Source organism: Podarcis cretensis, assembly GCF_951804945.1.
Source record: "Podarcis cretensis genome assembly, chromosome: 1".
In the NCBI taxonomy this organism is placed as follows: Eukaryota; Metazoa; Chordata; class Lepidosauria; order Squamata; family Lacertidae; genus Podarcis; species Podarcis cretensis.
The window spans coordinates 88,812,608-88,936,263 of NC_137170.1; the positions used below are offsets into that span (position 1 = coordinate 88,812,608).

Below are 123,656 nucleotides of genomic sequence, written 5' to 3' on the forward strand. Positions count from 1 at the left end.
GGAAGGAAGATGTTCTCTGTCCTCCCCACCCCCCTCCAGTAGTAGGGATTGTTGAATTTTTCAACTTTCAAATTCCAAAAGTGAGGAATTTGCTAAAAAGTTGCAACGTAACTTGGGAATTCCAAAGATATTTTGGTTAAATTAATATAATTTAGTTTTGCTTAATACGTAAAATGTGTAAAATTGCATAGAAATCATTAGTTTTATATAAATATTATTGTTGTTATTATTTAGCATTACCTGACATTTTCAAAAGGTAAAATTAAAATCCTTTGCTTTTCTGAGAGCAGTTTATGTGCTTTTTAATCAAATGTAGATTTACCAAGCTAAATATTGTCCAATAAAAAATAATAATAGCAGATTTGAATTCCTCACACCCCAAAATGTATTTTCAAGACCTCTGAAGAAATTTGCAAAAATTAAATTCCACTCCGTAAAATGACATGCTCTACTCCACCAGCACTCCTTCTCTGAGCACATTTCTGTCACCAGGGCTCCACCATTGAGAGTATGCCTATTACCGTATGGAAGAAATACTTACATGGAAGTATATTTTGTTCCGAATGAAGAATGGAACATCCGGTTCTGTTACTTTTTACTGACGATACTGAGTATTTCTGTCTTTCCAATATGATGACCTCCAATTGGGAGTTATTGGGTTCCCAGTTAAATTGTTGGGCTCCCACCCAACTCCTATCAGCTCCAGCCAGTAGTCAAGAATGATGGGAGTTGTAGTTCAACGTCTGCAGGACTACGTGTTAGGCTCCTCTGGAATATGTAATGTCTGAGTCTGTCTTAAAATAAACTGCTTGGTTTTGTTTCCTAGTATATGAATATCATGCAATAATATTTGTTTCTGGGAATGTAAGCCACAGATTTTCTTCCTAGATATGTAAACAGCGATTCTCATGGGAAAATGTTGGCCTTTATCTAGCACTCCAGAACTGAGATGAACTTAGATAGTTACAAAATGACGTTGGAGGGCCAGTGCGACCTTATCTAGTTTATACACCAATCCCTCAAGGTCCAGATGGTGGTGTGGGCTCTGAGAGAGGCAAGCAAAATGATTTAACCAGAGGCTTATTTCTGAGCAGACATGGTTAGGATTGCACTGTTGTTCAGAGATGCTAGCAAGACCACATCAAAGTTAGTAAAATGGTTGAATCCAGAGGATTCCTGAACTAGCAGGCTGCCTTTCTGTAATGAAATTAGTCAAAGGTGAATGAAGACTCCTCCTACCTCAGCTTTCAGTGGCAGCAATGTGGAAAAACCAGAGTGCACACAAAGTGTGTGCTAGAAAGGGGTTTCTGTTCTACGGAACCACAAGTTCAGAGAAATACATGTAAAGCTTAAATTACCAGAGGTCTCCGAAAAGAGCATTTTGTGGAACCTAGCAAATACTGTACGTTGGTTAAGTTATTAACAGCAACTCTTACAAGTGGTTGTCAAGTTCAGTGGTCAACGCTGCGCCCCAAAATCACTGGTGTGTGTGTGTGTGTGTGTATGTACACCTGTCAAATATAACATGGGTAAGGTAAAGTGACAATATGGGGCAACCACCATCTGCAGACTTGAAGGAGGGATTGTTTTGCTTTTAGTGGACCTTCTGGCTAGTGATCATAGGAAGTTCTTTCATACTAGATCAGCCTGTTTGTCCTTCGGGATTAACATTGCTTGCTCCAATAGGCAGCAACTCCATGGCTCTACTAGGCAGGGGTAGAAGCTGGGCCTTCTGAATAAGAAGCATGTGCTGTACCACTGAGCAGTGGCCTCCCCTCCTCTTTCCTAGGCATGGGAAAATGTAGCTTTTTGCTTCAGTGTGACCTGCTTTGGATGCTCTCTGCTTAAACGGTTGTATTTTGAAGCTTGGCTTGCTTAGCTTGTGCATGGTATAATATGCTATGGCCTCTGTGGAAGTGTTCTGACAGTTTCCCCACCTTTTCATCATTAAGTTGTTCCAAGATTCCTACCCAGTTTAATATTAAGGAAATGGGAAGTACCATAAGGGACACATAGGCAGGATCTCTGAATGGCGGCAATTAATACCGATAAAGCTCAGTTTTGCCTCCCTTTCCAAGATTCCTGAATCTTGGGGGTAGCACTGCAGTTTAAAGTGGGACTGAGAAACCTGTGACCGTTCATATGTTGTTAGACTCAAAACTCCCATCAGCCACAGCTATCATGGCCGATGGCCAGGGACAAAAGGAGCTGGAGTCTAGCAACATCTGGAGGAGGCTGCAAGCTCCCCATCCCTAATTTAAAATACAGGGGAGGTAAGAGACTTTTCTCCTGTTGCAAATGAGAGATCAGAGTATTATAGAGTGAGGACTGTGGGGGCGGCAGCAGAGATGAGTGGCAGGCCTCTGCGGTCCTCTGCCCTTTCTCTGATCTCTTCCAGGAAGTGCTGCTGCTGCTGCTAGCACAGCATCAGATATAATAATAAACACAGGGTAGGGGCTGTTCTTTTTCAAGCATTCCGGCCCTCTCTACATCCTCAGATCACAGAGTCATCAGGGAAGAGAAGCATCCAGCAGACCAGCTCTTCTGACTGCTCGCACTTGAAACTTAGCAGAACTTATTTGGTATTAAGTCAACGAAAAGCAGAGCTCTGACCTGGGCTGGGTAGAGCAGGGTTGAATTCCTCGCGCTGCCATTTATCCTATGAGAAAACAGCAAGAGTTTCTGGAAGCGCCCGGGCTGCTGTGTCAAACTGCAGAGAAGGCAGTGCTTGCAAGCCTTCTGCCCGTACTGACTTTTCTCATTTAATACAGATGACAGTTGCTCCTGGCATGCTGCAGGGAGCCGCAGTTTATCACAGCGTGATCAGGCAAAGCTGTTGCAACTTCAATTTACACATATCTGCAGTCACTGTAGCTTGCGTTACATCTGCTTGACCGGCTGCCCTTTTCGTGTTGCAGCCTCCAGTCCCTTCTGATTGAAATCCCAGGCTGGTGGATGAGCTGCTGTGTTTCAGTGGCACAACCGTGTCCTTGGAGCGTTTCAGGAAGCTGTGAGAGATTAACTTGAACATTTTGCATCACAGGGTGTGACTGCTGCCCCTTTCCTGGGGGCAGTGTGCTTCCTAATGGAATATTTACGAGCTCTCATCCATCACCTTGCAGAGAGCAGGGGATGATCATGAGCCATCAAACCCCATCTGTGAGGGTGGAATGGCTAGCTAATCCTCTTTCGAGCAAACACAGTGGCAGATGCTGCTATCGATACAGCCCACTTGGCGGTCAGCAAACATTGGTAGGGGGAACTCCCTGGGATGTGGTGAGAGAAGAGGCACCACCGGACTCTATTTGTTCTGTCAGCGTGGGCGAAACACCCAGGTTGGTGCCCAAGTAGGATAGTATCATGGTGGGTGATCTAATTATATATACAGATTTACCAGGTTTCACTGGTATGCCAACTGCAACCATTCCTGGATAGGGATAGGTTGGCCATGGTGACCTGTGCACTGACAGCCTCAAGAATGGATTACGGTAATGTACTCTATTTGGGGCAGCTCCTAGACCTGGTTTGGAAGCTGCAACTGGTGCAGAATGCAGCCCCTCCAAGTGTCCTTGAAGTGCCCCAGTTCAGTATACCTGAAGGAGCGTCTCCACCCCCATCGTTCAGCCCAGACACTGAGATCCAGCTCCAAGGGCCTTCTGCTGGTTTCCTCACAGAGAGATGTGAGGTTACAGGGAACCTTCTCGGTGGTGGCGCCTGCCCTGTGGAACATCCTCCCATCAGATGTCAAGGAAATAAACAACTGTCTGACTTTTAGAAGACATCTGAAGGCAGCCTTGTTTAGGGAAGTTTTTAATGTTTGAAGTTTTATTCTGCTTTTAATCTGTTGGGAGCCACTTATTATTATCATCATCATCCCTATTTTCCAAGGACAGTCCTGGATTTACAGAAGTCATCCTGGTTTCTGATTTGATCCTGGAATGTCCCACATTTCCTTAGGACATCCCTATTTTCATTGGATAGATGTGGGAGGATATGAGAATACCGTGGTTAGGTTACTGACTGAAGCTTCTTGCTGCATGCATGTAACACCCCTCTTGAAGTAACCACACTTGCTGCCAATCTGGTCCCAAGTCAATTTTCCTTTATTGACATGTAAAGTTACAACCAACTTGGGAGCTGGTAACCTGGGAAAAAATGCTTCTTTTAAATAAACCTGCCCATTCAATTAGATCTTCAAAGGAGGACTTCCTGGCTGGGCCATTAAGTGCATTAATCCACCTTGTGATAACCCAGCATAGTGCCTTGGCTGTGGTGGTGCCTGCTTTGTGGAAAAGCCTCCTCTCTGAAATATGGCAAGCACCTACAGTAATGTGATTTTGCCATCTGTTAAAAATGCAGCTATTTGACCAGGCATTTTCTCAATAGTAGCTATTTCTTCCTACTGTATTTGTATACTGCATCTTACTTTGATGTAATTTTATCGAAAGGCTTTATAATAATAATGTACACTGCCTTGGAATTTTGTTTTAAATGAAGTGCATTATAAAAATATTTTAAAATAAATAGCATAAATGCAGTTTAATCAGCCATCTTTAATGTGGTAACCCATATTCAAAAACATATAAAGTAAATTATGGCAAGTCAGTAGAAAAATCCCAAAGGTATAACCCAGTGTTTCCCAGCCTTTATGACTATGAGGACCCCCATTTAACTTCAAAAATTCCCCCCCCCACATGCTAATTGCTGTAATTTTAGGCTGTGTTAATTGAGAAAACACAATAACAAAAAACTATTTTGAACTCAGTAAGGCTTTGCAATGAAGTGTTAAAAAACCTTAATTTTCATTAATTGCAACTGTCATCAACATCATCATCATCATTAAAGCATCCTAATGAAGAACTGAATATAGTTCTCCAGGTGTGGTGCAGTTTGAAAGCTAGTGCTTATACTGTCTTCCTAAAAGTGGCTACCTGTGAGACAGAAATATTTGCTGCATTATTCTCCAAGTGGTACAACAGACTCACCTCTTTTCTCCTCTGCCAATGGGCAGGATGGGGTGGGGAGCAGCTATCTCACAAGGGGTACAGACCAAATACAGATGCTGTAAGGAAACTACAAGCACTCTTAAGGGAACAAGCCAATCTATCTGATATTAGGGTGGCAGATTTGATGAATGACCAACCAACACAAAAGTGATTATTATTCATGGGAAATTCCCAGTCCAGTCAGAGAATCCAAACAGGGATAGAAAAGTAACTTTCTCATACTATTTGGTACCATTGGTCCATGCTTACTCCTGACAGGTCTTTCCAGTGAACAGCTATGATGTTTCTGGCTGCTGAAAGTAAGTGGGTTATGAGTTCTTTGTGGTGTAAGCGGGCATTATTGTATTGGAAGGTGTTTAGTAAGGCCAATTCTGGGGTGGTTTCTAATACTTACTTGGTTATTTTACTTATTTCTTGTATGGTTGTCCCACCCACCCCACTGACACATGAAAACAAAGACCACCACAGCCAACCAAAAATGAATAACCACACCCTAGGCCAACCCCAACCTCTCTCACCACCAAAGGAACACAAGTGAACAGCAAAGAACCTGCACAAGCGACGCTGACGCCAAACCCTACATATAGTAAGTAAAATGGAAACATCGCTACCCCATCTCACCCCCACCCATCTTCCCCCCCTCCACCTCTTTCCCCCTTTTCTTCCTAATGTCTCAACAAATGAAACTGATTTGTAAAAATGTTACATGGAAAAAAAATACGAGAGAGAGACATTGCACGCACTTTTGTAAATCAAGAAAATATTTAATAAAGAAGAAAAAAAAAGTAACTTTCTTTCCTCTAGGCAACAGGAGCACAGGGTGACTTACTGATTATGACCAGGGCCCATTTCCAAGAGCTGTCTACATATACAATCTTACTCAGAGTGTGGTTTTGCTTGCTTCATGTGACAATTTGCTACCTCCGAAGGTATCAGCCTGGTGCCCCATTGAGGTCTGCCTCTGCAGGGCAATGATGACCATGTGGCAAGTGGGCCTTTGCTTTGGCTTTCCTTTCCTTGCGCCCCCGTCTTTGACAACAGCCCCCACAGCATTTGGTGGCCATGTCTGTCCAAAATTGTGTGTACTGTCTGTTGCCAAGGCTGAGGATGACAGGCAGTGCAGCTGCGCTGCTGGTGCCTATGCAGGTGACGATAGGAATAGTGAGAGGGTGGATGTTATGATTATGATCTATAGACAGCAGTGAGATATTCAGGCAAACAATATAGGGCACCCAGCAAGCCACGAAGATGAAGGAGACACTAGCGATCTTCTTAGCATTCCTCAGTTCCAGTTGCTGTTCCAGCTCTGAAGGGGGCTGGCCTTGGTTCACTGAATGAAGGAGTCTTGTGATGTCCTTAAGCTGCCTTCGGGATGTGCACAGCACCTGGATGCACATGAAGCCCATGGCAAGGATGGATGGAATGAGGAAGCCATAGGTCTCTAGATAGAGGTAAGGAATAGGGAAGACCAGACCAAAGGAACAGTTGGCATGGGGCTGCCACTGGTTCCAAGCCAGTGGGAGGCATGCAAAGATCAAAGGAGCTGTCCAGGCTATGAATATGTAAAAACCAGGCCAGCGATACACCCAGGACCGGTGGTAATGCAGTGAGTGGATGATGAACACATACTTAACATAGTGCACCACCAGCAGGTTGGCTAAGAAAGCAAGGAAGATGAAGTTAGGTGCCACATAGTTGAAGAAGCAGAGGTGGTAGTTTAAATCCTTCGTCGAGGACAGCTCAGGAATATTGGGAAGGAATAAGCCGGCCAGAAGATCAGCAAAGAGTAGGCTCAGGAAGAACCAGTTGGTGGTGTTGCGGAGTCTACGGTTGAAGAGGATCCCAAGAATGAGGAAGATGTTGGCCAAAACAATGAAGGCTGACAGGGGCCTTGAGAGCCAGATGATGATATTTTGTGTCATAGTTTCTGTGTCTCTAGTGAGGACTCCCCTATCCTCTGCACCTTCCGACATTGACTTCCTAATGGAAATGAGAAAACACCCCATGTTATTATTCAGCAAAGCCAGAAGGTTAGCCTGGCAAACTACATTTCACTTCCAAACCACTGTGGCCTGATTATCGTCTTCCAAAGCAACTACTCTATTCTGAACTTTAAAATGGTAAGCGTAATACTGGTGGTCAACAAAAGACGTTCAAAGACTCTCTCAAGGCAAATCTTAAAAAATGTAGTATGAACAGTGAAAACTGGGAAACACTTGCTTGCGAGCACTCCAGTTGAAGAACAGCCTTTACCAAAGGTGTCATGGACTTTGAAGAAGCACAAACTCAAGATGAAAGGGAGAAACGTGCTAAGAGGAAAGCACGCTTGGCAAACCCTCACTGTGATCAACTCCTGCCCGAAAACCTATGTCCCCGCTGTGGAAGGACATGTGGATCCAGAATTGGCCTCCACAGTCACTTACGAACTTACTTTTAAAACCGTGTATATGAAAGACAAACTTACTTGGCTACGAGTGATCGCTGAAGAAGAAATATTTCACTGACATGATTATATTTAGTTATTAAAAAATCAATCCCACATTGAGGAGTTCTTCTAAATAAATAAAACAATGCAATAATTCAGCATAAAAATTAGCAACACCACATCTTGTTTAAGCATGTCTTATACAGCACAATTATACTAAATCTATTAAAAAAACAACATAATTGCTACTGTGTCAATAGGGCAAAAATTCTGATATTATTGTTGTATTATTTATTGGCTTTATTTGCCACTCCCCCCCCCAAAATGTAACTCAGAGCAACTTACCAGAAAAAATAACACATACATTAAAGCCAACATAGAACTAAAACACAGTGAAAACTAAAAGCACATTCATATTTTTAAAAGACAGGACTAAAACATCCCATACATTGAATTCATCAAAAAAAGTTTATGGCAAGGGTGCGGAATAGCTAGCTGGGCTGGCCACTAAATATTTAACATTTAGCCTTGGGCAGAAACCCTGAACTTGGCCATGATTGTGCCCCTGCAGGTCATGGTGAAACTCAAAAAGCCAGTGCTCTTAATTCTCCCTTCCTCAGGACATCCCACCCCCTTCCTATCCTACCTTCCTTATAGTTCCCTAGACTCGCTACCTCTGAAATGGGATTAGTTACCCCTAGATATAAATAAGTAATAAACGGTGATATTAATTTAGACTAGCACTTGACAGTTCTTGCTCATTCTCCCAAATAAGCAAGACAAGACTGGTCTTTTTTTTTTTTAAGTACGTAATCATGTCTGTTGCAATAGCAGCATTTGTCTTGTCTGATAATTTCCAGTAAAGATCCCTAAAAGTGATATTTCTGTCAAGGGTGCAGATCTATAGACATGTAAGCAGATCTGGTAACAGAATTAAAACCGGAGGCTTCATTTTTTTAAGAAAAAAAAAAGTGAAGAAATATTTTAAACCAGTCAATCAAGGAAGGGTAAGCTTGTCCAAAATTCCCATTCTCAGAATGCATGTCAAATGTTAGCAGTCTTTACAAAGAGCCCCAAAGTGTTTTGCAGTTAGGCTTCAGTTAGAAAATGAGTAAGAGAGAGACTTCATTCACTGAGACCCACAGCCCTGAAACCTCTTGTGAACCCCATGGTCCTTTTGACCACCTTTGAAACCTAAATGCCCAGAGACATTTTTATTTGGCTCATGACATATCCTCTTGGGAAATGCTCTGAGACAGTCCAGCCATAAGATCATGGAATCTTAAAAGTTAAGCTGTTGTCTTAGGAGATGAAATCATTTCCCAACTCTGAGCAGTGCAGGAGGCAGGGATGGCTCAAGATAGTTCGTTGCCTATGGCAGTGCAGTAACCTTTCACCTCAGATCATGGGGCATAGTACCCATGGCTGGTCAAGTTATTTTGACACCTGAGGCAGATAAATCTGACAAACACTCCTCCTTGACAGGAAAAATGCAACAATCATAAATTCAGTAATTAACAACTTGATACCCTTTCACGACACCCAAAATCTTCTACCTGAGGCATTCGTATTCTGCCTAATGGTAGGGCCCTGGAAGCCACAGATTAGGTGCTAAGGAGCAACTGGGGTCACACATCTGCATCATACATTTAAACCACTATTATACCACTTTAAGAGTCATGGCTTCCTCCAAAGAATCATGGGAATAATAGTTTGCAAAGGATACTGAGAGTTGTTATGAGACCCCCTATTTGACTCACAGAGCTACAATTTGCAGAGAGGTTTTTCAATAAATCCCTCTTTCCAGGGATTTGTGGGGAGGTGGGTTATTTTACTCACATGTGGTGGAGCTGTAAAAAAAGTTCCTCGATTTTGGGACTTTCTAATGTATTGATTGGCTACTTCTTGGTAGCAGTGAAGACCGATAGCTGGATATTGGAAGGACCTGAAAGGGCTTACCGTGAAACAGTGGTATACGAAAGCATAGACTAGAGTTTTGGTTGAGAAATTGACTCATTGTTTATGAACAGCTAGAGACAGGAAAGAAAAAGGACTGTTTTGCAACGGAGTGGCAGAGTTTAATGACCTTTGCAAATAAGGAAGAGACCGACTGGCCTGTGCCATCAGTATTCTGGAATATCTGGCTTGTACAATTTTTAAATTTGGTAATGTCTTGGTGCTTATATTGCTTAGCTTTTGGGATGAACAATACTTACCTTGGCATTTGTTGTGTGCTATTGCCTGATGGGACGCAGGTGGCGCTGTGGGTTAAAGCCTCAGCGCCTAGGACTTGCCGATCGAAAGGTCGGCGGTTCAAATCCCTGCGGCGGGGTACGCTCCCGCTGCTCGGTCCCAGCGCCTGCCAACCTAGCAGTTCGAAAGCACCTCCGGGTGCAAGTAGATAAATAGGGACCACTTACCAGCGGGAAGGTAAACGGCGTTTCCGTGTGCGGCTCTGGCTCGCCAGAGCAGCGATGTCACGCTGGCCACGTGACCCGAAAGTGTCTCCGGACAGCGCTGGCCCCTGGCCTCTTGAGTGAGATGGGCGCACAACCCCAGAGTCTGTCAAGACTGGCCCGTATGGGCAGGGGTACCTTTACCTTTACCTTTATTGCCTGATGGAGAATTTAGATTTTTGTTGTAAGCTGAATACAGTGGAAGCTCGGGTTGCGGATGTAATTCATGACAGAGGCACCGTCCGCAACCCGCAGCGTTTGTAACCTGCAGTGTTGCGTCTGCGCACGGGCAAAGCGTGATTGGCAAAACCTGGAAGTAACCCTTTCCGGTACTTCTGGGTTTCCTGCGGTCCGTAACCTGAAAACGCATAACCCAAAGCGTCTGTAACCCAAGGTACCACAATAATAATAATAATAATAATATAGGGTTTTTAATGTATGGTGTGGATATAGCCAGGAAAAACAGTTGAGGAGGAAAACTATCATGAAGTTGTTTGGCAAAGCTTTTGAGTGCCGAGATAAATGTGTGTGGCATTACCTCATGTTGCAGCTACTCTGTAGTCAAGAGCCACTAAAAGAACCAGTGGTGTTATTTTAAGACACTCATAAAGAAGAGGCAACAGGCTTTTTAGAGGGAGACTCCTACCATCTGGCTGCGTTTAAGAGAGACAATTAAGCTATTCGAGTGACATAATTGCCAGCGGAAATCATCCCTGCTGAGGCCCTGCCGTCTTTCTTGAAAGGCTGAAAACAAAGTGGAACAAAATGAGGAAAGAATCATTTGACAGGGTGGTTTTAAGGGGCTTTAAGAGTGACCAGCTTAAGAAGCAAAGAAAAGCCTACCCATGCAATGATAGCCTGCACAAAGGGTTAATCTGTTATGCTGTTAAAGTTGCATTTGCCAAATGACTATCAGCTCAATAACACTTCCCTTCCTCCCAATTGAAATTAGATTCATTTTTGCATCCCAAAAGATTTACTTCCACTGTGGCCTGGTTCACACGCAACACTAAACCAAACCACGGTTTAGTGATCATGGAGGTGTTTTGTCCCTCCCCAGTTGTTTTGCTACTGAGTCATGGTTTGGCTTAGTGTGTCATCCAAGCCCTGGCTCATGGTTTGCTCACAGCTCAGCACAGTGCAGGAGCAAAACATCAGGGGAGGAGCAAAACATTCTCATTGCTCATTCACACTAAACCATTATTTGGCATAGAGTTATGTTCAGATGAGGACTGTGTGTGAGAGTGAACCAGAGGTGCTGTGGGGAAAATTCAACCCACACACATGCTTTTCTTGCATGTGCGTGGGTTGAATTTTGCCTCATCGGTTAGATTTTGTGAAGAGAATTTCCATACAGCTTAATCCTCAAAACATCTAAATGGTTTCTAGAAAATATAAGATATATGTTAAAAATTGCCAATAAAATAAGATGCTAAAAAAAAATTCAACACAATACTAGTATTTTTAAAATATTTGCACTTTAAAATAAAATTGCATACTGCATTAAAATACAGGTAGATTTACATGTCTAGGTGGGTTTGCTTAAACAAAAACAGTTAGCTGGTGCCGAAAACAGTACACTGGTACCTCAGGTTACAAACACTTTGGGTTACAGACTCCACTAACCCAGAAGTAGTACCTCTGGTTAAGAACTTTACCTCAGGATGAGAACAGAAATTGCATGCTGGTGGTGTGGCGGCAGCAGGAGGCCCCATTAGCTAAAGTGGTACCCCAGGTTAAGAATGGTTTCAGGTTAAGAACGGACCTCCAGAACAAATTAAGTTCGTAACCAGAGGTACCACTGTACAGCAAAGGCATCTGCCTAATATCAATAGGCAGGGAGTCCCCCCCCCCCCATGGTTCTGATACTGAAGCATGGGTCTATATGTATCTATAACAGAGAATATATATTACTGAGAACATATGCAAAGTGTCTTTTCTTCAAATAATGACAGGGCTTTAGCAATGGAAATGGGAAAGGCGAGGTACTTGCCTGGAAATGGGGGCATCCTGATTGCACTGTCTATTTAAATGATAAGAATAATTATTAAGCCTTAGGTCGTTGTTCTGAATAGAGGCAAGATTCAGAGCAGTGAATCATCTAGAGAAGCAATAAGCAGCCTCTTCTGTTGGTGGGCATTCTGGAGCTCATAGGGGCATTTCATTTCCTGCAATATATCAACAGTAATTTGTGTCCGTTGTTGAGCTTCACACATGGTCTGGGAATTACCATGTGAAAGATTTCCTGCCTGGTATTTTGCTGGGCATGATTCAGCAGAAATCATTTTGTGAATGGGATCAACATGCTAATCTGCCAGTAGATGTGCTCACTTACAATAAGTTTTAATAATAATTAGTACAGTGCCCAAGCCTTATTCATATGTCAGTCAGCAGCTGCATGCAATGGACAAGAGTATTCTAAAGCAGTCAGGGGAAGAGGCATGAGAGAAAGAAGGATGAGAGGAAAGGATTTAGAAATAAGTTCGATATTAACTTATTAAAAATGGAAATGATGAAGATTAATGATGGGATGCATGCTGCGCTGAGAGAGAAGGCAGGCAACATTTTTATTTTTATACAGATATGATTGCAAGGGCTGGCCCCAGAAGCAGTACCGATTAACCTCCAAACAAGTCATTAACAAGGATGACCCTAGCGAAAAAACAAAAATGAACTGTTGCACAGAGATGGGGAGCCTGTTGCCTTCCAGACGCTGAACACGTCCAATGGTCAGGAATGATGGGAGTTGTAGGAGAGAGCGGGAGACAGCAAACAGAGAGCAATGTGTGGATCTTATGGGAACATCCTGATTCTCCAGTATCATTTAAGGGCAGCATTTTTCATGTAATAATGATCCATTTTTAAAAAACAACAACCCACCAAGCAAATTTTGCTTGTGAAATATTTTAAGGAACTCTGGAATTTTTTTTGCTTTCAGTTTCAATGGGACTTACCCTCAGCCAACTGTCCCTGACACTGCTCTGCTCACTCCCAGTTCTCGGCTTCTGTCAGTCATACTCCACACATGGAGTCATAGTGTGACTGCATAGTGAGCCTCTGTGGAATATGAGCGCTACTCCCAAAATTGAGACCTTTGGTAACCCTTAGAATCCTTTATTGCTAATGGGGAAACAATGTGGTCTGTGCTCCAGCATGAATGAGTCGCTCCTGGGTAAGGAGGATAAATTTCATTCATTAGCATTTAAAAGCGAACCTGCCCAGTGCTGGATTAAACCCTGTGGCCCCAAGGCAGTTGAAATCTTTTGGGCCCCCACTCTAGTGGGATAACATTGAACCAAGAAAGCATGATTGTAATTTTCTTTCAAGAACAAATCAATATTATTTTGATCTATTGTCACAGGACCCCTAAAGGCTGGTGCCTACTCTTCCTATCTGGTAATCTGGAACTGAAGCTGCCTAATTCAAGTTTTCAAAAAAATAAAAAATAAAAAAAAATGCATGAACTGAGACACAGACACCCTTCAAAATTCACACCTGTCTGAAATTTGCAGCACTGCTTTCCAGCCACTTTATATATAACAATGCATTTACTGTACCAGGGTAAATACATATAAATGCATCTATAAGTGAAAATAGCATTTAGAAATGCATTATATTAGGCAAAATTACTTTGCAAAGCCTGTATAGTATACAAAACTGCATATTAGGAAAACGTTGCACTAAAATCCTGATGAATTTTCATGAAGACTTTTAAAAACTAACACAGACAGACAACTTGCCAACTGATGTGGTAACGTGGAGAACTGAATTTAAGATTGGAAAAATGAGAAACCAAAATAGACATAGCCATCCTTTCCCCTGGGTAGGTTTACTGTGAGTTCCTCTCAATGCACTTGTGACCTTGTGCGAATGGATTCAGCTGAGTAATGCAGCCCAGTGACTGGCAACTGGCCTGGGTTCTTCCTTCCTTCCCTCCTTCCCACCCTCCTAATCAAGGCGAAATATCAGGGCCAGACAGGCACAAACTAACCTGGAGGTTTATCAGCCTTCCCTGGGCAGAGCTCCTGTTGACACCAGTTCCCAATGCACACCCAACCATGTGGTGATGTGAGCGAGGACTTGTCAGGTGCTTCTTGGATGCCTCGCTCTGCTCGATGGCTGGCCCATCTTCAGCTGCTATCAGATAGTAGCGTATCTTGGACCATCTTTGACCGAAAAGGGAACTGAGAAAGCAGGCGTGGGGTGGGGGAGAAGAGGAGCTGGAAACCACAGTGAAAGGCTGTTTCCCTCCTCCAGATTGTATAGTCACACCCCTTGTTAGCTGCTAGCAAACTGCAGGCCTGTAGAGGGTCTGATTGCTTAGAGGCTCATCTGCCTCCTAGTGGTTCTGAGCTAGCCTATGGTGCAAAGATAGCTCTGGAGGCTTGCGGTAAATTAGGGACACAGTCAGCAAAAAGCTGAGGTCCTGCAGATTCTCCTAAAGTGCTTTGGCTTTCACACAGGAGGGCAACCAAACAGGACTTATCTAAGCCAGGGGCTCAGCCCAGAAGCATCCTATTTTTCTTAATGCAAAAACTCAGCTCCGGAGCACGTGGATTGGGCTTGCAGAACAGCCTTGCAATGGTTATGCTCACAAGGAATCATAGAATTGTAGAGTTGGAAGGGACTGCAAGGGTCATCTAGTACAACTCCCTGCAATGCATGCTGCTGAAAGATATGGAACTATACAAAATACATAGAATGGAATCAGGTCTCTCCAGCTGGCAGGCAGGGGAGCTGGCTTCTTGCTAGTGTCAAACCCCAGAACCCAGTTCTTTCGTATCACACATTTGCTCCTGCTCACAATCCACTTTTAAGGAGATGCAGATTATTTTATTGCTACAGATTCCTGACAAACAGATTGTATTACGGCACACGCTTTCATGGGCTAGAGTCCTACAGCATCCCCATTCTTGCTGTAGCAGGAAACCTTCCTGAACTGAAGCTCAGAGACAGGCTTTAGAAGAAGAGCTTCATTGGATGTTGCCAAAGTCCCACCTGGTCCAGCATCCTGCTCTCACAGAGGCCAACCAAATGCCTACAGGAAGCCCACAAGCAGGACCTGAGTGTTCCTAGGTTCTCCTGCACTGTAGCTCAGTGGTGGAACATCTGTTTAGCATGCAGAAGGTCACAGGTACAATCCCCAGCATCTCCAGATAGTGCTGGGAATGTACCCTGTCTGAAATCCTGAAGCTGCTGCCGGGCAGTGTAGACAATATTGAGCTGGATGAACCAGTGGTCTGACTTTGTATAAGGCAGCTGTTTTTGTTCCTATCCCTCTTGGAGCAGGAATTACAAGATTCAAACCCTTCTCGGTAGGATCCCTTAAGGGTCATGCTCCATCCCATCCCCATTAACCCCCCCCGCAAATGGATGGTTGCACAAGTTTCGGTACAAAGAGCTCTGAACTGCATCCCTGCTTTTCTTTCTGTAGCTTCAGTGTTGTGCTGGATTCTCTTCAGAACATGAAAGTGGCAAAGCCTCTGCTCAGAAAAGAAGAGAAGGCCATTCCAAGCATTTTATCGATTGCATATCAGGCTACCTCCCCCCACCCCAAATGCATCTGAACTTTCAAACTGTAGGCTACCATGATGTTTCTCCCCTAGGAACATCATCCCTCTTCTCTAAAAGACACAAGTTATGCCCCACTCTTGTCTCCAAAAGTACCAGCTTGCCTTTTAAGGGCAAACAATGACAGTTGTTTCTTCAACAAAACCCCAAGGGTTGGGCCAGTCCTCTCTAGCATAACAAGGGAGTGAAGGAATGACTAGCAAAGCCAGATGCTCAGGATTGGCCTGGATAAGACAGGAATTCAGCCTTGTTCAGCATCCAAGAAAGAGCCATCATCCTGGCTACAAAATGTCCAGTATCCACTGTTGTACACTTTATCTAGGGAGATCAGAACCTCCCGCTTCACCGCAAGCAAAAAATAAACCTATATGACGCATGGGCAAAAATGGAAGATTAGGGAGCTGCTGTCAGGACTCATGCAAGAAACTTGGTGCAGCTGAGGAGAATATTGATGGAGTTGAACCAGGGATGGGGGAAACTTTGGTTCTCCAGATGTTTGCTGCACTACAACTCCCAGCATCCTTGAACAATGGTCATGCTGGCTGGGCTGATGAGAGTTGTTCGTCAACCTCTAGAGCAGGCTTCCTCAACCTTGGCCCTCCAGATGTTTTGAGATTACAATTCCCATCATCCCTGACCACTGGTCCTGCTATGGGAGTTGTAGGCCAAAAAAAATCTGGAGGGCCGAGGTTGAGGAAGCCTGCTCTGGAGGGCTGCAGGTCCCCCATCCCTGTGTTAAAGAGATGCATCACCCACACCAGCCTACCAGCAGTGGGTTCTGGCCTGCCTATGATGGCTTAGAGAGGAGATAGACCCACTGTGTGGACAAGTAAAGAAAACAAGGATCTGTAGAAGGCTTTAAAACATTTATTTTTAAGCACTGGGGCCTGATTGCCCCTTTGGCTTGTTCTGCTTCGGCTACTTTTCTGAGAAGTGACTGGCCTCAGAGAGGATCTTCCCATCCTTGGTCTCGATGGTTTTGATGAGCAAGGGCCTCTTCAGTGAGTTGTTGGTCAAGGAAGTCCCTCCAGGTGCCATGTTGTGGGCAGGCAGTGCCATCCCCTGTGTCAGGAGCCCAGCTGCATAAGCAATGGATGGATTTAGAAATCTGGGTCAAGAGATCAAAGAAGGATGGCTTTAAGCAAGAGACTCCTGATTTGACTCCCCAAAGTGATTTGAGAAAGAAGAGGCAGCTAGAAATGCCATTCAAGCAAGTTAGCAGCAGGTCCCGGAGCCAGAAGGCCAACTGGCCATTTGCACTAAGTGAGTGATCGACATGAATTTGCGCGCACGTGCACACACACACACACACACACACACACACACACACAGACCCAGACACAGAACTGGAAACGGGACCAATAAATTTTGTACTAATGGAGACTGAGCAAGGATACCATTCTGAGGAACCCAAAGGGTCTTGAGCAGAGGTGGAATTTTAAGGAGGATGTAGAACCCTACAGATGATAGGAGGCACCCAATATATTACATGAAATTCTGGCTTCTTGTGGGGCATCATTCAGTATTAAGGTCAAGAGGCAGTCCAAACAAGCATAAGAAAAACTGAGGTGTTCTGGAGCCTTCTGTAGTGATTGTGTACACAAAATCTCTTGATTACATTTAAAATATATTTCTACCTTTTTCTGTTCATCTACCATGTAAAAGTTTAAATACTGAGACCTCAAGATAACAGCTAACTAAGCTGGGTCCACATCATGGCAGACACACTTGGTGGAAAGTCTTCCCTGTCAAATGCCAAATGCCATGACACATAATCAACTATCAAGAACTGTAATCAGTATCAGACTGCCAGATACTAAATGCTAAAATCGAATGTCTTCCAGTATCCAACGGAGATAGCAAATATTCAACAAATATTTGAAAAATGCAGTGATGAGTGATGACAATAGCAATTTTTTGTTGTTGTTGTTGTTGTTTAGTCATTTAGGAAACATAGAAAAGCTCAAAGGGAACCCGTTTGGCAAGGATGGGGCTGCCACGTTACCAGAAGAATCCAGAGGATGGCAGGAGAGATTGATGGAGTTACCAGTCGCCTCCATTTTATGAGCACCCATTTTTACCACAGGCTTGGGACTATTCTAGGGAACTTCATACACAGCTTCAATCAGAGTAGGAAATATACTTACCTAGTTTGTCTATAGCACTGAACTGCTGGCTTGGAGCCTGGCTACCCATCCTGAGAGAAGGGGGGGAAACATGTGATGGAACAAGGGTGTTTTAGTGTTTCAAGTGCCCCCACCCCACACTTATTTTTTTACCTCCCAACCCCCTGCTGATTTTGGCAATGGCAAATACACACACACACACACACACACACAGAGAGAGAGAGAGAGAGAGAGAGAGAGAGAGCGCTGGGATGAGTGGAGCAAAGCACCTGATAGGGTTAAATATAGCACCCTCCCTGGTAATCAGTTTGTGCATCTGATGAAAGGAGGGGGGCTGATGCTAATTCACCGCCTCAACTGATCTGCACAGATCATCTGAGAAATCTCTCTCTCTCTCTCTCTCTCTCTCTGTGTGTGTGTGTGTGTGTGTGTGTAATAGACACAGACCGACCAACAGAGTGGGGTGGCCACACACTCATTAGTGCAAACAACCTCCAAAACCATGATTGCGGTCCACAGCGTGTAAACAATACTGAGTTAGATAGACTGTCAGTCTGACTCTGTAGAATGCAGATGTCACGCGTGACAGCCAATCCTAGATGTCCAGGTGCAGAGCGACTGATTCACCAACCTCCCACCCTCCCCATCCATGCATGGTGAGTTCCACTAAAGTTAGGGTTGCCTCCAACTAAATCCTACCCGGAGCAGACCCACTGAAATGAATGGATCCAAGGGACTCATGTCTATCAGCTTCAATGAGTCTTCTCTGAACAGGACTAACACTGCTTACCACCCACAGGACCTTGCTTACCGGTTCTCTTCTCCTTCCAGCAGTTTCTGGTAGGTGGCAATTTCTATGTCAAGGGCCAGCTTGACATTCATCAGCTCTTGGTATTCTCGCACCTTGCCAGCCATATCGTGCTTGGCCCGCCTCAGAGCCTCCTCCAGGTCTTGGATGGCACCCTTGGCACTCTGCACAGCCTGCTCCCCTTGCTCTTCAGCCTGCGCCACAGCACTCTCCAGGTTGGCTCGCTGGGCAGGAGGAGAGAGGAGCTGTGAGACTGCTTGAAAACCATGGTGGGAAGCCACAGGGAAACCCACAGTAGGAAACTGGAGGCAAGGCCTGTCTCTTATGGGGAAGATCCTGTTTTGGGGCTGCATGGTTGCTCCAGTTTGGCTGCGGCTGCTTGTCCTATTTTCCCCAGCTGCCAATTTGAATAGCAAAGGAAGAGCTGAGAAAGCTTTGGCAAAAACGAGCCCTTCTCCTGTTCCTCAGTTTGGGGATACAGGGCATTTCCAGATGACCTGTTTACTGAGTGTTCATTCTGATTTGTTTGCAGGGAGTTTAGATGATGTTGCCAAAGCAGGTGTTGCCCAATGCTTTCCTGTGAATTTCCCCGTCACTTTTCTTTATTGCAGAAACTCTGATCTTTTGGAGAAGCAGGTTTGTTGCACAAGACCTCCTAATCTGTTTAAAATTGCACAACATGAATTGACCAGCAAGTGAATGAATCTCACCTGAACAGAGACAGTCAAAGTGTCCACAGTTTCTTCAGCTCTTTCAATATAACAAATTGCTAAGGTCACGCCCAGAAAGTTGCTATTTTGTGGGTGGGAGTCTATCCCATGATGGAAAATTCAGGTTGTGCAATTAGAGTGGATTTGGTAACTTGTGCAGGAAACCCATTAAAATGGGACTTTTTGCACTGATAAGTGTGTGGGGGGGGGATTGCTTGATGTGGTGCCCTGTAAACAAATCATAATAAATACAGTGGTACCTCGGGTTACAACACTTCGGGTTACAGGCTCCACTAACCTGGAAGTAGTACCTAAGGTTAAGAACTTTACCTCAGGATGAGAACAGAAATTGCGCACTGGGGGCACGGTGGCAGCAGGAGGTCCCTTTACTAAAGTGGTACCCCAGGTTAAGTACAGTTTCAGGTTAAGAACGGACCTCCGGAATGAATTAAGTTCACAACCAGAGGTACCACTGTACTCAATGAACAGCCCATGTCACCTAACCTTCCCACAAACTTTATGCAAACCAATGAGGATGAATGCTCAATTAGCAGGTCATCTGGAAGTGGCCTAAGTTACCCATCAAAAAGAATCAGTGTTTGGGCTGTAGACCTTTGGAAGCAGCTGAAGGCCTTCTGGGCCACACATTTCATTTAGCAGTGTATTTGGAATGGGGACATGAAGTGGATCCATGAAGCATGCCCCCCTCAAGACCAAGTTACCCATTTCTCATCCCCCCCTCCAGCTGTTCCACTTCTTTATGAAGAATGATGCTACCTGCAGACCTAAGGTATAACCTATCTGTGAAATGCAATCATATAATGGTTGGATGGCTCAGGAATGAGAGGTGGAGTGTGTAAGGGGATGTAAGGGCAGTCTGATTTCCCCTGTTAGTGTAAACTCTCAACTTTCACCAATAGTTTAAATAAGACTCGTTTTCTGCCCAGAGACAGCTCACCTGGTTCTTCAGGGCCTCAATTTCTCCATTAAGGCGCTGGGCGTAGCGTGTCAGCTCAGCAATCTGCCCTCTGGCTCTCTTCAGATCCTCAAGGTTCTTCTGGGTCTGTCTTGCTATGTCATCACACTGGAAGGTAAAGAGAAGAACCAGGAGGTTTTGGTCAACAGCCTCATCCAGGTACCAGCCAATTCTCTTTAAAATGTTATGTTCAACAATATGCATATATGTTATGCATGCCTGCATGCACACACTTCCACGTGATGGAAATGTGCTACTTGCCTTGTTCTTGTACCACTGTTCTGTCTCATCACGGCTTTTGGCAGCCATGGCCTGGTACTGCTCCTTCACCTCATCAATTATATGCTTCATCTCCAACTCCCGGTTATTGTCCATCTCCACAGTGACCATTGCATTTTGGATCTGAGGTTGCAACTCCCGGGTCTCCTGGGTGTGAATGAGCAGAGAGAGAGAGAGAGAGAGAGAGAGAGAAATAATGACATTGTTGATGAGGTTGGGATGACAGGTCATCTCAGATGGAGAACATAATCATGGAGCAAAGCACAAGCCCTTATCTCCTCTGAGTATGCCTTGTGAGCCTTCGACCCAGAAGATGGGACAATAATCCGACCCTCTTCCCACTCACCCCTACCAAACACACCCACCACTCTTCTCCCATTTGTCACCCACCTCTTCAAAGAGCTGGTTGAGGTATTTCATTTCATTGGAGGTGCTCTCTAGCTTCGACTCAACAACCACTTTCTGCACATAGATGTCATCTAGGTCCTGTCACGGGAGAGATGTAATCAGCAGATCCCATGCCTGGGTCAGAACAGGATTCACCTGTCATGAGCCCTGCAGTGGGATTGGGTTGGCAGCTCTGACAGAGGAAGAAGGAACAGAGCAGAGGGGTGAATTGTGGGAAGCTGGCTTGGAGGAGAGGGGATCTCCCCTTTCCACCATGACTTCTGAAATACACTCGGAGTCGAGTGTGGATTTCATGCTCTGTATTCAGCTCATAGTAGTGAGGAATGGAAGTTCCCCCAGAATGTCTGCTTTATATACATTATTTAGACAATGGGCCCCACATAATTGGCTAATTCCGGGATTCTCCTGTAGGTCAATCAGGTTGCGGATTCACTTCCACCTGGAGCTGGATTGGGTGGCTCCTGTGGACCAATCAGACTGCTGCATTCTGGGTCCTATTGTTCTAGGACCAATCAGACTCCTGCCTTTTGGATCCTATTCAACTCAGTACATAACAACTTCAATCACTTTGGAAGGGGGAGCAGGGATGCCAGATCTCCCCTCTGACATTCCTGCAAAACAGAGAGCCTTAGTAGACTCTGGAGAGGCCTTTGATCTGCCAAGATGCAGGGGAAGGTGGACCAGGAGATGGCAGTGATTGAACAGCAGTCTTTTATTTATTAATTATATTTATTACATTTTATACACCACCTTTACCTTCCAAGGTGGTTTACATGGCTCTCCTCCTCCCCATTTCATCCTCACAACAACCCTTTGAGGTAGGTTTGGCTAAGAGATGGTGACTGGCCCAAGGTCACCCAGTGAACATCATGACCAAGTGCTGATTCGAACCCAGGTCCAACACTCTAATAATTAAGCCATGCTGTCTTATCACCTGGGAACTGCCTCCACAAATGGGAGCAGCCTTACCTACCCCAATGGAGTGCATGCTTGCAATCTCAATGTTCCCACAAGGCAAGAAAGTGCAGCATGCCTCGTCTTTAAAAGCTTGGCGGGAGGGGCAGGGAAGCATCCTAATTGCATCCATCCACTTCTGAACTTCTTGTTCTGCTCTTGACTTCCTGAATCATGGCTCCTGAGCCCTTGTCTGCTGCTGAGCCGGTACCATTGCTTGTGAGTAAGGTATCTCCTCATGAGTAACAAATCCCTGACAGCCCTTCACCACCACCAGCTGTGATTAGGGTGTGCTCTAGGAGGCCAGAATATATAAATTCTCCCTCTTGAGCCTTTTGGTAATTGGAAACAGCACAAGTCTGTGGCTCCTGGTTCCAGTTCCCCTGCCTTGCTATGTTATATCTTAGCTGAACAGTGACTTTGGACCTGGCCTCTGGATCATGGTTTGAACCTAGACAGATTCCTGTTCTTTGCCTTGGTTTGTTTGGACTGCCTTTGGCTGGTGAGTGTTTTGCTAAGAGGCTTATATATCTTGGGATTTGGACCCCTTGAGGGCACCCACTGGCTATCCTGGGTGTGGGGAATAGGGAGAACTGCCTTGGAACCCTAAGCCCTATAAGTTCTATGTGTAGATTTTTTTTTCACCTCCAAGACCCACCTTCTTGGTAAGCACAAATTCATTTTCAAGTTGGTTACGCCGGTTGATTTCATCTTCATACCTACAAAGAGAGGGGGAGGAGATGCTTTTTGATCTTGGCAAACAAGGTATTTATGCCCTGTTTTCCAACCTCCTTGCCCTCCAGGCTTTCTTTCCTTTCTCCACAGCACCTGTAGCTCTTCTTCCAAGTATCTGCTAGCCACTTCCTGCCTTGCTAGGCATGTAAGATCTCAATTTGAAATGCATCTCATTTGCACCTCGCAAACCCACCTGCTTTTCAGTTCATCCAGGTAGGCCTGCATGTGGTCCAGCTCATTCTGCAGCTTCACTTTGTCCTGTTTCAGTGCATCGATCTGCTGCTTGAGGGGCTGGCTGTGGGCTGTCATGATGCGCCCCACATTGGATTTGTACTGGTCTTTGCCCTTCAGGAGCCTCAGCTGTGTCTCCAGCACTTTGTTCTGTTGCTCTAACTTTCGCACCTGCGGGGGGGGAGGGATGGATGGATGGATGGATGGATGGATGGATGGATGGATAGATAAATAAATATGGGCACTGGGGCAGGGAGCCCTGAGCAGCCTTGTTCAGGGTCCAGAATCCCACCACACCTTTCAGTGGTTACTCAGGCAATGCTTCTGTCTGGCCATTTGTGACTGGTTTCTAAAAAAAAACACCCCACTATGTGCTCTGTGTTTGATTCATTCTGATGAGATGACCATTCAGAAGTACAGTGCATTTCAATAATAATATTAATTAATAAAATTTATTATTTATACCCCACCCATCTGGCCAGGTTTCCCCAGGCACTCTGGGCGGCTTCCAACAAAATATTAAAAATACAATAAAACATCAGACATTAAAAACTTCCCTAAACAGGACTGATTTCAGATATCTTCTAAAAGCCAGATAGTTGTTTATTTCCTTGACATCTGATGGGAGGGCATTCCACAGGGCGGACAATTCAAAAGGAAATCTAATGACTATTTACTTTCATTCATTGCATAACATCCTGCTTGAAATCCTTGCTTTTTCTTTTTAATCCACTGAAACAAACTAACTCACATGCAAATCGTTTACAGGACTGAGAAATGGTAGATTTTCTGTGTGGTGCCCCAACCCTCCATTGCCTTCATTTCTACAATTCCTTTAGAGCAAAACAGGACAGAAAGGATGTGTTGCCACACTAGTCAGTCTCATTTTAGTGTTGGGCTGTGTACATGGCCACACCATTACTTTTCCTCCATTTGGATCAAAGCTAGTTTGGGGCAGGGGAGGCATCAAAACACAGTATTTACTAAGGAACAACAGGATAGATGGACATGGGTGGCGCTGTGGGTTAAACCACAGAGCCTAGGGCTTGCTGATCAGAAGGTCGGCGGTTCGAATCCCCGCAACGGGGTGAGCTCCTGTTGCTCGGTCTCTGCTCCTGCCCACCTAGCAGTTCGAAAGCACATCAAAGTGCAAGTAGATAAATAGATACCGCTCCAGCGGGAAGGTAAACGGCATTTCCATGTGCTGCTCCGGTTCGGCAGAAGCGGCTTAGTCATGCTGGCCACATGACCCGGAAGCTGTACACCGGCTCCCTCGGCCAATAAAGCGAGATGAGTGCCGCAACCCCAGAGTCAGCCACGACTGGACCTAATGGTCAGGGCTCCCTTTACCTTTAACAGGGTAGATATGAATTGTGGCTCATGTTATGTGTATATCTCTTCCCAAAACAGTGGCGAGAGCACCCCAAATGGAGACTAAACAGGAGTGGCTTAGGCAGCCATACTTAGGTTGGCTGTTATTTCTCCCTTCTGCATGGGTGTTACCCTTTTGGTGACATAAGCAACAGCACTCATGCCTCAACATAGGAAAAAGAGAAGGACCAATGCCTTCAGTCTTCCAATTCAAAATGTTTCAGTGCTATGTGATACTGCATAAACCAGGGGTAGTCAACCTTTTTATACCTACCGCCCACTATTGCATCTTTCTTGATGGTAAAATTTCCTTACCGCCCACCAGTGCTCGATGGAAGGAGCATTCAGCTTGTGCCGTAGAACCCCCTACCGCCCCCTAGAATCCTGAAACGCCGACTAGTGGGCAGTAGAGACAAGGTTGACAACCCCTGGCATAAACAGTTGAGAAGAGATTTCTAGTTTCTGCCCCCAACTCCTCAGATTTGGGATTGCTGGGAAATGTGCCTTCCCCTTTGTTGTCTCCCTTTTTGGGGGAAAGATTTAGAGACATGGAGTAGGGGCAAAATCACTGTGCACCCACTCCTCGATATCAGGATTCTGTATCAGAAGAAGGAGTGTGAAATAAGCTAGCTCTACGAATTGAAGTGGCGGTGGTTCTTTAGTGAAACATTTCAGGAAAACCAAGCACTAGCATTTGACACATCTGGCCACCAGGGGGCGCAAATCCTCTTTGTTTCATTGTTATGACGCATTACATTAGAAGTAGGATCGGAGCCTTCATTTAACTGTCTTGCAACACATAGTTTTAGTAAAATAAGCAATCCATTGAGCCATAGTTGAGGACTCCAAACACCTATCCAAAGATCTCACTTTTTTCAGGTACCATGCTTAGGGATATTTCAGAAGCAGCTTTCCGGAGGCTGCTTTGTGCCTTCAAAATGTCTGCATTGATTTGCACGGTGGGTTTGGTGTGAATCCATGTCATGCCTCACATATTTTGGACTGCTGAATGCAACAAATGGCTACTGTCTCTCAGCACAAGTGAACATGTAGGATGTTCACTGGCTAAGGAGAGTACAGACAGGCATCCTGCATCTTTAATAGCTGGGAAGGTTGGCTTGCTATGTAGGAGGGATAATTTTTGTCTCCTACACAATGCAGCATTTGCATCTTTGGCTGCTCTGTAGGAATTTTGATACATTTCCAGCATCCCTCACAGGTGTGGCGATCCTCCTAATAACAGCTGTGTACACACCGCACATCTAAAGCACATGACTTCCCCCAAACAATGTACTGTAGTTTGCTTCTCACAGAGCTACAATTACCAGCACCCTTGGAAAACTATAGTTCCCAGTAGTATTGGGAGGAAGCTGTGTGCTTTCAATGTATGGTGTATATGTAGCTACCTAAAACAAATTTGTGAAATGTTTCTGTGGACAGCGTGCCTGTTGGAAACTGGAAGTTTCTGGACTGCAAAATTCGTTAACGTTATATAAGCAGTGTGTCCTAGAGCTGGTTTGTAGTTTCAAAATAAATAGTTTTTAAAGACAGTATTTTATTAGATTGAAAAGAAACCTCTCCCCCAGCACAGACACATGCACTCCCAGACTAATGTACAACTGAGGCCAAAATTCTGTATCTGAAAATGAGCCCCATTGAATTACCGTATTTTTTGCTCTATAAGTCTCACTTTTTCCCTCCTAAAAAGTAAGGAGAAATGTGTGTGCGTCTTATGGAGTGAATGCAGGTTGCACAGCTATCCCAGAAGCCAGAACAGCAAGAGGGATTGCTGCTTTCACTGCGCAGTGATCCCTCTTGCTGTTCTGGCTTCTGAGTTTCAGAATATTTTTTTTCTTGTTTTCCTCCTCCAAAAACTAGGTGCATCTTGTGGCCTGGTGCATCTTATAGAGCGAAAAATACGGTAATTGCGACTTCTGTGTAGACACTTATTGAATTGCACTAAAGTGCAGAACATTTTTGTGGAGGGGGGAAATCCATATTAGATTAAAATAATCAATTTATAGTGAGTGTGTATATGAAAGAAATACTTTTGCACAATTTCCTGTAGCTCACACCTTGGGAAAAATTAGTAAATTGACTGTCAGTTTTGAGATCCATATTCCTTTTAGAACCTGCATATCCACATTCTACAATTCACAATTACATCAGATCTTGTTTTACTTCCTGGTCCCAGAATAAAGAGCTTGATCTTTTATTTTAAGCAAACAACTTAAGTTTCAACTACTCCTCAGTTTACAGTAAAACTGAACAACATGGATGATTAAGATGAACACACACACACTCCACCTTAGTTTTGGGAGATTGGGATGTTGGAAAACCCTTTGTTAGTGATATGAGCATCGTATTTGTCTGGTGGTGTGATATTTAGCACAGTTTTTCCAAACACCCTTTCAGTATATATTTATTGAAGGATGAAAAATTCTTCCTCCACCCCCTTACCAGTCTTTGTCCATCTTTATTGCGACAGTCATGTGAACATGTGTTAGTTCAGTGTTCTAGACTTGGGTATACATCTAACTCTCCATTCCCTATATATAAACAGAGTGTAATACTTTCCATGAAAGTCCAATTCTTGGAATCGCCAATTTATAATCTTGGAAAGAGGCCTTGAAAAGTCTGCTAGTCAAATAATGCAGTATTTGACTCACAGCCAAAGTAGATTATACTCTGGAGATCTGTGATCATAACTCCCATCTCCTTAAACCTTTTCAAAGCTAGCTGTGTGGAGAACCCACGTCACACTGGGATCACAGTTCAGGGAGACCTGAGTTTTAACAGCTTACCCTGAAACATCTGCAGTGCAATCTTGAACAAATCTACTCAGAAATAACACTGTTCCCAATGCAGCTTATTTTCCGGAACAAGACTGCAGCCAATATAAAGCCTTATCTTTCCAAAGTTATTACTTGCCCCATTAGGGAAAACAGGTACTCCTATCAAGCATCTCCTTTGCATCCTCTGACTTGCACCATCTCTAGTGGTTTCTAGAAGGAAGCACCTATGGAAATCAATTTATCAAGTTTTTTGTTGTTGGTTTTTAATGGTTTTTCTGCTGTTTGCAGCTGTGCTTTTTGTTGCGCTGTGAATAAATAAACGCACTGGGGATGAGCGTGAAAGACACTTTTTTTGTGTGTTCCAAATTTTACCTAGTGGAAGTAATTGCAAGTAATTGCCAGCGTTAGGTTAACATCTATTGAAACTGTGCCTGGCAGAGGTTTGGGCTCTGCGTAGTGATAACAACAAGGATAGATGCTAACAACAGGGTCCCATAACTTCAGACACATGAATACAAGTTGACACGAACTTGGAACTTCCATAAATGCTTCCGTCTCCGTATTCTCCACTCTGATTGGAGCAGCATTGCCTGCGCAAAGGGGCAATCTCTCTGAGTGATAGTAAATTAAGTTTGACTCAGCCCATCCGTTTCAATGGGTCTACACTAGCTTGGGCATGTTCATTTCAATAGGCACCACCAACACCCCTTTCCCCCTCTCTCTCGCACCCCCCACCCCAGAGCAACGTCCCGCCCCACGCGCGCATCCTGGTTGCACCTTGTCGATGAAGGAGGCGAACTGATTGTTGAGCCCTTTGATCTGCTCCTTCTCTTCCGTCCGGATCTGGTGCAGTTTAGGGTCGATCTCCAAAGTGGGCAGCGAGGAGAGAAGGAAAGCGGGCGAGGCGGACAGGGGAGAGCCGGGGAAGGCGCTGGAAGTGGATCCTAGTCGGAAGAGCCCCGGCTGGAAGCTCCCCGGGCTGGCCCAGTACAAAGAGCCCCGGTTGGAGAGCGAGCCGTGGGAGCGGCTGCTGAAGCTCCGGCTCCCCGGGCGAGGGTAACTGGTGCTCATGGTGCGCGGGCTGCAGCGCTGGCTCGGCAAGAGGAATACAGGTGTTCAGTACCTGGGCCGGGCTTAATAGCAGGGGAGATGCAGAAGGCCCCGCCCCTTGCACACCTGGGCACTTTATTGGCATATCAGCGCCCCCCCTTCCCAGGGCTTCACGTAACGTGGAGCGTGATGGCATATTTGCACATCAATTTGCGCTTCACGCGTCCGCGCTATCGAGTTGCACCCTGATTAACATAGCCGCGCCCCTATCGCCTCGCCCGGCCAATCGCACGACACCGCTAAAGCCAGCTCAGTGTTCTGTAGACCACCTACGAGTGCGTTCCACTTGTTTGCATAGCTCCGCCCCTTTGGTCCTTCTTATTTGAGATTATTACGGCGGTCCAAGTCGAGCGCCTGAAAGGCTGCCCAAAGTTTGTGCGAAAGCCCCTCCCTCCCAAAAAAATCCCTCGTGCAAACAAAGGAGGCTTAGGCAAACGGATTCTCTTCTACCAATGTGGCAGCTAGGCTCTCTCCCATTGGCTGGCCGCTACCTGGGCATGCAAATGAGCATCCTGGAGGATATAACGGGCCGGTGCGGGCGCCCAGCGCGCCAGGTGGCGCGATGTCGTTCTATTCTCGTCCGCGCAGCGGCTCCCTGTCCGCGGCCTCGGGGCGCTTCTATCCGGCTTCTTCCGCGGGCTCCGTGCGCGGCAGCTCCGGCGGTTCCGACTCCTGGTTCTCGTTGTCCCGGCTGCACGCGGCGCTCCCGGCGGCGCGGGCCAGCGCGGATGTGGCTCCCGCCTGGCTGGGCCCAGGCCGGCAGCAGGAGGCGCTGCAGGGCTTGAACGAGCGCCTGGCCGGCTACCTGCAGCGGGTGCGCGGGCTGGAGGTGGCCAACCGAGCTCTGGAGGAGGAGATCGCCGCCATCCGAGCGCGCAAGGCCGGCGCCATCGGCCAGAAAGACTGGGAAGCCTGCGAAAGGCCCCTGGCCGAGCTGCGCAAGCAGGTGAGGGGCGGGCGCGGCTGAAAGGGACGGGGTGAAACACCTGGCAGGTGGGAAAGGGATGCGAGCGGAGGGGACGCAAAACGCTGGTGGGCTTGGCAAGAGAGGATAGTAGAGCGCCTTTCAGGCGATTCTCCATCTCCAGGTACGGATGGTCATCTGCAGATCATTCCAGCACTTCATAGGACCCCAACACAGCTACACACACCAAGGCCACGGTTCCTTCCATGCACGTTTTCTGCCCCACTATGTTCAATGGAACTCGCTGGAAAGCATGATTGGCTAGCGCTTTGCTGCCCAGTGTTTGTACTGCAGGTAAATCCAGGCGATTCTGGCAAGTGCAAAAGATAAAGGCATGGGTGGGAAGGTCAGAAACTGGGCGAGTAGAGTCAGCGGGCAAGGGGACACATTGACCTGATACAGGTTGAAGGCAAGAGAGAATGGTGGAAAGCAGAACTGGAGGAGAACTGGTGCAAAGGAGCCAGACTCAGCCCTAAACCCATTTGCGATATGGATATCCAGTGTTTTAAAAGTGCCACAGAGCACTTCATGTACATGGTATTACCACAATCCATATAAACACCAATGAAAAGCATATGACACGGGTGGTGCTGTGGGTTAAACCACAGAGCCTAAGACTTGCCGATCAGAAGGTCGGCAGTTCAAATCCCCATGATGGGGTCCCTGCTCCTGCCAACCTAGCAGTTTGAAAGCACGTCAAAGTGCAAGTAGATAAATAGGTACCGCTCCGGCGGGAAGGTAAACGGTGTTTCTGTGCGCTGCTCTGGTTCGCCAGAAGTGGCTTAGTCATGCTGGCCACATGACCCAGAAGCTGGGCAATGGCTCCCTCGGCCAATAAAGTGAGATGAGCGCTGCAACCCCAGAGTCTGTCACGACTGGACCTAATGGTCAGGGGTCCCTTTACCTTTTAAATTGGAGGAGATGCACTTTGGATTCTAGAATAAAGTGTTGTGTATGCGCATGTGCAGTCTAAATGTTTTCCCAGCTTTTCCAGAAAACAACCAAGCACCCTCTCCACACCCATATAACTTTTTGATCCAGTTTTCTCTTGACAATTTGGTAACAGTCTGGTTAAAAATACAAACTTATTCCCCCACTCCCTTTCTATAAGAGTTGTATGGAAATAAAACCCCTTCTTGATAGACTTTCTTTTCTTCCTTGTACGGGATGCTTGCATGTCCAAACAAAGGAGGATCCAGACACTCCCAAAATGTGGGGATGTAATAACTTCCTTGGAAAAAATCACCTAACCCTCCCCTTTCTAACACCTGCCTCCCCCCACCCCCCAAAAAGAAAGCACAGCTGTAATGTACTAGTTTCATAGTAAGGCATACAACTCCAATTGTTTCCCTGTTGTAAGCTTATATTTAAAAAGCTGAGTGTAGCAGGAAATCCAAGCCCTTGGTTTGGTAGGTGTAGCTTTCTTTTCAGGCTAATATCCTTGGATTACCTGTTTGACCACCTAGTGGAATCTACATTTCTGCCCAACTGGTTTTCAGCATGTTCTTGTAACACCAGGGTTGAAAGGTGCTGAGATGTGCAGCATCTAACCAGATAGATTCATTCATAGGAAATTTTCCAGAGCTGAGCATGGCTAGCAGCTCATCAGCTTTTTATAGGTGGTTTGCAAGGGCTAGTCCATCCATAATGCACTAGAGTGGCTCAAAAGGAGGGGTAGTTTGTGTGTTGAGTTATTATGTTCTTATCCCACTGTTCAGACATTGATTCCCAAAGTGGTTCACATCAGTTTACAAGAGAAAGGAGGAAGGGCTCTCCTGGAACACAATGTTTGACAGGGAACATGATTCAGCTAGGATACACCCAGCCTGTAGAGAAAAAACAACACATCTTATTGATGTAGTGGTTTATGACAGAACAGGAACACTGAATTGAAGATTCAATCATTCAGATTTTCATTACCAACAAGTTACACATCAACACAATGGAGTCTCATAAATGGCCTACTCTGGATAGCACAGAGCAAACATTGCAGCCATCGGTTCCTAGATTTTATTTTGTATAACCAAATGCAATGGTTCAAAGAACATGTCTGCCATGCACATTAAAAAAAATATGTTCATTTGCTTTGCAAATACATTTGCACCCTCTAGGTGCAGCTGATTTTCAACAGGAGCCGAGAATATGGGATTGATGCAAACCTATTTGAACACGGTGGGATTTTTGCATAGGATTGTGTTGTACATGCATTACTGATATACAACTGCTTCTTCACATGTCAGGTGGAAGACCTCAATTTGGACAATGTTAAGCTGCTTCTGCAAATCGATAATGCCAGGTTGGCAGCTGATGACTTCAAGCATAAGTAAGTTGTTTTGTTTACAAACCTTTACAAAAACTGTACCATAAAAGCAGGCATGGGGAAAGAGTGTATAATTCTATTCCAGACACCTAAATGTGAGGAGAAATCACAATGAAGTCTCTTGGGGTGTTTGCGTGTTGAATTCCATATGCCAAAGAAGATTCAAAAATAAAAACTGGGATCCCTTGAAAATGTTGTTTTCTCACAGGTTCAAAGTGAAACATTCTCACTTTCTAATCAATTAATTTAACACTCTTCAGTGTTAACTGGCTATCACACTTTTAGCGTATGTTACTTTTTGTGGAGTAATTCTGCTAGTGCAGTTCTTGAGGTTCTACACTGAAATTAGTATTGGACACACAAATTGTTAATGTTTCTTGTCCTTATGATTGCATTGCCTGTAAGAGATACCTGGGTCATGAGGATAGAATCTCTGTTGTATACATGGCTAATTGTCTGTTCCTTGGGACCTCTATTCATGACCTCCAACCCTGACATCCTTCCTGCACCTTATTTACTCATCTCTTTCTTCAGCTATGCTGCACCTCACGATAAATTCTGTAAATTCGATTATATGTGGCTTGGAGCCACCATGTCCCAGGTTCACTCCTTGGCATCTCCAGGGAGGGGCTAGGAATGTCTCCTGCTTAAAACACCAGGAAGTTGCTGACAGCCAGTGTCGCTAAATGGACCAGTGGTCTGACTCAATAGGAGGGGAGTGGTTTTTGTTGGATTCTTGTTCCTTGTCAGTTTTATATTGATTGATTGGTGTTTTTATTCTTTGTAGTTTGCTTTTATCACATGAACTGCTTTTAGATTTCATAGCTGAATGATGGGATAGAAATTTAACATTTGCTTTAAAACATACACATATAAGCCATATGACTATGTGAACCTGTGAGCCTTCTGTATCTATCTATCTATCTATCTATCTATCTATCTATCTAGAAAAGTGGCAGTCAGGAAAGGTTTGAAAAGCTGCTGCTAAATTTTTGAGTGAGACATTCATCTAATCCTACACTCAACCAGAGCCAGAAGAGACAACAGAGTACCAGGGAGACAACAGAGTACCAGCTATATCCCAATGGCCATGAAAATAGATTAAAATATTAAAATACTAATATCAATATTTAAATAAAGTTAACCCTCACCCCCAAATGTGGAGGTGGTCTGGGAAAATACCTGAGCATGATTTACACCCGGGTCTAAAAGGTTAAGTGAAAGTCTGTTCCATTACTTGCACTTGGTTTCAGCCTTGCAACTTGTTTGTTCATTTGTTTCTTGTTTCCTCCTCCCCTTCTTCCAGACTGGATGCAGAGCAGGCTATGTGTGACAGTGTGCAAAAGGACACACATGGGTTGCGCAAAATGATCGATGACACCAACTATTCCCGCTTGAAGTTGGAAGGGGAACTGGAGTCCCTCAGAGAGGAGCTGGCTCACTTGCGCAAAAGCCACCATGAGGTAACAGTATGGCGAGGGCTGCGTCTGAACCCACCCGTGTTTCCATCCCCAGGTATTCAACACACAGCTCTGAGAGGATTGGAATATTTCCCATGTAGTCAGTATGTGTGTCCATAGTAAATACATGCTTGCCCTTATCCTAATAATAATAATAATAATAATAATAATAATTTATAGCCAATAATGACATTCACACACACACCAGAAGAATAAAGAAAGCTTACACGGAATGAAAGATGCTGCTTCAGGCTACAACTATGCAGGCAACAAGCCCTACAGTTCATACACACCTTAATTATGAGGGTAAAATAAAGGCCCTACCTAAACATGGAGAGTGAGAACACCTGATCTGGTCATAAGCGGAGCACAAGTCGGGGATAGATAACTGTACCTTCCGTGAGAGTTAAGATCTCCCCTTCAGGATCCTATGTCAGCAAGCCATGATTAAGCAAAGCACAAAGATGATCATTGAGATTGTAGAGCAAAAAGGAGGGCCTGTTGTGTGAGCTACCTGACCACTGAAAATCTGGGGTTCAAATACTATTTTGAGCCAACTGAGTGAGTGAATAATCTGACACCTTAAACCCTTTGATGCATTGTTTATTTCATGCAAGTTTGCCATTGTGTCCTGAGATAAGTTTGAAACTGAGTGGTCACAACATTAGTTGGGGATAACCAACAAGTTACCTATACATTTCCTGAATAATTTACTTTTGAAAGAAGATTTTGTTGCCCATGCGAAATCCAGTTCCTTCTTATGGGAGGGTGATGATTAAACTTTTTTGGAAACTAGAGATCAGTATGCTGATCTTTACAGTAAAACTGTCTGCTACCCCTATTAGGTCATGTCTAAGGTAGGAACTGGTACCAGAGTTGTGCATAGTTTGTTGAGGGGTATATTTTATATTAAAGCTATGACAGCTGCACTGATGTGCCATGATCTGCAGTAATAAACCATGTAAAAAGTCCAGACTAGCATCCATTGTTACAACAGATACAGCCAAGAAATATCTCACGCTGCAGACAGTTATTATTATTAATAGTATTATTATTATTATTAGTAGTAGTAGTAGACCACCCTTTATGCATCAATCTCAGGGCTTTTCACAATTTAAAATTCCAATATAAAAAGCACGTAATACATAATAAAAATAAGAATAATAAGTAAGATCTCTAGATCCCATGGAATCATGTTCTGAGAAAAATGTGTGGGGACATCCGGCAGTGAAGTACTTATGACTCTTAAAATAGAAGGGAGATGAGACAGTAGTAAACAATTGGAAAGTGTACATATACTTCAGGCTTCTCTGTGGAGACAAATGCTTCCCCCCAAAGGCCATATTGACCTCTGCCCCCTAACAGGCTTTCTCCCTTTCTGCATGGTCTGCAGGAAGTAGAGGCTCTCAATGCTCTGATCGCCAAATCTGACGTAACGGTGCAGGTAGATAATCCACAGAAACATGACCTGAGCGAGACCATCGCTGAGATCCGCAACCAGTATGAGAAAATGGCTGAGCAGAGCCGTTCCGAGGCTGAGGACTTGTACAAAACCAAGGTGAGGAGGGCGCTAGGGAAGGGGAAGAGCAGGGACGGGACAGAAAATGGGTTGAGTTCACATTTAAAGGCAAATCTACCTAATTCATTTCCCCCCCAAAACAATACGCAAACTTGAAACCCAGCCACTGTTCAGAATTCACACTTCACTGAATTTTGCAGTGCCATTCCCCAGCCAAGCAGGAATGCATATACAGTGGAACCTCGGTTTTCGAGCGTCTAGGAAGCCGAACAATTCGGAACCCGAATGCCGAAAACCTGGAAGCGAATACTTGTTTTCGAACGTGCCTCGGAAGTCGAATGGCTTCCGAGGCGCATTTCTACATTTTCGCAATGGAATTTGCCGATCGCCCATTGAACCTCGGTTGTCAAATGTTTCAGAAGTTGAACGATCTTCCGGAATGGATTATGTTTGACAACCAAGGTTCCACTGTACTAAGGTAAAGTATGCATTCAATGGCAGGTAGCAGTGGAAAGAACGTACCAAAAATCATTGTATTTGGGGAGGCTGCTTTGCAAAAATGAGTATATTAGGTGAACTTGCCTACAAACGTGTGTATTAGGAGTAACTCACTAAAATGCTGATGCATTTTTTCGCGGGGACCTTTAAAAAACAATAATCACAAAATGACATGGAAATGTGGAGAATTGATGATTGGAAAATCGAAAAACTGTGAGAAACCAACAAGATTGCTTCATCCCTAGGAGGGAGCATGGCTCTCTGCCCCACACTAACTTCCCTTTGCCATTACTGTTCACCCTTGCAGTTTGACTCCATGTCTCAAGAAGCAGATGTGCATGCCCAGGTGCTGGAAGAAGCCAAAAGCGAGTTGACAGAGCTTCGTCGGCAGCTCCAGGGAATAGAGATTGAACGCCAGACTCTGCAGAAAACGGTAAGAAGAGGGGTGCCCTCTTTCCTTCCCAATTCCCAGTATAGGTCATAAGAGGCTCTCCTGAGCAGTGAATAACTTCTTCCTGAAAATTATAAGCATGCAACAGGCAGTGAAGAAGTACCACTACTTGTTTTATAGCAGGACTGTCGTCTCCTGTCATGCTCTTTGTCAATCATCTGCGTATCAAAATTATTCAGTTATTATTACAGTTCTATCCCAACTTCCTTGCAAAGAGCTCAAGCTGGCATCCATGGCTCTCCCCACCTCCCCATTTTATTCTCACAACAACCCTGTGGGGTAGGTTAGGTTGAGAGTTGGGAACTGGCCCAAGGCCACCCAGGGTCTTAATTCAGCACTTGTAACCAATACACCCCCAGTGACTCTAGATAGTTTTTCCTCAGAGATGAAATCCATCAAATAAGAGGTCTGTTACATCAGAATGCACAGCTAAGGGTTGAACTTAGAATTAAAGGAACTTACCCCCAAAGCAAAATACCTTTATTATGACCAATCAACTTGGAGTGAAGAGTGAAGTGAGAAAGATTGCTTTGACCAATGCCTTATCAAGCACCCAGAGCTGGCTTGAGATCTATTGCTGCTAAAGAGAGAGGTTGTGATGACCCCGCTCACCCCCATTCTATGTATAGAAGCTGACCTGACTTCAACACTAGCAATGGCTCATGGTCCTTCACATCAGAGGGCAGCCGGCTAGCTAAGGGGTGCTGGGCCAGTGATGCACTGCACACAGTTCTGTCCTCCATATCCATTTTCTAGGACAGCCACTGCACCCTCTGCAAGTTGAGTCAGCCCAGGCTTCTCACACCTGTGGTTGCTGGGCTCCAGGAGTGACAGATGCTACTGTAAGAAAGGACACAGACTTTTGCTCCTTGCTCCAGCTGTGGGTGAATGAAGGATGCAGCTTTTCTGACATCCGCTTCACAAGAAGCACCAGTTCTACCTCCCCAAGCTGCATAAATATTACAGACTGGGCCTATTAAATGTCATTTGTTTTGGCACGGATGTCTATTTTAATATGATTTAAACTTTAAAGGTGTGGCAATGGCTGAAAGCTGCACAAGCACTGGGTGGAATCCCAAGAGACTTAAATTCACCCCAGAGACTTTTGTTCGACCCATGGAACGTATCGACTCCCCTACCTGAATAGTTGATTTCTTCCTCTATGAATAAAGCAACCTATGCTTAAAGCTCTGCTCAGCTTCAGAAGCTGTTTTTTGTGAGTCAACACACATGAGGGTACTACTGTTGAAAGAACAAATCTAAAACTCATTAAAGTAAGAGAGCTGCTCTTACAGAATTTGTGGAGTCCTGGCCAATATTCACTCATTTTTGTTGTTGCTATATGCCTAATTCTGTATAAAAGTTAGGGTATCAAATTTTGTTCACTGCATAAGCCCAAACCATTTTGTGATGCAGATAGACACGCTGGAGAATACCTTGAAGAACACAGGAGAGCACTATCAAAATGAAATGACCAATCTCAACCATATCATTGCCAAGCTCCAAGATGAGCTGGCAGCCTGCCGCGCTGACTTGGAGAGGCAGGCCCGAGACTATGAGGCCCTGCTAGACCTCAAGACCAAGCTAGAGAACGAGATTGAACACTACCGTAGCTTGATCGAGGGGGCAACAGACAGGTAACGAAGGGTTATGCCCCTGACTTCCTTCCTTGTACTTCTTCGTCATATGCCTGTTGAATGTCCCTGGAGTTCTTCCACCAGGCTCACTTTCCCTTCCCCAACCTACATTTGACATTCCTGTCTCCCTGGTTGGTTTTTCCTGTATGATCCATGCTACCAAGTTTGATTCACAATATGACATTGGATGGAGTGGCTGGAAAACTAGCAGATGTAGATTTCTGAAAACATGCCCCCCTACCAGTCAAAATTTTGTGTGATGTATCTATCCATTGGACATTATTTTTCTAGCACTGCATGTATCTGAAAATACTTGCTTCCTAATAAAAATATACCAGGAGCTACCTTCATATTGGGCATAGCATCAAGTTACAAGATTATAAAGAAAGGAGGATAGGATTATTAATCATTTGTGCTTTGCTGTTCTTCCCTAGATCAGGGTAGTAAAAGATTAAGTAAATCTACATCCTAATTAGGTCTGAACCCTCGCAACCTTCAGTTCTATAGCTAGAGCTGCAACCAGTACATGACTTAGCTGTCTCTGAGCTGACTGCCTTGTGGGACAGAGGAGCCAACTCAGTTTCTGCTTTTTCATGAATGAGGAAGACCATTAGCTAAGACAGGTGGTTTTAAGGTATAGAATGGGAAGGCACTTGCATCTTTCAGAACAGCATAAAGGGGAAAACCCACTGGTGCTGTTTCTCTTATCATTGTAGCCGTGTGATGTGACAAGGTGTCTACTAGTGAAATTTTGTCTCTAAAGCCATTACTAAAGCTGCAGAAGCCCTCATGGCATCTGATGCTGGCAGCCTCATTTTTGTCAAGCTATGAGTGATAGAAAGGTTGCTAACAATCATTTCAGTCCCTTGAGTAACCGCACTGACTTTGGAGGAAACAAGGCAGCAGATGGGAAATATGGCTGTAGAAGCTAATGCAATGCGTTCAGTGGCACAGGTGTGTAAGCAAATCTGTAGCAGGAAGCCCTCACGGTAAGCAAATTGTCCTAGGATGGAGCAAACAAACTGCTGCCATGTTTTGTATTTTCAGAGGGGAGTTGCAGAACTCAGGCAAAGCAGGTAAGTTCTCCTCTATGATGTAGCAGTAGACATTACTTAGAACAGTGCTGCCTGCTTCTGCATGTCTGTGTCTGCCTGAAACCTGCTTGTTGTTCTCCCGGCCTCACAGTTCAAACACTCTCCCAGGCTTTGTTGTTTGCTTTTCTACCAACAGGACTGTGGCTTGGTGTGAAAAACTCTAAACTGAGTAAATTGTTCAACATGCACAGGAGCTCCAAGCACAGTGCTGTATCAAGCCAGTTGGCTGTACCCAAGTATCTTCAGGAAGTCAGTTTTATGCATTGGAGGATGTAATGCACACATACAAAGCTTGAACTCATATTTACCAGTGTGTACCCTAGGAACCAGCCCTGTTTCTCATTGACAAGCAGCAGTTGCAGTCTCAATTGAAAGCTGCACAGGTGTCCTCAAGGTGGAGGTTGCATTTAGCAGTGTCAAAAGGCAGTCTTCAGGCTTTTTCCTTTTTTAAAAAAGCAAGTTTTTGATCTCTGAGTCCATCCTAGGCTTCACACTCTAACCAGTTACTTTTTATTCCTCTTTTGCAGACACCAGGAGACAGACCATTAAGAAGGTGGTGGTCACCACACAAGAAATTGTGGATGGGCGAGTGGTGACTCAGAGATCGGAGGAAGTGATTCAGTAGGCTTGTCCAGTGTGATGTTTGCTAATCCCTGTATCAAGTTCCTTTTACTGCTGAATAAAAGAAACAATGTTTAGCAACTCTGGACATCCTGTCATGACATTTGCTTGCACAGTTTACTGTGATTAGTCAAAATCTATATTAAAAGACAACCTGGAATACAGAGGTTGGACCCTGCATAAACCACATTAGCATTAGAGTGAACAAGTGCTGCTGTCCCTCATCTACTAGGCTAGAGCCCCATATGGCAGCAATGGAGAACAAGCAAGTGCACATTTACTAATTCCTGAAAAGCTGAAAGCAGAAGGTATTTTATACTTCTTTTCAGAGGACTGTTGCTTCCCCACCACATCAGAAGTACCAGCAGTGAAGGTCTATGCCATCAGAACTGTCAAACACTATGGTAGACTTTCTCATATTATTCATTGCTGATTTTAACTACTTTAACCTTGGCAACACAGGCTTCCTACATGACCTACTAGAGTCCTCAAATCACATTTCACGCACATCACCTCTCATGAGAATACAGCCCTAGTGGTGTATCAGCAGAGGTCTCCATTAGGAGTATTGACAGACCTGTATTTGCTAAAAGAATGGGGAGTGAAATCAGCAGACTTGACCCTTCCCATGCCCAGAAATTATCCTGATCCTAGGAAGAGGAGAAATTAAAATTCAAAAGAAAACACTGCTACTCTTAATCTGCCATGGTCATTTCCCCCTTCCTTTCAAACTATAAAATTTTCTTTTCAAGTGTGTCTGTCACACATTAGCCAGAAGCTGCTGAAAAGTCTGGGCATCTTATTTATAGCCTTTCCCATATGCCTTTTCTGAATTTGTACAAGAATAAATTAATAATGCACATCTAAAAATGAATACTCACAAACCATGATTGGTAAGATAGAAAGATCTCCTTTATTAATGAACCCCAACAATATTTCTTCAGATACAGGAGTTGTGAACTCAAAATACTCAGAAGAAAAAGAAGTTAATATTGCATTATTCTCATAAGAAATACTGCAACTCATTACCGGTAAACATATTGCAAAGCAAAACAGCTTGAAAAAGGGGAGGGGGGGAAAGAAAGAAAGAAAGAAAAGTTGATCAAAATGGAATTAAGGTTTGTTTTTCTGTTTGAACTATTAAGTCCTTGCAAGCACAGCTCGATTCCGCAGATCAATTCCCAAACTTGTATAGAAAACATAACCCGATTGGATTTATTTCCTTAAGAGCCCAGAGAGGTGCAATGTTAAAAAGCTACGATTATCAGGTAGCAAGTGCTCCAGCCTTCTGCCACAGTTGTCTGACTTCACCTCGCCTCAGGCGTTAACGGGATGAAAAGGTCTTCCCCCTGGCAGAAAATCAGAGGGCAAAGATCAGGTTGACTCCAGTACATTGTCACTACATCATTACACTCCTTCCTGACTTCATAGCATAGATACCTACTACTTTTCCCATACAAGTGACCCAGGTGTCTCATTGCTCATTGTCCTGCACCACTACTGACAAGAATTCTAATCCCAAGCTTCAGAATGAAGAATGCAAGACTGATTTTGTGGATGAATTCACCACAACTGAGTTTTTCCTGCTTGCAGATTCCTGGGTATACCACATTATCCAGAAAAAAATCCAGCGCTTGCTAAACTCTATAAACTCACAGATCAAGGGAAAGGGGGCTACAAAGAATGCACTGAAAGGATCTCCTCCTGCTACACAGAATTGGTCTTGGATTCAGAAGCTGATACCACACATGCTGTTTCATTGTTTGTCTGTTTAACATCCACCAAAGCAGCAACTGGGAAACTATCAGGTTCTTGCTTCTGCGCAGACACACAATAATCATACACCCTTAGCACACAACCAACTATACCTCCAAACACACACAAAGACTGTCTTCTCTCTCCTTTCAAGCACCTCACTCAGTGGGCCGCATTAGGGATGAACATTGGGGCCTTTTCACTCCTCAGCTGACCTATGCAGAGCAACAGAGCTGCAGGGGTGGGGAGCTAGATTGGGAAACCTGGAGGTCTGGACTAGGGTCAAGGCCCAGAGGATCCCTATCCCTGCTGCAGAGTATGGAGTGAACTCAGAAAAAGTCAAAGGGCAGTCCTGGAAATCAGGGATTACACTCCATGCCCTACCCGCAGCTGTTTAAGTTGAATATTAAAATTTGTTGATTTGTGAAGAAAGCCTCTCAGGACTTTTGTCAGATGCTAACAGGGCTACGGAAGTGAAATAGCCAGGTGAGTGGAAAGAAGAAACAGTCCCAAAGAAAGAAGATTGACAACAAAAATTGCTGGAGTATGAAGAAATGGTGAAACTTACCAGAAGATTAAGAAATCAAGAAGAAAGACAATTTAATAAAGACTATTTGAAAAATTATTGTAAACAGCTTAAATCATTAGCAGGATTGACACAACAAGGTGCAGTGAAAATAAACTAAATAGAATATAACGGATGAAGAGTAAAATAGATCTGAACTGGAAATGCAGTGGCAATAGATATAAAATATGTAACCGCAGGGGGGGTTTGATATTAATATTCAGTGCTTTAAATTGGATGTGTAAATTTATTGCTGTCATAATATTTATAAGGGACGCGGGTGGTGCTGTGGGTTAAACCACAGAGCCTAGGACTTGCCGATCAGAAGGTCGGCGGTTCGAATCCCTGCGACGGGGTGAGCTCCCATTGCTTGGTCCCTGCTCCTGCCAACCTAGCAGCTTGAACGCACGTCAAAGTGCAAGTAAATAAATAGGTACCGCTCCGGCGGGAAGGTAAATGGCGTTTCCGTGCGCTGCTCTGGTTCACCAGAAGCAGTTTAGTCATGCTGGCCACATGACCCGGAAGCTGTACGCCGGCTCCCTCAGCCAGTAAAGTGAGATGAGCGCTGCAACCCCAGAGTCGGTCACGACTGGACCTAATGGTCAGGGGTCCCTTTACCTTTACCTTAATATTTACAAAGTGAGAAATATATATATATATATTTAAATGAAATAGCCAGGTGCTATATCATGCAGTAAGATAGATGAAGCACAGAATGTAAAGAAAGGAGATGTTGAACAGCTGCAAGCACCAGTTTGTTCCTAAGGGGTCACAACCTCCCATCAGCACAGAAAGCAGCTATCCCTGCTCCTTTAAAGATAAATAAATTTTCATACAAAAGCCAAAGCTGTGCAACACAGAACCGGAGCTACTAAGAAGGAAATCAGATACCTCTTTAAAGAGATGTTATGTGCTCTGATTCCGGGTACGGCATGAGTCATCCTTTAACATTCTTAATCACAGCTGTGCATTATTCTAGCCTTTGGGGTTGACCACAGGAGCCTGTTTGGCTTAATCCACCTCCCCCCCAGGAGGCCTAAATTCAAGATTATTATCTTAATTTTACCAGCTCTGCCCAACCCCCACACTATGGTGCCTCAGCACAGTAAGAAAATCAGACTGAAAACTGGCTGTAAGATTAGCAATTTGCCCCAGGTCAGAGAAGAAACATCCTGCACGGTTAGCAGCATCCTGCTATATGGCCCATCACAGTCATTCAATCTTCTCACAAACTTGCTTGCCTCCCTTGTCTCACAAGCTGAAAAAAGTGCTGAGCTAACCTGTCAGCTTCTTCACTAGTCCTATCCATAATCTCCTTTTTCATCCACAACTACACCGCTGGCCCCCCTGGATGTCATTGCTTGGTAAAAGGAATCACCAATAAAAGACTTGGCAAAGAGGGTCTTAGAAAAGTTGAATATAAACACCAACAAGGAATGAATTTGTAATCTGATCCCTGAAGTGCCAGGGGCATCGACATCAATTCATACGTTTCCCCCACCAAATAGATCAGGTATGCTATGCTAGAAGGGCTCTTAAGAGCAATATATATACCCTCCACAACCAGTGTGACCAGCAAGTTTATTCCCATCTTATCTTGCTTGCTTATCTCACCCCACCCTGTCAATAAAATAGCAGTATACAGTGGATTAGTTTCCATTCTCTTGTCCAGGGAAAAGAAAGCACCCCACTTATTAAATACCAGTGATATTCTGATTTGCCCTATGCAGCGCTTTAGTCCTGTAGAGTACAAAACTCATCTCAGGTTTATACTAGAGAAGTACTAACTACCCTGAACTGAAAGTCCTTCAAAGTGTTGAAAGTTAAAAAAATAAAAATCACTGCCTCCATAGAATCAGCACTGCAAAGCTGAATTGCTGATTTCAGTTCCTCATGTTAACCACACAGTTCTTCATGCCTGGTTACAGCAAACCAAGGAGAGAGAATATTAAGAACAAAAACAAAGTACAGATGCAGCTTCTAACCTACACTTCTATTTTTGAGCCCAAGGATGCAGTAGCTAACCTTCCGACAGAACCAATCAGTGGCAGCTGGGATCTATCTCTTGCTAATGTACTTGCCAAAGTGGTTGCATTCCAAGCAAGTGATGATAATGAGTTTGCTTCTAACATTCCTCATCCTCATCCTTCTCATTCAACATTAGCCACTGATTCCCCTTAGCATCATGGCCACTTTTTTCTCCACTATATTAGACCCGAGTTTTGAAACTATTTTTTTTAGTTTGCCTCCATCCCATTCCTGTCTGCCGCATGGTGTGTATTAGGGCAATGCCTTGCCTTTCGCATGGAACTGCTCACAAGGATTTGCAGAAAACTTTATCAGATAATATGGCTGGATTAATTAATCTTTATTGTCAGGCCTCAACTTTTGAGACATTGATTATATCTGATCACATCTCTGCTTAATAGCCAAAATATGATGAGCTTCCTGCACTTCCACACAGCCCCTTTGCATGATGGGTGAAAAAAAGTTCAAGAAGCTGCAGTTAAAGACTTGCTATTACTCAAAGCAGGAAACTATAGGGACTTCTCAACAAGCCAGGATATTACACAAAGTACTATCAAATCAATCTGTGTATTGCCATTATTTAAACAGCAATACAAGGTAGTCTTTTGTTCCTCCTCAGGTGTGAGCTATAGCAACAATAAAACAAGAAAGACACAAGCAGAAGGAAGAAACTGTTCCTCTGATACTCACGTGATTGTTTTCATTTCCTTCTTTTCTGCATCTGGCCGGGCACGATTCAGCACTTTGAGGAAATCTGATGTTTTTGCTCTCATGCGCGTGTGAATGTAAGCCTGCACATAGGTCAAAATACAAAAGGCAGCTAAGCAGATCTATCTTAGTACTTTGAATTTCAAATTTCATCTAAGCACTCTAAAGCATCTACATGCCAGAATGGAGAAGATGAAAGTCAGGAATCATTTTAGGCATATGAAAGAGAAGTTTTGCATAGCTTCTTCAGAAAAAAAGATTCTATAATAACACTCTTCCTGTACCTTGGAGCATTTGATGTGATAGTGCAGGTAGTCCCGGAATGTGTGAATCAAATTGATGGTGTTGTCCCTGGCAGCAGCACTGGTGTGGCGGGGGAACAGCACTGCAAAGGAGAAGGCAACAGAAAATCGTTACTCTCTACCAAGCACTAACAAAGCTATGAGGGAACTCACTAGTCCTGGGTCAGAGATACATTCAAAAGGCCAACAGCATGTACAGTTATGAATGTGCAGCATTTGCACGGAAGGGCTATAATGAAGTCCTTATCCATGCTGCACACCAGGATTAAGCTTGTCTTAATGGGATGCCTTTAGGGCATCGCCTTTGGAATCAACATCTCTCCATAACTCCAACTCAGGAACTCAACCTAGTATTTGATCAGGCTTAGCTATGCCACTCAGTCCCACAAAATGCTGGCATCAGTGACAAACTTGCTCATCTGAATCTTTCCTAATGGTCCTTCCCTGAGCGCTTCTTGTACAGCTTTCAGTGATCACCACTTTATTCCTCCCAGGCAGCTAGATAAACCAAACAATGAGCTTTGCACCCTCACAGGCTCTTTAGTGTGTGAATAAAGAAGAGGCATTATGCAGCCTTTCACTATTTAGGGACAAAATATAGTTCTCACTGATCCAGAGCCAGAAAATATTATTCACAAGGAACTATTTGCAGATATGATATTTAGTACTTATTTTATCTGTATCCAAATGTGTTGAAATGCCTCTCAATTAACAGACTCTACAGTTGCCTTCTCTATTTCTAAGATTCATCACAAACAATTATTGGCAGTTTCTCCTCCTTAACACAATTTGCTAAAGTAAGAGAGCACCTGGGAGAAGGCAACTGCCAAGACTGAGTTTCTTATCCCCTTTGTCATAGAGAATAAATGTTCAGGAGATGACAAGATACATTAATATTCCAAAGCAAAGTCCTGCCAGTGACAAGTTTCTTAGACATCCAGAGGCTTCTGTGGGAAAAGTTTTCGTTAACTGTTCCAAGGATGAAGTAGTTGACAGTAGTGCAGAATATGAGAAGAGTCTGATGGATCAGGCCAATGGTCATCTGGTCCAACATCCTGTTCTCACAGTGGCGAAACAGACGCCTGTGGGAAGCCTGCAAGCAAGACAAGAGCACAGCAGCACTCCACCCACCTGCAATTCCCAACAACTGGTATTCAGAGGCATTACTGCCTCCAACCATGGTGCGCCAGATGTTATAAGCCAAAAGTGACAAGGAGCAGTCAAGTGGGCAGACCTCGTCTAACTGAAATACAACCATGGAGACTGGGGGCGCGCATGTTACTTTCCAGTGATTCTGTTTATAAAACTTGGTACTAGGAAACGAACTATTCCTCACCCAGTAAAACAGGACTAGACGGAGCTCTGGATTTGTCAACTGCACTACAGAATTAGGGATATCCAAGCTATTTCTTTGGCACTCCCCAAATCAAGCATGCTAGAGACTGCATGTCACCAACCACAGCTCTAAATGAAAAGCCATTTCCAATGCTCCACTGGCTTCTGAGATATGCAAGCAAGGCTTTTACACTGTACAAGCTGAACTGGTTGTTAATCAGCCACTGGCTAAGTTCAAGGTGCTAGTACTGGTGTATAAGGCCCTATACAATTTGGGACCAGGATACCTATAAGATTGTCTCACCATTCATATACCCTACAGAGCACTGCACCATGCATGAGAGGGTGTCTGGCAGATATCATCTTATCAGTAGATCCATTCCATGTGACTGGCCTATAGAGTGATGGTGTCAGCCCTTTATAACTCCCTCCCGTTGCACTTCAGGCAGGCACTATCTCTATTGTACTTGCAGCACCTATTGAAGACCTTTCTCTTTCAATGAGCCAAAGTAGAGATTTTTATCCCAGCTGGTTATCTGTACTAGATTTGGAATTATTTTTATATATGAAATTGTTTTATGGATGCCTATATTGTGAAATTGCTTTGAGGTGCATCATAGGAAGCTATGCATAAGTGAAATAACTCTTAAAAGAGATACTAAGCACTTAGCAAACTAAGCAGGATTGCAATGGGAAAATAGCTTTCAACTTGGCTGGTCACCTAGATGAGAGCAGCACCCACTTACCGAAGGTAATGTATCCAATATTATCCCCTACAGCTGCATCTGTATCTTTTAGCTCCAAAGGGGGCTCCCTGTGGCTGAAGAGCACTTGGGGGGCTGTGTGGCTGGCACGACGACCCTCCTTAAACTCCTAGGACAAGACAGGATGAGAGAGAATGTTAATATGAATCAGATACTAAAAACAGCAGGCATCCCCTTTCTGAGCCTGGGTTAATTGTTCTCTATTCTGGGGAATGCAGATGCCCAGAACCAAATATTTATTAAGTCCCTCTCCCCAACTGGTATAACTTCTGAGCTTCTATCATATTTCAGCCTAGAATCAAAACTGCTTGGTAAGGTCACTTCAACAACTATCCTTCAAAATAGTATATGTGTGTTTTCATCACACTGGTATTAAGATTAATTTTAGTGTCAGAACCCCGAGGCACTTCAGGTTAGAAGCCTTAACATCCTTTGCTAGCAGCTTCATCAAGAATACAAAGACACAGGAGAATGGCAGTGCACTTGAAGAATGATCTAAGACTAGGTCACGAGAGAGTAGCTGAGAGCTATCACCACAAAGGGTTACTCCTTCTCTTGACCAAGGTGCTTTACAACTGTATTATTCACTGCCAAGATCCAGTCATTTTATCAGCACACATAATTGCTTCAAGAAATGCTTGACTAAAGACAGGGTATTTGGAGCAGCTGAATCTGACTCGTCATAGCTAACATAAATGAAATATTAACAGTACACACTACCTTATCTGAGATGAATAAACTGGGTATCAACTAGGAGGTGAAGCACACACATTTGCACTGCTTCAAATGCTTGAAAAACATCTTGTTGCACCTGAATCTGGGTCCATTGAGTTTCAAGATAAGCTACTGATACTTTGATACTATGTAGTCAAAAGAGGCACAGTGCTGAATGTATCCACAATTAAGCCATGTTTTAAATCAAATGATGACAGTGTGACGTACAAATCATCTCAATGAAAACTCCCATTACTTTGAGGAATAGGCCTTTTAACATATGCTTCAGAGAGCATAGTATATGTAGAATTAATATTTCTAATTTTAAAGCTCATTTTCTTGGCATTTCTTGCATTAACTATGATTACTTTTGTTTGATTCTTTACTTTCACTTTTAAGCCACTACACTTAGTTTTAAATGCAATTTGTAGTCTACATTTTCTTGACATAATTTGGATGTTGTTCCTCTTTTTCTCTGCTGATTTCCTCTTCTACTTCAAAATTCTCACACTAAGTAAACAGCTCCATGCTCTTGCTCCTATATATTGACTTTTCTCCTCTGCTTTCACCATGCTCTATTCTACTGTATCCTCTTTGAGCTACTGACACCAATATCTTATGTCAGTGCTTAATTTCTAGAAGAGCGATACTGAGGTTCAGGTCTTTTAGAACCACTGCTTCATCTGGAATCCCTTCCTCCTATTTAGTAGTGTGTAGGGAAGCTGGTAAAGAAGGACACTGCACCTGTGGAGGAGCAATTTCATCTATTTTTCCTTCCTATATTCTAAAATAGAATCCAACGATACTGAGGAAACAAATGCAGGGCCTGGGCCACAAACTCTTACAAAATGGAAGGCTTTTTTATTTTGCAAGTTATGTCTAATGTTCCTCTAAGCCCTGCTAGGGCCCCCTTTTACACTGAACACACTCCCTTCTTCTATTACCAAGTAGCACCTCAGGACTCGCTTCTTTGGCTTTCCTTGTGTCCTTCCTATATCCCCCTTTTTGCATCTAGACTTTAGTATACTGTAAGCTTGTGCAGTAGGACCATTTTACCTTTTAATCATCATAGAATGCCTAGGGCAGGCATAGGTAAACTCGGCCCTCCAGATGTTTTGGGACTACAACTCCCATCATCCCTAGCTAACAGGACCAGTGGTCAGGGATGATGGGAAGTGTAGCCTCAAAACATCTGGAAGGCTGAGTTTGCCTATGCCTGGCCTAGAGCATTTTGGTGATTCATCATAGATTAGAAAGAGGTGGGTTCTGGAATTAGATTAGGTAATACAATGTCACAGGTGGTAAGGTGATTGCAAGAGTGTCATTCCATACCCCCACTCCACATTCCTTTATACTGCAAACCTGTGGGCAGGATTCTTTGCACAACCCCTACTGAGTTTAGGAGCCTAGCATAATATCCTTATAAGCAGGTTCCTAAAGGCACCACCAATGTCAATCAATCTTATCAGGGTAAGGAACTCGCTTCAAAGTTAGCAGCACAATGGCACTCCTGGCATAAATGTGCAAGTCATACACCACTAGAATTTGACAGACCTTGAACTGGCATACCTGCATAAACACCTTTCCAATCACTACGTCGTCATCATCTTTAAATACCGTGCTGAAAACCACTGTGACACGGTCCTTCTTTGATTCAACATACCTAGGAAGGAGGTGAAAAGAAGGAGACTTCTTAGGCGTTCCAGATCTTCAATGTGAAAAACCCACAGGGATTAAAAAACAACAACCCTACAAGTGTGAACCACTGTCACTATTCAGTTCATATTATTCAGCTATCAGGAGCTCCTTGTGGAGTTTATTTAAAAAACAGTGACCAAAGTACAGTGCCGCCTTCTCCCTGCTCTCTCCTGCCACCTACCCAAATGCAGGGAACAAAGAAGACCTTTAAGGCATGAAATGCACAACATCTTTCCCTGTACCAAAGGGACCGTGCATGTGAGATAACCACAAGGTGGAGGGCGTTTTAAGTTGCCTCCCACAGCAGAGATCTCCGCATGGTAAGTCACTGGCCAGGTTGCCAATAGTGACTGCCCCTGCCCCACATGCCAGCATAGAATGCTGGCCCAGAACATTTTGCTGCCTTAAATGCAGCCAAAATGATGCCCCTCCCCACAGGCCACTACTTTCTTGCTGTACCATTCAGAAAGCAATTATCACTGCAATCTATCCCCTCAACGCCCTGCTCCCCTTTATGGTAATGACTGAAGGTCCCTTTGTCCTATTGCATTACCAGCTCAGTCTTAACAGCACAGAGAACTGCATAGAACTGGGGTGGGGGGACGACACAACCAATTAGGCAAGCGCTCAATTCAGCAATGTCTTTTATCTCTGAGGATTATGGCACATCCTTTTGTCTGACCCCTCCAACTTATATGGGGTACTTGTATATATTTACTTGAGCTGTGAATTTGCAAATTAAGAGCTTCAGCCCAACTGAGGGTCAGCAGCTACACCTCAGAACATGCAGTCATGTTTTGCTACTGACCACCCTAAAGGAGCTTTTGGTTGACAAAGATCAGGGCGCAACTGAATACAGAATCCTTTGAACATCTCTAAACCTCACAGTTTGGAAACCAATTTCAAAATGCGGGAGACGGAAGGCCAGTTATTTCTTACATAGTTTCATCATCTCGGTAATGGATGACTGCTCTCCTCTCCCCATCCTTTCCCTCCTCCTGGAACTTGAAATATTTCTCAAAGACTGAGGCAAAGCAGTTGCGCTTCAGCATGCCCGCTTGGTGCACAATGGAGTCTTTGGCAGCAGGAAGGTTCTCCAAGTCATACAGCAAAGAGACATTGTAACCTAGAACAGGCAAATGACATTGTGATCACAACTTTCCCCTCCTGGTCAGTCTTGAATGGATCACTTTCTGGAGAAAGCAATGCACTGCTGAATCATACATTCAATAATTATTTCAACCCAACATGCCAAGGGAAGGACATTCAAAATAAGTGTTTGATACATTTCATTTAATGTGTCTCCCCCCCCCCACTCCCACCAAAGGAAAACATTTCTCTGCCTTCTTTCAGAGTTGGGAAAGTAGATCCAACCCCTGTGTTTTGTAACAAATGAGTGGGAAGCAGTACTGTCACAGGTAACCATGGTTTTCCACTGCTTCTGAATGCCTGTCAGTCTTTTTACACAGAACAAAGAATCCCTAACTAGAGGAGCGGGGGCTTGCTTGGGGGTGGATCCAGAATCATAGCTTGCTCTGCTAAGAAATAAAGCTCTAATGTTCTCAGCCTTCCATGTGGAACACTGAAGGGAGAAGGCGGTGCTTTTTTAAAATAGCACTGTGACAAGGAGATCGCAACTGAGAGCTGGCTTGAAAAGGTGGAAAGCAATTCCTTTTCTGAAAAGCAGGGAGTAATTATACTGGAGCAGCAAACTGAACAAGTTATCAGGGCACATATTATGCAGAGGCTTACCAGACTCTGGAGTTACCAAGTAGTTTCCATACACTCTCTTCAACAACTAGGAAATAGACAGAGAAAAGTGTTGTGAGCTTTGACGTGTCTTCCTATGTGCTCTCTTCAGCACCTTCCTGTCTTTCACTCTCCCTGTGCTTTTTAAAGCCCTAACCCTTGTTCCAGTCACTCTTGATGTTCCAAGCAGTTATCCAGAAGCCCTAAAAGTTCTTTTCAACCACTTCACGCTCTAACAGTTAATAGTCTTATACAACAAAGGAAAATATACTGACGTCCAACAGCATAGCTCACCAGCATCAAGCCTTCTCAGCTGGGATACTTATTTTGGCACTACTCAGTTCAGGGTAGAACAGATGAACCCAGTGTGCTTGAAATAGTAACTTGATTTTTAGAAATATTTCTTTAAAAGTAGCTGACTAATGCAGAAAGGCATAGGGGGAAGTAGGTTATTGAGCACTTAATACAAGTGGATCTGCAATGAATCATTGCAATACAACCTGCATGGTTTCTGCAACAATAATTGCGCTGTTCTGACAACAAACTCCAAGGAGCAGATTAATGTAAAATGGCCTCTTAAAACTATTCACTATTTAGTATTTCTCACCTTCTGAGTTCTGGGAACATTAAAGTAAATTCTTTTTTCCTGGTTGACAGATTCTAGATTTAATGTTATTCTATGTTAATCCCAAAGAATTCTATGGTGTTCCAGCCACATATTCAGAGGCCAATTATGTTTTTCCTGTTGAGCTATAAATTTCATACATATAATAAGCTTGCTGCTGGTGACATGGTGCTTTAATTTGGGAAGAAAGAGTAAAGCCACAAGAGATCTTGCCAGAATTTATGGATTCAATCCATGTCTGGATTCATATAGTAAAAGAGAGGCTGGAGTACTCAAACAACTGAATCACATATACATGCTTCCAGAAAGTCATAAAATAAGGTAGCACTTTGATTACAGGGCAGATTTTGGTAGAACATATACTATATGCAGAGGAGCTTTGACATCTTGTCTTGTCCCAAATCCAATTATTGAAAGTGATTTGCTGCCAGCCAAGTGTAGAGAAGAGCATTTTTTTCCAACCACATGCCATCTCACACACACAAGTAGTACCTATATGCATGTATTTCACACTGAATGGAATTTCTATATTTTAAAAACACACACCTCTTGCCTTTGAGGAGCAGCTTTACAACCCAGTTACTTAAAGTGTGTCAGCAGCTGTGTCCATGCAGACCAGGCAAAAAGACACACTTGAAACTGCACTGAGAAGATCCAGATAGCTTATAAACTAACAGGGTTGGGAACAGAATTGCACAAGGACCCCCAGCACAGCTTGCGAAGGTGGGGCTTAGTGCAAGAGCTTTAGAGGAATGCTTCCATCACAGTGATACCCACAGAAAGTTCAAATCTGTAGCACAAATTGGACCCCCCATTCACACATACATATGACCTCATGAGGAAATATTTCCCACTCTACTAGCAGTGTGAAATGAGGTTTCACAGGCAGGTTTTTTGAAAGCCATAAAACTAATTCTGTTATTAGCTGCTTACCAAAGAAATGCACAAGCTCTTGACATACAAAGTGTGTCATACCAGCTACCTTTAGAGCTCATGCATTTCCCCAAAACCTGGTGGTCCTGGTTGACTCAGCAACAAAACTTACATTCCCCCCCCCCCCTGAAACAAGGGTGAGTAGTTTGAAAAAAGCAATAGGTATCTCTAGAGGGAGAAAGTGAACTGGGCTTTGAGTGAACTGGGCAGCACACTGTTTATTTGAATCAGTTCCTTAACTCACTCCATCTGTACTCAGAAAGACTGAACTAGATACCACACATTCAAACAAATATGGTAAAACCTAAGACTCTTATTGGGTTGAGAGTTTTCCATGGAAAGTAGCGAGACAACAGGTGCTACAAAACTGAACTTGAACACTTTTTAAATAATTTGCCTGCCTCCTCTGCCCCTTTAGAGGTACTATGCCAACATGCTCCATCAAAGATTTACACAGTCCATTGTTAAAAACCTATGGCAATCTTTTAGTAAACTGTTCATTGCCAAGACTGTTTTCCTCCTGTATAAGGCTAGCCTTATACATCATGTGTTCTGGGCAGACCTTCACTTCCTTTCACCCCACAGCAGAATCTCCCTTTCCTCCATTCCTCTGCTCCTAGTTGCATCCTGCCTTAGAAAGTAATTCTGTTGGGCCAGAGAAATGGATGGGTCAAACATCGCAGCTGCAATAAAGACACAGTACATTTTTCCAGGTCAATTCAACCAAATGCTCTCAATAAAACCAGACTGGGGCAACTTCCTTGTCTCTTGACAACTGTTAAGTGGCAGCAGCAGGAGGGAGACAAAAGAAAGATGCAAAGTTGCTCTGGAGGCAGTGAAGAAGCAATATCCTGGGATATCAGCAGCGGCATTGGAGTTCTTCAGGCCAAAGCTGCTCCATACTCCTATTCATTTGATACAGCTGGGGTTTCTCTCTACCTTTTATTTTTCGCACTTAGAAAATCAGAGACTGAACAAGACATGACATGCAACTGTGTATTAAAAAAACAACAACTGATGGCCACTTTGTTTATGCAAAAACAGCATTGAACAGCCACTGAATGGACACAGACCACTTCCTTTTTATTTTCTGCTCCAAATCAAGCCCTCTTTAAGAAACACCTTAGGCATCCTGAATGGTTCCAGACACACTTGCAAGGCTAAGCATGTATATGTACACAAATATACATGAATAGGAGAAGAGATTTGGAAGAACAAACAGGCAGGGGAAGAGTTAAATCACCACCCTTGACTCACACACTTTTCTGCTCAGAAACAAATCCTCCCAAAACTGCTTTTCCACGAACAAAGAAGCCATCAGGGCTTTAAAAACATGCAGTTTCCAGGCTTTCATTTTTAATTTTTTTTAGCCCATGGCTCTTCTCAGATGCCAATGTACATGATTCAAGCAATTTTATGAACCATTTCCTTAGTTTTCTACATATGCCCCGTACCAATTGTAGCATCTGTTCTTGCTAATGCAGAATGAACCCCCGTTCAGTTATGCAACATCTGAAAACCATTTCAGGAACTGAGTCACACTTTCTGCTGAGAGATGCAACCACAAGGCACAGAGAGGACTGTTATTTCTACCATAAATGGCAGCAAGAGACCTGCTGCTCAACATGAACCAAATTTGCAACTTCACACATAAGGGACTTAAGTAGTGAGAGCCCTTGCGGCTTGCAGATAGATTCAATTATTTATTTTTATTCACAAAATGTATATACCACTTGATTGTAAGAACCCTCAGAGTGGGTTTTTAAAAATTCAAGCAGATCTAGAAAGATCCTGCTTTGAAAGCGTTGCTATAGTAGAACCAGCACTTGCAGCTTCCGCAGTGATTCTCCCTTACAAACTCTCCAGGTATCAATGGTACAGTGCAAACCTTTTAATGACAGTGCTCTAGTCAGCAGTACAGAGACTGGAGTAAGCTGTACTATCTCTACAAGTATTGGCATCATGTGTTTCTCCATTCCACAGATATCAGCTTCAAGTTTAAAATGGATTTAAGTAGGACACAGCTAAGCTAAGGAGAAGTCCACCAACAAATGATGAAATACCTGGATGGCAATCATCAAATGAGATTTATAACGAGCAAAATGCCAAATTTAAAACTACCTGGACGTCCTTTCACATGGACAGTAGTTTATAATGAAGTCCTACTATCCACAAAAACAACATTATTATAACACAGTGAAGTCAGCATTCAACATCACCTACTAGTCAATCTCCCAAAGTTTGACAGAAAAGGAAACATTTTAATTAATGATGTGGGGCTGAGTCCAAGTACTCTTCCCTTGGAAGAGAGTTCCTTAGTCACTTGTGATCACTGAGAATGTGCTGCCGCAAGTAGGAATTTTTATCACTATATTTTTTTTTGCACGGCGCCTTCTTTATTTTTATTCGTTTTTCAAACACATAATAGAAACAGTACAAAACAAAAAACAAAAAATTCAGAACACAAACAAAAACATACAAAACATTTAAGCCAATATAACTTCAAAATTATATTTTCATACCCTTCTTTCTATAAGTGGGATGAGAGTTTTGAAAATCTTAGCAGGTTAGGAAGAGAAAGTGTAGGACCAGGAAGTGTTCTGAGACACACCAAACTCCAACAATTTTGGGCTATGCAAGTCAGCATTTTGAATTGTGCCCATAACAATAGTGCTCAGTAGTTCCACCATGAACAGTGAATTGGCAATGCCTATTTATAGTAATTCAATTAAAGAAAATCAAATGCTTCTAAAGAGTTACCGTATTTTTTGCTCTATAAGACTCACTTTTTCCCTCCTAAAAAGGGGAAATGTGTGTGCGTCTTATGGGGCGAATGCAGGCTGCGCATCTATCCCAGAAGCCAGAACAGCAAGAGGGATTGCTGCTTTCACTGCGCAGCAATCCCTCTTGCTGTTCTGGCTTCTGGGATTCAGAATATTTTTTTTCTTATTTTCCTCCTCCAAAAACTAGGTGCATCTTGTGGTCTGGTGCATCTTATAGAGCGAAAAATACGGTAATTAAGGCAGGTATAGAGGCCGTCAATAGAATATAAGGATAAAGACTACATTCTCACCTCATCAGCACCATGTTCCTGGAGCTCTTTGTAGAACTTTAGAGAAATACTGACCATAACCTTTGTTTTATCACCATTAGGGTTGGAAATATGGTAAAGAACTCCATCGAAGTCTAGGAAGGAAGCGTTTAAGAGATGAGTGCTTGCATGTTTTGGAACCTAGTTGCCCAGCAAGGAAGGACGTTTTCTAAAATAATGTACACCACAGCATAAAGGTTTTGAATTACTAGTAAAAAAGACTTTTACATGAACAGGAAAAGCAGCTTGACAAAGCAGAATCCATCATGTTATGACTGTATTGTGATTAGGTTCTCCCAGATGACACCTGGGCCTATTAGAATCAAGCTGCATTTTCAAAACCACACTCAGGTGCCCAGCCAAGTTAACAGTGGACGTTTATAACCGCTTGCTCCTTTGAGTCACTACCCTTAGGCAGAAACTCTTACTATTCAGTGCAAACCTGTATCCACATTCTTCCCCACTGGTAAAGCAACAGTTATCAGTGGTTCTGGGCCAATAGGTGCCCAGGCCATATCACTATCTGAGTTGAGTGATGATGGCCATTTTATCAAGAATGAAAAAGATTAAGAACCCAGGGCTTGCAAACTTGAGATAAACTCTTTTCAATGGAGTACCAGATGTTGTGAAATATTAATGGAATGATATTCTTAGTTTACAAATCTCACCCTTAAAAGCACATTCAGTCTAGATTGAGAAGGCTATGAAAGCCACCTGATGGATCTATCACCATCATAATCCTCATTAGTTATTAGATGTATATACCACCCTTCATCAAAAGGTCTTACGGTAGTTCACTATATAACGTACCAACTCCAAAAGGATGAACACAGAACAGCTCCTCATTAGATTACATTAATATACCAAGAAAAGAGCTTTATTTATGCACGCACAGTCCCATCAGCAGAAGGGACACAGGACTCACTGATAAGGACAACCTCTGCAACACAATGTGGGGATTTGTGTTTTTACTCCCAATTCTTTATCCCAAGAAGTTTAATACATTGGCACGTACCTGCAAATGTTACTTCTACAGCCTCAGGCTTGTTTCTGCAAAAAAACCACACACAGAGAAAAAGCAATCAAAATAAGCCGAAGCCCTTGCAAAAGTTCACAGGATCTGGGGTACACTTCATCACAAAGGGCTGAATGCCAGCTTTTGATCCATATACTTTCTAGCATATCTGCAGCCATTATCTATATTTGCAGCACATTAGCCTTGCTATTGGCATACAGAGATTCCCAATAGCCTCCGATACCCAAGTGACCAGGATTAGAAATATAACCGTGACCCATACATTCTTATATTAAACAGCCCTACAAACCTCGCTCTACCCTTTGTGTGCTATAGCTTAACAATAGATATATTTCTGTTACTTTATGAGGCTACAGAACAGGCACAAGCTACTGTAAAAGGGTCCTAATGGAAAGTGAACTTGATTTGTACCATATTCCATACTGGATTAAACTACCTGGCTCCGTTAGCAGAAGTAATAATAATTTTATTATTTATACCCCGACCATCTGGCTGGGTTTCCTCAGCCACACATGCAAAGACTCCTGTTAGCACAATGGAACTTAGCCCCCCACCCCCATATCCGCTCTGAAGGATCAGGAGAGCCCCCAGAACAATGTGGGGGAAGGGGAAACCTTTGCATGAGCACTTCTGCTTGCAATGACAGAACAAGCTCCTTCATAAGAGCACTGGCTGACCCAGTGGTATCACTGATGAAACTAAGAATTCCTCTCATTATTGCAACTCATTTCTGAGTGACTGACCTTGACTTCAGGATGCAATGAATCTGTTCACCACATCTGCTGTTGGGTTTTAAGAAGTTCCAAGCAAACTAGCTAGATTTTAGTTTTTATGCAAAAGTATGACCAAGCTTGTGGTCAAGGAAGCCTCTTCCATGTTGACTTTTCTCGCCAGTGGAGGGACTATTGAAACTAGGTTTTGTCCATATTGTGTTAAGTTCTGTCATTTAGAACCATAGATAACCAGCAGGAAATTGCTGTAGCAAAAGACAAACATGGTTTCTGAACTACATATTTTGTTTTGGTATTGTGGTATGTATGAGTGTTATGTATGAGTGAAAATGGTACCCAGAATTTTAACTTCAAGCATCTTCCTTCTCACTAGCTTAAGTCAAAAATAGCTGTGAAATTTCTTAAGCTATGTCTATATATGGCACTAAATTATAAACTATCAATACCAAACCCTTTCTGTTTTGACAACCTCCTCTTCATCCGTGCCAAAAGAATCATGTAAGGTTTCAATACATTTAAGAAGCTCAAGACAGTTCTTAGAATTCTATGATGAGACTTTAGAAAGCTCAAGACTTTGTAGAATATATCTTCCATCATCCCTGATCATTGGCCAGTTGTAGTCTAAAGCATCTGGAGGGCACCAGGTTGGGAAGACTGCTCTAGACAGTTATCACAGTGGAAATACGGTGCACAAACCAAGGGGAATAAATGGAAGTATGGCTTCCTATATATGAAATTATTTCCAGTTACTTACAGACTACTCTTAAATTTTGCTTACCATCTGGAGTTTAAGACCATAGGTCTACTACACCAGGAATTAGATCCCCATTTTAGCCTTCAATCTTGAGTGGGGAGCCATTTCCACATGCTCTCAAATTAATCTATGTTCATTGGTTATCAACACAGACCAGAAGATAAATTCCATTTTCAAGCACTAGTCATTACCACGCAGCTAAGTGTGACTGGCAGTCTGGGATTGAGGTAGCAAGAGCATTTTATTAGCTAGAAGCAGAAGGCAGCAAAAGAGGCAGGCTCCCCACCCACACATTTGCTAGTTCTCAAGCAGGAATAAAAAGCAACCATCGTTTCTTATGCACTCACCAAATTCATTTCCACTGCAGAGCTTATGTGAACATAAAATGCACCCATGCAGATGGTTAAAACAGCAAAACTGGTCACCTCCAAGCATTCCAGAACTCTTTCCTGAATATAGTTACGGTAAGTCACATTTTGTGAGCACAAACATGAAGGCAAATTAGCTTACCCAAAGATACATAGTGCCCACACAATTTTAAACCTCTCGGCTGGCAAACTGTGAGAATCCAACCACCATTCTCAATCCACCAGCTCAGTTTTCACTCTATAGTATATGATTGCTGTATACTATATAACAGAAGGGTGGCTCAAAAATGAGATTTGCCACTCATATCATTCTTTGGCTTTCATTTCAAGTACTTCCTTAGTGAGAATGAATGAAAATGGGGCTTATCCTCTTGACTCTTACATTCACCTCTGACTACATCTCTTCCTTTGCAGCTTCTCAATAATAAAAGAGAAAGACACTCAAGGAGAGCAAGGAGGGAACAAATTCAGCCTGATGGCCACCAGTTACCAACTTGCTAACTGGCAGTTGATTGCTAAGTCCAAATACCTGTGTCCAGCCCAAACTGGCTACTGTGACTTACAGAACTAACTAATATGTCGGTGCTTCTTAAACATTCTTCACTCAGCCACAACATGCTTCAATTTCAGTGCGGATATTTAAGATATTTTCCACTTATTTTGCTAGATGTTTAAAATTCCAGTCAAAGCCATTTTGGCATTTCCTTTGTAGGGCTTTTTGCTAACCTATGAAAATATATGTCATTCTTCAAGCACACAACATACAAAGGGATTCTATGTTATCCTGCTAGCAATATACACCCACTCATGTGCATGCACACACAGCGTCTACCAAGAGAAGGTGATGTTGGTACCCTGAAAGATGTTAGCAACTTAAACACAGCTGCATATAATGGCTTCTTTCTCACCAAAGAATACACTTTGGCTAGGAGCAGCTGGAGCTATAAAGTACTTCCTTGCTACCAAAAAGTTGTTCCTGTGGCATCTGAGATTTCATCAGCCATTGCCCACATATTCAAATTCATCTTTGTAGTCAGAATGCTTAAATCCAGACTACTGTTCTCTGCACCCGAAATACAACTGCAACTGCAAAGCAGAAACAGTTATAGACCAATAAACTTTTTATGTAAAATAACATTCTGAATAACTGATTTTATCTTTAATGAACTATTGTTCAGATGAAACCTTCAAAAATCAGTGATGTCACTTATTTCTCACCACTGCGTGCAGTGAATATTTTGTTCCTGTTTATATGTTGCATAGTCAGTAAGGCTGCAATCCAAACTACCAATCCATCACATTGGGGGGCCAAGATCTTGCTTTGGGGTGGGATATAAGCATAACATATAAATAAGCTCTGCCAGCCTCCAATTGCAGAGTGATGCTAGCTTCAAGGCAAGGGACTGATAACATTAACCCATCATATGGAGCCATCCTTCAGCATGTTCTACCAGCACCACAAATACAAGATCCACATTGTTCAATTGGGCATAAAGTAAAGGTAAAAGGACCCCTGACCATTAGGTCCAGTCACGAACGACTCTGGGGTTGCAGCGCTCATGACTAAGCTTCTGGCAAACCAGAGCAGCGCACAGAAACACTGTTTACCTTCCCGCCAGAGCGGTACCTATTTATCTACTTGTACTCTGACATGCTTTCTACGTGTAGCTTTACTTCACTGGTGATGTATTGTCAGGGACGCAGCGGGAGCGCAGGGAGGGGAGGAGATGGAGAGCGAAGGGGAGCAATCCGAGGGCAGCGTAGGAGAAGATGACAGTAGCCTGAGAGATTCCATGAGCCTCTCCAGCGAATCGGAAGATTCACAGAAGGGGGCGCCGGTGGCCAGGGCAAGGGGGGCCACAAGGGGGACACCCCAGAAGCAAGGGGCCAGCGGGGACTCCCAGAGCAGCAGTTGGAAATCAGGACCAGCTTCCCCACCAGAGCGCAGTGGGGGGGAGGAGTCCCAGGTATCGGGACCAGCGTATTCACCACCAGCGAGAGGAGATGAGTCAGGATTGACCACGCCTCCATCGGAGAGCGGGGGAACGGTTAAGAGGAAGGTTGCCGGCTGGGCGCGCGCGCCAAGTTCAAATGTACAGGCGAGCGGCACAGCAGGTAGCCCGGATAGGGAACCAGGTCCTAAAGCCCGCCGGAAGGAGGGGGAAGATTCAGGGGGGTCAGCGTCAGAAGAGTCCAGAAAGGAGGAAACCCCAGCGGGCAGGAGGGCCCAGAGGAGGAAGGAGCTAAGGAAGAGGTGGAGCACGGCTAGAGTCTTAAACTGGTGTGGAAGGGGAGGAGACTCAGATGGAGCTTCGCCGGTCTAGGGTTTAAGACGTAGAGTTGCACGCTGCGGCTTTGAAATGGAAACCGAACTTCAATAAAGACTTTTGTACATAACGACAGCCTGGCGTTGGTCCTCTGTGAGCTGGGACCTAGGGGCAGCTCTGACATGTATGAATCCATTTGCTCCTCCTGATGGCTCCCTTCCCAATCAAAATGACTTATTAGTAGTCAGACTTATCTCCAAACTTTCCAACAAAGCACTGCTTTCTGCTATTCTGATTAAACTGATTCTCTCTCTCTTTTTCTTTGTGAGCGTCCTACAGTGCAAGCCACCTGAAACATGAGGACACAGGGAGCTTTTCTTTTAGCTGCATCTGCCCTAAAGAGCAAACAAAAAAGGCTCACAAACCAAAAATACCACCCAGCAGTCAGTTCCCTTCCTGTAACAGACTCTAAATGCAAGACAGGCCTGTTTTTGACAGACTCATCTGAACTTGGGAGGCTAAAAAAAACAGTAGTGGTTTCAGCCAGAGGCATCTGTCTGTTTTCCCCATTAACATTAATGGGCACTGAGTTCAGGCCATTCAAATCCTCTCTGAATCTGATTCCAAGGACATCTACCCTAATGCAAAAGATGATGAGAAATGCTTTTGGCTGGCCTAATTTCTTCCTGCACTCCTCTGTCTCCCTCCACTTAATGATAGCTGTTTGCCATCCTTAAATTAAGTTGCTGTACTTTCGAACTCCTGATCAGACTTTTGTCCCCAAAGCTACTGGTAAGAGAGAATGGCAGCTAGAATGGATCTAAGCCAACACATGCTTAAAACCAACGTCAAATCCCTATCTGACAGCATTTCCCCTATTTTCACTCGGACACAAGCCAAATGCCTCAGACTAACAGTAAATTAATGAACTGAGAAAAGAGATAATTATGTACAGTATCTTGTGCAGAACTTGCTTCTCATCTGCTACATTAGACAGAAGTGGGGGCCAAGGCACACAGGAAGGCATACAGGGGAAAGGCAGCCTAATTAGGAGCTCATTCGGTTCACAATTAATGTCTGGTCTGAGTAATAAAGGAAATTGAGGATTTCAGGCCAATTTAATCTCCCATTTCTGTAGGACAAACAAAAAGCCAATTAAAAGCTTACACCCTGTTCATATTCCACCAAGTCTATACAGATTTGGGGAAGTGCAGGACAGGATGTACTAATAAATATAGATTATGGTAGAATCTGGTAAGAGCACTGTGCCAAAAATAAACATTAGAACAGGAAATTGCAACATTTAAGATAACTAGTTAAAGTGTCCCCATGTTCAAGCATTCACAGGCACAAACTTTAAATCCCTCATATGCTTAAGGGGTATGAGGGTATGTGGAGCTGTCAGGCTCATATGCTGCACAATTACTTGGAAGTCCCAATGAAAGCAGTGGAATTTCCTTTCAAGTACAAATCTTTGCTTTCAGAATGTGTTAAAGCTTATGCAGATCTGCATCATCAGATACAAGGAAAGCACCAAATGGTACATCAGCCTGGCATGGTGCTAGGCCAGCTGCCCAAAGCACTGTGTTTTACAGTGGAAGGACAGTAGACAAATTCTCTTAAACAGATACAGTCAACTCACAATTTACATGCATTTAACTTGTGTGATCCCAGCTTTACATACTTGGTGCTGGCAAGCTGATATCGCACAAATTAAAATGCATGCAAGGCACATGCAATTCAACACATCTCTGACTTGCTTATTGGGCTCTGGGAAGCTCTTGAGCAGGCTTCCTCAACCTCGGCCCTCCAGATGTTTTTGGCCTACAACTCTCATGGTCCCTAGCTAGCAGGACCAGTGGTCAGGGATGATGGGAATTGTAGTCTCAAAACATCTGGAGGGCCAAGGTTGAGGAAGCCTGCTCTTGAGAGATCTTACACAGTCCTGTGACTTCTTGTGAAAGCTTTGAGAACCTGTGCAAGAGCCCCTCCCCGCCAGCCTGGCAAGCAAGGTGGAAAGTTTAAAGGTGGAGATGCTTGTGTGGGGGCAGTTTTGGGCTTGCTTTGACTGTATAGATTTTGACTTTACATGCAATCCCCAGAATGTAACCCTCACATCACCATCATTCCCCAGCCACTCTGGGCAGCTTACAGCATATATACAAACATAGTAAATCATCAAGCATTAAAAACTTCCCGATATAGGGCTGCCTTCAGATGTCTTCTAAAAGTGTAGTTCTTTATCTGCTTGACATCTGAAGGGAGGGCATTCTACAGGGAGGGCACCACTCCCAAGAAGGCCCTCTGGTTCCCTGTAACTTCACTTCTCTCAGTGAGGGAACCAGCAGAAGTCTCTCAGAGATGGACCTTAGTGTCTGGGCTGGAGATGCTCCTTCAGGTATACTGGACAGAGGTGATTTAGGGCTTTAAAGGTCAGCACCAACACTTTGAATTGTCAGAATTCAACCTCAATCTGTTACCCACCATCCATCCTCCAGCCACTCACACAAGTTGCAATATGACTTTAGTTTTTTTGAAGTCCAGCCCTTCCATCACTTTACCTTCCATTTTCAGATAGTCTGTCTCTGTACAATGGTTCTACCCTGTGTCTGTTTATTCTTTATGGTGTAATCTCGGTATTTCACATAAGAGACATAAGAGAAGCAGGATAAAATTAAACAGTACATGTAACTTCAGCATCACCTGACTTGAAGAAGATACCAAGGGCTGCTGAAAATACTGAATTATCCAAAACACATAAAATGAATGAGAAGGAAGTAATGTGCAACCTTACTGCAGAAGCACTCCTATTTCTGGCTTTCTGCTGTGTTGAGAGACTCCATTACAGCCAAAGAGAGGGAGCCTCTAGATAGCATTAAGAAACTAAAGCTTGAAAAATCTACATAAAGATATATTAGAAAGATTTTCTATGACAGTCTTGCAGATTAATCAATTATGTCTGTCTACTGCCAATATGTAGTAACCTCTGATCAGCTGCTGCCGGGTGGAGCTGAAGAACTTACTACTTTTTGATGCAGAATTTTGTTCCAAGTTGGCTACAGTCACTGAAAACCTAGACCCAAATAAAGAATCATTCTGCATGGCTTACCAAACCATCTATAACAGAACATTTGAAAAAGTATGTTGAAACAGTTTCCAGATTGCCAGGAAACATCAAGAGCTACAAATGTAAAATTAATGTTATTTAATTCTATGTGTAACTTTGTGTCCATCATAATCTGGGAATGCATGACAAATGTCATATATAGAAACACTCAAAACCAAAGCTGGAGCCAGAGCAGTTAAAACAGGCTACTAAGTGTGACTTAGCACAGCATAAGCTGTGTGGGCATAATGTTCACAGATCAACAGTGATAACTGGGAATGCATAGCATTCTGGGCTGTTCCCAAGAAATATGCGTGCTTTTAAAAAAATAAAATAAAAAATAAAAAACCACAGATAACTTGACGTTCCAGAACACCCGTGGGCAAAGCCGAACAAACGTTTTCACAAATATGCAGACAATGAAAGAAAAGATGGTGCCAAAGCCAGGCCCTTCCTAGAAATATATTCTGCTTTATTCCATAGAATACTACATACACTGATGGATCCCTGCTCTCATTTTACTGATCTGACTGCACTACCTTAATTTATCCAAAATTATCCCAAACAGCATTTTCTGTTCCATCAAATAAAGTGAAGTAGCAATGGGACCAGTTCAAACAAAAACAGAAATGTTCAAACTAAAACACAAATGATAGAACTGTGAGACAAGAACAGAACACCCCAATAGCCCATCCATTAGTTATCACCACTTCCAAGGCATTTAAGCACCCATTACTTCTCTATTTACACTTATTCTGCAACTGGGGAATGTACCTGAAACATTCAAAGAGATAGAAACCAGTACCATATACTGGATTCAGACTAAACACACATTGATTAAGGGCCTGTTTTCAAAGGAGCAGTGCTCTAAACTGTGGGGCTTAGTACTATTTCTCAGATGTATAAATGCAGGAAGAAAAAGTTCTCTATACACCCATTCCGTAAATGAAGAATGACTCAGCTTGAAACAAACAATTTAGTACTCATTTCAGATCTCTGTCTTGGTTTTGAGCTTGTCGGGACATGGAAGCTTTCAGCTTAAAAAATGCAGAACCTACAACTTCCTCTCTGCTAATATACCTAAAATACCAATCATACTGCCGTTCTAGAGAAGCCATTTTGTTAGATTTCCTGACACATAAAGAATTCAACAGGAGATTAGTGCAAGGGCCACATAGGCTGCAATCCTAACATAATAATGCAGCAGCGGAGTTTGAAGGAATGCTCCAGTCAGTGCTGCATACTAGCTCCAGTGTCCACACAAGTAGGGATTTTTTTTTGGGGGGGGGGGGAGACGTAGGACAAAATATCCTAGGCTGCTGCAGTGTAAAGGCCCAGATCATGCCTGTTGCATCATAGCAGCAGGATCCACACAGGATCCAACAGATCCTGTGCCAGTCTACCCCTAAACTCAGCCTAGTGGGGATGCCACTAGCAATAGCTCCTGCCTGTCATCCTGCCTGAAAAGCTGGGTGAAGGGGCATCTCTGCTCCATCCAAACTCCCTCCAGATTGGGGGACTGGATTTCTTTCTCCCATGTTCGTGTTCGTGTGTGTGTGTGTGTGAAAAATACACCACAAGTTTGCAAATGTGCATGCTACTAGGTATGGTGCAGTGAATAAATTTATGCAAAGGTCTGGAGATACCTGAAATAAAATCGCTACTCAGCCATGAAGCTCACTGGGTACCCCAGGCCAGTTGGCCTAACCTACCTCACATAGTTAATAAGAAATAGAGGAGCTACCCTGAGCTACTTGGGAGTTAAGACAGGATAAAAAGATACTTAAGTGCACTTACCAAAGAATTGTAACTGTACACTAAACAGGAAGCTGCAGCAACATTGTGCCAAACCAAGGCTTGCTTCTGCATAATTCATGCATGAAGAGGGCTTAAGATAGCACATCCTGCCCAAAGAGTTGGGACACAAGTGCTGCAATCATAGAATCGTAGAGTTGGAAGGGACCATGAGGTTCAGTCCAACCCCCTAAAATGCAGGTCTCTTTTGCTCAACACAGGGCTCAAACCCACAACCATGGGTTTAAGAATCTCATTCTCTACCACCTGGGCTATCTGCATGTTAATTCATGCATGTGCATGAATGCAGCATCAATACTAAAATTCTACATATTTAGAAATGGGAAGCATTCCACAATAAGATACTCTGTGCACAGGACGTTGTATTATGTGAGGGTGATGAATTTACGAACATCCAGAATCAGCAAGTATGGCTAGTGTTATTGTGTGCAAGCATAAAACTGGTTAGTGATGTCTATTGCTTCCCAGGAGTCTTCACACAGTCCTCACATTGTAGTGTGCAAACAACGACTGCTGAAGTTAAGAGGTTGAACCTGGCCAAATACTACACATTCAACTACATGTATTACATTAGTGAAATGACATAAACACTCTTAAAACCTCTGACAGGAAATGCTCCTCAATATACTGTTATAGCCTTGAGTAAGCAGGCAGATCTGTACAACATATTGTGTGATTAAATTTTTATCTTTTCCCCCCAGGAATAGCCCTCCCAAAGTTTTCCTCAAAGTGTGTGTGATGCTTCTGTCAGGCACTGTTACTACCAGAAGCCAGCATCCCATGAACCCAAAGTACTACTTTTTGAACAAAACAAGCACTACAAATTGTATAAAGCTACACTGCATTTAGATTTCTTATACAAAGCATGAGCAGAAGATAGTCTGCTGGACACTGACATGGTACCTGGCATCTCCAATTTTCTGGGATCCTTACAATGAATGCTAAAATAGGTGGGCGTGAGAAGCAGTTTTTTTATTAAGGATCATGTAACACAAATCAGTTATACCCTGACAGTTATCTTGGAACTAAATTATAAGCATGGAATATTTGTTTCCAGTATTAAGTACCTTAGATGAAGTCCTGTAGCAACATAGGAATGCAGAAAGCTGCCTTACACCAAGTAAAACTGTTGGTTCATCTAGCTCAGTACTGTTTACACTGACTGACAGCAACTGTTCAGGATTTCAGGCAGGAGTCTTTGCTAGCCCTTCCTGTAGATACTGGGGACTGAACTAGGGGCCTTCTGCATGAAAAAAAACAGATGCTCTACCACTGAGCAATGGCTCTATGAAACAATCCACCTAAGGGACAGGCAAAAGCTGAATGCACCCACACCCTCCAACAACAGGGATACGTTCACCAACACTGTGCCCATGGCACATACACAGCAGAAAACTATTTTCAAACAATTCTGCATGCTTCAAGTTTGAAAAACTCTCAAAAATGGATTTCACAATCTCCTTTTAACTTTGCTTAAACCATTACGGAACACTTGGCTTCTCAGTCACTTTACAACCGTTTCGCACATACCTGAAACGTACACTCTATGTGCAAACCCAGAGACACACCCTAAGTTAAAACAAGGCTGAGCAAGTGAGATCCCAGAGAAAAGGGCACTTCCTGGTGAGAATGGGGAAGCAGCAGCGTGTGGTGTGTTCAGCCTATACCGCCTGCTCTGCAGCAAACCTGCATTCAAAGGCCACCACCGACTGAACCCACCCAGCCACCCAACCCTTTGGAGTCCCCCCCCCCCTTTTAGGAACAAGCCTCCTTTCCGCCGCCTAACGTTATGCGATGCCGATACAGCGACGGAGAGCTACAAGGCATTTTGACAGACTGGGAGGAGCGGGAGGGGAGGGAAAATCGATACGAAACGGTTCAGTTTCATGAGTCAGTTTTATTTCTGGGTGGAAAGAAGGGAGCTCAGCGAGGAAGTTGGAAGTCCTCCTCCCGCACCTAGTCACGCAGGGTGGGGAAGCACAACTCCATCCCGGCGGACAGTCAAATAAAGTGGGGGGCGAGTGTGTGTAAAGGGCTGGGTGCGTGTGGAAGTAGGCCCCGAATCCCCGCCCTGCCTTTAAGGAGCCTTGCCGCCCCCCTCCTGCTCCGGCAGCCCGTGTGGTGGGGGGCGGTTGTCGGGGAGCCCCGTTTTGCCCCCCACATCCCCTCCGCCGCCGCCGCCGCCGCCGCGCCTGCCACTCCCTCTCCCCTCTCCCTTCTCTCTCTCACCCGGCGGCCGCGCCCTCGAACTTGAGCGCGAGCGTCTCCTCAATGATGCGGTTGTTGACCTCCAGCAGGATCATGGCGACGGCTGCGGGCGGGACGAGGTGAGGAGGGGTACGGAAGCCGGGCGGGGAAGGAGGAGGCGGGGGGGGAGAGGGGAAGGGAAAGAAAAAAAACCACCTAGCTGAGAAGCGCGCCGCACCGGGGACCCGCCCGACTCCAGCCGCTTCCGCCACAGGGGCCCCACCCACCTTCGCCGAGCCGGCACCGTGCGTCACTTCCGGGCGTGGGAAGGGCCGGGCTGTGAACGGGTGGGGGGGGGCGGCGCGAGGAAGACGAACGCGAGGAAGGGAAGTGCGCATGCGCCCTTTCAAGCGACCACCGCCGGAGCCTCGCTCTGGAAGCTACGTAGTGGCTGCTTAGTATGGTCCTCCCCTTCGCGCTATTCACGTCTCCGGTGGGCTGCGCGCGCGTGCTGCTTGGTGTCGGGCCCGCTGATGATGATTGACGGCTGCCGTCCCGGAGGCCCCCCTCCCCCCGCTGTAGCTTCGCGCGTGCAGCCAGATGGTCCTTTCTTGCCGGCCGCGTGCGTGACCTCGGGAAGCGTGTGCCGCAGCCGCCTCCTGCTGACAGTTCTGCTGCGTCCAGCCACGCGCCTGCTGGGTAGCTCAGGCATCCAGAGGGGTGTCTTGGTTAAAGTGTCAATACTCTTGGCAGACCCCATGCAAATCCCTATTCAGCCCTGGAGCGCCCTGGATGAGCTTAGGCCAGGCATTGCCTAACCAGCCTCACGGGGTTCTTCTTGAGAAAGCTATGTGATGTTTTTTATTTGTTAAATTTATATCGCGTTCTGCCTCCCAAAAGATCCCAGTGCTACAGATGCATCCGTGATAAAACACAGCAATTAAGACAAGATAAACACATATTGAAAATATTTTTTAAAGGATCCAAATTGCAATGAGGTTTATTGCGAAAGTTAAAAATCCAGATGCAAAAAAGTCCCCGCCCCTGCCCCCGCAGGCCTGGGCAGGCTGGTCGTCCTCTTATATACCTGCTGGGATTGACAAGGCACCTGACTCTCACCTGAATCTCATAGCTCTCCTGCAGCTGCCTCTGATCAGTTATTTAACACTTGGGAGAAATAATTACCATCACACGTCATGTGCATGGAAATTGCCAAACCAATTAACCAACCAACCAGAAGGACTACTGTTACTAGCACCAGTTTTCCTATAACTTGATGTTGCTGGATAGTTTTGATGAACTGCAAAAGCATTTTTAGTTTGCTTTCTGTTGCCACCCTGGAACTTTTCTTTATTGGTGCCACGTCATTTTGTACGATTCCTTGCAAATGAAGGAAAACAACTTTTCTGCTTGTATATCTTGATAATATAATTTTGGTTACTGAGGACAAACAAGATTGTACAAAAACAAGATTGGGTGCAGGCCAGGACATAGGCGTCCTGACTGTGATGAAGGTGACCTCTGTGCTTGCTTGCTTGCTTGCTTAACAGCTGTTGGGACCTTCAAGGTCCCTGCTCTCCCTTCTTATGGTCTTTGTACTGGACCTGGAGACTCCAATAGAGAGCATTCCATGTCAAGAAGGAGAGCAAGTGGGCAGTCTATCAAACGACAGGGCAGGAGTTACATGGAGCAGGGCCTTTTCACTGGTGGTGCCCATTGTATGCCTCACTCTTCCCAGACCTGGTCTCTTTTGGACTGTATTTTGGAGCTTTATAAATTAGGAAGATTTGGAAGAACTGGTTAACAAGTCTTATTAGTTGCTGACGTATGAGCGGATTTTATTTGCTGCTATTCTGTGCTTCTGGTGCACCAGTGTTTACACCAGTGTAATTGAGTTGGCCAGGATGCCGGAAGGGATACAATTTATGAGCTTTCTCCATTATCCGCACAGCAGGGGGTGTTCAGTCCACAATGCAAAGGCTGAGCTGAAGCATTTCCAGATGGTTACCTGCTTTCAGCAATAGGGGTCGCTGTTTGGTAGTACCCAATTGGTTAGCTGTCAGATTCTAGAGCTCCTTATTGGTGGTTCTTAGGCAATTCAAAAAATACAGAGTCCATTCATAAAACACAAAGTTCATTCATAAAGTAGTAACATAAATCTCCATTGCTACATATTGGGTATATATTTCAGCGGTTGAACGTACAAGTTTATGGCCATGCTGTAGTGTAGTGCTTATGCGACTGTGAATAAAAGGTGTCTGGGCTCGATATCTCAGGGTTTGGGGGCAGGAAGAGGTGACAAAACGGATTTCCAATAAGTGCCCCCCTTATTTCCATAACAAGTCCTTGAGTCTGTACTCTGAATGGTGACACCAGGGACCTAGAAGGTGCAGGGCTTGTCAGTCCAACCCCTGCTCAGTCTCAACAGGGCTGACCTTAAGGCAACTGGGCCAAATTGGGCCCCACGGGCTGCTCTTAAGGGGCCCCCTGCACCAGGGCAATCTAGATGGATTTTATTTATATCTATAAGATATAGCAGAGTTTGGCTGTGAACTGGGGCCCTACCAAAAAATAAAAAATAAAAAAAATCAAGTAGCATCCCACCGCTTCAAATTAGACCCCACTGGCTAGCCCTGAGTCTAATAGTTGCTGGGCCTGAGTTGCCCTGCCCTTGCATGAAGTCTTGGGTTTGCAATTTTGAGAGAGGGGAGCCTGCCCGCTGAGGAGTGGGAGGGCTGGCGAGGCCCCCTAGATTTAGAGACCCTAGGCTTCAGCCTACTTAGCCTATACATAAATCCGGCACTGCTCCCCATATACTTCCATTTTCCTCATTGTGCAACATGATAACTGTGTAGATAAGCCCAGTAACATTCGCTCTTGTGTGCTGCCAACAACTGTACTGCTCAGCTCTGCTATTTCCACAGAGGGGGAGGCATTGCTGGAAAGCAGTGGTGCCAAATAGAATTAAATTGCCACCTGATTTTCCCAGTCCTGCACCTTTGACAGCTGCCTAGCAGACAGAAATTCAGAGCGTTTTCCATACTGAATCTCTGCCTGTCGTGTAGTTCTTGAAGACACAGGAGCATTGCTAGAGGGGGGGGGGAGGAATTGAACCCTAATTTTAAAAAAGTTTACTGTCTTTTTGTATTTGATTTTTACCGGTATTTGCAAATTTTGGGTGTAGGAATAATTAGTTTTTCTGTTAACTGCCTTAAATGCAGATCTTTGTTGTGTTTGGGGTTTGATTCTCCTTATACATTTTAATTCAGAATACATTGTAGCATTTTACTTTATGTTTTAAGATAGGCTGAAAATGCCTTAATAGGTTTTGGGGTAAAGTAAAATTCTACAGAAATGATATTTTTTTTAAAAAAGAATCCTATGCATGAGGGTCACCAGCCTTGTGTTTGTGGGCACCGAGATGACCAGGAAGATATTTCCAGACCTGCATGTGAGTCTTGCTGCTCACTACCAACTTTAAAATGTAATACAGCTCTTGTGCAGGATGTTGGGAGGGTTGTTGAAGTAAAAGTATTGCACTCCAAACTCATCTGTTATACAAGGGGCTGAAGTCTTTAACCTCCTAGCTGCGTTTAAGCACACTTTTAATAAATGCTAACCATACTTAGATACCATTGAACATTTGGATGGCATTTATGGAGCTTTACGTGTAAGAACATAAGAAGAGTCTGCTGCTGCACAAGCTCTCTCCACTCCTGCAGTTCCCATTCAGAAGCATTACTTCCTCCAACTATGTGGAGGCAGAGCATAGCCATCATGGCTGGTAGCCACTGGTAGCTTTATCCTCTGCAAATTTGTCTAATCGTCTTTTAAATCTGTAAATTAAAATGGATGTAGTGATGGTTATTGTATTGTTAATGTGAGCTGACAGGTGTTTCCCCCCTTTTTTTTTAGCTAGTTCCCTTCCCCCCCTTCTCCCCATTCCTCATGAATTTGCAGTAAAATTAAAATAATTAAAAAATGAAAAGAATAATACAGTACTGACTTGTTTTACTACGAATTTTGGGGGAATATGTCAAAGGTGTATTTCTCCACCCTTCAGAAATCAGAGTTCACAAGGAAGAGTAAATCTGGCCCCCGTCCCTCCAGCAAACACACACTCCCTAGTAAGCAAACAGGTGGAGCCCCTTTTCCCTCACGTAGTAATGGCTGTCCACAATAAGAACACTGTTCTACCTTTTCTTTTTATTACATGACTTGCAATAAATAACTCTTCTTGGCAATTGACAGTGAAAACCCACAGTTATTTACAATGAGGATTGGGTGGGGTGGAGTAGGTTGGATTTTAAATTTTACTCGTTGTGTCAACAATCCCTGGCAAAGCCAAACATCCCCTCCACATCCATAGCTGTTTCTAAATAACCTCTGCTCAGAGGCCTGCTTCATGGAGCATTTTTCATCTATGTATAGGACTACAGCCCTAATAGAGCCACACTGAGTGATGACATTGAAAGGCAAGGGTGGCTAAGCTTCAGGTTGCATCCGGCCTGTAAAGCTACAGGAAGTAGCCTGTCACCTCCTAGGTGTTATTGCCTGATCTCAGTGCTGTGGTATTCAGGGCTGAGATGGGGAGGTAAGGTACTCTATTTGCTTTTTTGAGAGTGTTCTCTAAACAGTGGGCAGAGTGTGCTTTATCAACCAATCACTGCTTGGATGCTCGGCACTGAGATGGGGAGATAAAACCTCTCTGTTTGTGAAGAATAAAAGGTGGGGTTTCAACCACCAGCACAGCTACTGGAATGGGGAGGGGTGGAAATGTTACCGTATCCTCTGTCCAAATACTTCTGTGAATAATAATAAAAAACCATTTGAGAGAACTAACTTTCCTCCAGAGTGTGTGTGTGAGAGAGGTGCACCAGCATGTGCACTTAGATGTGTGGCTGCACATGTGATTTGTGTGCTATATATGCAGGATTTGTGTATGTTATGTGTGGTATTTGTGTGTTGTATGTGTGTGCAAGCACGCGCGCACACACACACCTATGTGTAAAGTTACATTCATACCAATCCCAGGCTTCCAGCGGCTGATAATCAATGGGCCAGAAAAAGTTTGCCAACCATGCTTTAAAAGGAACATTTTCTTTAAGATGTCTAATGCATGGACTGTGTGTAATCTTGCAAGGATTTGTGGTTGTCCTTGTCTCTCTACTGTGTGCTATTCTATGGTCACACCAATTAATCTAATGGCAACTTGCTATTTAGAACTACAAATACTTACAATGAGGAAGATTGGGTGGAGCAGAATAGAGGAGTGAGTGGAGATTTGTATGTAAAACAAACATGACAGTTCCCAACACATACTATGTACATTTTTTAAACTGTAGTGTGTGAAACAGTCCAGTCATTTTATTTATCATTTTCTTCAACAAAGTTCCCAACTTGTACTTGAGCAGAAAACCAGCCTCAAAGTCTGTTTCCTTCACCCACCTAAATGGGAGAAGGGGTGGTGTCTTAGTTATAGCCCAGCCTAGGGTGAGGTTTTCACACTTAATTTCTGCCTCTTTGTGGCAGAGAAGGACCGAGGAAGCAAAGGTAATGACAACAGTACCATAACCTCAGTGTGCACATGATGCTTCCTTTGCTCCTCACACAAACAACTGAAAATAGTGATGGAAATGGTTAAAAAAGCTTGAAAAGCCCTTAGATGGGCTATAACATGGCCACCCTCTGAATTTCAAAATTATCCATATTTTGCTATGCAGTTATCTAGCCAAGTAAACTAACTACCATGTACAAAAATGCATATATTATGGGAAAGTATGCATAAAAATGCAAAGATTAGTGAAGATAGCATACAAAAATGCATTAGATTGTGGAAAATTCTGCAAAAATGTGTTTGTCAGAGCTGCCTCCAGGTCCCAGCTCACAGAGGACCAACGCTAGGCTGTAGTTATGTACAAAAGTCTTTATTGAGATTCAGTCTCCATTTTAAAGCCGCAGCGTGCAGCTCTACGTCTCGACCTTAGACCGGCGAAGTCCTGTCTGAGTCTCCTCCCCCTCCACACCAGTTTAAGACTCTCGCTTTGCTCCACCTCTTCCTAAATTCCTTTCTCCTCTGGGCCCTCCTGCCCGCTAGGGTCTCATCCTTCCTGGACTCCTCTGACGCTGACCCTGACGATTCTTGCCCCTCCTTCCGGCGGGCTTTAGGACCTGGTTCCCTATCCGGGCTACCTTCTGTGCCGCTCGCCTGTACCTTTGAACTTGGCGCGCGCGCCCAGCCTGCAACTTTCCTCTTAACCGTTAACTCGCTCTCCGATGGAGGCGTGGTCCACCCTGACTCATCTTCTCTCGCTGGTGGTGCATATGTGGGCTCTGACACCTGGGACTCCTCCCCCCCACTACGCTCTGGTGGGGAAGCTGGTCCTGATTTGCAACTGCTGCTCTGGGAGTCCCCGCTGGCCCCTTGCTTCTGGGGTGTCCCCCTTGGGTCGCCCCTTGCCCTGCCCATCGGCGCCCCCTTCTGTGAATCTTCCGATTCGCTGGAGAGGCTCATGGAATCTATCGGGCTGCTGTCATATTCTCCTACGCTGCCCTCGGATTGCTCCCCCTCGCTTTCCATCTCCTCTCCTCCCTGCGCTCCCGCTGAATCCCTGACAGTGTTTATTAGCAGTACATCAAGATGCACGCTAAGATGCTGATGAATTTTCATGAGGTCTTTTAAAAAAACAAAAACATTACAAACTGATGTGGAAATTTCGCAAACTGAAGATTGGAAAAATGAGGAAATGGAAAGAAACTTAAACTGACAGGTTCACAAATCTCTACCCCCACCTGCAAGTCTTCCCTTCTAAAGCAAAATTGTTTGTCAGCTTTGCTTCCTTAACAAATAGTGGGAGAGCAGTGGTTTCTTGCTGTTTCTTGCCCATTTCATCTGACAGTTCAAGAAGCACTCAATTTTGATGGTAGGCTATGTTCCTAAACACACCAGGGAGTATGCCCCATTGAATACACTAGGGCTTACGTCTCAGTCAATATGCATAGAATTGTGCCATTAACTTTTAAAACCATCTAGATCAGCCCACCTCTTTGGCCAAATGTGTGATGAGAATGGGTGTGGAAGTATTCTTAAAAAAAAAACAACCTTTCAGATTCAAAAGCCTTAATGAATTTAGCATATGTTACCGGATCTTTGCTTCCTGGTCATTATTATATTGGAACACATTCCACAGAAGCTGGAGCCAAAAGCCATCAACAGCTTCATTGTATCAAACCCTTGTGGTTAGGAGTTTCCTCCTCTATCATGTAAACATTCGGCTTCCAGAGCATGTAGTTTTTAAAACTATAGTTTTAGCAATTTGCTGACTGATTTGATAATCTGGGAGTGGGTGGGATTCGTCTCCATGGGAAAATTCAGATAGATGGGTAGTCACCATGAAAGACTCCTAGCCGGAAAATTTGCAGAACATAAGAGGGCAAAAAACATCATCTTTCCCAGTAGAAGCTTCCGCCTTTGTGGTTCTTTTCACTGGTGTAATCCTTAAACAAAGAAATGGCTCCACCCTGCTTATAGTGAAAAAAACACACATGCTATGATCTTTCCACTTTAGTGTGCGATACAAGTCAAGGGCAAGGCTTGGCCGAAAACCCATTTCATAGCACTTCTCAAGGGTCTTCTCAAAAAGTTACCTGTAATCCATATCTCCTACAATGTTGAATAAAGGTATTCCCATTGACAAAAAATAATTCTGTCTTTGATTTTGTTCTCTAGATCTAACAAAGGATGCTAACTTTGGCATCAAAACATAACCCCAAATTCTATCATACCAGTCTGCGCATATAACAGCATATTACATTATTGTTGCTGCCAATGACTAGGAAGCCAATTCCACGTGATCTTTCTTCACAGAACCTTCCAAATAAGCAAGCTTTATAGCCGAGTAGGGATTTGAACCTCGCTCTCTGAGGTCCGCGTCGTACCATTCTAACCATTACACCACACTGACCCTCATTTCTGGCATGTGGCTTGGTAGCTTCTGTTTATTTCATGTATTTTTGCAGGGGTAATATACCATCTAAGGGACATGGGTGACACTGTGGGTTAAACCACAGAGCCTAGGGCTTGCCGATCAGGTCAGTGGTTCGAATCCCCAAGACGGGGTGAGCTCCTGTTGCTCGGTCCCTGCTCCTGCCAACCTAGCAGTTTGAAAGCATGTCAAAGTGCAAGTACCGCTCCAGCAGGAAGGTAAACAGCATTTCCGTGCGCTGCTCTGGTTCGCCAGAAGCGGCTTAGTCATGCTGGCCACATGACCCGGAAGCTGTACGCCGGCTCTCTCGGCCAATAAAGCGAGATGAGCGCCACAACCCCAGAGTCGTCTGTGACTGGACCTAATGGTCAGGGGTCCCTTTACCTTTACCTAATATACCATCTAGGTATGACTTGGTAACAATCCTCTCTTATACCCATATTTAGAGAAATCTTATGTGCAGTTGACCAAAGATTTCCCTAAACATCCATTGGAATGTCTTTTCCAATATTCTGGGTGCATTTTACATTTTTTTTGTACACTAGAACAAATGTGAAAATATTCAGACTATGGCAGGGGGGAGCTGATGCTGCAGTTTTATGCACACATACTTATTTCCTTGGGAGTAAGTCTTATTTAAATCAATAAGACTTCCTTAATAAGAGCCCTGCTGCATCAGACCAAAAATTCACCCAGGCCACTATCCTTTCCAACAATAGTCAGCAAGGTGCTCCTGCAAAGGACACATGGAGGAAACATGGGAGATGTACTGTTGCCTTCATCCCTGCTTGATTGTGGTCTATCCAGAAACATTTGGTGGACCACTTCCCAGCATCCACAGTCTTTGTCCCTAGCACAAGTGTAGCCAACATGATGCCCTTCAGATGTTGTATACTACATCTCCCATCATCCCTGATTATTAGCCATAATAGCTGGGGCCAAAGCCATGGTCTACTTTTCCCCTCCTGTCACCTACAATACCCGTTGAGTGAGAACCTTCTGTCCATTTTCTCTGTTTAGCCTGCCTTCTGTGTGAGGGTGAAAGAGGATCTGTTTTACTTTTGTTTCTTGAGTGCAGGGCAGAGGACTGGGGAAGAGCTCTTCACACAAGTTTCCGTGACCGAGGTAAGAAGGCAAAACCCCTTTTCTTGCTTGCTTTTGTTGCAAAACTAGGGTGCAGGAAGCAGAAAATTTACTTTTTCCCAATTCTGGAGGCATGTGCTGAAATTGCAACCTATATAGTTCTCCTTTGATTTGATTTTGGGGGTGTAAATTTAAAAATGCTCTCTGTGTGCTTGTTCTTTGATTTAAATATGAAGCTGCAGATAGAAAATGCCCTCTCACAGTTGTTTTTTTTTTTGGGGGGGGGCCTGCATTTTAGTTTCAAGCTGTATATTTTAAAATGCTGTAATGAAACTAAAATTCATGCCCACTTGAACCTCGGAAACTTGTCCAGAATGGATGATGGCTCTTGGACTAAAGGAGATTTCCCCACCTCTGCTATGCATGCTGCATTGAATTCAGCTACGTCCTACTCAGAGTAAACCATTGAACTTAATGAACCTAAGTTAATCATGTGAATGGGACTAACACTGAGTACCACCTGCTTATGCCAGAATACATGTGTGTTAATAATGATAATGGGGGGGGATAATTTTGTGGGGGTTCTGTTGAAATGTGAGGGTGAATACTTGGAGAGAGGGAAAGGCTTTTATTTTTATTTTAAAAAAACAATTGCTTGTGGGACTGGTGGCTTTGGCTGAAACTTGAATGGCAGGTGCCTCGACAGAGAAGAGCTAAAAAAATATTATTGGGGTGGGAAGAGCAATTCTTGAAGTTTGTTGAAATGGAGGGATAGTGGCTGCTCTCCTGTAGACACTTATCCTAGAATGTGTTAATAATGATGGTGGTAATCACTGATAAATATGCCTATGAAGAGGGTGATGTTATAGGATTGGGAGTCAGGTGCCCATGGTTTTAAATTTGTAAGATTGGAGTCTGTCTGCTGAAGTGGTCAATCCAGCCTTTCAGGTGGGGTGTGTGCTTAAAATGTTTAGTGTGCACACAGTTCCATAGCCATTCATAACCTTACTGTCAATGTGGCAGTTTATTTTTCTTCTTACTAAATTCTCTTCAAATGCAACACTTGTTTATAAATTGCAGGTTCCCCAAACAGTGTTACTGGTATGCTTTTGGTCTGGAAATTAAATTCAGTATAAACCCGGAAGGAACGGAACTAGAACAAACCAGAGTTCCTTGAAAGTTTGTTAAGATAATGATGATAGGCTTGGCAAACCAATTAAGATTGTACAGTGTTAGAGCAGTGCAAATAAAAAAAGAAATAAATTTAATTTAATCTAAAGTTTCAAAACATCACAACAGAGACTGTTTAATTTTCATTCAACATTGACATAGGACTCTGGTCTGAGTTAATGAATACATGATCTTGATGGGTTGCTTTTCCTCATACCATGAGGTCAACAGCATAAGAGCAGTAGAAGGAAGTAATCAATGAATCTCCTTTAGATTTTCAGGGTGTTTTTTCATGGGACAAGTCCACACTGCAATACTATACATATTTACTTGGAAATAACACCCACTTTGTTACATGGGTCTTACTCCCAGGAAAGTGCACATGGGATTGCCATCAATAGCCAAATTGTTTCTGACATGCTTGTTCAAATACTTCCAAAGCCAGTAGAAATTATCCAAATTGTGTCTCAGTTCTCCTCTGTATCCTCCCAGTTTTTTTTTTTGGGGGGGAAATCCTCTCCAATGTCATAAACTATATTTTATTTATTGTTTTCTTCCGAGCTATATCCATCTTCTTTTCTCCGTGGTATTCTGAATAAATGTGCCTGCTGAGCCAATGGCACCAGATTCCTAAGTAGATGTTTTTATTCAGTAACCTCTCACTGAATCAGTCTAGAAACTATTCCACCACCACTTTACCCCCCAAATTGATAATTCTTTTGGTTACCTCTGGCAGGATTCCCTGCACATTGCACAGTATAATATGGATTCAAAGGGCTACTTTGTTTAGCAACAGGTTTTGCATGGTAGCAGGGAATGGAATTGTTATATGAGTGTCAGGTTCTTTTCAGATCCATTGTTTGGTTATTGCTTAACATTACTTGTTATGCTCCCAACATCAGGATTTAAGATGCTGAAGTTTCAACTTTTAAAAAATGCTCGAGCATTTTGAAAATTGTTAAACTTAGATTCTATCCATATATTACAGATACGTAGCCTTGTTCATGTGTCTGTTTTGGCTCTCCTTGAATCATTCTGAAGACAATTCCACTTCTGCCCCAAAGCAAACTCTTGCCACTTGTAGCAGAGTTTTCTGCATGCAGCACAGTATTACAGTGGTACCTCGGGTTACATATGCTTCAGGTTACATACGCTTCAGGATTCCATACTCCGCTAACCCAGAAATAGTGCTTCAGGTTAAGAACTTTGCTTCAGGATGAGAACAGAAATCGGGCTCCGGCGGCGCGGCAGCAGCAGGAGGCTCCATTACCTAAAGTGGTGCTTCAGGTTAAGAACAGTTTCAGGTTAAGAACGGACCTCCAGAATGAATTAAGTACTTAACCCGAGGTACCACTGTATATGGATTCCAAAGGCTACTTCGTTTAGCAACAGGTTTTGAGTGGTAGCAGGAAATGGAATTGTTAGATGAGTGCCAGGTTCCTTTAAGCTCTGCTGTTTGGTTCTTGTGTAACATTGACTGATATGCAGGATTTAAGTTGCAGCAGTTTTAAATTCTTTGTTAAAATGCTCAAGCATTTTGAGAATGGTTAAACTTAGATAGAACCCCTTGATCTTAATGAACTTGTTCTTGTGTCTCTACACAGACCCAGAGAAAGACCTCAAGGATGGCAAAGACAGTTCTGTTTTCTGATCTGGATCTTTCAGACCTATATCCAGATGCTAATTACAGTGACTATGACTACTACGGCACTTTCAACCCTAACAGCGTAGCAGCAAAAGCACCGTGTGGAATCGATGTTATGCCACCTGTGTTCAAATACCTAGTGGCATTCATCTATGGCCTGACATGCCTTCTGAGCCTGGTGGGGAACTCCTTGGTGGTTCTGGTGATTGCCTACAGCAAAGGAAACCATTCTGCCACAGATGTGTATCTTCTAAACCTTGCCATTGCTGATCTCCTCTTTGCACTCACCTTGCCTTTCTGGGCTGTAGATAGAGCGCATGAATGGATCTTTGGCACTCCCATGTGCAAAATCCTGTCACTCCTGAAGGAAGTCAACTTCTACAGCGGCATCCTCCTGCTGGCTGGTATCAGCATGGATCGCTACCTGGCAATAGTTCACGCTATTTGGAGAGTCACTCAGAAGAGGAGCTGGGTCAAATTTGTCTGTGTTGGCATCTGGCTGCTCTCCTTCCTCCTCTCCCTTCCTGTAATTATCTTCCATGAGGCTTTCTTGCCAACCGAGGAGATGAAATGGGTTTGTCACGAAAATATTGGATGAAATCAAATATCTGGCATTAGGGTGAAACTGAGAATCCTGCCACAAACGTTTGGCTTCTTTCTTCCCTTGATCATCATGCTCTTCTGCTATGGTGTGACGGTATCAACACAGAAGTTGTCAAGGCACAGGAATCTATCATGAACAAATCGTTGAAAAGGAGAAGGAGAAAGTTGCTGTGGTCGAACCTAAAGTAATACAAGGGGGAGCCTTAACCTTACAGATGCAAATTGAGGATTACAAATTGAGGCCCTTTATGATTGAAACTAGAAAAAGCCAGATCTTGAAGATTGGAGCCTGGCCTGGCCTGGAAAAGGAAAGTTGGAGAGATTCCCCAATGCAGGGATCAATTGACTTTTGGGATATGGATTTGGGTCAGGAGGAGATTGGAGCTTTGGGGGCATTTGGATTTGGAGGAATTTTGAAACAAGATTTGGAATGCTTTATGGATCCTAGCTTTCACTATGGAAATCTGGCTGTCCTGTTAAGAAGGAATAAAGGCATTGCTGGGATGGAGCTCCCCCGAGATCTGCTTTTTAGCACTAAAGATTATGAAGAAGATTGGCAGAAGAAACGTGAAGAAGAGTTAAGAGCCTCGGATATAAGATCTCCAGGTTGATGGACTGTTTGGAGTTGACAGAAGGGACGGCAGAGGCCAAGACCAGGGAGAGGAGACGGTGGAAAATTGGGAATTTAAAGTTTATATTTGGAAATTTTGTAAAAATTTAATGAGGGAGAGAAAAATCGTGGAATGAAATTTTTATGACCCTAGTGGAAATGTTTTAAGAGTTTAAGTTCAAATAGATATATTAAATTTAAGGAGAAATAAGATTGGGAAAAAAAGAAGAAGCAAAAACGGATTGTTAATTGGCGAAAGAAGAGAATGTAAAATTACAGTACATTAAGATAGATTATAAGGACAAAATAAAGAGGGAAAGGATTTGCTGAAATATTTAACTGAATTAGAATACAAAAAAGGGAGGTGGGAGGAGGTCAAGGAAACAAGCAAATGAAAGATATATTATGTGAAGGTTTGATGTGTTTCTTGCTTTTGTTTTTCCTTTTTCCTTAATCTTTTTTTTCTTTTTTTTACTTGTATGGTATTCTTCTTTTTCATGTGATACTTTGTTTTGTTTTTTGTTTAATTTGGTGTTTTTCTGTTTTATCTGTAACCTTTAAAACCTCAATAAATATTATTTTTTAAAAAAATTATAAACAATCCAAACCATCTCTTGTTCTGCTAAAGCCATTCTGTCCAAAATAGAATCCTGTGATTAAAATTTTGACTGGATGTAGCTATCATTTCTATATGAGCTTAACTAAAAATAAAACACACAGAGCAAGGAAACTTAATCCCCTCTCTACCTTTAATTCCTTATTTTGTAGAACTGTCTTTTGTATATTTTAAATTGAATGTGGCCATCATAGAAATATGATTTTACTGTAATCTTGACTGCAGAGCTATGTTCAAGTCAGTAACTGACCCCTTAGCAACTGCTTTAAATGCATCCCATTGCATAAACAAACCTGTTCCCTCATAAGGATTGTTCATTACTGAAAATGTGGTTCATGAATCACCTAACTTGAAACATTTGAAGCCAACTACATTTCAAGTCACCCAACCTTTTATGGGGAGAAGCTTCTGTTATAGGTCAGGAAATACAGCATCCGTAGTATGTAGGAAGCTTCCTTTTTGGCCTGCTGAACTCCATCTGCGTATTTTCCCTTGCCCAGGGGGTAAGGGTAGTGTGCTATTTAGTGGTGGATAAGATCAGCCTTTCCCATCTCAGTGATTTGCATTTTGTGAGACATTGTTATATGAGCCGAGAGTCTTTATGATCCCTATTAAAACAATTATGTGGTTCTACCTGTCAGCAAGACTTCAGTTACCAATGTATCTAAAAGGCGAGAGACACCCCCAAAGCTAACAGGAGGGGCCAGAAGGACAATATTTGCTCTCTCTGTGTGAAAACATTCACAGAAAAACAAATCAAGCTTTATGAAAGCAGAAATAGGCTTTTGGGAACAACTCCTGAGAACATTATTTGCAAGTCAAGCATGGCCAAGGTGGGCAGGCCCCAAATGAAGGAGCAGGGCCTTTCCTGGCTGGGAATTCAACTCGGGGCATGATGGCAATACAGTCTTCAAGGGTCACCATGCAGAAAGGCGATGGAGAAGCTAGGCTCTACACCTGACTTCTTAGCATTTAGGGCAACACCACTCATAGGACACACTGCAGAGCTGGAGCTGGAGCAGAAGTCATGATCAAGCAGAAGCCATGTTTCTGAAGCAGTCTTTCCCAAGCAGGTGCTTTCCAGATGTTTTTGACTACAGCTCCCATCAGCCCCTGCCAGTTGGCTGATGGGAGTTGTAGTCCAAAGCATCTGGAGGGCACTAGGTTGGAAAAGGCTGCTGTAAAGGGCAAGACTGTGAAACAGAATTCGCAGAGGATATGTGCATTTTTGGCCAGGAGCCACAATTGCAACAGAAATCACATAAACTGGCTAGCCAGCCTGACAGTGAGGTGTGAAAAGATCAAGTATAATCTTTGTAGCAAAAACAACACAAGAGTCTTGTGGCACCAAAGGCTAACATATTTATTATGGCATCAGCTTTTGTTTACCAGTGGTCACACCCACAAATATATGCACACACAGAGTATTAGGGTTTTTTTTTATTTAAAAAATGGTAAACAATGTGGCCAAATGGTTATCAAATACCCCCCCAAAAAAGCTCAATCCATGACCTTTCTATTTATGTAAAACTTAAATATATATAGAATATATATATTCTAAAATATATAGAGACTGAAATACCCAGGTGTCAGAGGAGGTTATTTATGTACACAACAACTGTGGCCCGTGTTTCGTTAGCCCAAAAATGGAAAGTGAGTGAGGTCCCAACTAAACAGGATTGGCAACTTAAGTTGACATAATACTGTATGCACAACTTGCAGATTTAACATATAGAATAAGAGACCAAGAAGAATATACGTTTAAAGAAGACTGGAAACGTTGTTTGAGTATATGGAAAATATGGAATATATTGAGTATATGGAAAATAACTGTGTACAGCTGAAAACACTGGCAGCATTAAGATAAATTCAACAGAGTAAATAATTCTTGATGGATGTAATAGTGGAAAACCGATTGGAATGGTTATTATAAAATATGCAGGGGTGTAAGATATGCAAAATGAACCATGGAAAGAGAAGATGGGAAGTCATTGGATATTTTAAAGTTTGTAAAATGTTTATTTGAAATTGCAAAACAGAAAATTTAATAACAATTATAAAAAAACAAAAGTCCCATTGTTTTTTTTGATGAGCATTCCATCATCCCTGCACCAGCAAAAAATTGCCAGAAATCATTCACATTTGAAGTAGCTTCCCTAAAACATCCAAACTTTCTGCTTGATATTCAAGCAATAGTTCCCTCTGCTGGGGAGTTGTAAGGAGAGCATCAAGGCATATTATTTCCTGCATGCCAGTCCGGTAGCTAGGAGGCAAAATATTATTTGGTGAAATCTTTAAATTGCTTCCCATCTTCCTGTCAGTGATTGCAGCTCTGATGTTGTTTCATAGCCCTTTAAGCAGAGAACGATTTGTGGGCAGAAATTGTGTGTACTGATGGATGCTGTGTTGGTCCAGCAAAGGAAACTAAAAGAACTTTCGGACTGTCACTATTTGGAGATGAGATTCAGTCAAATACTTCAAAATTTAGGATGGAATAGTATACTTGATTGGGAGGTCTTGAGCAAAAAACCTTCTGCCCCAAATATCAATTTTTTGCAATTAAGGAAAGTGATGGGGAGATGCCCTGGAACATGTGGGAAACCACTTGTGTTGACACATCATCTAACTTCCCTGAAAACACATCATCTAAATTCCCCACAAACAAATCAAGAAACAAATCAAGAAGAAAAGAAAGCAACAAACAGGTAATCTGTGAGTGCCTTCACTCAGGCTTGTCACTCACATGTCATCTCACAGAAATAATTAATCTTGTCTCCTGGCACAGAATACAGAAATAACTATATACTTAGAACAGTTCAAAATTGGTAAACCATTGGATCTCACAAATCTCCTTCTACTGTATATGCATTCAGTGATAAAAATGGGGGTGGGGTGGGTCATTTGAATCATATGTCATCATTTTCAAAGAGAGGGAGGTTCAATTTACCCTACACCCTTCAGTTATCATGTTCTCCATTTAGCTCCTGAACTCTATCATAAACAACAATGTCCTTTAAAATACGCTTTTCCCTCTCCTGCAGATCTGAAACAGGACATGCTTTTATGGTTATGGAAGTCCATCACAGTATTTTCAAAGATTGCATTAGAATTTTTCAATGCACGCAGACGGATTTTCTAAACACTGTCTACAGGAGTAGATGAGTTTCTGCACTATATCAGACTGAACAGCTTGATCTTTGATCTGCAAGGAAGGAGCTGTGAACTAGTAACCAAGTTCAGCATCATGTTGGGGTAATCAAAGTGAAGGAACTGTGTGAGTCCCCTACTAGTATACTTCTCAAAGCTGGAGCTGTTTCCTGTTATAGTCCCCCACAGCCTATTCCTCACCCAGCTTCTTAAGTAATAGAAAGGAGGACTTGGTGTGCTTTCTGGAGGGAAGTTTTGCAAAGGCCAGTTCCTTCTAGAAAACACAAACTTTCAGCATCACATTTTTTGTGCTCTCAGGACAATTCTCTAAAGCAGGCAGGTAAGTGGATGACTCTGCCTAACTCTGCATAGGATTGAGGTTGAGGATAAGAATGATAAGGACAATATATTAATATGTTGGGAATAACACATTGATAGTCAAGACTTGGTATTCCAGAGTGCTAAAGTTCTACATAAATGTGTAACAGGCTAGAAAATAAAAGTTAAGCAGCTGTAGAATTTTGATGGTGTGATCCTCAGTGTTGATCATAATGATTGTATCTGACTTGTATTGCGATGCCAGTCGGCAGACTCAAATCTTACTAAATATTATTTTGAACAGCATATTAAATTATACCTTTCTAAAACCCATTTTACATGTGATATCACAGCACTGATCATAGTTTATCTTGCAACTGACCATACAATATTTCCAATTTTAAATAATAATAGGAAACAAAATACACACAGAGATGACTAATACTATGCGATACTGGATTTGAATATTAATGTTGTGTTGTAATTGTTGTAGCCCATCCTGGGACTTTATGGTGAAGGGAAGGCAATAATAATAATAATAATAATAATAATAATAATATAGTAATGGATTTTGAATACAAAGTGATGCACTTGATACTGAACATCAGACGTCTCTCATGTGGGGTAGATTGAGATCACAGATCTGATACTGATACAGAATGACTCCTGAGAGGGGAAGGCTGCTTAGAGAAGAATTCTGCAACTGGTGATGTTATATAGATAGAATTATCAGCAGCAATTGCAACAATTATTTACTACAGCTGTTGCTCATACAGCACTCTCAATACCTTGCTTTTCGTAAGTCAAAAAGACAGCAGCTGCACCTCTGCATGAGTGTCCTTGTGAATTTTCTAGTGATTTACATTACGGAGATAGGCACTGCAACGTTCCACACAATTAACTCTTTGCAACATTCAAACTCAGTGATGCACACTGAACTCTCATGTGGGGCCTGGCTATGTAGCAATTGTGCTGGATTCCACTGGACTAGCTAGCAGAGCAAGAGAGAGTTTATACTGTCAGTCCAAAGAAGCATCTAATCACAACAGGAAGCTATTTCAGTGGTAGCTCCCGAGCCAAACAATTTCTGTTTCCTACCAAGATGTCCAAATTTATATTGAACTCAAAACCACAAATTAATTTATAAATCATACAAAAAATAAGAATATTGGGGCAGAGGCGTAGGAAGGGGGGTGGGGGGTGAACTGCCCTGGGTGTCATCGCTGAGGGGGAAGTTTGGGAGTTGCGGGCGGGAGGCGCGCCCAGGGTGACATTCGGTGCGCCGCCTGCCTGCGACTCCTAAGCCTACCCTGAGTCATTGATGGGGGGGGGGGAGTGACAATTTTTTTCCGCACTGAGTACCACCTTACCTTGCTACGCCTCTGTATTGGGGAATGTCACTATAGGTTGACTTTTCTTTGCACATAAATGAGATAGCCTGGATTTTGATAATCTATTGAAAGAAGTAATCTCTCCAGTGTTGGCTGTTTCCCAGCATTAAATCAGAGAACAGAGGTCAGTGCAGGAAAATATTTATGCATGAAGCAGCCCATAGTTTTCAGCTACACTGGGTATTAATGCAGACCTCAGGAATGAGACTTGCATGGCAGACCTGCTAAAGCAAACATGCTGTGCATCTTGGGAAAGAGGTGTGCTCACACTTCCTATTGCAAGAACAGCAAAAGCAACCAAGTTATTGGCACAGATTTCCCCACATTGCCATAAAGATGAAACTTCACACATGTAGTTTTGCTACACAGACATATCCTCTCCACAGGAAGAGAGCAAAACAGCACGTATGTATGTTTCGCAGTGGTTATGACAGGTGTTTCGAAGTTATCACATAAAAATAAACACTTGATCTGTTTTCACATATGATGGTGTGCAGTATATACCAGATGTAGCCAATGTGGTGCTCTGCAGATAATGCTGGATTACAGCACCCATCATCTCTGACCATTGGCCATGCTGGCTGGGGCTGATGAGAAATGGAGTCAAAGGCCAAAGAAGAGCCCTGGTGTACACAGATACCAATTTCCCTACCATGGGTAGGTTCATATTGCAATGGGAATGTGTGGTAAGTGAGGTGGCCCTCACAGTAGAAAGATGGTTGTTATTTGGGGGTAGGATTCAATTACATACTGGCAAATTCAAGTTGCACATTATGATTCATCAGGAGGTCTTGCACAATAAACCAACTTCTCAAAAAGATCTGATTTCTGTGATAAGGAACGTGACGAGAAAAAATCCTAGAAAGGGTTGAAGCAATGTCATCTCACTTATGAATGGCCTCGCATTCAAACTGCATAGCTGGGATCTCTCTAGACTCTAGCTACCATATCTATGTTGCCATAAAGTTCCGCTTTTGTATGGAAGGAAGCCTGGTTAGTTGCATCAAATCAATGCATTTTTTTGGAAAAGGCAGTGAGGCGACACCTTAGACTGGGGCCAAATGTCTCTCTGGACATTGACACTTTCCCCAGGCCACACCCTTTCCCAGTCCACACTACTTATCCCCAAGCTGCACCCTCAGCAGTTTTCCTTTGTGCTTTTCCTTAAATGCCTTTCCCAGAAAACTCCGTGCCATTTCCTCTTCACCCCATTTTCCACCCCACCCCACTAAATAGTCCTCAGCAGAGATTTCAAGTCACAAAATATGCTACAAAGTGAAGGGTGGATATATATAGGCTGTTAGACCTTTAAAGTATGCTCTTCCAAGTGAGTTCCAACATGTCCTCTTAAAAAAATATTTCCAAATTCTCCCTCTTTCCCCAGCATAGGAAAAGACCAAACATTTGGTAGGTTAAAAAATGATTTACTAACAAACTCTCCAAAGGTCAGATTCATGTGCTTTTTCATACACCAAACAGAAAAGTTGCACAGGCAGTAAAACGTAGCTTAGTTACAAAGTGATAAAACTTCCTAAATCCTTACCAAGAGGTTGGTAAAAGCCATGAGGCTGAGCTGCAAACCTCCTTACATGCTTAGTTCACAGGTAGAGTAAGGCTAACAAAGACTTGATTGCCCATTTCCTTCCAAGGTAAGGGGAAGTAGCATAGCTAAGTCTGACTGGACAATTAACCCCTTCATGAATTAATCAGACTTAAGTATTTGGGGTATATGAGGCTGGTTATCCTATGTTCTCCTTAACATGAGAACTGTGGGAATTCAATATTAACAATGGACTACCTCGCAGGCAAACAGTGAAAGAAATGCGACATTTTAGACCAATGGCCAGGGCACATTTAGGCCACTCCAAGGTGATTGTGGGGCTTAAGATACCAATATGGAGCCGTGTGTTTTACTTCTGGTGAGCTGTAACTTTTTGAAGCATTTTGAAAATGACAATGGTAAATCTGATCCATGTTGAACAGATACATAATCTCTGGATCTTAATGAACTTGTTCATGTGTCTGTTTTGGCTTCAAACTCTATGCAGGTCCACAGCAAGACCTCAAGGATGGCAAATACATTTGTGCTTTCTGATTTGGATCTTTCGGACCTAGATCTAGATGCTAATTACAGTGACTACTACGGCACTTTCAACCCTAACAGCGTAGCAGCAAAAGCACCGTGTGGAATCGATGTTATGCCACCTGTGTTCAAATACCTAGTGGCATTCATCTATGGCCTGACATGCCTTCTGAGCCTGGTGGGGAACTCCCTGGTGGTTCTGGTGATTGCCTATAGCAAAGGAAACCGTTCTGCCACAGATGTTTATCTTCTGAACCTTGCCATTGCCGATCTCCTCTTTGCACTCACCTTGCCTTTCTGGGCTGTAGATAGAGCGCATGAATGGATCTTTGGCACTCCCATGTGCAAAATCCTGTCACTCCTGAAGGAAGTCAACTTCTACAGTGGCATCCTCCTGCTGGCCAGTATCAGCATGGATCGCTACCTGGCAATAGTTCACGCTACTCGGGCAGTCACTCAGAAGAGGAGCTGGGTCAGATTTGTCTGCGTTGGCATCTGGCTGCTCTCCCTCATCCTCTCCCTTCCTGTAATTATCTTCCATGAGGCTTTCTTGCCAACTGAGAAGATGAAATGGGTTTGTTATGAAAATATTGGATGGAATCAAACATCTGACATTCGGGTGAAACTGAGAATCCTGCCTCAAACGTTTGGCTTCATTCTTCCCTTGATCATCATGCTCTTCTGCTATGGTGTGACGGTACACAGACTCTACCAGACCAAGAACAGTCAAAAAAAGAAGGCCATGAAAGTCATCTTGGCTGTGGTGCTGGTCTTCCTGGTCTGTTGGCTGCCCTACAATATTTCTCTGCTTGCTGATACCTTGATGAGGATGTCAGCTATTGCTGAAAGCTGCAGCCGCCACCGCAGCATCAATGCAGCCCTTTCGGGTACTGAAATCCTGGGATTTGCTCACAGCTGCATAAACCCCATCATATATGCCTTCATAGGTCAGAAGTTCCGGAACAACTTCCTCAAGATCCTGGTCACAAGAGGCATCATCAGCAAAGACACCTTGACTCGATTTAGAAAGGGTTCCTCCTTCTCATCCAACTCTGGCATCACATCTACAACTCTGTAATAGGCTGGGGGGGGGGAGAAAAAAAGGGAGAAACAGACCACTCAAGACAGAGTATGTCCAGCCACTGTTACGATGAAGGTCTTTGTAGACTTCAAGAATCAGGTCCAATAAGATGATACCACTGAAATGCTAAAAAAAGCAACCACTGTTTTGCACATATTAGTGGAGATTCAGCAGTGCTAATACAGAGTTCCTTATAAACAATGTCCAAACAATCTCCTGTTCTCTTACCACCATTCTGTCTAAAGTAGAATGCTGTGACAAAACTTTGAGTGGATGTAGCCATCATTTTTATATGTGGTTAAGTAAAAATGTGATATATATAGAGTGGGCAAACTACATTCCCTTTCTACTTTTAATCCATTATTTTATAGATCTGTCTTTAGTATACTTTAAATCGAATATATTTTTACATCTTGATAGAAATATGTTTCTGCTGTAAACTGCAGTGCTATGCTTAAAGTCAGTCACGAACCCTCTAGCAAATGCTTTAAACACATCCTTTGGCACAAACAGTCCTGTTTCTACACTCACATTAATTAGAAAACAGATGTTTATGTTTTTTAACACTTCATGGTAACCCTTAATCTTGTAACAAAAAATAATTTGAATTCTGTGGTTTTTTTTCTGTGCAACTGTTCTTCATACTATGCTAAAATTAAATATTGATTTCTGTTCTAATTTTTAAACACCTATGAAAACATTTGTATGCTGCTAAGCTTTTGCTGACAATATAGAAAATATCCTTCCGTAATTCTTAGTTGACCTCTGATTTTATTTTTTCATATGGTTGTTATCACGTGGTTTTATGTATGATTGCTGTAAACTGCCCTTTTTCTGAACAGAGGTTTATACATATATTTTTTTATATGTAAATAAATAAAAAAAATAAAAAATATACTGTATATGTCAGAAAGGTAGCCCTGCACTGCAAGCAATATTGTATGTTTTTGTTAAGTTTTCTTATGAACTCTTAAATGTCATTTCTTTGTTGTTGTTTTCTGAACAAGCAATAATATCTTGTGGCATCTGAAAGAATAAAAAATTGCATAATGGCATAAACGTAGGGGTGTGTGTGTAGATTCAGGGAGGTCAGAAGGAAATTAAATGCATACAGTACGGAACAGCAATTGCATCATTGGCAATGATTTTTCACAAGGGCAGTCCCCAAAAAGTATAGGCTGTATTAGGAGGTGAGAAAAAAAATGACCCCCTCATTTCAGCTGGACGTAGGAACACTAAAGTTTCTATTTTAATTTCCAACTAGTGACGTATTTGCACATTTGTTAGACTTCATGTGTTCTATTTGAATGACTTGCTCTCAGTGCCTGTAGTTGATGCTTAATGTGTCATGCTTAATGACATCACTATGACCTGCCTCTGTGTGTCAGCAGTTGGACTGAGGAGGAATGGTGGGGGCTGCCCCCCTTCTTCTGAACCTTCCCAGGAACTGGAGGACAGTATAGATTTAGAACAGTGGTTTGCAGAAGGTCATAGTTCAGAGGCTGCAGAGGGGAGAAGCTGGGAAATATTGGGAGAGGAACAGCAGGAAGAAGAAACACCAAGGGAGAGACAGCTGACAGACTCGGTGTCTTTGGAGAGCATTCCTGACCTCTCCCTAACCTAGGACCAGGCAAGCATTGAGGATAGTGGAACAGAAAACTCAGAGGCAGAAAGCTCAGATTAGCCGACGCAAGGGTGACGTAGAATAGGAGAGACGGAGGGGTTGGACTTTACTCGGAGCAACGCCATTATCTTAGGGAGACTGCATTCTTTTGTGTCTCTCTGTGAATTATGGAATAAATTACTTGGTAAGGACTTCTCTTATTTATCTGTTTCTTGGCTGCCACTGTGGGAAGGATCGGATTCTCTAAAGCCTGACACTGTGGCATCACCGGGGCCCTTAGGTCTCAGATCTGGGCCCTGAAACCCCAGGGTCTGGGATGCTCCTGACCCGGCAAATCCACATGTAAATACCTTACAAGGAAATGAGGACGAATGCAAGATGAATGCTCGTTGCTGCATAACCACCCAACAAGCAAGTCAGAATGAATGCTCAACAAAGACCCCTCTCAGACATCCCTTTTTATTGTGCATTCATGATGATTTGATGGTATCGAGATGGTTATATGCAAGCTCGCTTTCAGCACCATTCACACTGGCAAATGTTTTGGGGCAGCTATACAGCTTTGTTTCCTTTAAATTTATTTTTATTGAAACTTTTCAGCATGGAACACAATAAAAAACAGATTAAGGTAAATAAAAATGTAAAAAAAGAAATCCACAAAAAAGAAAAGAAGAGAGAAAGAAGAAGAAAATACAAAGCCCTCTATCAGAAGTACAGTGGTACCTCGGGTTAAGAACTTAATTCGTTCTGGAGGTCCGTTCTTAACCTGAAACTGTTCTTAATCTGAGGCACCACTTTAGCTAATGGAGACTCCCGCTGCCACTGAGCCGCCATCGTGCGATTTCTGTTCTCATCCTGAAGCAAAGTTCTTAACCCGAGGTACTATTTCTGGGTTAGCAGAGTCTGTAACCTGAAGCATCTGTAACTTGAAGCATCTGTAACCCAAGGTACCACTGTATATATTGTCTCACATAAAAGGGGGTGGACCCTCCCAGCTCTCACCTGGGAGCAGTGGCGGAGCTTCATGCTCCGGCACCGGGGGGGCGGAGAGCAGGTAGGGGTGGGGCTGGCGAACATTCCAGGGGCGTGGCACGCCGCCCACATGGGCGTGACGTGTATCCTGGGGGCATGGCATGCCGCCTGCAGAGGCATGGCACCCAGCGCGGGCAGGGGAGCAGCTGCGATGGAACCCCACTGGGATCGAGCTGCCGGGGGTGGTGCGCTCCCCCGCGCACTCCTCTTCCTATGCCGGTGCCTGGGAGCTTCCCTTTTCCCAACCTCCCACCCTGGGAGACCCTTCCCTGTCTCTCACACAGGGTTTTTCACCTTCCATCCATCACCTTCTTGTGTGTGCCCTCATTAACCCATAGTAGAGGACCTCAAAAAATAAAGCAAAAGCAAAAGTAAAGTTGATAAAAGAAAAAAGAGAAATAGAAAACACAAGAAGTAAAGCTCATGAAAAATAAAAGGAAAGAGAGCAACGAGAAGGAAATAAATTGGACTTTTGATTCTTCGTCTGTCAATTATGTATATAAACATTATTCAAAATATTCAGCATTCAGAATAGTATCCAGCTGTATTCCAAGGTAATACCACTCTGCTCATCAATCTGCTAGGCAGTATTTTTCCAATATTCAACCCCAGGTATCTCATTCATTTCCCTTTCCACACAAAATGTCCAAAAGGGGCTCCTCAATTGTTATTATTGCTAAAAGTCAAGAATAGTCTTCCTCCAGTCCAGTATAATGACTTTATCTCCAAGAAATTCCAACATCCATTATTAGAATAATAACCCATAATTAATACAGAGTAATACTCCATGGTTATATACAGCTTTATTTCCAATGGATGCAGGTTCCATAGCTTTCTGCCTGTAATTTTTTGTAGCAGAATTCTGCAGTTTCACTTTTGTTGCACTATGTAGGCATGTCCAACAGGTAGATCGTGATCTCCCCCCAAAGAAGCTAAACAACTTTGGCTCCCCTAAAAATAAGCTCAAGATTTTGGACCTGAACCTCCCAAAAAGGGGGTAGATCACTGGCAGTTTTTAACTCTGTGAGTAGATCGCAGTGTCTTGGAAGTTGGTCACCCCTTCACTATAGCATAAGAGTGCCCCTCCAGATGGCAATAATGCAGTAACTCTAGGGAAGTGTCACAAAACAACGAATAAAGTGGAATGATGAGTGGACAGTCTGGTATAAAACTACTACTATTGCACTGTTATTGCGTCACTGACAGGCTGAAGAATATGCCTATGAGAAAACACCAGTTAGGGTGTGTGTGTGTGTGTGTGTGTGTGTGTGTGTGTGTGCATGCCGATAATCTAACCTCTGTGTAAGCTTTGTGCAAGCAAGTCTGAATAAATGAATAGCTCATTGGCATGAGCCCTAAGTCACTTTAATTTTTTTTTACATTTAGAGAGTGAGGTTAAGAGATAAAGGCAGTGGTGGAACGCAAATCTCCAAGCTTTACATCAATCTGCGTTTCTCCTGCACAGCCCTGGTTCTCAGATGTGGACCTCACAAATCCTGTTGTGTAACACCAAGAATTTGCACTACATGGTTGCAGGAGGAATTTGTGGATAGGCACTTAGCCATAATTTGATGGGAGGTTGGTAAACATCACTTATGTAGGGTTTACTCCTTATCCTTTTCTTCTCCCAAAAATTTTCCACAAGGCAGTGGAGGTTTAGGAACAGTGTTTTCCTTCTCCCAGATGAGCTACCTACCCAGGTTGACAAGCCCTATCTGCCTCTCACTTCGCTCTACAGCATGTGCAGAAACTGCCTTCTTGACCAATGGACCCACTATTGGTCTCATTCACTCAATCCACCAGAGCCTGTCTTCGCATACAGGGGAAGTTTGCAGGTAATGCACTGTGAACTAGTATCTTCTTGGGGTAATCAAAGTGAAGGAATTGAGAGAGTCACTTACTAGTATACTTCTCACAGTTGGAGCTGTTTCCTGTTATAGTCATCCACAGACCATTCCTCACCCCGCCTCTTAGGTAATGTAATGAAGGGTTTGATGTGCTCTGTGGAGGGAAGTTTTGCAAAGGCCAGTTCCTCCTAGAAAACCCGAACTTTCAGCACCACATGCTGGTGTCCTCAAGACGATTCCCTAAAGCAGGCAGGTAAGTAGATGACTCTGTCTAACTTTGCATAGGACTGAGGACATGAGAATGATGATAAGGACAATCCATTAATATATTGGGAACAATGCATTGATAGGCAAAACTTGGTATTCCAGGGTGCTAAAGTTCTAGATAAATGTCTAAGAAGCTAGATGATAAAAGTTAAGCAGCTGTAGCATTTTGACGGTGAGATCCTCACTGTTCATCATGATGATTGCATCTGCCTTGTATTGCGATGCCAGTCTGCAGACTCAAATCTTACTAAATATTATTTTGAACAGCATATTAAATTATACCAGTCTAAAACCCATTTTACATGTGATATCACAGCACTGATCATAGTTTTCTTGCAGTTGAGCATACAGTATTTTCAATTTTAAAGAATAATCGGAAACAAAATACACACAGAGATGTCTAATACTGTGTGCTACTGTGTGTTTAAATATTAATGTTGTGTTATAATTGTTGTAGCCACCCTGGGACTTTGGGATGAAAGGCAGGGAAAATAATAATAATAATAATAATAATAATAATAATAATAATAATAATAATACAGTAGTAGTAGTAATAATAATAATAATAATAATAATAATAATAATAATAATAGATAATTTTGAATACAAAGTGATGCACCTGATACTGAATTGCAGTTGTCTCTGATGTGGGGTAGATGGCTATAAGCAGATCACATATTTGGAACTAATACAGAATGACTTCTGAGGTGGAACAGCTATCTAGAGAAGGATTCTGCAAGTGATGATGAGCTATAGACAGCATCATCATTATCAACAATTGCAACAACTATTTACTACAGCTGTTGCTGCTACCCCTCATAAGCCAAAAAGACAGGTTCCTGGCCTCAGAGAGCTTACAGCATAAATTTTGACTGGGAAAAACAGAGAAAGGTGAAGGGGAAAAGATGCTGCTCTTATATTCTTAAAGGAAGCAGCTAATAGTACACTCATCACACTCACACTCACACACCCCGAAAGTAAAGCTGCCTCCACAGGAGAGACCTGTTTATACAGGAAATCATTGTCAGGTATTCAATAGCAGCTGCACCTGTGCATGAGTCTCCTCATGCATTTTCTAGGACTTCGTGATTACACAGACTGGCATTGCAATATACCACGCATTTCCCCCCGACTCTTTGCAGCATGCATCAGGGATACAGACCAAACTGCCATGTACTGCCTAGCTATGTAGCAATTATGGGGTATTCCATTGGACCAGCGAGCAAAAGGGAGTTTACAGTGTCAGCCCAGAGAAGCATTTAATTGCAACAGGAGACTATCTCAGTGGCAGCTTCTGAGCCAAATCATTTCTGTTCACTCCCATGTTACAGCAGCATTTTAGAAACAGAATGTCCAAATCTACATTGAACTCATCACCAGACTAATTTTACAAATCATATGAAAGATAAAAATTTCAGGAAATGTCAATATAGGTTGATTTTTTTTTTTGCACATAAATGAGTCAATCTAGATTTTGAATATATACTGAAAGGAGTCATCTCTCCAGTGTTGGTTGTTTCCTAGCCTTAAAGCAGAGAACAAAGGTCCATGTAGGAAAAACTTTATGCATTGGGTATTAATGCAGACCTCAGGAATGAGACTTGCATGGCAGACCTGCTAAAGCAAACATGCTGTGCATCTTGAGAAAGAGGTGTGCTCACACTTCCTATTGCAAGAACAGCAAAAGCAACCAAGTTATTGGCACAGATTTCCCCACATTGCCGTAAAGGTGAAACTTCACACATGTAGTTTTGCTACACAGACATATCTTCTCCACAGGAAGAGAGCAAAATAGCACGTGTGTATGTTTTGTGGTTATGACAGATGTTTCGAATTTATCACATAAAAATAAACACTTGATCCGTTTTCACATATGATGGTGTGTAGTAATATGCCAGATGTAGGCAATGTGGTGCTCTCCAGATAATGCTGAACTACAACGTCTATCATCCCTGACCATTGGGAAATGAGGAATGGAGCAAATGGGAGATGAAATCCAAGATAAAAGGAGAGCACCATGCTGCCTACCTCTGGTGTACACAGATATCAAATTCTTCACCACATGTACTTTAGCCTCATAAAAGGAAAACATTGTGCATTAGTTGCTCCAGTGCTATTTTTCTAGAAAAAAATGTTCTGGAACTCACCATGAGTGCCTCCCGTCTTCTCTTATAATGGTGCCCACCTTAAAGGTGCTGGAACTGAGCTCCGGTGAGTTCTAGCTGAAAAAAGCCCTGGTTGGTCCTCAGAATAGACAATAAACCCCTCCAGACAGTTGCTATTTTAAGGAGAGACTCAATCACGTACAGTGGTACCTCGGGTTACAGATGCTTCAGGTTACAGATGCTTCAGGTTACAGACTCCGCTAACCCAGAAATAGTAGCTCGGGTTAAGAACTTTGCTTCAGGATGAGAACAGAAATCATGTGGCGGCAGCGGTAGGCCCCATTAGCTAATGTGGTACCTCAGATTAAGAACATTTTCAGGTAAAGAATGGACCTCCAGAACGAATTAAGTTCTTAACCCGAGGTTCCACTGTACTGGCAAATTCATGTTGCACAATTTTTGACTTTTTGTTACAGTATAAGGAAAATGACAGGGGAAAGCACCATAAAGCTTTGAAGCAATGAAGCTTTGCGTGCTCAGTAAACAGGTCATCTGGAAGCACCCAATATTTTCCAAATAATCCCCGTATTGCAGAAATTCCCATATGTTATTTTATTTTTTGGCTGCTTTAGTACCTATGTGAGCCTTGTTGTGTGCAGGAATCACAGATATCCATGATCGATTACACATTTTAAAAAATAAGCACAATAAACACTAACAGAAATGAAAGGAAGGGGTATAAATAAAACTAGAGAAAGCTTAAAAGAGTTTTGAAAAGGAGGCACAACCCTCTTGGGAACAAGGTAAAGGTAAAGGGACAGCTGACCATTAGGTCCAGCCATGGCCGACTCTGGGGTTGTGGCGCTCATCTCCCTTTATTGGCAGAGGGAGCTGGCGTACAGCTTCCGGGTCATGTGGCCAGCATGACTAAGCTGCTTCTGGCGAACCAGAGCAGTGCACAGAAACACCGTTTACCTTCCTGCCAGAGCGGTACCTATTTATCTACTTGCACTTTGATGTGCTTTTGAACTGCTAGGTTGGCAGGAGCAGGGACCAAGCAATGGGAGCTCATCCCGTCACGGGGATTCGAACCGCCGACCTTCTGATCGGCAAGTCCTAGGCTCTGTGGTTTAACCCACAGCGCTACCTGGGTCCCTTCTTGGGAACAAATATGCTTTTAATAATTAAATTATGTCCCTGTTGCTGCAATCTATGGCCTCTGTGGAATGATAGAAAACCCAGTCTTTGTTTTCATTAGGAAAAGTAGGAGAAATGGCCACACATTCAACCTGCATAGTTGGAATCTGTCTGGAATTGACCTATCATATCTATGTTGTCAGAAAGCTCTTGTGTGGAAAGAAGCCTGGTTGGTTTTATCAAATCAATGCAATTTTGTGTGTGTGTGTGTGGAAAAGCCAGCCACTTATATGTTTTCACACACCAGTGATGGGGAACCTCCTCCTGCAAGAGTCAGCTGGTTCCCCCAAGAGCTCAGGACCAAAAATGGAGCATCCTGATTTTGAATAGTGAGATATTGGAGGGTATGGATAGAAAAAAGTAGATCTTTTTCCTCAGTGATCGCTCCCTGAATCAGCCTGAAGACAATTCCACTCCTGTCCCAAAGCAAATTCTTGTCACTTGTGGCAGAGTTTTCTGCACGCAGTATAATCTGGATTCCAAAGGCTACTCCGTTTAGCAACAGGTTTTGAATGGTAGCAGGAAATGGAATTGTTAGATGAGTGCCGGGTTCCTTTTAGCTCTAATGTTTGGTTCTTGTGTAACATTGACTGATAAGCAGGATTTTAAGATGCAGCAGTTTTAACTTTGTTAAATGCTCAATCATTTTGAGAATGGTTAAGCTTAGGTTGGGCCCATATATAACAAATATGTATCCCACTGATCTTAATGAACTCGTTCATATGTCTGTTTTGGTTTCATACTCTACACAGGCCCAGAACAAGACCTCAATAATGGCAAATTCAGTTGTGCTTTCTGATCTGGATTTTCTGGACTATTATCTAGATGGTAATTACAGTGACGTCTACGGCACCTTTGACCCTAACAGTATAGCAGCAGCAGCCTCACCTTGCAGAATTAATGTTACACCAGATGTTTTCAAGTACCTAGTGGCATTCATCTACGGTCTCACATGCCTTCTGAGCCTGGTGGGAAACTCCTTGGTGGTTCTGGTGATTGCCTACAACAAAGGAAACCGTTCTGCCACAGATGTGTATCTTCTGAACCTTGCCATTGCTGATCTCCTCTTTGCACTTAGTTTGCCATTCTGGGCTGTAGAAAGAGCACATGAATGGATCTTTGGCACTCCCATGTGCAAAATCCTGTCACTCCTGAAGGAAGTCAACTTCTACAGCGGCATCCTCCTGCTGGCCTGTATCAGCATGGATCGCTACCTGGCAATCGTTTATGCTACCCGGGCAGTCACTCAGAAGAGGAGCTGGGTCAAATTTGTCTGCGTTGGCATCTGGCTGTTCTCCTTCCTCTTCTCCCTTCCTGGGATTATCTTCCGTGTGGCTTACCTACCACCTGATTTCTACAAGTGTGTTTGCTATGAAAATATTGAAGGGAATCAGACATCTGAGATTAGGGTGAAACTGAGAATCCTGCCACAAACATTTGGCTTCTTTCTTCCCTTGATCATCATGCTCTTCTGCTATGGTGTGACGGTACACAGACTCTACCAGACTAATAACAGTCAAAGAAAGAAGGCCATGAAAGTCATCTTGGCTGTGGTGCTGGTCTTCCTGGTCTGTTGGCTGCCCTACAATATCTCTCTGCTTCTTGATACATTAATGAGGTCTGGAGCTATTGGTGAAACCTGTGACCTTCGCAACAGCATTGATGCAGCCCTTTCGGGTACTGAAATCCTGGGATTTGCTCACAGCTGCATAAACCCCATCATATATGCCTTCATAGGTCAGAAGTTCCGGAACAACTTCCTCAAGATCCTGGTCACAAGAGGCATCATCAGCAAAGAAGCCTTGACTCGGTTTAGAAGGGGTTCCTCCTTCTCAACGACCTCTGGCATCACATCTACAACTCTGTAATAGCCATGCTTGTAAGGAGGCTTCAAGAGTCAGACTCACTAAAGTGATACCATTGAGATGCTTAAAAAAAACACCTGTATACCTTTGGGTATAGGGCGGTGTAGAAATAATAAAATAAATAAAATAAAAATAATCTGCCAGTATTAGCCTAGATTCAGCAATGATTATTGATGACACAAAACATCCCCACATGCTTGTCAGAAAAGCAAATATGTCTATTTTCCTCCCAGAAAGTTTTTGTGATTCAAATAATCTGAACATTTGCACATCAGGTATTGTACACCCAGAAACATGTATAATGTTCTCAGATGGAATTCTGTGCATTAAAACCAAGATGGCTACCAGGTTATGTCCAGTGCAGATAATATACAGTTCTTTGATAAATGATAGCCAAACAATATCCTGTACTTCCATAGCCAATCTGTCTAAAGTAGAATCCTGTGACAAAATTCTGGGTGGATTTATATGCTTAACAAAAAATAAGATATATGGAGGGAAAACAAACTTAATTCCAGCTCTATCTCGAATTCATTTTTAATTATTCTTTTATAGATCTTTCTTTTGTTTACTTTAAAATGAATTTGTTAATACATCTTGATAGAAATATGATTTTGCTGTAAATTCGCCTGCAGAGCTATGATTAGGTCAATGAAATGGAGAGAGGGTGGTAATAAGGAATAATGCACACAATGGCCTTTAAGGAAAAGGCCCGTCTCCATAACTTTTACCTGAGGTCTCATATTTCCCTAATAGTTAGGGTATTTCCCCATTACTGCTTAATCCAAATCCAGTGTTTCTACTGCTAGTTTTTGAAGCTGCATTCACACATTACTGTATTTACAATTAATATTAATCCTTTAGTTTCTTGACATACTGCTGTTTGCTGTAGTCCTCTCAAAACATTTGCTGTGTTTTAAGCTGCTAATGGGAACATACCATGAATTAAGGAACAGGATGCATTAATCTGATTGCCATAATTCACTTGTGTCAAGCTAGGTAGGTTCATTGTGCACATCTAGAGCCAGTGTCAGGGGCTGGGCAGAGGAGAGGAGGAGGGGTGGTGGAGACTTCCTCCCCACCCTGACCCTTCCAGGGGGGGAGGAAGACTGTATAGATTCACAACAGTGGTTTGCGGGAGGTCACAGCTCAGAGGCAGATGAGGAGGAAAAGTTGAGAAATAATGGGAGAGGAGGAGCAGGCAGAGCTGGAGCAGCAGCTGGCTGACACGTTGTCACTAGAAAGCATTCCAGACCCACCATCTCCCAGAACCTGGCGAGCCTTAAAAGTAGGAGAGCAAAGAGCTCAAAGACAGAGGGCACTTAGTGGCACCCGTAGAGGAGATTATGATGATGATGATGAATGGAGATTCACTCGGGACAATGCCGTTATCCAAGAGGCTGGATTCTGTAGCCTCTCTCTGTAAAGTTTGAAATAAAAAAGGACTGTAAGAAACCTTTCCTTGTCTTTATAGTTTCCTGGGCAACCAGCCGAGAGCTGCTGACAGCCAGAAATAGAGAACTGATGACCTAGTGTGAGCTTCAAACTGTCTACATGGCTGTTGATGCATGATATCTCAGGGATAAAGTATTGGCCCTCTGCCTCTGCCTATACTGCCAGTGTTGTAGCTAGCTGTATGAAATAAGAAGGTCTGGCTGATGTTATGTAGATATGTATTCCTACAAATTCTAAACAGGTGACATGTTACCTTCCCTTATTATATAAGATGTTGGCCCAATAAAGAATCCTGGTTTAACTATTCAATCTCTCTTATATTTTCTACATGTACAGCACCTGATGAAGTTGTTATTAAAACACTAACGACAAAAGACTTCTACAAGATTATACACTGATACCTTAAGTTGCATGTCTTATAGTTGGTCACTCATTTAGAAGTGCCTGCTGTAGAAGAATGCTTGATACCTATGCCCATTTTTTGGCATAGGTTTGGTTGTCTCTCAAGATTTCATCACTAAATTGAGTACAAGGGTTCCTGAGGCAGGGGCAGCAGACTTCATCACCATTTGAATACTGAGGTGACTTCACCTATTTTTTGATGTGATGGTTCCAAACTCGCAGATTACACTATCCATTTAAAAATCGCAATATTTTTTGTTTCTAAAAATTTCCAAGTAGCATCGGGCACTTCCCAATAGGTGTGTGTGTGTTCTTTTGTGTGTGTTTATGTGTGTACGTCTGTGCATGTATATGTGTGTTTGTGTGTATACACAAAAACACATCAACTGAAGTTTCCAGGCACATGAACATCCAATGGATAATATGCATTTGTGCATGTAACATATGACAATCTGTGTATGGGTTTCCCACTATTTTGTCCATGGAATTGCTTTCCATACAAGTAACACATAATATGGGAAGCAGTCCTGAATCATTTGTAGCACAACCCAATACATTCTACTCAGAAGAAAGCCCCATTGAACTTAGTGGGACATCACCATGATGAAACAGTGTAGAAGGAGTGTTTAGGAAACCTCATGTGCTTCTATAGGAAAGTGCTTGCTATGGAGTCTTCACAAGCTGTGCACACTGAGGTTAAATGTTAACATATTTCTCCGTACTGCATTAGAAAGAAGAAGGCATGATGAGCAGATTAGATGTCAGTCAGTCTTTCGATGGAGATATTTTAGATGTGGGGAATGTGTCTACAGACCTCTCCAGAAACAGATTTTTTTTTTTGTTTAGTCAATGTTCAGATGGACATGATGTCCAATGACTGTATTTTGCAACAAATCATGTTGCTATATTGACTGGAATCTTTTGATGCAACAGAGACCACAAATTTCCTTTCATGCACAAGTGTACAGCTATTCTAGAATCCAATAAAATAATGAACTAGTGCATATTCAATGTAATCAATGTGTATATTTGGTAGGATCATGTCTGCATTTTCAATACTGGACCTATAAGCAAAGCAGGAGCTGCTCAGTCTCTAAAATTAGGGACAAATTAGAGGCTTTGGACAAAACACAATATTTTTCTGACCCATTTACAGCTTGTTTGTGATTATTTTTTTAGTACAGTGGTACGTCGGGTTGCATACGCTTCAGGTTACATACGCTTCAGGTTACAGACTCCGCTAACCCAGAAATAGTGCTTCAGGTTAAGAACTTTGCTTCAGGATGAGAACAGAAATCGTGCTCCGGCGGTGCGGCAGCAGCAGGAGGCCCCATTAGCTAAAGTGGTGCTTCAGGTTAAGAACAGTTTCAGGTTAAGAAAGGACCTCCAGAACAAATTAAGTACTTAACCCGAGGTACCACTGTAGTTCTTTGCTGGTCCTCAAATTCCAGATGATACCATCTTACACATTATAGAGTCCATTGGGTTTAGAGAATTGTGTTCCCTAGCTACTTTGAACAAAACTAGACGTTTTCCTGACCAATTTATGAGCTTTTTGTGATGATGGTATTCTAGCTAGTAGTGGCTGTCCTCTGCCCCAGAGACGGTTGCAGTCCAAGGTTGTAAAGGGATTTCCCACCTTTGTACTCAAGACTGGTGCTTATGAGATTGCTGGCAGATGTCATTTCCGGGATGCCAGAGCAGCTGTTACCCAACTGGTTTTTGAGAAAAGCCCCCACATCCTCCTCACCTACTGTAAACAACTGACATCATCCTCACTCATCACAGCTGAGAGATGCATCCTTGGAGGGTGATGCTACATTTCAGATCTCCTCAACAGGCAAATTTGGGAGGGCATCTGAACTTCACCATTCAGTTCTGCTGGTAGAGACACTTCATGGCCAAAGGGCCATGGTGCCCACCCAGGCGAAAGAAAGGACAGGGCTCCCAGACCTTTCATCGCTATATAAAAGAGGGTATTTTAGCAGATGTTGCTTTCATGAAGAGAGTTGGCTGCTGAAAATCTTTCTTCTACACAGCTATTAAAAGTGCAGGGGTTCCAACCTCAGTTGCATCCGACCAGTATTCGAAATTCCCATTGTTCCAGGCGCGTTTTGTGACAGGGAATTTCATAAACACGAGCAGTTTCTCAGCTCCAGACCACAGTACTGCGTCTAAGATTTCAGATTAAAACTGCCGCTTCTGGCCCTGAGGGTGTGGGAGGAGAAATTCCTCCCTGCTCAATTTCCAAGAGATCACTGCAGCGTCAGGCAAGCTGATAGGTTCCGCCTCTCAGCTGGCCTTACACGAAGGCAGCGTTTCACTCTTGGTGGCCTCAAAAAATGAACACAAGTTTTCAGCTGCAGTTCATTCATTTCCAGCTTTGTATTCTTGTTATAAAAAGGGTGCCTGGACATTCTGTTGTTGCGCCCATAACCTAGGTTTAAGGTGCCATTTAGCTCCTAGTTTTCGTATCTCAGTTTCTAACACTGCATCTGATCACCCTTGTAGAGACATCCTGCTTTTTTCCTCACCCAGGACAGGACACCACTTCTGAGATGGTGCCTGCTGTCTGTGCATCATTTCAGCAAATAAATCATGCTTTGTCTCATTCTTCAGAGCTATTATTTTAATCATTTGCAAATGCCTGTAGTTTTAATCACTTCTGCAGTTAAGCAAACAAGGCTGCAACCCTATCCACACATTCTAAGTCAGTGGGGCTTCCTTCTGTGTAGACATGGTCCCTGCCTTTATATTTATTTAATTACCTGACAGGCCTAATATGTTTACAGGTACAGACTATGCTTCCTTCACAGGCTCTGCATTTCCTCTGCAGCTGCCACTGGGAAACCTCTTGCTTAAGAGATTTCATTGAAGCAGCCTTTTGCAATAACAGCAGGAAGCCTGAAGAGGGGAACAAATGGTTGGCTAAGAGGCATCTCCCTTGTCCACTGTTGCACCCAGTTGCCTCACAGTTGCAGACAAGAGAGAAAGAGCAGGATGGAGGATGTGCTGAATGCACATTTTCTTATTCTTCAACTCTCTAGGGCCAAGTGCTTTTAGGCAATCTGTTTCAGCTAAGATTGCCATATCTTTTTTTTTTTTTACCAGCTCCTCCCATGCTTTTTGGTCGTGCTAGTCTTTATGCCATGGAAATCTTTGCAGATCCAGCTGCTGTTAAAAGCACAGAGGAAGAAAGGTGGTTCTCCATCCTGGTTTGAACTATGTGAAAGGCAGTATAGAAATATTGCAGATTATAAATAAACTGGAGTAGCCACTCCATTTTATGGGAAGAATACAACCTTAGACTGGCACTATTTAAAAAAATAGGGCAGGGAAAAGCTTACAGGGGTTGCCAACCTTTTCAGGACAATGGGTCCATTTTGAAATCTGAGAAAGTGTCATGGACATAGTTCTTATTTCTCATAAGGCAAGGCTAATCAGGCTCCTTCTGCACAATGCATTTAAAGCAGAATCAGCCACTGCTTCCCCCAAAGAATCTTGAGAACTTGTGATGTCACTAGACCCTGCCCTGTGAGTTTTAGAGTTTGGATGCTGCTGACTTGACAACTCTAGGGAAGGATCTCTTGGGCAAAATGGGATGGTAACCAAGTCATGTAAATGGCCCGTTTCAAGTGGTCAGCAGGAGAAAGATTTGTGCGCCTCCACTCCAGTTTATTGGGTTGATCAAACTGAAGCCCTGGTTAGGCATGTGACTCTTGCAGCTTCTTTATATGAACATTAAGAGTGAGCAATAAAACTTGACATTCACACAGGTAAAGGGACCCCTGACATTTAAGTCCAGTTGCGAACGACTCTGGGGTTGCGGCGCTCATTTCACTTTACAGGCTGAGGGAGCCAACGTTTGTCCACAGACAGTTTTTCTGGGTCTTGTGGCCAGCATGACAGAGGCCGCTTCTGGCAAAACCAGAGCAGCACACAGAAACGCCATTTACCTTCCCGCTGGTGTGGTACCTATTTATCTACTTGCACTGTGTGCTTTCAAACTGCTAGGTTGGCAGGAGCTGGGATTGAACAACAGGAGCTCACCCCATCGTGGGGATTCGAACCGCTGACCTTCTGATCGGCAAGCCCAAGTGGCACAGTGGTTTAAACCACAGCGCCACCCACATCCCTCCTGACATTCACATAGAGAATATAATAGTGCATTTCAAATGCCACAGGTAGCTTGATCCACCAGCTTCTTCCCCCAGCCACCTTGTTTGCTAAAATAAGGCATGGGGAGAGAGAAAGACTACATTTTAATGTCACCGTTTCTGCAGCAGCTGACACATATTGACATTTTTGTTGTTGTTATGGATTCCTTTGCTATTATAGAGAAATGTAACACTACAAAATATGTTTTATTGCACAAAAAAGGAAGGAAAAGAACTAACACAAAAACCACCCAGATGATTTTCTTTAAAATTTAATTTCTGAATGCTCCACCCCATAAATAATCATTTCTTCCACAGCAATTACATGATTCAATTATGGATTCCAGTTTCCAATAGTGATCTTCAGAGTAAAAATAAAGTACAGTGAACTGGGGACATGACACCTGCCATCCATGGTGGCGATGGGGACTCCTCCCCTCCCATAATTCTTCCTGATCTTCCCAGCTACCTCAGGAGTTCCCACCACCTGCAGTAGGAAACAGTACAGTAGGAAGCAAAATGCTTCCCTGGACTAGCTTGGGAATTCGGTGTAGCCACAGCATTATCCCACAAAATTTCTCCTTCTGTGATGCTGCTGAGAGAGAACAGAGCAACTGCTCATGAAGTCACTCACTTTCAGATCCCATGTTTGCCAGCTTCCATATGCTCAACTTTAATGATGGACTCAGTTCATTGGGACAATGCCCTTACCCGTGCTTCATGTGCTTCCTGTCCCCAGCACCTCCAACCAACCACAGCAACTGTTTGTTGGGTCAACACATGGTATCCCGCAATAGAGAAGTTTGGGAAATATTCAGCTGCAGGGGCTGAAGGCAAATGGCTGAACTGAGTGCCTCACAGAAACGCCAGATAAAAACAGACTTCTAACTAATAGTGTTGGATCTGGAAAGAATGAGAGATGCTCCTACACCACTGGAACCCACTGAATATTTAGAGTCATCCCTGATACAAATTTAATTTCTAAGCCGTTTATCATTACGATGTCCCTGACTGCCATCATATGCTCCTCTTCATTTGGAGGAGCCTGCAACCAACGCCCAAACAGAAGTCACATCCATTCCCAAACAGAAGTCACATTCATTCCCACATGACACTCAGGGAGGGAGCCATTTTCTGGACTTGCAGTGTCTGTACCACTGGGTGGAATGGGCTGCCTTGCTGAGCCCTCTGAGTCTGGTCAGGTGCCCTGGCCATTTCTCTTCTGGTAGCAGGGAAGGCAGCAGCGCTCCTTGTGCCCGCTGCTCACCGAGCAGGCATGACACACCATGCTCCGACACAACCTGAGAAAGCGAATGAGAGAGTGCGCACAGGAAACCACTTTGTTAATGTTTATTAATGACATGTATGCTTATGCTTTATATAATGCTTCTTAAAAATATGTATCATTTCTCTCAAATTCTGTTCTGTCCTTTTATTTTTGAAATTAAGTAAGCAGTGTTTTTAACCCAGTTGGACTGAAAATTTAAGTCGTGAGCTTTAAAGAGCAACATTTGATAAGAAATAGTTCTAGGCCTAGTGACAACAGGGCAACCAGAATGGAACAGTTACCTTTCTGTGTGTGTCTGCATGACAGAGATTTCCCTTACAGAGGGCTAAGAAGCAAACAAGATTTGCTGTGCATGTGAACTGTGATGCAAGCAATCTGCATTCTGTTACTTTTAAAATGCAGAAGCTGTGGGCCTATGCAAATAGAGGACATTCCCATGCATGTGGAGAGAACAATTTCAAGACAAGTTAAATCTGGATCTTGACAGAGCAGAATGCTGTTTTCACAAGTCAGTTGGCTTTATGGATTCTATGGGAAAGAACTTTTGTTCGTTAGGCCATGTGGCTATAAAAACAGATCCCTCTTAATGCCAATTTGGAGAAGACACCAATTCACAAAGAGGATTGCAAATTTGGAAAATAATTGCACAACAGAGATTTCAAAAGGCAAGATGTGGGGGCAAAGGTAGGCTAACTGGCACCCGGTGCAGGGGGCGGGGGCGGCAAAGCACCTGGTGGTGCATGCACCATATGTACAGCATATGCGCACGCGTCATATGTACGGTGCATGCATGGCACCACTACGTGCTGCACATGCACCAACAGGCGGTTTGCTGACAGCGGTGCTTGAGTGCCGTATGGATGGCGGTGGGGTCCTCTGCTTGTGGTTGTAGCTCTGAGAGAGCTGGAGCTGCAAAGCCGCGTGCAGCCGATGGCTAGCAGGTAGGCTTACCTTGCCCGCCGCTTTGCAGCTCCCCCCTTTCCCCGGCTGGCTGTAGGCTTGGGAGTCATGGGGGGCAGGGCCTGAATGTCACCCCCGTCAAGATGGCACTTGGAGCATGCTGTACCCACTGTACACACCTTGCTCCGCCTCTGGCAAGATGTAACCATGGCACTTCTTTCTCCCGCCTTACTTATTTTTCCTAATTTTACCAGGCTCCTTTGCCAGGACACTCTTTTCTGTATGTACTTCCTCACTCCTTGGTGTGTGTGTGTGTGTGTGTGTGTGTGTGTGTGTGTGTGTGTTTGCGTGTGTATTAGGGTTAGTGTGCTAGGTTGAGTAATTCCTTCACTTTAATCTCTATTTCTCCTTTTCAGTGTTTTTCTTCACAAGGGTGAGAACATCCAAAGCTGTGTAACATTTTGTTAGGCAACAAAGTTTTGGACTTTCATTTTGGGTCTGGTTCTTTGTCCATATATTCCCTTGCAAAGGAAGACCTCAGGTTTTGGTCTGGTTGTTTATCTTTATATCCTTGCATTCCTTTTTCCGAAGAAAGCATCCTATGCTGTGCATTTCAGGCCTGATCAATTTTGGCAAGCAGACCAAAGCTGTTATTTAAAGTTCACTATCCAGTTCCATCGCCAAACTGTAACAACCTGACATAAAGGGCAGGGCTAAAAATCCAGACCAGCTCTGAATAGTCATGATAATGCACTACACACATTATGACTAGGGGTCTCAAAAGCTGGAAGTGGCTTGGTCCTCTTGGATCATTGACAGGGCCTGTCTATAGATGCCTCTAGACACAATAAGATGGCAGGTGGCTGGAATGTCACCAGCACTGAACTTTCAGAGCATCTAGCTGCCCTGTAAACAAAGAGTTTATACAAATTTTTAAAGGCAAGGGCAGGAGATTTAAAAAGTAGAGAGATGACAGATCTGATTGGGGATGTGTGTCCCATCAAGTTAGGCCCTGCCACTCCATCACCCCTCTTCTACTGCCAGGGAGCTGGAGACCCTTCATTAGTAAACAGCAGCTGTAGAAAGGAGAAGTTGTGATCCAAAACAAGACATTGTGGTTTTTACAAACAAGTGAGCATGGGAAGAACTGACGAGAAATGGGAAACATCATGTGAGACACAGCCTGGGCACCTGAAATTGTTGACAGCTAGCTTTCTCACACTATGGGATGATGGTACAAGGAAAAAGATACAAAAAGAGGCTTTTGAGATGGAGAGGATATGAGAGTGTGGTTTTAGGGTATTGCCACTTAATTTATGATGTGCTTGTTCACTTGTTTCAGGTGAAAAGTCTGAGTTGATCAGAAACTGAATATGAGCTGTGGTGCAGCTGACTAAAAAGCTAATGCAAATTGAGGCTGTAGTAACAGAAGAATGGTGCCTAAATCTCAAAAAATGATCAGCCCTTTTTGCATCTGAGTGCCCTTCAATGATATGCATAACTTATCTAATATTACCAACGGAGATATACGTCAGCTCTCTCCAGAGGTCCCCGCATGCAAAAGAACACACTGGGATGTTCTGTCACTTGATGGTGTCACATTCTCACCTAGACCAAAGAGACCCATCTGTACCCATCTGCAGGGGTATTCTTCACTGGGGAGGGCCATTCTCTGGTTCAGCCCTTTCCCCACATGCTGTGGGATCCAGTAGGGCAGAAAAACAGAACAGGGGGAGGAAAAAGCATAATTCCTGGCTAAAGTTCTGTTTACTCTTGACACACTTACAGTGCTGGATTTATGTATAAGCTAAACAAGTTATAGCTTAAGGCCCTACTCTCTTGGGGCTCCCAAAAAATTTTAAGGAAAAAACAACTTGATGTACATTTCCAGAATATAAGATAAAAAAACAAATAAAACCTACATACAGCAACAGTGGCAAATGGCTTTAGATACCTATTAGGTCCATAAATTACCATGTAGCATATATTCAACACAAAAAACAGTGACAATTTGTTGTTGACAAAGTACAGCTAGACATATAAAGGGCCCCATTATCTTCAGTAGTTTAGGGCCTCATCAAACCTAAATCCGGCCCTGCACACTTGGTCCTCCTCACTGAACACAAGTTATTTATTTTATGCAGTGGCTCTCCATTTGTAAAATGTTCTCCCTGGGAAGGCTTGCCTGGCGCCTTCATTACACTGAACCAAGCAGCCTCTTCTCCCAGGCCTTTGGCTAATTAAACAGCCTATGTCATTTCAAATGTGTTTGTGGGAGAGGGACTATTGGTTTGTTCTTGTTCTTATCATGTATTTTGTGTTCTCATTTTGTATTTTTATGTTGTGAACTGCCCTGTGATATTCGGGTGATGGGCAGAATATAAATTTAATTAATAACAACAACAACAACAATAATAGGACAGACGTTACCTGCACTGGTATCGGCGTGACATAAGCCTGAAATCCTTTTTGCACTGAACACACACCCCTGGGTTCTGAGGAGCTGGAGATACTGTTGTGGAGGCAATGCCTTCTGTCTTTTGCCATAGGACATCTTTTTCCCTGAAGAAGAAAAGGAAGGACAGAGAAATTTACTTTTTCTAGCTCTATAGGCAGCTAATGACCGCCACCAGCCCATGACAAAAGATGGAGCCTTTTAAGAATTATAGATCATCTCTTGTAGCCCATTGTCAATTCAAGAAATGCACTCAATGTGTTTTACAAGCTGACCCTATGTAGTCTGAAGTAAGTACCAATGCAGCTCACAGATTGCAGTTGTATTGATCTTAATGAACTGAATACTACGCTTTGTATTGCTATTCTGTGGTGCTTGTATGTGTGTTGCTCTTTATCACTGCGCTGCAGCTGAGGATTCCAGCTGGGAAGATGAGACTCTAGCTGGTCTCTAGCATATCTAATGTGTTTTGATCTTTGTGGCGTCCCCCCACCCCAGTCCCCTTGTCTGCATTTCTAAAGCCAGCAGCATGAAGGGAGTGCGGCTCCCTTCTCCTCTGCTCCTCATGGACTCAGTTTACTCACCGTAGTAACTCCAGCAGTTTTCCTTTCATGTTGCAAATAGTCTCCCCCTGTTCTGACAGCTCCCCTTTGTACCTCTTCTCCTTCTCCTCCGATTCCTGTCGGCTTTTCTCCAGCAAAAGCAGCAACTGTTCTTTTTCCTGCTGAGACCTAAGCAGGAGGAAAGTAAACTACTGAATACATACACACTGTGAACATCTGTTGTTTCGAACCACTTTAATTGCAATGGCCTGTTTCAAAGAATCCTGGAGTAATATATGATTTCTTCAGCATTTCCTTAACACAGGACCTGGAGCACCTGAAGGGCACTCAAAATTCTTTCTTTGCTTTATCATCTGCCCAATAACAAATGTTGGAAATGTAAAGAGACTGAAGGTACCTTTTTCCACCTTTGGTGGACCTGCCCAAAGATTAAGGCCTTCTGGGAAATGATTTATAATGAAATTAAGAAAGTGCTTAAGTGCACCTTTAACAAGAAACCAGAGGCATTTCTCTTGGGTATGGTCGGCCAGTTGGTGCCGAAGAAGGATAAGAATTTCTTTTTGTACGCTACTACGGCAGCAAGGATTCTTCTAGCAAAGTATTGGAAGACACAAGAGCTACCCACGCTGGAGGAAAGTGATTGACTTTATGGGATTGGCAGAAATGACCGGCAGAATCCGCGACCAAGAGAAAGAGACTGTGGAAGAAGATTGGAAGAAATTTAAGATGTATCTTAAGAACTATTATAAAATTGAGGAGTGCTAAAATGCTGAGGGAAAAGAAGACGTAGAATTGCAGCGGAAAATTGTGTTTAATTTTAGGGTGGAATTGAAAAAGAGAATGAATTTACATTTAATTGGTTAAGAAGGGTTGCTGAATAATGGTTTAAAATTAAGGATGCAAAAAGGGAAAGGTATGGGGAAGTCCGGGAAAAGAGGGTTATGGAAATAAGGTTAAGAAAATATGAGTTTTTGTGTTTGTTTTTATGTTGTTTTTGTTTATGTTAAAAAATTTGGAAATTAATAAAAATTTTATTTATTTTTTTAAAAAAACAAAATTCTTTCTTTGCAGCTGAATCACCTGACATTTTATGACATCAGGTGATTGACAGGTGATTGGCCAGATCTAGTTCCCTATCTCTGCTTTATAGGAGCACAGGAAACTGACTTACACCAAGTCAAACCAATGGTCCATCTATCTCAGTACAGTGACTGGTAGCAGTTCTGCAGGGTTTGAGGCAGGGGTCTTCCTAGTCCTACCGGAGATGGGATATGAACTCTTCTCCGTGCAAAGCACCTGCTCTCTCCCTGAGCTACAGCCCTTCCCTTAAACCTACCATCCAATGAAATAGGCTCATGCTCTCACCGGCTCAGCTGCTCCATCAGCTGCATCATCATTTGTTCCTTGGCAGCAAACATTTGCTTTGCTTGCTGCACATCAGCCGTCATTTTCTTCAGATGGTGAGTTAGACACTGAGGGGAATCAGGTAAAGGGCGGGGAGCACAACAGAAAATCAGTGGGTCCCAGTTAGAGAGATCACACAGACCCAGGAGCATGCAACTGTGGGGGTATTGCCAAGGCTTCAAATTCGACTGCTGCGTTTTCAAGGCTGTAGCAGCATCTGCAAAATGAAGTTGCTGGGGCAGCACTCCTTCAGAAAATGCCATTGGTAATGGACTGCTAAACTCCAGAACTTAGCTGCTTTTTTTGCCCAGCACTCTAAATGAGCCTATATTTTTGCTCATAATACTTTCTGGCCTGGAGCTTCACCAGCACACCAGGACTTTGCATAGAAAAAATGGTTTTACTTTTTTCTGATACACACACTGTTTGTTCCTGTCTCCAATGTCCCCCCCCCCCCTGAAATAATGCTACAGAAAAACGTAGCTTTTAAGTTAATGGTTTTATTTTATTTTTGAAAAAATAAATCAGAATTAGGTGATTGGTTTTTAGAGACCAAATGTTTAGTTTCAATTTCCAGATTTGAGTATTGAAATTCAAGTTTTGTCACATAAATTTGAGGATTGCCTAAAATCTGAGTCCTAGATGAAACTCTAGATTCACCCCAAATTTAAGAGTTCAGCACCTGACATATAAAACTCAAACTTCATAGTTATTTTGACTTGCCATACATGTGAGCTAGTCAACATGGTGCCCACCATATGTGGTTGGACTCCAACTTCCAGCATCCCTGGCCACTGGCTACACTGGCTAGGGCTGATGGGAGTTGGAGTCCAACAACTTCTGGAGGCCACCATGTTGACTACCTCACAGACTTTCTCTCACTGGAGAAGAGGGATGCCAGTTGCAGGCAGTGCCTCCATATGGTCAGGATCAGTAGCACACCATTTCTCAACTATCATGTATCTTCACATTGTACATGGAACATGAGTCCCTTACCTTCCCATGGGCTTCTGCACTAGGCTTAGCACTGGCCCCTTTCTTGACAGGACTTACCGCATCTTGCAGCCCATCAACCTGAAGAAATTCTGTGTTCATTGGCCGTGACCCTGCTCCTCCATGGCTGTTTTCCTCAGCGATGCCCCTCTTCCTGACCAGGTCCCTGCCTTTTTCATCTCTGGCCCCGCAGGCCGAGTCCAGCACAGTGAAAGGAGAAGGCCATGTCCTCTCTAGAGCGCCTTCCTCCCTTGGCCATTCCCAGCCCTGCTCCAAGTCTTCGCTCAGCTGCTCCGCCATGTTTGTGGCCCACATCTTCTCCTGTTCCAGTTGTTCCAGTTGATTTCTCAGCTGCAGGCACTCTTCCCTGAGGGCTGAGGCCACTACTTCATTTGTCTCCTGCAAGGATGTCTGTTGTGCTTTGCTGGTGGCCTTGAGCTCCTCCAGCTCTTTCCGAAGCTGTGTAGCTTCCTGTGTCCGTCCGTCCAGAGCAGAAGCCATGCTCTCAGCTTGCATTGCCAAGGCCTCTCTTTCTTTGAGGGCTTGCTGCAAGGTGGCCCGCAGCTGCTGCCTCTCCTCTTGCAGTGTGGCCACCTCCTTTTCAAAAGTTCCCAGCTGGTTCCCTAGTTCCTGCAAAGCCCTTTCATGCCTGGCCTGCTCCTCAACAGCTTGAGCTTCCAGCTGAGACTTCTTGCTGGCCGCTTCCTCTAAATGAGCCTCCAGCGTAGTGTTTTTCTCCAGGGCGTCCTGTAGCTGGGCCAACTGGCTATTCAACTCTCTTTGCAAACCCTGAGCTGCTTCTTCCTTGACCCTTAGGACCTTCACTTGCTCCTCCAGAGATGTCCGGAGAGTGGCAACATGCTCCTGACATGCCAACAGCTCCTTCTGAAGGTCCTGAACCTCTAGTTTTGAAAACACCAGACTTTTCTCCTGGGACACCAGAGTTTCCATAAGAGTCTCCTTCTCCCTCTCTAGTACCTGTATCTCAGCAAGGCTCCTCTCCAATTTCCCCCTTAGAGGACCCCATTCCAACATGGCTGGATGTTCTTCCCTTTCGGCTGGCCTGCAGCTCATGCCTTCTGGCTGCTCCTCATTCATTCCCAGCTGGCCACCTTGGCTTTTCAGAGCTACCACTTGGGCTTCCCACTTCTCCAAGCTCTCTTCGCATGCCTTCAGCTTCTCCTGCAGGACCTGACACCGAGAGACCAGCTGCTGGCGCCTCAACTCTTGGGCCTCAATGTCTGCCAAGTGCTTCCTCCTCTCTGCCTCCAGAGAAATCAGCCTTTGCTCTGCCTCCTCTAGAGACCTCTCAGCGGCATCTCTCTTGGACCAGGCCTCCTGGCATTCGCCAGTCAGGTTGGCAACCTTGTCCTCTGCCTCCCTGAGGGCCTTGATGGTTTTGGCCAACTCCTGCTGCTGTTTTTCCTGCTCATCCATCTTCTCCTTGTGTTGCTGCTCATGTTTTGCCCGCTCCTCTTTCAGAAGCTGGTTTTCCTCTAAAAGGGCTAGTCTCAGAGATGCATTCTCCTCTTGCTGCTGGGCCAACTTTTGCCGCAAAGCAGCAAGCTCCCACATCAGTGTTTTGAAGTCCTGCTTCCACCTGGTGTCACCTTCAGTAGGTGGCCTCTCCATCTTTCCACACAGGCAGTGATCTGAGAGATGAAGCAGGGAACATCGTTCCTCGATGGAAGAGATGCTTCCTGGCTGCTCCTTGCTCAGCTTCTCCACTTGGGTCTGCAGCTCACCATTTCCCTTCTGCACCTCCTTGCCAGCAGCTGGATCCGCTTCCATAAAATGACTCAGCTTCAAGAGAGCACCCATCTGCAGCAGACTGTTCTTCCTGCTTCTCCAGATCCCAACCCATTTCTCCATGGAGTTTTCCAGCCCAGTACTGAGTCGATCATCAACAGTTGGCTCAACAGCATGTTGGTCACTAGTGGTTCTTGGCGAGCTCTCATGAACTTTGGTGGCCCCTTGGTGGTTCCCGCAGTCTTTGTTTGAGTTCCCAACCTATGGTCAACAAACACATAAATTGTTTGGTACAGAGTGATGGGATAAGGCTGGATCCTAAGAAATTAGAGTATTATCAATGGGTGCTAGATTCAAAAGTTGGTTCACAGCCAGGAATAAAGGCCTCTAAACTACTGTGAATGAAAAAAGTGAACAAGAGGCTGAACAACAATCTAAGGTTTGCCAAGTTAGGAGCCCCCTCCCTTTTTAATGCGAGGTAAGATAAAGACAGACACAACATTTGTAAAGTAATGAGGACAGGTTCTGAAGTGCCACCAGAGTGTTTAATACAAATGTACCCTTTCCTCTCTTAGTGAGAGCTCCACAAAACTGGCTCTGCACATCTGAGGTGAGGAAAAGCCAGCTGTGGAGAGTGTTGATTGGCTACAGCCCATGCCACCACCAAGACACGTTTTCCTAAACCAGGAATGGGGAACGAGTGACCACCACAGCCCTCCTGTGTTTGGGCTGGGAAGGGGTTGCAGGTTCTAGATCCATTTTCATGACAGGGAAATGAAAAGCTCTCAAGGTACACCAGTGAGCCAAAATCATTGCTGGGGTCTTAGGGCAGGAAGTATTTTGCAACGGGATAAGCAAGGAAGTGGGGAATATGTACCTCAGAGGGTGCTTCCTTCTGCTTGGAGTGCATAGAAGCTGGGTTGGAACATCGTGGCAAAACCCTGGAAGAGATCAGAGCAGCAGATTTGCAAGGATGCTGATGATATCAGTATTAGCATCCAGAGATGCACTTAGCCTGTACGCGAAAGTGGGCTTTTGGCAGCTTCAGCTCTCTGGGATCAATTACTAGCTGAAATCAGACAGGTGTCTCCCATGATGATATTTAGGTGCCTAAATGAAGACATTTTTGTTTAGGAAGGCTTTCCCGGAGGTGTAGCCCAGTCGTTTATGGAAGGCCAATTTTATAAAATTGTTCTGTTATTTTTAGCATTTGTATGGCTGTTTTCACTGTTTTAGTTTGCTGAACTGATTCTATTAGTGCAGAGCTTGCATCTCAGTACTTTTTTCTGTTTCTATGAGGTTTACCACTTCTGTGGCTTTATGCTGTGAAGCCGCCTGCAAAATAACAGAAGCTTAGCAGTAGCAGAACAAGACCTGAACCAAATGCTCTGGTGTGAAAACCTTTGAGGAGGGAAGAGCACCTTCTGCTGGTGACAACATGCAACAAAGCCCCTCCCCTCACCCGCTTCCTTCGACTGCCTTACTCAGAAAGCTCAGAGTGGGGAGGCTGTATCTGCATCCATGGAAAATAAGCAGCGCCTGCTACTCACTCAGAGACCACGGGCCATGCAGCATCCAGGTCTCCTCTGCGCAGGGCCAGATGAAAGGCCATGCCATCCAGCTCATAGAGGAAGCCCAAGATGTCCGTCCACAGCTTTCGATCCAAGAAAGGGCTGCGTGCGTAGTACCACTCACTGCAAAGAGCAAACCATAATTACATACATAGCAGAGACTTTAAACAAACTCATTGTGCTGGGGGACTCTAACCTTTTGGGGCCCAGGTGCAGATTTGGAAATCTAAGAAAATGTCCTGGGTGCCACAAAATGCTCATCTCACAGAGCAAAACTGGTGATGCTCAAACCTCCCCCTTCCCCAAACCAAACGACGACAGCAACAATGGGAAAACTAGCTACATGAACTTCAAAACAAATAACGCAGATGCATAAAAGCAGCTGGCCCATATAAATGCATACATAATTTTCTAATGCAGTTATCTTAAAGTTTGTTTGTTTTTTTAAAAAAAGTTTTATATATTCCACTTTTACTAAGATAAGCTGCCTGCTGTTTCAGAAACATTTATTGGGAGGTGGTTTATAAATCCTTAAATGAATGAATGAATGAATGAATGAATGAATGAATGAATGAATGGAAAATAATAACAACAACCACCTGCCAACTTTCTCTAAGCCATAGAAGTCTTACTATTTTGAAGAATAAAAAACTGGGAGGGACAGAGAGCCTTGGCAGCTACCAGGAGTGCGTGTGTGCATCTCAGGGCACTGTGGTGCCCACAAGTGTCACCTTGGAGATCCCTGTGCTCTCCCAACTTCCCCATCATTTTGCCCTCTTCCTTTGCACTATGAGGATAGTGTGCAACCTTGTTTTCCTGCATCACAAGCTTCCTCTCCCACTGCCATGCCACTTTCACTCAAGCTCTTACCTGATGACTTCTGGCTCCATGAAACAAAGCTGCAAGGTCTCCGCCAGCTGCCTATGGACCAGGCAATAACGAATGAAAGCACGGCCCTTTCCCACGGCTGTTTTAAGCTACCAAGGGAAACAGATTCACATTCAAAGGTGGGAAAGCCTCCAAGGGTTGCCCTATTCATTAGGTGATTCTTTATTGACACCATCTCTACCCCATCTGGCCTGGCATAAATTCTGGGTTTGGGGTTCAAGAGGAACAATCAAAGGGCTATGCCCACTGCCCCTCTGCATTTGCTGCCTGAGGTGGTCACCACACACTGCCCAATGCTAGGGCCGGCCCTGAAAATATGGCATGATTTCCCTGTGATTATTCAGCAGTTCTTTTATATACTGTTTATACTAATATCTATGCTCCAATGCAATCCGTAGTGGTTCATTAAAAGGGCACACCTGAGCTTTCCCCAACCTGGTGCCCTCCAAATGTTTTGCACTACAACTCCCATCAGCCACACCCAGCCCAAGGCACCAGATTTAGGGGAGGCTTCCTTATCAAATAACCCCTAAGGGCTGTTTGCCCTTGTTAATATGAGCATCCTTTTGATTACTAGAACAAATTATGTGCAGCATCTCCCTGATTCCTGGTCCCTGCTCTGCAGGATCTCCTTCGAATGAGAAGCACTGCCTCAGGCAGACCCTGTTGACAAGAGACAGTGCCATCACATCGTACTTCTGGGTGGGGAGCATAGCCAGGATTTATTTTAGGGCAGGAATGGGTACATGTGAAGAACTGGGGAAGGAGAAAGGGAGACATGGGCGTAGCTGGGAGGGCAGACTTTATTTTAGGGGGACAGAACCAAATTACCTGTGATGCAATTGGTTGGTTTATTAAGTATTTTTCTTTATTTACTTGATTGGGGGGCAGTTGCCCCCCTGGCTATGCCCATGTCCCCCTTTCTCGTTCCCCAATTCTTCACATGTACCCATTCCTGCCCCCAACGCTCACAAGTTGTGGAAATTTATCCCCACAAAGATGCATTTGGAACATTTATTGTGTAGTTTTTGTCATACACTGAAGGTGCAGCTCTGGCCTCTGACAACACAAGATGCAAATTTGAGGATCCACCCTATTCTCTTGACTGTTTTAACTGTTTTTCGCATTGTATTTTAAAATGGTTGTAACATGCCCTGGGACCATATAGTGAAGAATGAGTAAGAAATTGAATAAATAATAGTGGCGATACTATTAATAGCATCAGCCAATCTTACTTTGTCGAGGGAGGTGACATGTTGCACCCCTGCATGCACACCACTGTGCAGCCTGGTCAGGATTCGGCTCAGGAAGTCCCAGTAATCTTTCCTTTGCCCAAAGAGGTTTCTCTTTTCTTTCAGATCATACTATAGGAGGGGGAAAGCAAAGATAATTTTTATTTACTCATTTGCAGTAGTATTTGTATCCCACACCCAACAATTAAAAAGCAACATGCTGAAAACGCTGGCAGCATTAAGATAAATTCAACAGTGTAAACAAGTTTTGATGGGTGCAATAATGGAATACTGAATGGTATATATTTTTTTGTAAAATATGCAGGGATTTATGATACGTAAAATGAACCAAGGAAAGAAAAGAAGGGAAGTCACTGATATCTTAAGAATGTAAAACGAGTATTTTAAATTGTAAAACAAAAAACTTAATAAAATTATATACAGAGGTACCTTGGTTCTCAAATGCCTTGATACTGAAACAACCTGGAACCCAAACACTGCAAACCCGGAAGTGTTCCAGGTTGCAAACTTTTATCGGAAGCTGAACATGCTCAGTTTTGAGTGTTATGCTTCCGTTTTGAGTTTTAAGCAGGTCTGTCTGTTTTTGTGTTTTTGCAGCTCTCTTTTGTGTTTTTGTGACTGTGTGGAACCCAGTTTAGCTACTGACTGATTGTTTGATTGCAGTCCATTGTTTATTGCTTTCATTTTATGGATCAATGGTTTCGTTAGATAGCAAAATTCATGTTAAATTGCTGTTTTAGGGGTTGTTTTTAAAAATCTGGAACAGATTAATTAATTTTGCATTACTTTCTATGGGAAAGCGCACCTTGGTTTTGGAACACATTGGTTTTCAAACAGACTGCTGGAACGGATTAAGTTTGAGAACCAAGATACCACTGTATATTTAAAAAACCCCCAATTAAAATGCAACACCAATCAATAAAGCAACAAGAAGTTACACAGATGTTTCAGTTGCCACCAGTAAAACAACAGACGAGGATACACAGCAACACCACTGCAAGGTTCCATGGATAAAAATGTATGGTTCCAAGAAGCCTGAGAAAATGAAGAAGTCTTCACCTGCCACTGAAAAGAGGCTAAGATAGGCTCAACACCAGTCTCTCTAGGGAGGGGCATCCACCAAAAAGGCGCTTTTCACAGTAGCCGCCCATCACACTTTCAAGCCTCCCAAGATCTTAGGGTCCAGGTTTGTTCATGTGGATGTTTTAAATTGTTGACTTGCCTCTGGATACCAGTTGCTGGGAATTGCAAGCAGGGTGACTGCTGCTGCGTACCAGTCCCGCCTGCAGGTTTTCCATGGGCATCAGGTTGCCTATGGTCAGAAGAAGTTGCTGGACTGGATGGACCTTTGCCCTGCTCCAGCAGGGCTTGCCTTGTGTTCTGACCTTGTAAGCTGCTCCGAGCATTGTGACTGCACTGTGTGGGCAGGGCATACATTTGCTTTTGAAAGAACAATAATAGCTAACTAAGTTGGGCCTTTTGCGTTCATATTAATGGGCTGCAGTTGCAGCACAGAAAAAATAGAAACGAACAAAAAACCTGCCCTCTCAGATATTTATCACTCAGCTTAAGATGACACAACCTCGAGGATCACCCGCACTTTGCTACAGAATGCAGAAAAGGTTCGTGGGAAGAGCAGCACCAGAGCAGGGCAGCATGAGTCACATGCTGCAGACTTTGTGGGTGCACCAACATAAGCTGCAGTTTGCACGATGTCTGCTTCTATCACATCATCAACCCAAGTCTGTTAGAGGTGCCTTACCTGCAACAGGAACTCCAACTGGGCACAGAACTGTTGTAGCTCCCGACTCCCGTCTGTCACCGGTAGTCCCTGCTCCTGGTAGTTTTTGTTTAACTCGGTCACGGTATCTAGATAAAGAAAGGGGTGCAATTAAGCCACATTCCAAAGCATTAAATGTTCCAGCCCTGCTACCCTACTACGCCCTGTAATGCAGGGCAGGACAATAGGTTTATAGCCAAAATAGCATCTCTGGGAAACAAGAGGGAGATATCTGCAAGCATTGGGGAACCCAGCGATTTGGAGGTGCACATGATAGTTAACACAAGAGGGGAAAGACCCCCAAATCATGTTTTGTATGCATGCGCTCACATGGAGGAAAGGGAAGAAGCACATAAGAAAATCATGTGCACTTACTCTCTAAGTCCTTGACCACACGAATAATCTCTTTGTCGCCGGCCATAGCTCTGCCTCAGCTTGCCTACAAAGCAAACAACCATTCATGAGGAGAGGGGTGGAGAGCCTTTTTTGTCCCCTGAGCCCAAGTGTAGCAAGGTTAAAGGTAAAGGACCCCTGGACAGTTAAGTCCAGTCAGAGGCAACTATGGGGTTGCAGCGCTCATTTTGCTTTCAGGCTGAGTGAGCCGGCATTTGTCCACAGACAGCTTTCCAGGTCTTGTGGCCAGCATGACTAAACCACTTCTGGTGCAACGGAACACCGTGATGGAAACCAGAGTGCACGGAAATGCCGTTTACCTTCCCACCACAGCGGTACCTATTTATCTACTTGCACTGGTGTGCTTTCGAACTGCTAGGTTGGCAGGAGCAGGGACAGAGCAACGGAAGCTCACCCTGTTGCGGGGATTCGAACTGCCGGCCTTTCGACTAGCAAGCCCAAAAGGCTCAGTGGTTTAGACCACAGCATCACCCTGGGCAACAAACAAACAAACAAACAGGGGGAAATATGCACATGGTTGGCTATTACTTGCAGCAATGCTCCACCATGCTCACGGGAAGGCAATATATCATGCTGATGACATTTGATGGTGACTAGCACTACTGCAATGCTAAAGGAAAAACCTGGTGTGCATTTTCCCTGCATCCAGAAAGGACCCAAGATTCTGAGCAATCATTCCTTCCCTAAATACACAAGGAACTAAAGCAACTAGTTTCAAGTGGCCAGAATTGACCAGGCCAGGCCTTTCACAAGGATGTCATCTGCAACTGTAGTGGTATTTTCTGTAGCCTTACCCAGCCCACAATACAGCCATTTGCTTACAGCTAACACTGCTTCTGCTTCTTTCTGCACACATTGCCCCCATTTCCCAGGCTGTGTATGCTCCATACATTTAAAGCACCCCCCTAAGAATCATGCAAGCTTTAGTTTAATACTCACGTAGCTACATTTCCCAGGATTCGTTGGGGGGGGGGGAGAGAAGTGCTTTAAACATGCTTTACATGTAGGTATACACTTTTCTTTTCTAAGGCATCTCTGTGGCTCCTTCCATACAGGGCTGTTGTGAAGAGGTGTACTAGGGGACCTGAGCCTTGGGTCTTTTGTGCTGGGGCCCAGACCTCCTGCCTCCTGCCCACACTTTTGAAAATTATTATTTTTTTAACATTGCTTACAGGACAGCTAAAAATACTATGACAAAGCAGACTGCTGGTGAAACCCAGTCACTCACCCTTGCACATGTTAATAATTGAATGGAGTGGGGAAGGAAATTTTGTGTGCGTGTGTGTGTGCATGTGAGAAAGAGAGAGAGAGAGAGAGAGAAGGAGAGAGGGAGAGACAGAGAGAGTCACATCTATTCTCAGGACCAACTCTGGAGTGGGAGGAGAAAAACAAGAACACCACTCCCAAAATTGCTCTAGAAAGCCAAACAAACATGCCATTCCTCTCCAGCCATCTAGCACACTTTTCTACTCATAGCTTTGCCTGAGAAATGCTGGCGACACAATAGCAACTGCTACCTGTTTCTCTCCTTTGCCAAAACAGTTGGTACTAAAACAAGTCTTGTGTGCAGATACATGAATTTCCGTATGCTCTCATGCAAAAGTTGAATAGGTCCCAGCTCTAAAGATTCTCTTACATCTAAGCTGAATATTCGCTACTTCCTGAATCCATGGGGTGTGGGTCTAGCCTGAACACACTGCGGCGTGGTGGGCCCTGCCTCACAGACGCCTCTTTGACTTGGTTTTTTTCCTGCAACGAATTGAAAATATAATGCTTCAAGAGACTTGAGAACTAGCCACGGTGTCTGCGTGAGATCTTCAGCTTGATATATCAGGGCAGATTTGAGAGTTTTATGCAGATGAAGCCTGCCTTCTGGCACCCCTTGGCCCTTTCCCTGATTTCTCTGCCCTCCTTGGACAAAATCCCACCACTGAACACTGCTACCTATGTCCTTCTGTGTAGCCAGAGGACTGGAGCTCCCACACATACCTGGAATGAGAGGCTGGATCTCAGCTGAGCACTGCATGAAGCGCTGGTCTCTGTCCTGGTGCCTCAGGACTCATCTGTTTGAGCTCAGGGGCATCTGCTGTCAGCTTCCTCTTTCCTCTGCAAGTCATTGCTTCCCAAAGGCAAAGCATATGAGGAAATCCCCCTGGATTCCAGGCAAGGCAGCAGGGGAGGAGGCCTCATCCAGCAGCGCCCTGCCCACAAGCTACTGTTTCTGGAGTTTAGCCTTAAAAGCAGTGCCGTATTTACGTATAAGCTAAATAATCTATAGCAGGCTTCCTCAACCTTGGCCCTCCAGATGTTTTTGGCAGGACCAGTGATCAGGGATGATGGGAACTGTAATCTCAAAACATCTGAAGGGCCAAGGTTGAGGAAGCCTGATCTATAGCTTAGGGCCCCACTCTCTTGGGCCCCCCAAAAAATTTAAGGGGGGGAAAACCTGGATGTACATTTCCAAAATATAAGATAAAAAACAAATAAAATAAAACCTACATACAGCAACAGTGTTTTGTGTTGCATAGGCTCCTTAATAGCTTAATAATTATTTCACTATTAATATACTTCTTCTTAATTGTATTTCACACACACAGTGGTACCTCTGGTTGCAAACGGGATCTGTTCTGGAGGCCCGTTCGCAACATGAAAAGAATGCAACCCGCAGCGGCGCGTCTGCGCATGCGCGGGTTGTGATTTGCCACTTCTGCGCATGCGCGTGATGTCATTTTGAACGTCTGTGCATGCGCAAGCGGCGAAACCCAGAAGTAACCCTTTCCGGTACTTCCGGGTCGCCGCGGGATGCAACCTGAAAAAAATGTAACATGAAGCAAATGTAACATGAGGTATGACTGTACTTCTTCTTAATTGTATTTCAGTTCAACAATTATTTTGATAAAAGACATATTTTGTTATGTGCAAATGGCTTTAGATACCTATTAGGTCCATAAATTACCATATAGCATATATTCAACACAAAAAACCCAGCGACAATTTGTAGTTGACAAAGGACAGCTGGACAAATAAAATGCCCCATTACCTTCAGTAGCTTAGGGCCTCATCAAACCTAAATCCGGCCCTGCTTGCAAGCCCCGATTCAAATGCCACAGCGCGGCATTCAGCCCTCGACGGGCAGCCTTGCAGAGAGGAAAGGGAGCAAGACGCCAGGACCGAAAGAAGGGCAAAGCCCTGCTGATCTTTCTCTTTCTCTCTCTGTTCACACACACGCTTTCTCTTTCTCTCTCAAAGCCGGATGACTTGTGCCCTTGTGCCAAAGAGGGGAGCATTTATCCGGTGCTCAAAATTGCACAGGAACCGAAACTGACTACACCGGAGATACAAACTTCAGCGAAGCCTCTTGCAAGTATCAATCAAGGAGTCCCAACGGTGGAAGATTATTTGCGGGGCGAACGGGTTGTGTGAAAGCGACAGGGGGCTCCACTCTCCCGTGTAAACACTCTCCCGAGCGCAGGCGTTAGGGTCACAATATAGGCCCGGCACTTTGCAATGGCGCGTTGTGTGAGTGTCCCTCGTCTAGGGCAAAGCCAAGCAACAGCCTGGCTGTGAGACTCACCCTCCTGCCTTCGCTCTCCGATCCTTGGCACAGGAGAGGAAAAAGCAGACTCCGCCTCTCCCGACCTGTACCTGAGGACGGAAAC

The 123,656-nt window shown here is 43.7% G+C and overlaps 6 protein-coding genes, 1 long non-coding RNA gene and 2 pseudogenes across 13 annotated transcripts in view; 5 read left to right on the plus strand and 4 right to left on the minus strand.

The window, feature by feature from the left end:
* Positions 1–5,746: 5,746 nt before the first annotated feature.
* On the minus strand, positions 5,747–14,084 carry GPBAR1 (G protein-coupled bile acid receptor 1). 2 transcript variants are annotated; one of them, XM_079969204.1, is made up of 2 exons: positions 13,879–14,084; positions 5,747–6,986 (listed from the first exon to the last, which is right to left on the minus strand). In XM_079969204.1, the coding sequence occupies exon 2, from the start codon at positions 6,977–6,979 to the stop codon at positions 5,939–5,941; it is 1,041 nt and encodes a 346-aa protein (XP_079825330.1). In that variant the 5' UTR covers positions 6,980–6,986; positions 13,879–14,084; the 3' UTR covers positions 5,747–5,938. The 2 variants fall into 2 exon arrangements, with proteins under 2 accessions (XP_079825330.1, XP_079825331.1); XM_079969205.1 differs by lacking the exon at positions 13,879–14,084 and adding an exon at positions 9,391–9,396.
* Positions 14,085–16,307: 2,223 nt separating this feature from the next.
* On the minus strand, positions 16,308–28,062 carry LOC307211985 (keratin, type II cytoskeletal 8-like). Of its 2 annotated transcripts, none has more exons than XM_079969119.1 (9): positions 27,629–28,062; positions 22,648–22,856; positions 22,378–22,438; positions 20,748–20,843; positions 20,340–20,504; positions 20,061–20,186; positions 18,396–18,616; positions 17,606–17,655; positions 16,308–16,566 (listed from the first exon to the last, which is right to left on the minus strand). In XM_079969119.1, the coding sequence occupies exons 1-9, from the start codon at positions 27,920–27,922 to the stop codon at positions 16,559–16,561; spliced, it is 1,230 nt and encodes a 409-aa protein (XP_079825245.1). In that variant the 5' UTR covers positions 27,923–28,062; the 3' UTR covers positions 16,308–16,558. The 2 variants fall into 2 exon arrangements, with proteins under 2 accessions (XP_079825245.1, XP_079825244.1); XM_079969118.1 differs by having other exon boundaries at positions 16,308–16,537; positions 27,629–28,059.
* A 284-nt stretch (positions 28,063–28,346) lies between these two features.
* On the plus strand, positions 28,347–38,606 carry LOC307203246 (keratin, type I cytoskeletal 18-A-like). Of its 2 annotated transcripts, XM_079953923.1 has the most exons (8): positions 28,347–28,907; positions 31,166–31,248; positions 32,552–32,708; positions 34,099–34,263; positions 35,030–35,155; positions 36,590–36,810; positions 37,858–37,886; positions 38,432–38,606. In XM_079953923.1, the coding sequence occupies exons 1-8, from the start codon at positions 28,524–28,526 to the stop codon at positions 38,527–38,529; spliced, it is 1,263 nt and encodes a 420-aa protein (XP_079810049.1). In that variant the 5' UTR covers positions 28,347–28,523; the 3' UTR covers positions 38,530–38,606. The 2 variants fall into 2 exon arrangements, with proteins under 2 accessions (XP_079810049.1, XP_079810050.1); XM_079953924.1 differs by lacking the exon at positions 37,858–37,886 and having other exon boundaries at positions 28,352–28,907.
* An 813-nt stretch (positions 38,607–39,419) lies between these two features.
* ARPC2 (actin related protein 2/3 complex subunit 2) lies at positions 39,420–67,335 on the minus strand. The gene is made up of 10 exons (XM_079969132.1): positions 67,099–67,335; positions 55,808–55,842; positions 54,775–54,887; positions 50,147–50,192; positions 49,334–49,520; positions 48,266–48,359; positions 45,965–46,091; positions 43,866–43,966; positions 43,564–43,664; positions 39,420–39,874 (listed from the first exon to the last, which is right to left on the minus strand). The coding sequence occupies exons 1-10, from the start codon at positions 67,170–67,172 to the stop codon at positions 39,850–39,852; spliced, it is 903 nt and encodes a 300-aa protein (XP_079825258.1). The 5' UTR covers positions 67,173–67,335; the 3' UTR covers positions 39,420–39,849.
* Positions 67,336–75,278: 7,943 nt separating this feature from the next.
* Positions 75,279–79,678, plus strand: LOC307202889 (C-X-C chemokine receptor type 2 pseudogene; annotated as a pseudogene). Its single transcript, XR_013843883.1, has 2 exons — positions 75,279–76,166; positions 78,899–79,678. The product of XR_013843883.1 is annotated as a C-X-C chemokine receptor type 2 pseudogene (transcript).
* Positions 79,679–80,749: 1,071 nt separating this feature from the next.
* On the plus strand, positions 80,750–82,838 carry LOC307211482. The gene is made up of 2 exons (XR_013836474.1): positions 80,750–81,887; positions 81,933–82,838. It is a non-coding gene; the product is annotated as an uncharacterized lncRNA (long non-coding RNA).
* A 4,843-nt stretch (positions 82,839–87,681) lies between these two features.
* LOC307212154 (C-X-C chemokine receptor type 1-like) lies at positions 87,682–89,594 on the plus strand. The gene has a single exon (XM_079969192.1). The coding sequence runs from the start codon at positions 87,694–87,696 to the stop codon at positions 88,783–88,785; it is 1,092 nt and encodes a 363-aa protein (XP_079825318.1). The 5' UTR covers positions 87,682–87,693; the 3' UTR covers positions 88,786–89,594.
* A 3,884-nt stretch (positions 89,595–93,478) lies between these two features.
* LOC307212554 (C-X-C chemokine receptor type 1 pseudogene) lies at positions 93,479–99,769 on the plus strand (annotated as a pseudogene). The gene is made up of 2 exons (XR_013843894.1): positions 93,479–93,544; positions 97,613–99,769. The product of XR_013843894.1 is annotated as a C-X-C chemokine receptor type 1 pseudogene (transcript).
* A 5,226-nt stretch (positions 99,770–104,995) lies between these two features.
* The window catches only part of RUFY4 (RUN and FYVE domain containing 4), an 18,753-nt gene continuing 92 nt past the window's right edge, over positions 104,996–123,656 (minus strand). The window contains exons 1-12 of one of the 2 annotated variants that reach the window (XM_079968654.1): positions 123,572–123,656; positions 119,959–120,022; positions 119,566–119,672; positions 117,786–117,914; positions 116,533–116,639; positions 115,642–115,785; positions 114,969–115,032; positions 112,346–114,352; positions 111,311–111,417; positions 109,967–110,113; positions 109,358–109,489; positions 104,996–106,040 (exon numbers count right to left, since the gene is read on the minus strand). The exon at positions 123,572–123,656 is cut by the window's right edge and continues 92 nt beyond it. In XM_079968654.1, the coding sequence (XP_079824780.1) occupies positions 105,938–106,040; positions 109,358–109,489; positions 109,967–110,113; positions 111,311–111,417; positions 112,346–114,352; positions 114,969–115,032; positions 115,642–115,785; positions 116,533–116,639; positions 117,786–117,914; positions 119,566–119,672; positions 119,959–120,004 (3,093 nt within the window). In that variant the 5' untranslated portion in view covers positions 120,005–120,022; positions 123,572–123,656 and the 3' untranslated portion in view covers positions 104,996–105,937. Of the gene's footprint in view, positions 106,041–109,357; positions 109,490–109,966; positions 110,114–111,310; positions 111,418–112,345; positions 114,353–114,968; positions 115,033–115,641; positions 115,786–116,532; positions 116,640–117,785; positions 117,915–119,565; positions 119,673–119,958; positions 120,023–123,037; positions 123,526–123,571 lie in introns of those variants that run through there. The other variant, XM_079968655.1, reaches the window with a different exon arrangement.

Excerpts from the sequence above, each read along its gene's own strand:
- LOC307211985 (XM_079969118.1), bottom strand. The coding sequence starts at position 27,922 with ATGAGCACCAGTTACCCTCGCCCGGGGAGCCGGAGCTTCAGCAGCCGC. Across the intron at positions 22,439-22,647 it reads CTGGATGAACTGAAAAGCAG|GTATGAAGATGAAATCAACC; the intron begins GTGGGTTTGCGA and ends CTCTCTTTGTAG. Across the intron at positions 20,844-22,377 it reads AATTTGTGCTTACCAAGAAG|GACCTAGATGACATCTATGT; the intron begins GTGGGTCTTGGA and ends CTCCCGTGACAG.
- GPBAR1 (XM_079969204.1), bottom strand. The coding sequence starts at position 6,979 with ATGTCGGAAGGTGCAGAGGATAGGGGAGTCCTCACTAGAGACACAGAA.
- LOC307203246 (XM_079953923.1), top strand. The coding sequence starts at position 28,524 with ATGTCGTTCTATTCTCGTCCGCGCAGCGGCTCCCTGTCCGCGGCCTCG. Across the intron at positions 31,249-32,551 it reads GCTGATGACTTCAAGCATAA|ACTGGATGCAGAGCAGGCTA; the intron begins GTAAGTTGTTTT and ends CCCTTCTTCCAG. Across the intron at positions 32,709-34,098 it reads TGCGCAAAAGCCACCATGAG|GAAGTAGAGGCTCTCAATGC; the intron begins GTAACAGTATGG and ends CATGGTCTGCAG.
- LOC307212154 (XM_079969192.1), top strand. The coding sequence starts at position 87,694 with ATGGCAAATACATTTGTGCTTTCTGATTTGGATCTTTCGGACCTAGAT.
- ARPC2 (XM_079969132.1), bottom strand. The coding sequence starts at position 67,172 with ATGATCCTGCTGGAGGTCAACAACCGCATCATTGAGGAGACGCTCGCG. Across the intron at positions 54,888-55,807 it reads TGTAGAAGTAACATTTGCAG|ACTTCGATGGAGTTCTTTAC; the intron begins GTACGTGCCAAT and ends CTTCCTTCCTAG. Across the intron at positions 48,360-49,333 it reads TACCGAGATGATGAAACTAT|GTATGTTGAATCAAAGAAGG; the intron begins GTAAGAAATAAC and ends CCTCCTTCCTAG.